We start from the raw sequence: 144,179 nt of genomic DNA, 5'->3' as shown, positions 1-144,179 counted from the left end.
TTAAGTTGCTATTTATTGCTTTTGTGTGATCTACATTGGAATATGTTGCTTTTTTTTGAAGATCTCACCACCAACTACTAACAGAATTGAATAGAATAAATAATTTTTCTTAAGTATGCTCTCTCCCCTTAATTTCCCTGATCCTATGAATCCCGCTTGCTTCTAATAAATCTTATCAACTAGAATGTAAAAGATCGTTTTTGCCAAAGGGCGCTCGAGCGCTCCGGAGCAGCAAAATTTTAAATGCGTTTTTCTCAAAACTATGTTTTTTGAACTGGTGATCACTGTAACTTTAAAACCGCTTGGTAGATTTCAATAAAATTTATATTGCTTTTGAAAAACATAAAAAACTCGTGCCGAATTTTTTTTTTTTTTAATTTCGATTATTTTAAACAGTTAATTGTCGGTTTTTTGCTCGAAAATCTGATATTTTTCAAATTTTGAAAAAAAAACTTCAATCAGGCACAATATTATCTATTAATAAAACTTATTTTTCTTGTTCCATTGATTTTAGATGAATCTCAAAAGACTTCTGATTATCACCGCAAGGCACTTCTGGAGAAATGGGCTCCACACAAACGGCGATAACTTTCACAATTATCAATTTTTTTGTTTTTTGAAATTTTCCTAACGTCAAGTCGAAACATGATGTATTAATTGTATGTTCTATTTGTGTAAAATAAACCCATTGACTAGCAAAAAAAAAAACAAATTGAAAATCATAATTTTTTCGGGATTCTGACTACCGCTAACCCCTTAATATATGAATAGCGAAATTTATTGTTCGCCTTTTTTAGAAAGTAGGAATTTTCGGTACCTACTAGGTCTTTATGTAATAAATTTCTGTTTTAGTTGAATAGATTCAGCTTGTTATGCAACGATGAAAACGTTTCTTTTATAGTAAGTAGTCAGTAGGGACAATTGTTTGCATTTTACTTTTTCAATAAAATTATTATGTTCCATACAAAGATTATTAACACCTAGGTTAATTATTTATTGGAGTCAGAGTTACATGCATACATGAACATTTATTTACCTGCATTCCAATGATAGCATATGCTTTTTTTATTTTGTGTTGATCTACAGATTCTTGGTACACAGATTTGATTTTAATCCTCAAGCGACTTCGAAGTGCCACTTTAGTCGGACTCTCTAAAAAAGGGGCCGAAATAACGCTGTCATGTGAGAACCCATTAGTCAAATGCTCTCCAAAATTATTGCTCGCAAAATTTTATTACGTGCACCTTAACTGCATATTTCTTTGCGATATGTATTGTAACTTTTTTTCATTTATTTTAAAAACACTTGGGCAAAATATTGCAAATTCAAAATAGCCACAGCAAAGAAAAATTACCAAAAAGTGCAAGACGATTTTGTGAGTCTAGGTCTTTCATCCTGCGATGAAACTATAGCGCCCTCAAAAATTTTGTTGGACAGCGTATTTAGTATAATTTCAGATACATATTTGACAGTTACACTCCTGTGAAAAACGAATTCAAACATTTATGAATTTTTGAACTGTATCAACTGCAGCTACTTACCAGAACTAACTCTATTTGATTACCGCTTGTTTCCATCGATGAGATTAATAATAATAATAATTGGCGCGTACACTTCTGTTAGGTAATTGGCCGAGCTTCTCCTCCTAAGATATTACCGATTAGCATTTAATTTCTTAATAAAATATGAGAAAGGCTTCGATGAGGGACTTACCTCAAAAGACGAAAAATTCTTATGGCATGACATGCAAAAAAATGTTGAAGGATGATTTCTTAATAAAAAAGTGCTTTGTCAGCTGCGATTTATTCTCGTAATGCAACAATCACAACTTTCAAGGACGACTTTCAAAAGTCTGTCTGAACTCCTTCCTCACAATTCAACAGCAAATAGTTGTTCATATTTTGTTTTTGAATTTTTCGCATTAATTATTTAGCACGTGAAATGTTAAGTTAATATAGATATTTTTCACGCTTCAGTAAGTAGTGCCATATGCGTATTTGCAGTGGTAAGCACGCGATTATTTACTTTGTTAGTGGCAAACTGTATGAGAAATTAAAACCATGAAAAAGGTATGAAAAAACTAACTTTATTGAATCAAATTCAATGAGTGCATCGAGTTTGTTTACTTCTTTATTGCAACTTATAAATGTTTGCGCTCGTATGAAGTTGGCGGATATCTATTTATGTATGTATGTGTGTATGCATCCACTGTACATATCTGTGGCAAGGATTGGGTGTGCATACATTTTTTCTAAAACGGCGATTTTGACATATATTTCGTGAATTGACTGACTGATTTGACTCACTCGTATTTGCAATTATTTTTAATATTATTTTGCTTAGATTTAACTGTTGTTTTATTCTTTAGCTCTTTGCTTTTATTTTTACCTTTAATTTATCAAGTGACACTTTTAACATATTTATAGAGGTGGTAAGGAATATCTTACTCGTATTTTTTCTTTTATTTAAATAGACGTGTTTGAATCACAATGCTTGGATTTTTGAATACGCGAACTTGAATAATGTCCAATTTCTCTGATAAATTTGTAGCTTAAGATCTTGTCCCCCGAGAAACAACACTCACTACACTGAGCGTAAATTGAGACATTTTTGCTTTGATTGTCAAGCTGAGTGCTGTAGTTGTAGTCGAGTGATGTTAAGTAAAGCCGAGTTGAGTTAGCTTGAATTGAGTGAGTTTGGGCTGTGAACAGGCAGTTGTTACCAGTGCGAAACACACACCAACACAAAATATTACACTGGCCCCAATGCAACCATGCAGCTACTCTCGTTGGTACTATAAATAATATTGCTGTTGTAGTTTTGGCTGACGCTTTGGCTGCGTGGTTAAGCATAATTGTTTGAGTGTGTAACGAGCGAGTTTCGTTACAATTTGAAATTTAGCTGGCGCCCGCAATTTTTTCTGCTGCCACTGTCGCTGCTACTAAATGGTTACTGTTCCTATTTGTAATTTTTTTTATTTATATTCTTTTGTATATTCATATCGAACTTATGGCTGATGTAATTTTTTGGAGGTGCTGCATATGAGGCACGACAAATTTTTTAGTATAAAAGTTGGCATATTTTTGTATTCGAAATCAGAACCAAGTCAACACCCAAGAAGTGTAACAGCAGTACAACAAATCCTTTTCTCTACTTCTTAAATCCTTCTTTAATCAGCAAACATGAAGGTAATTCGAGGATGTGAAGTGTATGAACATTGTGACAATTATGTGAAATTTCTAGTGAAACAATTTTATTGTAAAAAAAGAAATTAAAAAATATAACGAATAAAAATATTTTACTACGAAGCAAAAATATATATGTTTCGTAAAAATATCTGCAAGATAATATCATCAAATTTTAGTGTTATCAACAAACACGATTTGTGGAAAAAAATGAAGCCGAACACAACAAATAGGAAGAGGAGCTCGACCAAACAATCAAAAAGGGTTTTTGATTAATAATTAGGAACAGATAACAAGTATTGAAAAAAATATTTAAAAACTTTTTTTTTTGTTTTTTAAACAAAATTGAAATTCAAAATAAAATTTTATTTAGCAACAAATTTTTCTTTATTCGTAATTAAATTTTGAAGTATGCGGACAGGATAGTTTAGTATCCTCAAAAGTTGCAACAAACCCTTAAAAGTGTATTCAATTTATACAAAATTTCACATATATAATTCCCCGTTTAGTTATTACACAAAAACCAAATAAAATTATTTAAAATGAATTTGCATGAACTTAAATTAAAATTTAGTATTTCTTATTAAAATCGTTTACATTTCTCTTCAATTTGCAATTAGTTTCTTCATACACACATCCACTTAACCTCTTATCTTTTTCTCTCTTCCAGTTCGTTGTTGCCGTAGTCATGTTGGCTCTTGCCGTTGGTGTACACTCATCCCTACTGGGTGCTCAAATCTCTCCCGGTGTTTCATATGTGAGCCCATTACTTAGTCCATTGCTCGCACCGGGCCTCGGACTCGGTCCCTTGGGCTTACCAGCTGCCGTTAATGTCTGGGGTGGTAGTGCTCCCGGTCTATTGGATGGTATTCCCGGCATCTCTCTTAGTCAAGGACCTGGTGCTGCTATTGCTGCTCCTATTGCTGTTTCTCATGCTTTGGGTACAGGTCCAGGTGTTTATGTGGCGAAGACTCGTGGTGCCATTCACACCGCCCCATTGGCCGGACACATTAACTCGGCGACTTCTCTGAATTTGGCACCAGCTCCAGGCACTTTGTAAGCGTTTCGTGCGTCATCGATTCATCTCGTTGGAGAATAAATGCTAACTGCTTATCATCACAACAACCACATGAACAATAATATCAAGTATTTGACGACACTGATGCCAAACGAAGAATGCAACCGCACGACCTATCCTACTTGTTATCGCAACTCCGTTTTAAGTAATCCGTTATCCGTCATCTACCATTTGTTATCACAACCGCAACCGTAACCCTGATCCGCTACCGACCTGATGTGCAACTGATAATGTGCATAGCTTATCTATGTTTTTATTTTAAATAATATACTATGTACCTTGTACACAACTACATATATGTATTTCATCTTATTTACTTAGGTAATCACACACACAAATATGTAATAATGGTGTTTGTGCAAACTGAGTCATAAAAGTTTGCCGAAACGCCCAGAAAGGAGAAAATGGGATTCACAAAAACTAACTGCGAAATGCCATTTTCAAAATATAAAAATACAAAGTCCACAACAATTGCAATAACAACGACGATAAACTTTTGAGAACTTTTACCTGTGAATGTGTCTTAAAGTCATTAAAAATAATCTTTCACTATCACTTTCCACCATACGTCACTCTGCATACATTCATACAAATATAAGTACTCTATATACATATAAAAGAAGCAGCAAAAAAGTCAATAAAACATAAAAAAAAAAATTAAAAAATTTAAATTATTTCCTTTTTTTAAAAATTTCCACTTTTCTATGTCTTTCCCTTCTGGTATATAGTGGGTTTTATGCAAGGATTATTACAAAACGGCTTGTTTATAAGGACATATACATACATATGCATACATATATTATTTAAATGTTTATATTAGTGCAAGATATTCAATGTATCTAGTGAAGAATATTGAATATTTTTTATTTGAATAAATATTTCGCAAGATTCTTGTAAAGTCAAATTCATGAGATTCTTTTGCAATTTCTGGTATAATAATTAGTTGCTGGGCATCGTTTGAAGTTTGTCAAATTACGTATAAGTAGGTATATACCTACATATGTGCATATGTATATATGTATATATGAGTTCAATATATGAAAGGGTGCAAGTATTGACTTGATGTGTGATTTGTTGCGCTTTTGCGGGTTCTGTAGAAATTTCAATTTTTGTTTTGTTTTATTTAAAAAATGTCCTAATTCCCTAACAATGGCCTGCTTAAAGCACAAATAATGAATTTTCAAATAAATCGAAATTGAAAAATCAATAAATATTTCTACTTTAAGTTTTGGTGCTACATAGTTCTTTCACTTCGATTCGTACTGTACAAAAACTTTCTGCAAAGCGTTTCTATCGATACTGAATTTTTCAAGTCGGCCGGACTCATAGATCGAACAAATCTTGACTGATTGACTCAGAGTTTCAGCTGTACATTTTTCACATTGATTATTACTCGTATTTATATATTACATTCCTTCCTTTATGAACAATTTTCTGACGAGTTTTTTTTTAATTTTTTAATTTTTTTTTTTTTTTTTTTGAATGCCCCGGTTTTATATATATGTATAATGTATGTATAAGTATATTCGGAAAATTTGTTTAGATACCATAAATTAGAGGCCAACGGAAAGTCTATATTTTTCTTTGTATAATTTTTGGGGACAAAAGTAAAATTTATGATATATGCAAGAAAATCGCTGAAAAAGTTTCCTGTTAATGCTAATAATTTTTCCAACCTACTTTTTTCCTCCTTCACTTTCATTCCCACCTTGGAGGCTGATATCGTAAGTTCGCCTTTGTTCAGGGATGAACTTCAGAACTTACACAGCTAAAGTTTCAGGGCATATTTTCAATTAGCTTAAGGTTCATCGAACAATAGCTGTAGGATCGATAATATATACTCACTTAATAGATTATCGCCAATTGAGGTAATGACATCTTGGAGTGAAGTATTGTATACGCGCTAATCTGTTTTAATAATATCATTGGTATATTTAAGTTTTATTGCATTCAAAAGTCAGGATTCGAAACTCAGCAAAATACCAACTTGGCCGCAAGTAAGACATCCCAGAGTGAGTTATCGTAAAGAGAAAAGGGAGACTGTGTTTAAGAAAGTAAACGAAGTTTAATTTTTAGAAGTCCGGCAAATCAGAGCAAAATTAGTCCAAAATACTGCTTCAGCGAAACACTAGCAGACATACCGACATCCGTTTGCAAATCGATCACAGCTTCGCTGTGTACATTATATACAGGTATATATATATATAATTGGCACGTACACCCTTTTTGGGTGTTTGGCCGAGCCCCTCTTCCTATTTGTGGTGTGCGTCTTGATGTTGTTCCACAAATGGAGGGACCTACAGTTTCAAGCCGACTCCGAACGGCAGTTATTTTTATGAGGAGCTTTTTCATGGCAGAAATACACTCGGAGGTTTTCCATTGCCAGCCGAGGGGCGACCGCTATTAGAAAAATGTTTTCCTTAATTTTGGTGTTTCACCGAGATTCGAACCGACGTTCTTTCTGTGAATTCTGAATGGTAGTCACGCACCAACCTATTCGGCTACGGCGTCGCATGGTATTTTTCATTGTTTCGCTGTACAAGTTTGAATATAAATCGAAAAGGCATTAGCAGCAAAAATTTATTAATAACAAAAATTACAACAAAAAAATATGGTTTCCCAAAAATTTTGAGCAAAAAAATAAAATAAAATTCCAAACATTTTTTTAAGTCTTTTCACCTTAAAACAATTTATAAAAATTTTAAAAAGAACAGAAAATATTTCACTTAAAAATGGATGTACCAAAATTTTCCACATGAAATAAGTTCAAAATTATAATTTTTTTTCCAGGCAATTTTTATTATTTTATAATCGATTTCATAAAAAAACTCTTTATTATGATGAGTTTTTATTTTTGAATACTCCTCAGAATTCTTAAGCCATAAGACGGCTCTGTTTTAACTTTTCACTCGTGCCGACGAGTTCGGCCATTTTGAATGTTCAGTTAATTGTTGACAGCTGCTTTACTTGCACGTGTTTCGGCTCGTCTTCGATTTTTACCTATTCAAAAAGATGGATCAAAGAACCTGGACCAAAGCAACGTGGTGGTGCAAAATGTGCTCAGAAGGCCGAGAAGATGTGACCGACGAAAAGCGAAAAGAGTGTCGGACGCCCGAGCACTTCAACAACAGACGAAAAAATTGATGAAGTGAAGGAAATGGTATTGGCCATTGCATCACGATAACACATCGTTGCTTGTGCGCGAATTTTTGGCCAAAAACAACACACTTATGATGCCACAGCCACCGTATTCCCCAGATCTGGCCCCCTGTGACTTTTTCTCATTGCCGAAACTGAAGAGGCCCATGCAAGGACAGCGCGTAACGCTACGATTGACGAGATAAGGGAAGGAGAACGAAGGAGACGGCAAGATAAAAAAACGATTTTTAGAAGTGCTTCGAAGATTGGAAAAAACGTTGGCACAAGTGCATAATATCTCAAGGGGATTACTTTGAATTAGATCAGCGTACGTGTATCAACATTCTTGCAAAATGGTCCTCAACACATAAAAAATTCCAAAAGTATGGTTTATTTACGTTTTTCAACATGTTGTCATACGATATCAGGAACGCCAAAATGTGAGATATAAAATGTCGAACTATTACCGGCTTTCGTTTTATTAACAGACCAGAATGGATTTCGATCTTCTCATCTCTCAACACATTTTAGGGGAAATATAGGCTTGTCGAGTACCTTTATGCACATATTTCCAGATGCTCTTAATAGATTTGCCGCTGAAGGTGATTAGAAAATCGGCCCGAGGATGATTAGGAAACAACACGTATTGCTTTAGATGCCACTTAAACAGATACCTTGTCAGGCTATTTCATATTATTTTCTTATAAGGGCAGATTTTCAATAACAAATGGCATAACGAAAAATTCATTTTGGAGTGTAACCCAAAGATTTTGTTAAATGCTTCCCCTGCAAAGTCATCCATTTGATAAATATTTCTTGCCCTGTAACTAATTTACATTCTGAAAATGAACCAAATCGGATTGTAGGCAAGCATACCCCGACTGCAGTACTACTTAGCATTCTATGTGAAGACCAGATGTCTAAGAGGCGTTTCTGTTGGCGCACTGATAGGAGCTAGGAAAATAGCAGAGAAAAAAAGTCACGCAAGATGTCACGCATATCTGCTTATGTTACGCTAAGGATAATAGCAAAGAAAATGGTTGATCACGTTTTCTTCGCTCTAGTCACCCTGGTCAACCTGCACACTAAAGTTCTTATGAGTGAAATTTTAGCACAACTTTAAACTGTGTGCAAAATGAATAAGAAATCAATAAATGTTAATCAATATTGTTGAGCAGAGAATGTATCAGTTTTATTAACTTATTATTCATAACTAAAATGCAATTCTGCAGTAAAAGAGAAGAATAAGAAAAAGGAATATGACTTTACTTCATATTGAACGACACCACGAGAATCACATATTTTAATAACTAGAAATATTACCAGCTGGCATCATCATAAGTTTCAATTAAAAACCCCGATTTAATTAATATTACATTTTTTTTCAGAATTTGCAGAAAAATGTTTTATTATGAATTCAATTTTAGTATAATAAATTGTAAGTTTAAAGTGGTCGAAAATTGGCGTAGATTTGTTTACAATTTTTTGCATTCGTTAAACGAAAAAAATGCAATCAGCTTTCTGAGCAAAAAATAGTATATAAATATTGTGCACATTATAAAAATTACTACCCATTTGACTACCACCTGTCTTCCACGACTTCTTATACTTTGCTTCTTACGATAATGTAAAAAATGGCTCTACAACTGTCTTGATTGAACACTTATTTTGACGTGAACTCAGAGACGATTTATAAATAAGAAAGCGAATTGCTTTGTGAGCTATGATTTATTTTTCGTAATGCATAAATTCACAACTCCCAACGACGACTTTCAAAACTCTGTTCAAATTCCTTACCCACATAGGTTTAGGACTAATAGCAAACAATTTCTGATAATTTGTTTTCGAATTATTTTGTATTAATTATTTAAGGTCCTGGCAGCCAGTGCTCCTATTCTCGTGCTAAAATAATTATATTATTATACCACGTTTGTAAATAAATAATAAATAAATAAATTATTTAATGTGTAGATTGTAGAATTATAGATTTTTAAATAATTTCACGCAAGCAATTAATAGTGGCATACGAGTATGCGCAATTGTAGTGTAGGCACACGACCACTTATTTTGTTAGAGTCAACGCCAAATGAGAAAAAGTATGAAAAAAAAACTATATCGGATCAAACTGAATGAGTGCATTTAGTTGTTTACTTCAAACTCGTATGAATTTTGCATATGTATCATACATGCATATATGTATCTGTGGCATATATTATTTCTAAGGACAAAATTTTGACTTTTTTTACACGTAGGAAGTAGCAAGTTTGTGATTTGACTTTTTCGAATGTTCAACTACTGTTAATACTATTTTACAACTTTTGCTTCATTTTTACTGCTGCTTTTTAGCTCTTTGTTTTTTTTTAACATCTTAGAACTTATTGTTTATATTTCATTAATTTGGCTCAAAAACATTAGTAGAAAGTATGCGGCAAAAGTCATAGAGAGAAGGAAGATGGTACTTGTAGGTGTATTGTTTAGCCAGTGACCATCCATCAGCGCGTAAAGGAATGCTAAATAGCTGATTATTATAGTGAACCGATATGCTGGCGGGTTGCTTATTCAACTAATTGCGGAATCCACAGAAAACTTGCACACTATCCTATCGTTCGTTTGAACCTTGTCACACGAGTCACCGCACTCACAATACTGAGTTTAATTTGAGATATTTTTGCATGAAGCCGAGTGCTGTAGTTGTAATGGAGTGATGTTAAGTCACGCTGAGTTGAGTGAGATTTGGCTGTGAACAAACAGTATCAGGGCGAAAAAACACCAACACAAAATATTACCTAGTCCCATTGTACTCATGCAGATACTCTCATTGGTACTATAAATGATATTTTTGTTGTGGTTTAGGCTGGTGCTTTGGCTGCGTGGTTAAGAGTAACTGTTTGAGTGTGTAACGAGACGAGTTTCGTTACAATTTGAAATTTAGCTGGCGCCCGCAATTTTTTCTGTTGCCACTGTCGCTGCTACTAAATGGTTATTGTTATTGTTACTATTTGTCATTTTTTATGTGTATTCTTTTGCATATTCATATTGAACTTATGGCTGATGTAATTTTTTGGAGGTGCTGCATATAAGGTACGACACATTTTTTAGTATAAAAGTTGGTATATTTTTGTATTCGAAATCAGAATCAAGTCAACACTTCTTGAGTGTATAATAGTAGAACAACAAATCCTTTTCTTTAATTCTTAAATCCTTCTTTCACCAGCAAACATGAAGGTAATTCGAGGATGTCGAGTGTACGAACAGTGTGACAATTTTGTGAAATTCCTAGTTAAAGAATTATATTATAAAAACAAAAATTAAAAACACATAGCTGATGAAATTAAAAATATTTTAATAGAGAAATACCACGAATTAAAAGCAAAAATAAAAATATTTTGTTAAAATATTTGCAAGATAACATCACCAAATTTTAGTGTTACCAACAAACACGATTCATGGAAAAACATCAAGTCGAACGCGAAAATTATGGGAAGAACTCGATCAAACAATCAAAAAGGGTGTTTGTTAATAATTAGGAATAGCGAACAAGTATTGAAAAGAATATTTAAAAACTTTTTTTTTGTTTTTCAAAACAAAAGTGTAATTGAAGTTAAATTTTTATTTACCAAAAACTTTTTCTTTATTCGTAATACACTAATTATTGAAATTTCAAATATATTGGCAGCATGGTGTTGACAACCCGAGAAAGTTGGAACAACGCCTTAAAATTGTATTAAATTCATAAAAAATGCCATAAACATAACAAAAGCGTGTAGTTAATACACAAAAACAAAATAAAATTATTTAAAACGTATTTCCGTGAACTTAAAATAAAATTTAGTATTTCTCATTAAAATCTTTTACATTTCTCTTCAATTTGCAATTTTGCCCTTAATCTCTTATCTTTTTCTCTCTTCCAGTTCGTTGTTGCCGTAGTCATGTTGGCTCTTGCCGTTGGTGTACACTCATCCCTACTGGGTGCTCAAATCTCTCCCGGTGTTTCATATGTGAGCCCATTACTTAGTCCACTGCTCGCACCAGGCCTCGGACTCGGTCCCTTGGGCTTACCAGCTGCCGTTAATGTCTGGGGTGGTAGTGCTCCCGGTCTATTGGGTGGTATTCCCGGCATCTCTCTTAGTCAGGGACCTGGTGCTGCTATTGCTGCTCCTATTGCTGTTTCTCATGCTTTGGGTACAGGCCCTGGTGTTTATGTGGCGAAGACTCGTGGTGCCATTCACACCGCCCCATTGGCCGGACACATTAACTCGGCGACTTCTCTGAATTTGGCACCAGCTCCAGGCACTTTGTAAGCGTTTCGTGCGTCATCGATTCATCTCGTTGGAGAATAAATGCTAACTGCTTATCATCACAACAACCACATAAAAAATAATATCAACAATTTGACGACTCTGATGCGAAACGAAGAATGTAACCGTTATCCGTCATTTGCTATGTACTATCTACAATCCGCAACTCATACCCTGAGCCGCAACTGACCTGATGTGCAACTCGTAATATCATTAGCATATCTATGTTTTTTATATTAAATAATATACTATGTACCTTGTACACAACTATATATATGTATTTCATGTTATTTACTTAGGTATTCATACTCATACATATGTAATATTGGTGTTTGTGCAAACTGAGTCATAAAAGTTTGCCAGAACGCCCAGAAAGGAGAAAAATGGGATTCACAAAAACTCACTGCATTCTGAAAAGCTATGCAAAATGCCATTTTCAAAAAATAAATATTCCAAGTCCACAACAACTGCAATAACAACGACGATAAACTTTTGAGAACTTTTACCTGTGTCTTATACTCATTAAAAATATTCTTTTACCATCACTTTCCATCTTTTCACATTTTTCATATACTCGTACATACAAATATAAGTAACCTACATATAAAAGAAGCAGCAGAAAAGTATCTATTAAAAGTAAAAAAAAAATAAAAATTTAAATTACTTCTTTTCGTTAAAACTTTTTTTCTTCTGTCTTTTTTGCTGGTATATAGAGACTTTTATATAAGCCCTATTATAAATGTCTTGTACATAAGTAGCATACATATATGTACATGTGCGATTTAAATGTATACTTATATAATAGTGTAAGATATTCAATGTATCTACTGAAGAATATGGAATATTTTTGATTTGAATAAATATATTGCAAGATTTTTATAAAATCAAACTCTAGTGATTTTTTAATTTAAATTCTTTAACTTATTCATTTAGCATTGCTAGAATTCTAAAAGCTCTGCCTGTTTTAAGTCAGATATTTTTGTCATATTCTACGCTGATCTAAAGTAGGCATTACGCCTTAAGAAGTGACATTTTTATTTTAGTTGTATGTTTAATAAAGTCAGTTTTCTGTTACAGCGCCTGAAAATATAGGCAAAATAGAGAAGATTGTGTACGAGTACATTCTTCAGCGATGGTCGTTCGTATCTAATATCCTAGACAGACGGCGGCGTTCATCGGGATTACCGGGTATTAGCTGATACTAAGGAATAATTATTCATTAAGTAAAGATAATTCCAATTAATTAAAAATTATGGGAAGCGTTGAGTCAGACAGATTTGTGAGTACAGTACAAGAACCGCATAAATCTGAAATAATATAATAAAATCGCATAAAAATAGGGTACTAGTCCCATATTATAACTATAGATACGTTCCATAGACCGCATGAACCTGAAATAATTAAATAAAATCTCATAAACAAAATATTGTATTTTTGAAAATTATATCTTTATTTAAGAAACGTCAGCATCGAAAAATAAATTTAAGTCAGAAATAGAATCAGACAATACCCACATGTTGCGCGTTCGTTTAGGATTTGGCGTAAAATTACTTCCGTCACTTGAGGAAATGTACACGTCTGATCAGGATGGTGTTGCAGGCGGTTCCATACTTGTAGGGTTAGCATTTTTGATGTAATCTGTGATGAGTTTTTGCTTAGCTGGTTTAGAATATTGTTTATATGTACAATTCCCGAAAGGCCGCACTATTTCAAAACCGCATAAAAACAGAATCTACTGTACTTAGTCTATTGCTTAGGTATGGAAGATTAGTCGGGAATCTGTTTCGAACCATTTTGAAAGGGCTTACCTAACGAAGAAGCTCAGTGTAAACAAAGGTTTGCCTTGGAACCAGTGTAAACAGTCATAACGACGTCAGTTTAGAGATTAAACGAAGGATAACTCTTGCCAACAGTTGTTATTTTGGGCTCAGTAGGCAAGTGAGAAGTAGAGCTCTCTCTTAAAAAATGAAAATAACGCTGTACAGAAGCCTAATCATCCCCGTCCTTGTATATGGCGCAGAGGCTTGGACGATGACGACAACTAATAAGAGAGCACTGGGAGCGTTTGAGAGACAAATTCTCCGATAAATCTTTGGTTCTCTTCGTGTAGGCGAGAATGAGTTCCATATCCGATGGAACAGCGAGCTATACCGAGATGTCGATATTGTGAAGTGTATTACAATACAGCGGCTGCACTGGCTTGGCCATGTCTCGAGGATGAACGAAAGTGCTCCAGCATGGCAGTCTTCGAGAGGGAACCTACTGGTGGACGACGAGGAAGAGAAAAACCTCATCTCCGTTGTGAGGTCAAGTGAGGCATAACCTGGCAACATTCAGTGTCACCAACTGGCGCCAGCAAGAAGCGAACCGAGTTAGATGGCACAATGTTTTAGATTCGGCCAAAACCGACATACGGTTGTAGTGCCATCTACTACTTACTACCTATATCTACTATGGTTTCACGAATTTCAATTAAAACATAACATTAAAAAAAATGATTTCATTAATTTAAATTTTTCCAGCATGTAAGTAACTAAAAGCATTAAATGAGTTGAATAAAACGAGTAATTTGTAATTTTTTTTTTAATTTCTTGGTTCAAACACAGGAGCAAGGAAATTTTTAATACATTCCCTTTGACAAGAACTCGCTGCATCTTTGAACAGCAAAGGCCCATTAGTTAAGATTAGGTGAGGTATATGTGGCTGATATGAATACATCTCACATGAACCACACGGGTCTTATGCCTACAGGAGAGGTACATGGATGCAGATAGTGTCACTAGTGCTGTTGGAGTCGTGTTAAACATAGTTCGTGATACATGTTTTGGCGAATTTTAATAAACAGTTTAAACTTTTTTTCAGCAAGGCAGTTGCAATGAGTTCTGCTTAGAACAAAGCAGTGGCGAAGTAGGTGCCCTTACTTCTTTGCATAAGTTACACGCATCGTTCTGGACCCATTCCATTTTAGCTGTGTTGTATCGAGTGAGACAATGTCTCGTCAGTACTTCAACCAATATTTTACATTCCTTTCTTGGGAGTGTTAAATTAAAATTGGTTGTTTTCGTATTGGCTCGTAACATTATTTTGGCAATCCTGTGGGAGGTCGGAGCATATAGACTGTGCTTCCAGAGTTACTTGCGTCTTCAAAACTGAGAGTGAGGGGTATACTATATGTTCGACCAGTTAAAGATGTATGTAAATGGCTGAAAAGAGTTGCTAAAAGAAGTGATTAAATTTTCAATTTTCTCAGGCTGTTTATATTTAAAGTTGTACAATTTTAAAATGAAGCTTTGTTATTTTAAACTTTAACAGTCAGATTTACAATTGACTGGTGAAACCGGAGCTGAAAGTAATAGCTAAAATTTTTTTCATTTGAATTTTTGATTTATGCCACAAATCTGTTCTTTTTTATATTTTCTTTCCTTCCTACCTCAATTTTTCAAATACCTAACGCCCTCTTAATGCCACTGATTTGAGTCAAGTTGACATGCGCACTACAATCTCTTAATTGCTTTTGATTACCCCTCGCGCTGATCACTTAACTGAGTTCAATAGCTGTACAATTATGAAGTACTTCTCAAACAACTTTTTGTGACATTTTTGTTTAGAATTTAGATTATTTTCTTAACTGCCTTGCCCTTTTTTTGCAGATGACGGTGGTTGCAGAATTGAGACTTCCCCTTCACCAACAATAGAAATGTCGTGTAAGTGAGGTTAGGTTGGGCAATAAAGCAATCTAAAGTGTAAATGTGGCTGACCTCTGCTAAAAATAAATTTCTGATATTTAATGCCACTGCTGTTGCACTTGGACACTAAGGTGATAAATATTCACTTGAGAGTGAATTTACTTGCGGTAATCAGTTTTCGAGATACGGTTACAAAATTCCAAGATAATGAGTTGTTATTTAATTCTTGTTTCTGATATTTCTTGTTCACTGTTATTTATATTTTATATTCTATTTTATTTATTATTCTTCTAGAACACAAAGAATATGGAATATTGCACTGAAATAGTCGTAAGTTCGATCGTTGATTAACTTTCAATTACTTTCCGGATATATGAATCTCTTTGATATATGTTTATTTACTGATTTCATTCAATCCTTTGGCAATTAAATTACTGAGCAAAGAGTAGGAGAAGTCCCATATTTTTACAGATTTAATCTAATGTTTTCATATTTTTATTTTGTGGGTCAAAAATCGGTTTAGCAATAAAAGAAAAAATTAAATTATTGATATTATTTATCTGTTGAACTCTTGGCTACACCTGAGCGTCCGCCCTGACCTCACAAACTGATAATTCGAAAATAAAATATTTGGAGAATATTGAAACAGTTCAAATCTTGTTGTAACATGGACCCTGTATAATGAAAACCCCAAGTTAGAGGTTGCATCTATTGGTAGTGAGGTAGAAAATTATTTCTTTTAGATAGAATATGAAATTCCAGATTTAGGAGCCTTGCCAAATGATGAATGTAGTGATGTAGAACCTGGTGAATCTGATACTGAAATCATGAATGATGATGAACCATCTGAGCAGGAAAATGCGAATACACTGCCTAAAAATCACTCTTCGGTTTTACCTGAAGATCAACAAACTTTGTCGAATGATGACTAGTCACTATCGGAACTGAGAATGCAAGGACTCATTTTGCCTAGAGAACTCAAGCAAGTTGTACATGCACTGTTGTAAAAAACCATGAATTCAAAGTCTCCAATTTTTCCTGATTAAATTTTTCCTTGTAAAACATTTAATAATTAAGCCGTTCAGTACAATAAAAAGTTGAGAAATGCGATGAAATAATGTACATCGATTTTTAAAATTTCATTTATAAAAGAAATTCAAATATATATTGTGAAATGTATAAATACAAACAGAGCTTTCATCGAACGGTATATAAAATTAATAAAATAGAAGAGGTGAAAAAATAATTCTCAATAATGTTACATTTTTTATGTGACTGGTAGAGTTAATCGATTTGGCAGCTGAAAAAAGTAATAAAGTTAAATTCAGTGCTTAAATTTTTAAGTTTTTTACTACAAAAATGTTAGTTATTATATATTTTTATTACAGATTTTCCATAAAAATAAATGTTGATAGTTCTGTTATAATATATCATCTCTGATCTCATTGAGAAAAAGTGGCGGGGTACTAAGACGGGGTATTAGAATTTGTAGAGTCAGCCAAGTTGCACTAAGAACCCTTTCTAGTAGGTGAATGTAAGACAAAACTGGACAGTGCTGCAAAGCACAACAAAGTTTGTCTTACTTGTTACGCTTTGCCACTTAAATTTAATATTTTTCAAAAAGTGGAGTTAATGTTGTTGTTGTTGTTGTAGCAGCATAAACATTCTCCATACATAAATGCTGATGAAGCGATAGTCCTTGGCCGGTAACGTAGAGCCGACTGTCGTGGGAACGAAGTGGAGTTAATCGATTTGTACGCTGAAGGACTCAATTTAAAGGGAGTAAGAAATTCTTGATATTTTACGTTCCTTTTTGTTTTTGCTCTGATCATCAAGTCATATACTTTCAAAGTCAAAATAGAGGTTTTAATATAATGTAGCGCTATTGGTTCGTAAAAAAGGAAATAAGATTTAGAAATATTGTTCACTAGCTTCATATTTACACAGGTTTCAGATTTTGACTATGGGCGTGTTACTTCGGACGTAGATAAGCCACACAAGAATGGTCCGATTTCAACAAACAAGTAGTGCTTTGGAAAGCTCCTTTACAGCGCTACAGAATGGTTTTAAATAAAATTTTGAAAATCTAAAATTTTATAACTAAATAAAAAATAGTATTTAAATTAATTATAATTAATTTTTGACCAAATCTGACACCATCATTCGTTTTCTAATCAGCATTAAAAGAAAAAGTATTTGATCTCCTTTAAAATGTTTCAGTGACAAAAACGGGGTATTCAGGTACAAGTAACTGAAGGTATGTATAAGCATATTTGAAACTTGACTTAACTTAACGAAAAATTTGCATGCGAAATCAACAATAAAGTTATCGAATAAGATTCGCCGCTAGAGAGTTTGACTATAGCTCATTAGACTGGTATAACTCACATCCTAAAAACACATGTAATTTAAGGCAGCTCTATTCCCGCGTTGAAAACTTATGTTCATTTATACCGGTTGCTTCATCTATTCGCCAGTTGCTAACTCTTGGCGAAAAGAAAGGGCCTAATAATTCAAAGTTGCTCTTGTGAAACGATTTCTTAATAATAAAGTGAATTGCTGTGTCAGTTATGGTATGTTATGATTTATTTTTCAAAATTCACAACTCTCAATGACGACTTTCAAAACTCTGTTCAAATTCCTTACCAACATAGTTTTAGGACCAACAGCAAATAATTTTTCATAATTTGTTTTCAAATTATTCTGCATTAATTATTTAATATGTAGAATTATAGATTTTTAAATAGTTTCGCGCTAGCAATTAATAGTGGCATTCGAGTATGCGTAATTCTAGTGTAAGCACGCGACTACTTATTTAGTTAGAGCCAACGCCGAATGAGATTTAAAATTCATGAAAAAAGTATGAAAAAACCAACTATATCGAATCAAACTGAATGAGTGCACTGAGTTTGTTTACTTCAAAATTCAATATGTATGTACGTACATATCAGTGGGAATATATAATTTTTAGTATGCGATTTAGACTTTTTTTGTACATAGCCAGCAACGAGTTTGAGGTTTGACTCACTCGAATGTTGGACAACTCTTAATACTATATTATATATTTCGTTTCGTTTTTACAGCTATTTTTTAGCTCTTTACTTTTGTTTATTATCCTAGAGCTTTTACAAATTCATAAAATATAAGGAAAAACTCTAGGATAATAAAAAAAGTAAAGAACTAAAAAACCGCTGTAAAAACGAAGCAATAGTTATAATTTTGCTTAATAATAAACAAAGAGTGATAGAGAGGAGAAAGATGGTACTTGTAGGTGTATTGGTTAGCCAGCGACCATCCATCAGCTTGCAAAAGAATGCCAAGTAGCTGAATATTATTATAGAGAACCGATATGCTGGCCCCTTGCTCTTTCAACTAAATGCCGCATCCACAGAAAACGTACACACTACTGTTGTTTTGGACATTGGCTCACAGGACACATCACTCACAGCACCGAGTGTAATCTTGGCCAGTGAGATATTTTTGCATTAAATGTGAAGCCGAGTGCCGCAGTTGTAGTGGAGTGATGTTAAGTCAAGCTGAGTTGAGTGAGCTTGAAGTCGGAAATTGATACCGGCAGTGAATGATGGTGAGCAGTGCAATAGCTGATCGGCGTGCAAAAACACCAACACAAATATTATACTAGACCCATTGCAGTTATGCGGCTACTCAAATTAGTGTTACATATAACATTGTTTTTGTAGTTAGTGTGAGTTTTGTTACAATTTGAAGTTTAGCCGGCGCCCGCATTTGTTCCTGCTGCCACTGTCGCTGCTACTAAATGGTTATTGTTATTGTGATTGCTACAATTAGTAATTTTTTTATTTATGTGTTTTTGCGTATTCATATTGAACTTATTGCTGATGTAATTATTTGAAGCTGCATATGAAGTACGACACATATTTTAGTATAAAAGTTGGCATATTTTTGTATTCGAAATCAGAATCAAGTCAACACTCAAGAAGTGTAACAGCAGTACAACAAATCCTTTTCTCTACTTCTTAAATCCTTCTTTAATCAGCAAACATGAAGGTAATTCGAGGATATGGAGTGTATGAACAGTGTGACAATTTTGTGAAATTTCAAGTAAAGGAAGTTTGGGAATTAAAACAAAAAAAGATGCCAGAAAAATTTCAGAAGTGAAATTTCAAGTAAAGCAAATTTGGGAATTAAAAAAAATAAAAAATGGCAGAAAATTTCAGAAGTGAAATATTGTGATTTAATAGAAAACTTAAAAATATTATGTTAAAATATCTGCAGGATGAGATCAATTAATTTTATTGTTAATATTATAATCAGAAATGGATATTTGAACAACATAAGAACTATAGAGAAATATATTTTGTTTTTTTATACAATTTAGAAATATTTTAGACAATAACACATAGCATAAATTTTACTGCTTCCCACCTCCACCGACTTATGTACTCGTTTGCCTTTTTTTCTCTTCCAGTTCGTTGTTGCCGTAGTCATGTTGGCTCTTGCCGTTGGTGTACACTCTTCCCTGGTAGCCCCAGGACTCGGTCCACTGCTCGCAACTGGCGCGTGGGGAGGTCTTGGCGCACCGGTTGCCATTAATGCTTGGGGTGTTAGCGCTCCCGGCCTATGGGGTGGCATTCCCGGCATTTCTCTTAGTCAAGGACCAGGTGTCGCTGTTGCTGCTCCTATTGCTGCTTCTATTGATGTGGGTACAGGCCCTGGTGTTTATGTGGCGAAGACTCGTGGTGCCATTCACACCGCCCCATTGGCCGGACACATTAACTCGGCGACTTCTCTGAATTTGGCACCAGCTCCAGGAACTTTGTAAACGTTTCGTGCGTCATCGATTCATCTCGTTGGAGAATAAATGCTTACTGCTACTACCACAACCACATAAACAATAATATCAACAATTTGACGACTCTGATGCGAAACGAAGAATGCAACCGTTATCCGTCATTTGCTATGTACTATCTACAATCCGCAACTCATACCCTGACCCGCAACCGACCTGATGTGCAACTCGTAATATCATTAGCATATCTATGTTTTTTATATTAAATAATATACTATGTACCTTGTACACACATACATCTATGTATTTCATGTTATTTACTTAGGTAATCATACTCATACATATGTAATATTGGTGTTTGTGCAAACTGAGTCATAAAAGTTGGCGGAAACGCCCAGAAAGGAGAAAATGGGATTCACAAAAACTCACTGCATTCTGAAGAGGAATGCGAAATGCCATTTTCAAAATATAAAAACAGAAAGTCCACAACAACTGCAATAACAACGACGATAAAGTTTTGAGAACTTTTACCTGTGTCTTATACTCATTAAAAATAATCTTTTACCATCACTTTCCACCATTTCACATACTTATGCATAAATATAAGAAGCAGCAGAAAAAAATCAATAAAAAGTATAAGATTTAAATTACTTCTTTTCTTTAAAAATTGTCATTTTTCCTGACTTTATTCTGGTATATAGAGACTTTTATATAAGCCATAATTATAAACCGTAGTTATACAGGGTTGCCAATATTCGACGGACCCATCTGGCAGCCCTCTATCTTTTGACAGAGACGTCAGATCGCTTAATGGCATACACGCCACGCGAGCGCTCCCAAATTGTTCAAATTTACATTCAACAAAAGAAGTCAATTGTGAAAACTCAACGTGCGTATAAAAAATTACATAATGTGAAAAGTGCGCCTTCTAAGAACACCATTAAACGTTTGTACGCCCTATAGGGCGCGTCCCCAGGTGGTGGATGGGGGAATGCCTGTCAGATGTGGAAGGTAGTAAGGTTGGTCTCCTGCGAACCACACAGGTCGAAGACGTAAACTTCGTTAAAAAAAACTCCCTCAACCCAAGGTGTAACGGGACCCATGCCTTTTAGGTGGGTTTGGGGGGGATAAAATTAGGCTGTCTCTTTACGAAGCCCTCCTGATATCAGGCCGCTTCAGGTTGTAACGGTGGCCTTACCATGGTATGGGGCGCTGCCATGGCGGACCGTTTATTTCCTCTATATCCTCATTTGGTCACCGCACATGGCGACATCATCAGCCCTCTGGAAGGGCAGGGGACCATAAGAAACAGATAAATGAACAAACAACCAAAAGCAAAAAAATCGGATAACGCTACCAAACGAACAGACAAGCAGAGGGACAAACGGACTGACACATAGACAAAACGAATGGACAGTCGGACAGACAAAAGGATGAACCCAGTGACAAAACGGACAGACAAACAGACGGACACAATCGAGTTGAGGAAATTCGGAACTCCCTCAGGGGTAGAGCTCCTGGCTTCTAGTAAAGAGACAGTTGATGACACAGCTGTGGGCCACAGCACGCCATCAAGTATAAATCAACCTACTACATCCGCTGATTCCAAGGGGCAAAGCGTCAATACCGCAAAAAAGGCCCGTCTAGGTACAAGCTTTACTAGAGGCCTCTCGCTATTCTCGGCAGAATAAGCAAAAATGGGGGCGAAGGTAAAACTCATCCCAAAGATGTGGCCGATAAGGCAAGGTGCCAAAAGGTGGTCTATGAGTACCTGGCGTTCCAGGCCACCGAGAAGGCAGAAGCCGTAAAACGCAGGACGAGGGCGGTAAAACTGCGAAAAAGCATAAAGACGTCACACACTGCTTTGACGCCCAAACCAGTCAAACGCGCGTTTAACGAGGTGGCACGGGATCACCTGCAAACAGCGTTGGTGGACGAGTTAACGAACCGCGGTAAACCTGCGTTGGAACGGTGGTCCAAAATCGAGACACGGCTGTCTTGCATTGCCGTTGATCTCGTCATGGCGAGCCCGGAGGGTCTAGTTGCAGGGTGCTCAAATGCGACGATCAGTTCTCTGTTGATTTCCTTCAAAACGATATTAGTAAAAGTGTGATTGGGAAGGTTTCTGGATACCGAACATGGACTTCGAAGCTAAGCAGTTAATACCATATTTACAAGCACACAACCGCACTGTTCCAATGGATGACTGGAGCATCATCAAAGTGGAGACTCCGCAAAGGAACAGTGTGCCCTCTCTTCTCCCAATCACGGAGGAGAGTATTGAGCTACTGAAAAAGTGAACAACAAACTTCGGTTTGGCGTGAAGAAAGCGCATCTGAAGTTATTCCGTTCTGCAAATCCGGAGGATGAGCAGGACGAGGTTGACGACGCTAATGAGTTGCTCATGTGCATGCAACTGGAAGAAGCCGGGTCTACCAAAAACGACGGCGCTAATGAGCAGCATACGGGCATGCAGCTTGTCGCCCCTAAAAACGACCAATACGTATGGGTCTCAAGGTTGTCCAGATCAATCTGCAGCACTCCAGGACTGCGTCGGACAACCTAGCCGTTCTTCTATCGGATGAGGATGTAGACATCGCACTGACATGCGGAGCACTAAAGTAAGCGAATTCTCTCTCAAAAACTACAACTTGTACAAAAAAAAAGGGTATGTATTTCTTCGAAAGCGCATATTTCATTTATGTACCTAAATCCTTAGGGATATAAGGAGAAGGATGCCATAAAACTTTAAGCAGATATCGATAGACTTTACTTGTGGTGCCTGAAATTATCTAAGTGCTTTCAAATATCTTACTCGAAAACATCTAACATTTTGTGCACTAAGTACAGTATCTCGACATGTGTCCTGCAGTGCGTTAGCGAGTTTAGGGACCTAAACGCTCTCTTTGATAATCAATTTTCTTTTAATAACCATATCAATTATATTATATTACTTCAAAATCTTTTTCGATGTAGGGCTTCGTCAGACGTTACGCCACTAAGTTCTCTGATCCCTACACCATTAAGTTACTCTATAAATCTTTTGCTAGGTCTCATTTAGAATATGCTTTTTTTATTTGTACATATTTGTATTTTATTTATATTCCCATGCCATTATATTCTGCTCGCCTCATGCTTATAAGCCTCAATTCCTTGGAAATTCGTAGGTCTATACTGTATCTGTCTTTTACTTTTAATATTATTACTGGAGTAATTGATTGCCCCTACTTGTTGGAAAGGATTCGTTTCAATGTTCCCCAGCGATCTCTTAGGAATTTTTACCCTTTTATGGGGGAAACTTTAAAACTAAGTATGCCTATGGAATTAAACACCGTTCATAATGATTTCGTTCTCGATATTTCGCTTTCAAATGTAATATATCAGTAGTTTAATCTAAGTAACTTTTGTATCACAGTCTGTAAGGATTGTAATTCATAGACTTAAATAAATAAATAAATGGCGTTTAAAAAAAGAAAATAAAAATAAATATTACATTTCAGTCAAACTACCTATATACTCGTATATCAGATTGGCTATTTATTTCCATCTTTCTTAACAGTTCAAAAACAGTAAAGTCATCGCCGCCAAATTGCGTTCAAAGCCATTTTGTTTGAAAAAATTATTAGTATTATTATTGACAACAGTTTCCCTGTTTTCATCAGTAACAAAATCCTATCCGAAATCTAGGTTGTCATCAGAATTTTTATTAAATTCCCCAAGGATCTCTGATAACTCAAATAACGAAGCCATTGTTGCTCGAATTCAGTTAATATATTCCTATTTTATTTAAATCCTGCTTTTTGGAAACAGTTTTTTAAGGTTTCCGTGTAAACCTTTGTCCAAACTTATTTTACGAAATGCGTTGCTTCGAAGATATTTTTTTCAGTCGAGCCAGTCTCTAAACCTACCAAGATATGCTTAACATAAATGTTTAAATTTATATCGAAATATTAAAATTTCGAATCACTCCTTAATTAAAAGGCTGGCAAACTGAAGTCGTATTACTAGGTAGAAACATTATTTTGACATTCCCTTCGAGGTGCTGCGTTGTCCAGAGATAATAGTATTAAATTACTGCGGTAAACCAAACTAAATGTGTGCTTAAAAAAACATCACTCCTTTTTTGCAATTATAAAGTATGTATGTAAGTAACTGCTCACTCAAATTTTTTATATTTTGTCCGCCTATGAGCAGTTCGCGTATGTTGATTACTGTTTGTTTGATTTGTTATGAAAAGAAATTTTAATGTCTTTTGATAAGAGGTTTGCGCCCGCCCAATAGAGGTTTTAACAACAACAACAATTTTATGAAAAATAACTGTCAACGTCTGCCCAAGAGAGTGTCCGCTGAAAAGAGAGTAATTTGTTCCGAAATTTATACCTAAAACTTAGTATAGTAAAAAGTGTCCGCTCAAGCGAGATGTCCGTCTAATAGAGGTGTCCGTCAGGACACTATATTTAACCCCCGATTATAGTCTGCATATACTCGTAAATGTATATAATATCATATTTCTTGAAGTTTGTTTATGAAACAGGAATCCAAAGTAGCTCGACGAGAGATCTGGCTTAAAGGAGAATAAAAAATGCCTGTGAAATGATTTCTTAATGATAAAGTGAATTTCTTTGTAAGTTATGCTTTATATTTCATAACATAACAATTCACAACTTTCAAGGATGCCTTTCAAAAATATTTCCGAATTCATTCCACATTCGTTTTTAAATTCTTTTGCATTAATTATTTAATAGGAAAAATGTTAAATTATAAATTTTTTCACGCTTCAATACGTAGTGCCATATGCGTAGTTGCAGTATAAGCACGCGACCACTTATTTTGTTAGTGCCAAAAGTGACGGAGATCCAAAAGCTTTGAAAAAGGTATGAACCATATTGAACCAAACTGAATGAGTGCACTGAGTTTGTTTACTTCATAATTGAAGCAATTATTGACGTATGAGGTTTGCGCATACCTATCCATGTATGTGTGCTTATATGGGTGTACGTATGTATCAGTGGCAATATATATTTTAATATGCGATTTTGACTTCTTTTGACATAGTGAGCAGCAAGTTTGTGATTGGACTCACTCGAATCTTGAGCTACTATGAGCCTGCTGCTAATTACGTGGATCGTACCAGACTCCTCTGAAGTTTTCTATCGTTACATTTTTTAAGCGAGGTAGTGAGTTATCTTGAAATGCTGAAACTTACTCGTAATTATTTGTAGGTATGAGTTATCGAAAAGCACCAAATTATCCATTCTTTGTTTCGATGATTTTAATTGACTTTATGAGAAGCAGGAGGTAGTACTTTTATCAAAACATTAGCAAATTATATATTACTCGCCTAATTCAGAACACTGTGTTATTTGTTTCTCATAGCTATAACTTCCGTTTTGGTTTTTTACAGTTTTTTTTTACATTGGAAACCAATTTCCTAGCTTTCCCGTGGCATACCCTGCAATGTGTAACGAAAATTACGAGAATATGGGAATAATAGTGGAAAACTTAAAATACATAGAATACAACTCGCTAGTAATGGGATATTTGAAGATGATACCCATCTTACTTTTACATACGCAACACTCGTAGCAGGGCAGAATTGAAAGCATTACCAACAGTGATTATGGCCTCATCGAGTAGAGTTTCAGATGTCAAGCGCAAACCAGTAGTGGAGCCTAAGAATATAAATTAGGCCTCGGATATTTTCCCAAATTATTTGCAGTTAAAGTAAAATCGGGTATTTCCATCGGACCACAAAAAAATGAACACGGCCGAAATCATGCACTCACTTAATACTAATTAAAAACAAGTCTGGAGCAATCTTAAAATTAAGTACATATTAAAAAGTAGTAAAAGAAATAGAGCTGCAAACCATCAGGAAATAATTAAAACTATGTTTGAAAGCTTTGAAATAATTTTCTGCAGAATGGCCCATAAACTTAAAGAACCACATGTAGGTGAGCAACTTAAAGATAATATGAGTGCCTATCCAGTAGTATTTTCTCCAAGGCGGATAGTACTTGAGTGGGGTTATTGATCATATAGATACCATCCATAACGCGTTATCGAATGTCAAGCAAATGAATATTATGGTGAACTGTCACTCTGGCGGCTTGCTCTTTCAACTAAATGCCGAATCGATAGAAAACTTGCACATCATTGCTCTCTTGGACCTTGCCTCACCAGACACATCACTCACAACACTGAGCGTAATTTTGGCCATTGAGTTATTTTTGCATTAAATGTGAAGCCGAGTGCCGCAGCTGTAGTGGAATGATGTTAAGTCAAGCTGAGTTGAGTGAACTTGAAGTCGGAAAGTAATGCCGGCAGTGAAAGGTGGTGATCAGGGCTTAGCTGGCAGGCGTGCAAAACCACCAACACAAAATATTACACTAGTCCCATTGCATTTATGCAGCTACTCATATTAGTGCCATAAGTAACATTGTTGTTGTAGTTCCGGCTGACGCTTTGCCAGTGTGGTTTACTTAGAAGAATTGTTTGAGTGTGTAACGAGACAAGTTTCGTTACAATTTGGAAGTTAGGCGACACCCGACGCTTATCCTACTGCCGCTGTCACTGCTGCTAAATGGTTACTGTTGCTGTTGCTGTTGTTTTTGTAGTTTTGTTGTTGCGCACTCGTATTGAACATATGTTATTCTGCTGCAATTATTTCGAGGTGCTGCGTTGAGGTCTAACCAATGTTTTAGTATAAAAGTTGGCAAAATTTCGTATTCGAAATCAGAATCAAGTCAACACTTCTTGAGTGTGTAACAGTAGTCCCTTTCTTTTCTTCTTATATCCTTCTTTAATCAGCAAACATGAAGGTAATTCGAGGATGTGGAGTGCATAAACAGTGTAACAGTTTTGTGAAATTCAAGTCAAAGAATTTGAATATGAAAAAAATTACGTAATTGGTGAAGTAAAAAAAAAAAAAATTATTAAATATTATGAAAGAACCAAATACTAAAAGATATTTTACTACAATATTTATCTCCTTCTTAATTGCTGTGACTATCGCTTAAGCAATTTCGGCCGAGTTTAAGAAAGCGCGGCAGTCGTTTCTTTCTCGTGCTAACCGGGGTTAGTTGGACACACTAAGTGAAGCCCAGTTGTTCTCTACCTGATCTTTCCAACGCAGTTATCACCAGCTGGTGCCACGTCGAATACCTTTAGAGCCGGAGTGCTTGTATCCATTCGGACAACATGGGTTTTTATTCAAGTACTATGTCTATGTGGCTGTAAAGCTCATACAGCTCATTATTCAATCCTCCCGATACTCGCCGCCCGCAACAGGTAAAAGTAAAAAAAGAAAAAACCGCATAATATTTGTCTCAAACCCTCCAAACGACGCTTCATCGGATCTTGTCCTCGTCCAAGTTTCTGCGCCATGAGAGATTTATAAAGAGTTAGTTCTGATCGTTGCCCACTTAGTTCAAAGCTCCACTTGTTGACAAGAGATATATTCCTTTGGATTTCAAGGCTGACGTTATTATCGGTGTTAATGGGAATTCCTAAATAAACGAAGTACTACTTCGAAATCAAGACTGTCAATGGTGACATCGGTGTTGTTACGCGAGTGTGCCGTTTGTTGATTTCGTGACAGGAGGTACTTCGTTTCGCCGCGTTCACCACCAACCCCATTCGCTTTGTTTCTTTATCCAATGAAGTCACCGGCATACACCTGCAATTAAATGCTCTTACAATAAATGGTGCCTGAGGGATTAAGGCGAGCAGCTTGCACAATTTTTCCTGCATCAGATCAAAGAAGTCGCCCAGTGAGAGTCACCTCGTTTGTTATCAAATTACTTTCAATTCTGATGGAACTGCTGCTATTGCAGAACGTATTTTTGCAAAGCCGTATTAGTTTTGCGTGAATGTTAATTCCGTCGTAGGCAACTTCTTTTCGCGTTTTCGGATGCGGCTTTCAAAAGATGGTGTGTGCCAACTCTCCTTTTATGGACATTTTCCAAGACTTGGCGTATTGTGAATATCTGGTCAATTGTTGATTTTCCAGGTTTCAAGTCACACTGAAGGGGTCCAATCAGTTGGTTTGTGGTGCGCTTTAAACAAAAAATAAAATAAAACTAAAAAAAAAAATATTTTTAAATTGCTTTCGTTTAACTTAAAAAAGGCATTGTAAATGCATAGATATTTCTTGAATACATTATTCAATCAGCTGATAGCCTCTGATGCTAGCGCTGCATGTTTTTTAGGTTGTACATATGTAAATTTACATTGGATAAGCTTATATAAATAAAAAAAAATAAAAATAATCATAATCAATTATTCTTGAATAATTTATCCAATCATACCATATCTCCTAATTTAACACTCACATTTATCATACTTACACTTTTATTTCTCTCTTTCTCTCTCTCTCTTCCAGTTCGTTGTTGCCGTAGTCATGTTGGCTCTCGCCGTTGGTGTACACTCATCCTTATTGACTGCTCAGATCGCACCGGGCGTGTCATATGTGACCCCGGGACTTGGTCCATTGCTCGCACCTGGTCTTGGACTTGGACTTGGTTCATGGGGCTTACCAGCCGCCATTAGCGCTCACGGTCTTTGGGGTGGCATTCCCGGCATCTCTCTTAGTCAAGGACCTGGTGCTGCTATTGCTGCTCCTCTTGCTGTTTCCCATGCTTTGGGCACAGGTCCAGGTGTTTATGTGGCGAAGACTCGTGGTGCCATTCACACCGCCCCATTGGCCGGACACATCAACTCGGCGACTTCTCTGAATTTGGCACCAGCTCCAGGCACTTTGTAAGCGTTTCGTGCGTCATCGATTCACCTCGTTGGAGAATAAATGATAACTGCTTATCGTCACAACAACGACATAAAATACAATAACAACCCTTTGATGACACCGATGCCAAACGAGGAATGCAACCGCACGATATATTCTACTTGTATCGAAACTCCGTTTTAAGTAATCCGTTATCCGCTATCTGTCATCTACTATCCGTTATCACAACCGCAACTTACACCCTGACCAGCAACCGACCTGATGTGCAACTCATAATGTCTACAGCATATCTATGTTTTTTATATTAAATAATATACTATGTGCATTGTACACACATACTAGATATATGTATTTCATCTTATTTACTTAGGTAATCAAACTCATACATACATATGTAATATTGGTGTTTGTGCAAACTGAGTCATAAAAGTTTGCCGATACGCCGAGAAAGGAGAAAATGGGATTCACAAAAACTCACTGCATTCTGAAGTGGGATGCAAAATGCCATTTTCGAAATATAAAAATACAAAGTCCACAACAACTGCAATAACAACGAGAACTTTCTACGAACCTACATATCTCTTAAAAAATCCTTCAGTGTCTTCCACTACTTTACTTGTTTCGTACACCCAAGTATACTCCTATATATAATATAAAAGAAGCGAAAAAAAAAATAAAAAAATAAATGTTTAGATTACTTCCTTTCTTTTCTTATTTACTTTCCTTTCCTAGCTTTGTTTCTTCTAGTATATAGAGGCTTTCATGTGAGCCCTATTGTAAGGCACTTGTACATATATTTTGTTAACTTTGAAAAATATAGTTTTGTAAGCCATTTCATGTGTCAACTGAAGATTGTAGAATATCTTTAATATGAATAAATATTTTGCAAGATTTTTATAAAATCAAATTCAAGCGGCTTGTTTCCAATGTCAATTTGAATTTATGGTGGAATAGTAATTTTAAAACATTAGATCACCTGTGCTCCATGCAACATTGTCTATATTTATACCGCAACAGTTTAATGTAATTGAGAATTCAGTCTTCGTAATAGTTTCATTATAACAGACTTTACAAAAGCGGAAATTTGTATGATTTTAAATCACTGTAAATAATATAAACTTCCACTTCCTTACAATTAAAGACAAAAACTCGTTAGAATTAGACATAGATTGACGGCAGTTCGGTTTTTAATCTTAGAAGTTACTTGAACTTTGTTTTTCAGATGAGTCATCTCAACGACAAGGTTGGGTTTATACGCCGAAAATATAACAGTGGCTGCATTGTACAACGTATGAAACAGCCAGGGAGCTGGAAGGATACATGTCGTTAAGGCTACTTTGTGGAAGGACCATTATACAAAATTTATAATTAATAAAAATTTTTGGAGAATAAAATTACACCTTTTTTTTACAGAATGGTTTCGGAAGGACATATTTATATTTTTGCATGGCATGGCTTTGTCGTAAAAGTAATTTGGTCACAGTCTTTCTGGAAAACCGTAGGATTAAAACTTTAAAATCACCTGGTAACTCAAAGGATTTGAATCCTGCACAGAATAAGAAAAAACATGTCAAAAGGCAAAACTGTACTATACAATACGCAAAGTGCCTCACTGATTATTTTCACAATGTAAGTCAATTCACTTCGAACCTTAAAGCAATCACTAACCAAAAGCGGTTTTACTAAGTAAGTTAATGAGTGCGTCACCTAAAGACGGCTGCCATTATTTTTTGTGGAAGTCTATCGTGGTTCGTATGTAGCATTTTTTAGTTCATGTCATTAGAGAACTTTTTGCTTTAGTTTGTTGTTTGACGAAAAAAAATATATATTGCAAAAAATGCTTAAGGGAAAAAAGTATATATAACTTCAGTGCACCACTCGCGAAAAATTTCAAAAAAGGTGAAAAAATCAATACAAGCTCAAGAAGTCAGTGATGCCAAAACGAGGGAATTTTTTCCTCTTGTGGGAGTATATCTCTTGAGTATAAAATCATAGCAGTTCTATTTAATGATGAAAAAAAGCTAATTTGAAAAATCTTCCATTGAAAAACTCTGGTAAGGAATTTTACAATAGAAAAACTTCAATGATGAATAGGAACTTCGAAATGCAACAAAATCCACGACATTTTATTAACAAACGCAGAGATCAGGAGAGTTTTTCTATTATAACAGGCGATGAATTTAAGAGAGATATTTATTGTATTTATTTATTTAGTCTAACATAACAATCACAGGTTGTATTTCAGTGTTAGATCCTAATGTTCTTACAAAATAATGCAAAAAAATTTAAATCAAAAATTTATTCAATTTGAACTTGACATCTAAAACTTATTAAATTATAATTAAATGACATAAGTAAGAGTAAGATTTGAAGAAAAATTAATTCAAGAATTTACCGAAGTAGCGTAGAGACAAATGATTAAATAGTAGAGATTATCCTTTACTGTGAATAATATTTAATTGGTACTATTTTAAAGTGCCATGTATCTTTAGTAGTCCTGAGCTTAAGAGGTAGTTTGTTCCATAGGCGGACGGTATAGACAAAAAAACTGACGTTCAGTGACGTTCAGATAAATTCCAGTAAATTTCCAGTGCGAAAGCTGTTGTAACCACCGCCATGAGTAATTTGAAGACGATTTTGTAGATGCCGATGCTTTTCTGCAACATATAGTCGCGTGATATGGAAGTTAACTTGAGAGCCCATAGAGAGATGTAATTGTACCGATTGCTATATATGTATAATATACATATATACCTGACAGAAATAGAGAGTCACATACACTAAGCAGCATAGTAAAAATAAGAGCTTCTTTTGCTTCGAAAACATAAACTGCATTAATTTTGAGGTATCCAAAAAATCAAATAAAGAAAAATTTATTAAACCCCAGTTGAAGTAACTGAAAAAAGCAAGATCTAAGTATAAATATATATATATGTATACATACATATATAGTTATATATTATATAAATTTGCCTTGTTTTTGTTTTATTGGTGTGCTTGTCTTTTTTGAGTAATTTTTTTTTCGATTTCATGGTATCGTTGCGAGAAATACGAATATTTTTAAGTGAAAATGATTTTTACCACATAACCTATTTAAGAAAATTTGCTTTGTTTTGTTTTAAAGGAAAAAATGCATATGCTCATAAAACTACGGATTTTTTATAAATAGTAATGCCGTATATTATTTTTTTCATTCTTTCATCGATTTAATTGTTAAACTACTTCAAAGCTCCAAAGAACAACATTTGTTAGGAATTAAATGCTAAATTAAAAAATAAAAATTGTTGATATTTTAATGGTGGATTCTGTCATTTCGGTGATCAATAACTGTGATTTTGCTTATTTACACTTCTATTTAAATGAAAACGGACTTTATCACTCCAAAAGACGGTGTTTACCGTAGGAAATCACTCCAACATTGGCTCGCAGAAATTTTTACGCAAATTGTAATCGTTAGACTTAAGCGATTGCCCCTGCACCACTTAAATTTTGAAGGGATGAATCTTTAGATCCTTCTGTAATATATTATGATCAATAGTTCTCAAAAATCCCAGGGCATCCGATCTCTTGCGCACGGATTGACACGAATTATCGTGCAAACTTTTAGCAATGAGTGCATTATTTTCATTCGTACTCTATGTCTCTATGACTCATTCGCACTCTATGGCTGGACCCCGGCAACGGGGTGTTAGCCACTGTACTTGTTGCCCTGTACCTTCGCACCCATGAGTGAAACAAATCTTTACTTGGGGCGCGCAGTTACACACGAATCATTGGCCTTGAAACAGGCTTCAATTGCGAACGCACGTTTTTCACCCGCCCAGTGCGACGTCGTGACTAAATTACTCGCATGAGTAACGAATTCCACTCATACGCTAAGCGGTTAGGGAGAAACTTTAAATTTTGCCACCGGACACCAGAGTCTGTATAGGAGCATCAATAAGATTTTACATGATCACCTTCTGGTAAAAAAGGTGTGTTCACGTTGGTTCCCACTATTGATCATTTAAAAAACGCCCTTGAAAAGCGACTGAGCAAAATGCTTGGTCAATTGGTTTAAGCGAATGCCAAAGTGTACTGATCATCGCGAGGAGCAATAAAAACATACCTATAACCACCAGTGTTCAATTTTTATTTGTTAGACCAGAAATACAAATAGCAACTCCTGTATTATGTCATTTGGACAGTCACATCACAAAAATGTTTCAAGCAGTTCAGTCAGAATGAATTTTTTCTACTAAGAATGGATTTAATTTTAATTATTTTCAATTTTAAGATTAAGCTTTTATATTTATATAATATATTTCTTTCTAATTATCTTCTAGGTATCAGTACTTGGGGTGTAAATTTGTGGATTTCTGAGTACCTTTGAACCATGGATTAATATGTATAAGCGCATTTGTGATAGCAAATTAGCTCTGCAAGCACTTGACCAATTATGGGTACTTAGCTGATGCCAAAGTTAATAAAGATTTAAACGCCATCAGAAATGTATTAAGAAAATAACAACGAATCATTTGCTAAAAGAGTAAGTGGAATGCATCCACTAACTAACTAACTCAGTTGTGCATAATTTTTTCTACGTTTTAATTAATTTTTTTGTGTGAAAAATTCTGTGTTTTTGTTGTAGGTATTTTTTATGTTGTGTACTTTATTGTTTACATTTATTTGCAGTTTGCGCAATAGTATTATTAGGTGGTGCACTGCTAAAGGCAAATGGAGGGGGTGCAAGTGCTTTTGGCGTGGTGGTAAGCCAGCTGTAGCGTTTTCCATTAGCACATTCGAATGCCAAGCAAGTGGATATGTTTGAGGCGAACTTGCTGTTTTGACCGAGCGCCAATCTTGCAGCTCACTGCCGCATTTGTGTATCATTCTTTTGGACTTCACCGCTCAAAACACCACACCCCCGCCACACTCACAACACATGCATTACCGGTGCATGCAATCAACCGCCAAATACTTAGCTGAGCTTACATTTGGTCATTGAGATATTATCATATCGATTGTACTTATTTTAGTGCAGTGCAGTTCAGTGCAGTAGTGCATAGCTCCGCTGAATTGACTTGAGTGACTTTGTGGTTCAGAAATTCGCTATGTATATATATATAGGTATACATACTATGGAATCCCCGTGTTTTTCAGGTCCCAACAACACCGACATTAGGTTGTGTGAGTTTCGGGATCCCGAAAATTTTTAAATATTGAATTTAAATTTCAAATATCGAAAATTTACAAACTTGTATTTCAAAAAAAAAAAAAAAAAACTTTAAAATTTTCAAGAAATTTTTGTATTTATTTACTTTTGAAAATATGGTGTGAATTGATTTGAAATGAAAACTTCATTATTAATATTTGCGAATGAGTCAATTATTTAATTTTTATTTAATATTATTTTTAAGGGTCTTTATTTGTGATTAAGAAATTTACAACTTTAAGATTTGTCCGCGTTATAAAATTAGTGATTTATTTTAAATTTCGAATGACTTTATTTCATGGTATGTTCAGGTGTTTTCAGTTACTTTATCTTTTACTCAAATTAAAAAAGTTATGTTCCAATTTGAGACCCAGAACTATTTACTTTAAAGGCATCCCGAACAAAAAAAGCTGTTTTCCAAGATGAGTCCCGGAACTACTTTAAAGCCATCCCGATTGATTATTAAAAGCCTGTAAATCACGCTGTCCAATTTCTACAAATGTAATAGAAGTACGAATATTTAAGTGTAAAATAGAGTATAAATAATACTCATAAAGGCTAATTAAAAATAATAAAAATAAATAAATATTAATAACAATAATTCCCGGGATCAAAATTTTCCGCTAATATTGGCATCTCTAATATGCATGAAACATTAGTGGTGGCGGCGCTGGTGGCCAGCAGTGAAAGGTTATTTGGATTGTTTTGGTTGTGTGTGTAGGTAGGTGGCGAGTCAGCAGGGCGGTGGCTAAGAGGCGCGCAAAAACACTAACACCAAACATTACTCCAGTTCTTTTGCATTCAAACAGCCATTCATATTATTATTACTACAAATGTTATTGTTGTTGTACTCACGGCTGACGCTTTAGCTGTGCTTTTTACTAGCATTTTTTGAGTGTGTAACAAGACAAGTTTCGTTACAATTTAAAGTTTAGCCGGCGCCCGGCATTTTTCCTGCTGCCGCTGCCGCTGTCGCTGTCCCTGCTGCTAAACAGTTATTGTTATTGCTGTAGTTTCATTATGGTATATTGCGCGTATTCGTATTGAACTTATTGCTGCTGCAATTATTTTGTGGTGCTGCATGTGAAGTTCAACGAATTTTTTAGTATAAAAGTTGGCATAATTTCGTATTCGAAATCAGAATCAAGTCAACACTTCTTGGGTGTATAGCAGCCGTACAGCAAATCTTTTCTTAACTTCTTCACCGCTTAAATCAGCAAACATGAAGGTAATTCGAAAACGTAAATTAAACAAAAGATTTAAAGGTTTGTGAAATTTCAAAACATTTGGTAAAAATATTAAAAAAGAAAAAACTAAATGAGCTTAATTAACAACTTAAAAAGATATAAACATACGGAAGAAATAATTTAAAATACTAAACCAAAAAGTTAGTAGTGAAATATTGCGAATTAAAAAATACTTACCAAATATATGCAACTGCAGAATACACTTTCGTGACTAAAGGCCATCGAGACACCAGAAAAATAAAATATGTTGAAACAATTTTCGCTTTTAAAAATTTTCTTCATTATAACTTACTTGCCAGTTCAAATAGAAAAGTTTATATAATACAATTTTTTAATAAAAAAAAATTTGAGAAAAATCAGTATTCTAATAAGGATATGAATAACTTGTACTTGTTGGTGAAAAAAAATATATATATTTTACAATATTACAAAAATTTGCTAAAAATAAAAATAAAAAAATTTAAAAAAGCTCTGTTAGTAAGAGCCTTTGTAGGCAGTGTTTCTGCCACGACTCAAAAATTTTTGTATACAAAAACCCAGTTCTGTAAAAGTTCTTGTAGTGAGTGTACTGCATACTTAAGCGTATTACGACAAAAAAAAATATTTCAAAATTTTTTAGTAAGCAAAGAATAGTAAAAAAAATATTAAAAAAAAAAATTATAAAAAAGTAGAGAAAATCAGTCTTCTACTAAGAATACCAACAATTTACACTTATTTTTGGAAAAAAATATTTTACAATATTAGAAAAATTTACTAAGCCAAAAAAATACACAGCTTTTTTTTTAAAGCAGTGAGCAAAAGATTTTGCAGGAAAGGGTTCTAACATGATTCGAAAATATTTAGAATATTGAATTTAATTCCACAAAAGTTATTGTAGTACCGTTTATTACGATTTAAGCGTTTTAAGACAAACAAAATGTTTTTTACCAACATTTTTTTTTATTAAAACCAAAAAAAAAAATAATTTGTTTAATATAAAATGAAATCAAATGAAATTTAAAATTGATATATGACATAAAAAAACCAAATGAATTAAAAAATTAACAAATTAAAAATATTAAATAAAATGAATTCAAAAAATGTACGAATAACGAAAAGAAGTCTTCTATGTAGCATTTGAACGATTTGTGCTCATATATGAAGAAAAGTTTCAAATATTCTTTCGAAAAGAATAAGACTTAACTACAGTGCCAAAAAACATTTTAGCACAGCGAATTATTTAGAAAAAATTCCAAACTTAAATATCTTATAAAATTGTATTACAAATTTAGTAAGACTGGTTTCAAAATAATTTTTTGGAAACCCAAGGTATTAAAAGACACGAAAGTAAATATCAGCTGCCAGCAAGTCATTCTATAACTAACAAGTTTTATAAGAAAAAAAATTTGTATTATTAATGAAACCACAAAAATAAACATTTAGGACAGTGAGAATCGAAATAAAAAAAATAGTATAAAATATATTTTTATTCAAATCTTCCAAGGCTAAAAATTAAAGAAGAAAGAAACAATTGTCGATGTGAAAAGGAATAAGAAAATATTATATAATTTTCTCATGAAAATATTTTTATTCTAGTCTTCCAAGACTGAAAATTAAAGAAAAAGCAACGATTGTGGTTGGGAAAAGGAATAAGAAAAGATTTTTATTCAAATCTTCCAAGCCCAAAAACTAAAAAAAAACTGAAGATATTATTAAGAAATTCAAAAAGAAGTGCCTCTGAACGTGAAAATCTATAAAAAAAGAAGTAGAAATTATTTTTATTCTACTCACCAAAAACCAGCCAATCACCTTCACATTCCAATACCAGCGCTTAAAAGAACTTTTTTTTTTTGACTTCTCAACACATTTACTATCTCTCATTCATATTTGTTTTCTTTTTTCCAGTTCGTTATTGCCGTAGTCATGTTGGCTCTTGCCGTGGGCGTGCACTCATCTCTATTGACAGCTCAAATTGCACCGGCCGTGTCGTATGTGACCTCATCGGTGCATCCGAGTCCATTGCTCGCCGCTGGCCCGTGGGGTGGTCTAGGCCCCTGGGGCGCACCAGCTGCTGTTACAGCCTGGGGTGGAAGTGGTCATGGTCTGTGGGGTGGCATTCCCGGCATCTCTCTTAGTCAAGGACCAGGTGCCGCTATTGCTGCTCCTCTTGCTGCTCCACATGCCTTGGGTCATGGTGCAGGTGTTTATGTGGCGAAAACTCGTGGTGCCATACACACTGCCCCATTGGCCGGACACATTAACTCGGCGACCTCTCTGAATGTGGCACCAGCTCCAGGCACTTGGTAAGCGCATCGTGTGTCATCTTTTCATCTCGTCGCCAAGAACCCCACCAAGGTCATAACATTTCCGCGCAAATACAAGTGAACACAAACATTATATATGCAACAAACACAAAACATGTACGACACGTATGCCAAACGGAGGATGCAACCGCATAGCCTAATAATAATTGATATGAAACTCCGTTATCCGTAATCCGTAATCCGTAATCCGTAATCCGTAATCCGTAATCCGTTATCCGCTACCGCAACCGCAACCCGCATATCTATGTTTTTTATATTAAATAATATACTATGTACATTGTACACTCATACATTTATGTACTTAATGTTATTTACTTAGGTAATCATACTCATTCATATGTAATAATGGTGTTTGGGCAAACTGTGTCACAAAAGTTTGCCGATACGCCGACAAAGGAAAAAAAATGGGATTCACAACAACTCACCGCATTCTGAAGTGGGATGCGAAATACCATTTTCAAAATAAAGTCCATAATAATTGAAATAACAAGGACAACAACAACCAACCAACAACAGCATCCTAACAGGTGTTTACTCTAGTTTCATGCAAAAGCTTTGAGAACTTTTCACCAACTTACATAAGCATGTCTGCTTATCTGTCACTATCTGCCGCTTTTTAAACACGAAATCCTACTTTACTAGCTTTACTATCTTTGTTACAGCATTTTTCTTTTTTCACACATACAAACATTTATATGCAAAAAGTAGCTGAAAAAATCAATAAAAAAATATTAAAAGAGAATTTAGATATCTTTCTTTCCTAAATTTTCTAAACTTTTTCTCTTTTACTTTCTCCTCCCTCTCTCTCTCTCTTTCTCTGTTGATATATAGAGGCTTTTAGATATGCCCAATTTTATAAATATGTATATATATTTCTTTTATTTTTAAATGTATTTTTGTAAAATATTCAATGTGTCAACTGAAGGTCATTGAATATTTTCGATTTGAATAAATATTTTGCAAGATTTTTATAAAATCAAATTTATGCGATTTTTTTGCTTATACAGGCTGAGTTAATTGTGTGTATCTTTTTTGTGTGAAATTAGTTTTCATTGATTTCAAAAACAAAATTGTTCAAAAATGATAACAATTTTAACATATATTCACGTTAGCTCGATATGACCACCTTTTGCCTTGACTATAGCCTTCAAAGGGGCAAAAAATTAGTTGCATGCTGCACGAATGTGATCTTGAGGTATTTTGGCGCATTCTCATATAAACACTTTTTCCAGCGTATCCACACTGGCATATTTTTTAATCCTCTCCTTGCGCTCCAAAATGGACCAGATGGAATAGTTCATCGGATTTGCGTATGGCGAATTCGTAAAGTCATTGTGTGGACGAAATGAAGTGCGGAACAAGATTTTTTTACCATTCTTGGTTCACACGAGCTTCATGAGAGGGTGCCGAGTCTTGTTGGAATATCCATGGTCCACGACCGAAATGTTTGCGTATCCACGGCTCTAAATCAGCTTCTAAAACATTTTCCCGATAATAAGTCGCATTCACTTTGACACCAGGCTCGATGAAAACGATTGGAAACCATTACTTGCGATGGGAAATTGCTTCGAGTGGCCATACGTAGGCTCAAATTCTCGTATGAGCGTTCGGTCAAGTAAATACGATCGTTTTGAGTGTTTATGAGCTGCTCAATTGGGAAATTTTTGTCATCAGAAAACACAATGTTAAGAAATTCGCCACGTTCGAGCAAGCGCAACAACTCCTTTGCTCTTTCGCACCGAACTTTTTTTTGCTGGGAATGGAATTAAATCGTGAACATTTTCGTGCGATTATTTTTTACAGCTTTCGACGTGGATTAACTCAGCAACATTGCATGGATGAACTTAATTCATTTTTTGGCGATGACGCTCCATCAAGGACCAGTGTTTATCGATGGTATGGTGAATTCAATCGTGCTCGTAGTTCACTCCAAGACGAATTTCGTGAAGGTCGTCCAAAACCAGTTGTTGTTCCGAAAACCATTGATGCTGTGCTCGAACTGTTATTGCAAGATCGTCATGAGACCTATTTGACTGTTAAAAAAATTTGTACGCGTTGGATCGCACACAATTTGTCAATCGCTCAAAAAAAGACTCGTGTCGATTGGTCGAAGGAAATGCTCAAAAAATACGATCGCGGGGTTTCGAAACACGTCGTGTCAGGTGATGAATCATGGATTTACGCGTATGAGCCCGAAAGTAAACAGCAGTCGACTGTATGGGTGTTTCAAGATGAGCCAAATCCAACAAAAGTTGTTCACGCACGAAGCACTTCCAAGCAAGTGGTCGCCTGTTTTTTCGGAAAAACTGGACATGTCGCAACCGTACCACTAGAACAACGCAGAACAGTAAATTCAGAGTGGTACACAACCATTTGCTTGTCAGTTGTCTTCCAAGAAATTAGGAAAACCAATCGCCAAAGACGGATCACTCTTCACCAGGACAATGCGAGCTCTCACACATCGGCTCAAACAACTGCATTTTTGAGCACCCAAAACATCGAATTAATGGGTCATCCGTCGTATAGTCCTGACTTGGCACCGAATGAGAGGTCAACGTTTTTCGACACCTGAAGAAGCGGTTGCGGCATTCAGAATGCATGTTTTGGAGGTACCTCATTCAGAGTGGCAAAAGTGCTTCGACAATTGGTTCAAACGCATGCAAAAGTGTATAAATCTTCATGGAGAATATTTTGAAAAACAATAAAGTGATTTTCGATGATTAAAATTTGTTTTTGTTCCCTAATCCCGACATATAAAAGGCACCCCTCATACCAGTATCATTGTAACGTTTTATAGTGCGATACACAAACATTTTATTCATTTTGAGGTGACTGAGCTCACGAACAATGGCTGGTTGTGATTTTCCAGCCAAATATAACGCAATCACACTATTACGTTTGAATTCCATCACAGAAAAAAACAATTCAACAAAACTGAGACGCAAATGCTTTTGATGGCTTATAAACAATATATTCAACTGTAATTAGAACACTTCATATCGTTCATCTAGTTCGTAGAAATCTAGTGTACGCTTTTTAGTTAGTTATATTAAGTTTGTCATTTATATCCTAAAATAAGCCGTAAGGTAGGGTCCCTACAATGGGGTGTAGGCACATTAAGTCACGCGCTTTAACTTTTGTTTATAAACACGCGTAATAGTTCCTCCCTATGTTGGCTGTCAATTCTTCTTAAATTTATTATATAACATTTTATATACTGGGCCCGATTATCCATAAGGTAGTGTAGGCAGCTACCCAGGCGCTTCGCGCACCGAAATTTGAGAATGTTTCATCGATTGAAAATTGAACTTCTAGATATATTCCTAACAATGTTGCCAGAGTTTTACGTTTTATTGCCAGTTACACATACAGTTTTTTAAAGAACCTTTGATGCACAATTTGCTATTTGGAGTCGGCTTAAAACCACCATTTGTGGGAAAATATCAAGACGCACACCATAAATTGGATGAGGAGCTCGGCCAAACACCCGATTAAGGGTGTAGGCGCCAATAATTCATACTACAATTTCTCTGAAATTTCAGATTTGAGCGCATAAATTAAAATATTTTCATTAGTTGTCGTTTAAGTAGCGAAGAATTACCTAAATTAGTCAGCAATGGCGTAAATTTTCACATCAAATTTGGTAGTCTAGAATTAACTTATGACTAGAATTATCGGGTTTTGTTCACACATTTTCGAAGTTTTACAAATTAGTTATACACAGGGCTAACGTGATGCAAAACTATAGAAAAACTGGCTAATAAATTTTACAATTTTTATTTAGCTGCTCGAATTATTCAAAAGCTCAAAAATCGAACAAACATTTGAGTAGTTGAGCAGTGAGCGAGTGTAATATTAAATAAAAATTGAAGAATAAAAGCTTAAGAAACGGTAGCCGCGGTAGCCAAATGCGTTGGTGCGTGGCTACGACTCGGAAATGCGTAGGTTCGAATTTCCGTCCATGAAACACCAAATGATTCTTATAGCGATCGCCCCTTGGCAGGTAATGTCCCGCCACCGAGTGTATTTCTGCCATGAAAAAGCTTCTCATAAAAGCCCTCTCGGAGTCGGTTTAAAACTGTAGATCCCTCCATTTGTGGAAAAATATTAACCCTCCGATGTTCATATGGGTCTGGCCAGACCCATTCGATCTTTAAATGTATGTAGATCTTTTATTTTTAATATCTGAGGCTTCTTAGTCCATGACTTCCTAAAATGTAGTGTGCTAAACACAATGAAGTAGCAAAATTAAGATGTTTGCTATATTTGTGGTAAAAATAATAATTTTAAACTAATTTCGTTAATTAAGCTCACATGGGTCTGTGCAGACCCATATAAGTTTCTCATGTAAATTGGTTAACGTTAGGTGTAAACAACTAAACTGTTAGCGGAGGCAGCGGCAGAGATAATTTTTTAGTTGACATTTGAAAATTAAAGTGAACACGTGCTTTTTAATTAGTGGGAAGTGTTTTTTTAAATAAAATGGAACAAGTAAATATGGATGAAGTTGATGTGATGACGCGTTTGCTTCGTAAGCTAAGTGCAGCAAATGTGAGTCCGGAAGAACGTCAGCGACTTCAGGCACAAATTGAAGACGTAGAATATGGCGACGTAGAAGATGATGAATATTTTCCAGATGAAGATAACTTCGGTGAAGCATCAGATATAGAACAGGAAATCGAGTTAGAGGCTGTTCTGGATGAAAACCATGATGATATTGAGGATTTGTATAGAGAAGCTATCGCCCTTCAGGCTTCAACCACAATGGAATCATGCAGCACATCTATTACCCAGGGCCTTATAGACAGGTCGAAAGATGGTAAGATGTGGAATTCAAATCCTCCACCACCTGGAAGGCCTCGTTGTCACAATGTTACAACTTTTATTCGTAAAGGGCAACTACGAGGAGCGTCACCGAGTCATAAAGCTCTTTTCAAGCTATTGCTGTGTCCTGAAATCGTAAGTATCATTGTGCGGGAAACCAACAGAAAAGCCGTTGAAGCGTTTCGTCTATGGAATGAAAAGCATCATAGCAATAAACAGCGTTCTTGGGTAATGACTAACGAAGACGAAATGTATGCTTTTTTTGGGAGGCTACTTATTGCTGGTGTATTCTACTCGAATTCTCAGCCAGCGAAAGAATTGTGGGCCAGTTACAATATGCCAATTTATAAGGCCACTATGTCATTGAATCGGTTCAAGAGCTTAACTACTTTCATCCGTTTCGATAACAATGGCACTCGTGCTGAGAGGTTGAAGCAAAGCAAATCTACTGCCCTGGACGATGTATGGCTCATGCTGATGGCCAATTTAGAGAAAGCATACACTCCGGATTGTCATGTAACCGTCGATGAATAGTTATTTCCATATCGTTGGCGCACTCGATTCACCCAATATATTCCGAGTAAGCCGGCAAAATATGGCATGAAAATGTGGTGGATTTGTGACTCTGTTTCAAACTACCCTTTGAAAGGTATAATTTATACCGGAAAACCACCAGGTGGCCAGCGAGAAACGAATCAAGGAGAACGGGTCGTCATAAAATTGATGGAAAATTATATGGACAGCGGTAGGACTGTTTATGCTGACAATTTTTTTTCAACATACAACTTGGCAGAATGGATCGTAGAGTGGCTTTCGTCGGTACCGTAAGAAAAAATAAGACCTTCTTTCCGCATGAATTGCTTAACCCGAAGCGTGATGTTAAAAGCACTTTATTTTGTTATCACAATAATAATATCGCTCTGTGCTCGTATATGGCAAAGCCGAAAAAGCCAGTAATTATGTTATCCACTGCCCGTTACCGTCAAAGCACCGATCCATTGAAAGGATTCAATCCAGATCAAATTTTGGACTACAATAAATTTAATGCGGGGGTAGATACAATGGATCAAATGTTGACTGGCTATTCGTGCAGACGCTCGACAAACCGTTGGCCACTGGCAATGTTTTATAATATGCTTGATATTGCCGGTTTGGCCTCATTCATCATCTATGACGAGCTGAATCCGGTAAAGCAGAGAGATAAGAGGCGCTCATTTATCATTGAATTGGCATGGCAGCTAGTTATCCCACATATGACGAAACGGGCGACTAACCCATTAGTATGGAGGTTTGCTCATACAAGACAAGCAATGAATCTTTTCAATATCGAGGTGAGTATGAATTATATACACACCTACATATATCTCCGCGTATAAAGATATGTGTATGCATGTATTCATATTTACTAATTTAAAATAAATTATTTCGCTACTTTTAGGTACCGGAATCTTGTCCATCGACATCAGATGCAGCACAGCAGCAATCATATGCTCAAGTTGCTTCAACACGGTCATCGTGATACCATTGTGCTGCTTCTTCTTCGAAAAAGCGACGTAAAACTCGTTATAACTGCAGCAAATGTAATCGTCCCATATGTCTTAATGAACATTCCATGCAACTATATAGTTGTAAACCCAATTGCTCTTCGTAATTAATACTAATCCGTTCAAATAAATAAATAAAATTATTTTTAAAATCGTATTTCTTACATTATTTGTATGGGTCTGGGCAGACCCTTATGATGCACTTACCGCATCATAAGGCACCGAACATCGGAGGGTTAAGGCGCACTACATAAATTGGAGGAGGAACTCGGCCAAATCTGAGCTGTTTATGTTTAAATGAATTGTTTTTTGTTCTTTATGGGCATAAAAAGAACTTGATTTCCAAAAACTTCAATTCCAAGGTTGCAGTTTTTTGGTCAAAAATAGAACCTAGGGTCGAAAATAATTTTTTTTTTTTTGAAATTTACCGGTTTTGAAAAAAAAAACGCGCAATACTGTTCTTTAACGCCAATATTATTTTTCAAATCAAAATTCCACATTTTGAATGCACAAGTACTTGTACTATTTATTAATCTACGCGATGGTCGCATGACTCATAAGGTTGGCAGTGGTACTGGTTCGCGTGAGAAGGAGTATTGGAGGAATCATCATCGAATCGTTGGATACTTTTTCTTAGCGTAGTTGTACTATTAAAAAAGCTTCGAATCACTCTCAAAAATATAGCGTGATTAAATAATTGCATTGTTGTTGAAAAAATGAATTTAAGGAAATTATAAAAAGGACCCCAACATGAGAATTAATTAGTAGAAAATGGTATATGCATTCGAATGTGTTTGTATCAGGTGTTTTTCTATCTGAATGAGAACTATTGATATCGATGAGCCGAATTTATATCCGACCATGACCTTGTCGCTCCAGCACCATTCCCTGTACATGTTTATGCTGCTAGAACAACAACAATAACCCCGAAATCTCATTTCATCGTCTTTTCAACTTTTTGGCCCTTGTCCTTCGACTACGTGGAAAATTTTACGTAAGGATCTTGGCTTACGTGCCTATAAAATACACCCCGTGCAGGGATTGAAGCCAAATCATCGTCGTTTGCGTCACGTTTTTGATGATTGAACTCATTTAGATTAATTATTCAGGCTTATTTGAAAAAGTAGTCAAAAATTGGACGGATCGGATGGATCATGTAATTCGTGGCCGCGGCGGTCATATGCCGGATTTCATATACAAAAAATAAATGCCATGAAAATATCTACCAGATTACAATATAATACAAAAAGTGAATCTCAACAATATTTCTGTTTTATATTATAATTCTATGTTAAGTTTTGAAGCTCTTAAAATCCACCTGATATATTTTTCCAAGAGTTCCTTCTATTCCGGTTGATTTATTACTTTCACTTAAAGTTTTTGTAGTGCATAATTGATTAGGGGCAGCAATATTAGGTAATTAGCTCTCAAAGTGAAAACTTGACAGTTCTTCATAAATACAAAACCTTAACTCAACGTGAATATACTACGAGTATAAGATCGAAACGAGCACATTTGACGAAAAAACCGTCCTCTTTAAATAAGTCAGCACACAAGTCCACATGGAAGAATTGAATGAATGAGGATACGAATTGCTTACTTATCCAGCATATTCCTCAGATCTAGCCACCTGCGACTATTTACCGTTGAAGAAATGGCTCTGCGGTAAGACATTTGCGCTGAATGATTACTCGGAATGACGTTCAATTTTAGAGGTTTGAGAAAAATTGTTCTTTGGAAAGCATCTGAAAACTTGAGAAACGGCGAAGGAAGTGCATTGAGCTACAGAAAACAAATATTGTGATTTTTATTCCACGTCTTGGGTAAATTTTAGCAGCGTTTGAGGGAAGAGGTCCTTGAGCATCTAGTTCGGATTATTTTGAAGGGGATTTAAGTTCGGCCAATTTTTGGCTACTTTACTCGGGCAACATTTTTTAAGTTGGTAAAATATGAGATATTTCTAAAACATGTGCTGGGACTATAGAATTCTGTATCAAATATAAATACTTCTAGAGTTTTTCCAATGCATTTTATTTGGTATTGAAATATATATGGAATGCGATTTTGTAAATTTAAGTACCTTTACACAAGCATTTCATGGCATGCATAAGCGCTTGTGTGATAAATTAACGGTATAAACACACGACTGGCTATGAGCACTTAACTAATGTTAACGCTAATTGAGATTTAAACGCAACTATAAATGTACCTATGAAGAAAAAAAATTAATCCTTTATTCAGGAAAGAGTGACTGGAGTGCATTGAGTCGGTTGGTTACATTTTTACGTTTATTTTTATTTATTTTATGTGAACAATTCTTTATTGTTGTTTTATGTTCATTTTGGGTAGTTTGTTGCTTATTAGGTCTGTTCGCTGATTGCATTAGGGAACCTGCACAGCAAAATTTTCCTTCTGATTTTTTGCACAAAAATGTTTGAAAATTATTATATATTAGAACTTGAGAAACGGAATTTTTAATACAAATCACAAATATTATTTGGGATGATATATAGTATGTAGCGCGGCTAGGAGTTACATGGTCTATTCAATCAGTCCAATTTTTAACAACTTTTTCCAATAAATATGGTCGTATGGCGTCAATGGTGGCTTGAATATTGCAATAAATCGATTGTTAAGCACACTGTATGCTAAGCTGCGCCGTCAAATGCCATCGATGTTTAGGTGATTAATTTTTGAAAACAAAAATTCAGTCAGCATAGCTCGATAGCGCTCGCCATTCACCATAACGGCGACTCCTTCCCCATGTCGAAACAAATAAAGACGCCGTCAGTGCTTTATGAACTTCACGAACACATTTCAACTATTTATGATGACTTGGCAATACTTACTGAACAGAAATGGCAACACAGTTTGCTATTTTCAGCTGATAGTTCTCATGCAGGTAAAAAATACCCTATAGTATCAGCTAGTGATCGAGCAAGCAGAACAGCATTTATATGTACATACATCTGTGCAATATTTTACATTTGGGATTTTTATAAAAGGGTTTATAAAGGATTTTTTCGAAAATAACTAAATGTAAAATAATTCGTCTCTTGCAATTATGTTTTTCACGTGATAACGTTTTATAATTCGATTTAGCCGGCTGCACGCGCGAAAAAAATGTGTCGTTACCTTGCTCAATCGTCGCTACCTTGCTCATTGTCGTTACCTTGCATGAACTGCAAGCGAAAGCGCGGAACGAACGACAAAGAGCACAATCGGCCCCGGCATTCGGTAACTTTCGACATCTGGAGACCTACTTGAGTGAGCATATATATGTATGTATATGCGCAGTTGTATATAAATTCACATACTTGTATTTGCATATGCCTTCTTCCTGTGTGCATGGTAATGAACCATTTCTCTGTTGAGAATAGGACGATGATAAGAAAAGTAGGAAATGAAAGCGAGTGTTTCGAGTGTAATGTGTCTTGAAAAAGGCAAATCGATGATGTTGCCTCTTAGTGTTGTTGACTTTTAACATCTGATGCACAATCGAAATTGAACATACCTTTCATGAATTTGATAAATGTTTCGTCATTTTTCACGTTTGTGTAAATGTAAATTGACCTATTCCATTGCAATTCCATTTACCTCCTCCTCTATATCCATACAAAATATCTATCAAACAAATAAAATTAAAATTTTGTTTTGAAAATTGCAACCATTACATCAGTATTTTCTTATGACGTTGTCACGTTAAACTATCGTCAGTAAACCGACTTTACAGACAACCTCTTTTTTGTAATAATTAATAAAACATAACAAGTGAACAATTGCATTGAAATTAAAAAAAGGCCTTTAAGACCCACTAATAGTTTTTATGAGAAGCTTTTTCATGGCACAATTAGACTGAGAGGCAACTGTTATAGGAAAACGCTTATAACACTATAATTTGATTTTCCATGCCTTCATTGGATTTCGAATCCGAGTTCTACCGAACGGCAGTCACATACTAAGCCATTCGCCTACTGCGCCGGTCTGCATTATTCCATTAAAAATAATAGGGCATCGACGGTAAAAATCATTGAAATTGAATTGAGGATTTCTTAGATAACTATGTGCCGCACGTTTTAGGTCTTCGTGTGCACCACCATTCACCGTCTGGTCGGTCAGAATTGTGAGTAAGTTAGAGAGAAAGTGCCCGTATAATTCTGATTTGATAGAATTGACCTATTTCAGATACTGAATTTGGCGATAAAGGCAAAAACACAGTTAGCTCATTTGATGACTTGGAATAGGATGAACATTTTCAAACCAAAGCAGATATCGGCGAAGTAATAAATAAGTTATTAAAAAACGTTTTTTTTTTAAATAGGAAGATGACTTTTTCTTCCTCTTCCTCTATCAATTTTCAACACATTCACACTTTTTCAGTGGCACACTCATATTTTACTACTCCTTTGATATTTTCTGGAAAACGGCATGTTGATAATGAAATTGCTTCTCCATATTGAATGCAACCTACGGAGGGGCTGTAAATTTGGTCTACAGCATTTTTGAGCCACTTTAAACTTCCACTGTACCATACCAGCCTCCAATAGGCTTTAAAATTGCATGCTTAAAATTTTTCTAAAGATTCACAAAGCTTTATTCTTAAAAGAATACGATTGTTCTAGGATAGTAAAGTCCTAAAATAAAAAATTATTAAAATTAAATGAGGAACAAATTAATTGTCACAACTGGTCATAAATTCCTGGTGCTATAATTATTTGAGAGTATGATTGTAACTTTAAATGTGAGAGTTGGGCAATATCAGAAATATGCTATATCAAACATACAAATATTTAGATTCTAGAGGTCCCGAGCAATCGCTTCATACCAAATAATTTTAGTCAGCTGTTTGGTTATTATTGTGAAATAACTTTTATTTTGGTCTAAGTTTAGCGAACTAAAAAAACACAAATCTAAAGTGCTCAGTTATTATTGAACAATTTACAAAAAATGTGAAAAATAAAAAAAAAGAGAATTTTTGTTGAGGAGATCCTGGGGATCATGGGCACATCGATAACTTTCGTATACGACAAAATGTTTAACCTAACTTTTTCAGCTTTAGAAAAAAACTATTAAATCGGGTCTCTGATATTTAGATTTAGGCAACTATTTATTTTCAGTCTATTTATTTTTATATTTCAAACACTTTGTTCCCAATAATTCAGCTGGTTTGCAATAACTTTCACTGTTTTCGGTTCCATCTCAGGTTAGCCTACTCTGCCAAGTGATAGATATTGCTTTGCATTCTACTGTTCTACACTTTTGATGTGTTCACCGAACACGGCTACTTACTTCCAGGTATACCATACATTACTGAGTGTTGCGGTGGTGGCTAAAGGCAAAGGAGCTGCTGTGATTGAGGCGACGTCGGATGCCTAGCAAATGAATATACGCGTATGTATGTATGCATGCATGTGTATGTGTCGAGCTGCCGTTCTTCTGGCTTGTTGTTTTGACAGAACGCCAAACTTGCAGCTTACTGCCACATTTATGTTTTATACTTTTGGACTTCGCCACTCAAAATGCAACATTCCCGCCACACTCATAACTTATTATCGGTCAAATACTTCACTGAGCTTAAATTTGATCATTGAGCTTTTCACGTACTGGATGTAGAGTAGAGTGCAATTCAGTGCAGTACTACTCGTACACAGACGCATTGAACGGAGTTGAGTAGTTTTCAGGTTCGAAAATTTGTACATATCTATTATGTGGTGGTGGTGTTGGCGGCGCTGGTGGCCAGCAGTGAAAGGTTATTGGATTGTTTTGGTTGTGAGTAGGTAGATGGTGAGTGAGCAGGGCGGTGGCTGACAGGCGTGCAAACATACCAACACCCAATATTGCTCTAGTTCTACTACAAATGTATTGTTTTTGTTAGCGCTATTGTTGTTGTACTCAGGACGGACGCTGTAGCTGTGTTTCTTACTAGCATATTTTGAATGTGTAACCAGACAAGTTTCGTTACAATTTAAAGTTTAGCCGGCGCCCGGCATTTTTCCTGCTGCCGCTGTCGCTGCTGCTAAACGGTTACTGTTACTGCTATTGTTATTGTTATTGTTGTAGTTTAGTTATACTATGGTTTTTGCGTATTCATATTGAACTTATTGCTGCTGCAATTATTTTGTGGTGCGGCATATGAAGTTCAACGAATTTTTTAGTATAAAAGTTGGCATAATTTCGTATTCGAAATCAGAATCAAGTCAACACTTCTTGAGTGTGTAACAACAGTGCAACAAATATTTCCTTAATTTCTTAAATCCTTTCCGCTTAAACCAGCAAGCATGAAGGTAATTCGCGAATATGCAGTGTACGCAATGTATAAAAATTTGTGGAGTGAAAGGCGCGAAGAGCAAATAAGAAATATTAAAAACTAATTGTTTTAGTTTGCTAATGAACAAATCAAAGTACTGAAAATATAATAATGAAACGTTATAAATAACAGCTAAAAAAAAGCACAATAAATATTTTGTTCTCTGAGTGCAAGTAAAACTGCCTTGTACTCCTTTTTTTTATGAAAATGTGTTTAAAATTATTTGATAAGCAAATAACACATTTTATTAAAATTAAAATAAGAAATATATAAAATAACAAATTTGGTCCTTACTGCGCAATATAAAAAAACTACTCTGACCCAATAATAACCAATAAAATCTGGAGCAGAAATATTTTTCTGATATTCTATAAAAACCAGAAAGGAAAGCATTTAAAACATAAAAATAATTCGATGTACATACTTTCAATGTCATCTCTGACTTTCACAACCAAAGAGCAAATCATTTCTTATTTCCATATTCTCTCATATTTAATCTAATATATATTTTCATTTCCAGTTCGTTGTTGCCGTAGTCATGTTGGCTCTTGCCGTTGGTGTGCACTCTTCCCTGTTGGTCCCAGGACTTGGTCCATTGCTCGCAACTGGTCATGGACTTGGACTTGGACATGGACTTGGACTTGGACATGGACTTGGACTTGGACATGGACTTGGCCCATGGGGTGCACCAGCTGGCCTTTGGGGTGGCATTCCCGGCATCTCACTTAGCCAAGGACCAGGTCTTGCCATTGCTGCTCCTCTTGCTGCTCCACATGCCTTGGGTCATGGTGCAGGTGTTTATGTAGCGAAAACTCGTGGTGCCATACACACCGCCCCATTGGCCGGTCACATCAACTCGGCGACTTCTCTGAATTTGGCACCAGCTCCAGGCACTTGGTAAACACACCGCTTGTGCGCCACCGTTTCAGCTCGTTGCCACGAGACCCACCAAGATCACATCAACTCTGCACACATACAAATAAATACACAATCATTCTCTATACAACAACTACCACAACAAAAGGACGACACTGATGCCAAACGAAGGATGTGATCGCATAACCTTAATATAATTGATATGAAACTCCGCTCTCCGTAACCCGTTATCCGCTACCGCAACCGCAACCGCAACCCACATCCTGACCCGCAATCAATCTTATGTGCAACTCATACTGTCATTAGCATATCTATGCCTTTTTATTTTAAATAATATACTATGTACATTGTACAAACAAACATATATGAATTTCATGTTATTTACTTATATTATCACAAATATTTGTATTAACGGCATTTATGCAAACTTAGTTGTAAATGTTTGCCGATACGCCACGGAAGGCAAAACAAAATAATTGCTTGCCAACAATAACTTCATTCTCAAGATCGAATGGTAAAATCATTCCAAATAGCAATAACAATAACGATATGATGGCAATAACGACGGAGTGTTCCCTAATCATCATTTAAGTTGCCTACAATAACTTTGAGAACTTTCCACGATGTGACTAAATACATCTTTTTATCTGCTTTACACTTGTTAAACAAGAAATCCTTCACTCTCTCTCTCACTTTCACCTTCACATACACTGTATGCATTACATTATACTTATTTTTACCCACACAAACATATACATATCTGCATGAAACAGTAGAAAAATGCCAATAAAAGATTTATATTGACTTAATTTTCTCGTTTTCAATTTTCTAATACTTTCCCTGACCTTTGCACTTGCTATCTATTCAAATATAATAGATAGTGGATTGTTGATTAACTCACATTTTTTGGTTCCATACCCTATGGTGACCGGGAAGGTGATGTCGACTCTTTGATTTCCAAGGCATAGTGCACCATGAGTACCTTTCATCGGGCCAGATAGTTAATAAAGAGTATTATAGCTTCTACTCAAATATGAACGAAACGTTATCAATAAAACGGTCCGCGGATGACATATGGCAAAAATAAATTTTTTGTTTTTTGGTAGGACTGTTATAAGCTTACATGGCGTGATATGTCACATAGTTTGTTTTCTGTGCTACTGTAAACAAGTCAAGATCGAATGTGTTCTTCGAATTTAACGCTGGAAATTCAAGTTGAACAAAGAATTTGTTTGAAATTTGGTATTTGACCATAAACCAAGTAAATACCATCGTGCAAGCACCGTATTTACCTGATATTGCTCCGTGTGACTTCTTTTTGTTTCCCAAGTTGAAGTTACCACTTCGTGGAAGGAGATTTCAGTCGATAGAGGAGATCAAAGAGAATGCGACGAAGAAGCTGAAGGCCATTCCTGCGCCGGCCTACCAGTGGTGCATGGAGGACTGAGTTAAACGTTGGTACATGTGTGTTGCTTCAGACCGGTCATATCTTGAACGAGATAAAATAAATTTGCCTGAAATTTAACTCTGTTTTGTTTTATTTAAACATTCCCGGTAATTTCTGTTCATAGGGTATTTTTAAAGGGAATGTTTCACGTAAACTTCATTAGAACTTTTACCTTTTGCCTTTCAGTGATGTCAAATTGTGTAAAAATGTTTATGGAAAATGCAAGTTTTTTTAATTAATAGTAACAAATATTATATATTAATAACATAATAACAAATAATAAAGCAAATTTAAATAATAATTCAAGGGTCTATTAAATCTTAAACTTGTGACTATAGGAGCAAAAAGAAATTAGGTACGAAAAATAAATAGGTGTGGTACAAAAGAGATTTAATTAGAAATGCTGTTTAAATTATCGAAGTTTTATCAATAACCACTTGCCCACCATGATTTTCAATGACTTTTTGTATTCGATTTTTGAATATTTCCTTCCCGATACGCTTCCATAAATCTCCCCAAAAGGTTTTCAATGTAGTTTAGGTTGTATGACTGGCTTGGCCAATCCATAACTTTAACATTATTTTGTGAAAACCATTCACGTACAAACCTTGAGGAGTGGGTCATTATCTTGCACAAAAAAAGTGCGTGTAGCGTAGTACATATAATAGAAGTGAAACATTCAAGGCAGACAAAGAAAGAGTGAGAGACCCGAGAGAGAATGAGAGAGAGAGAGAGAAAGAAGAATATATATCTAAATAAATTCACAACATTTGCAGAGAATACAAATAGACAAAATTTATAAAAAACGAAGAAGGGTCGACCTGTGCAGGTAAACGCCGGACACAAACCGTGGCAACAACGCGCACTACTCTGAGCGTTTATCACCGGCACAAACGCAGCGATTACAGGCACAAATTACCGCAAGGTAATACCAATAAATCCGACGCCGGAACGGATAGCACTTTATAGTACGCACAAGCACTAGCCAGGAAACGGAAATAAGCACCAAAAAGTAGGCACCAAAAACAAAACGCCAAAAAAAACGTTAAAAAAGTTGGGACCCAAAAACGCCTCAAGCAGTAGGCACCAATGAAATATAACGCCAAAAAGTACGCACCAAAAATTTATTTCCTACAAGTTTGCAGCAACAAACAAGCGCTAAAAAGTAGGCAGTGTTATTTCTCACTAGAAAAATAGCCTAAAGTGTATCTAAAATATATATAATATATATATCTCTCTCTCCTTTTCCTTTACGTTCTCACTCGCGGAACGAAAATGCCCAAAATGTTGCATGGCCTTGAAATTTAAGAAGTTTCACTTCAAAAACCACTGAAGTGGCATTATCTCCTAAGCAATGGTAGCATCATTTTTCATTTTATTGGTTATGAGCTTAATAGGTCCTACTCCATACCGTGCTTAATTGTGTTTTTTTGTTTTTTTGTGAACCGCGGTGAAAATGCTTGTCCTTTAGGTCATCTGATATTTTACCCAGCATCATTTCTAAATATATTTATTTTTGTTTCATCGCCATGTATGTTATGGAAGTTTTTGATTCTCCCAGGTCCGCAACTTGACTTGTGCTCTTGAGCGAAACTTTTCCACTTCGTTAAATATGCTTGTTTCAATAGCGAAACTTTACGGGCAATTTTGCCTGGCTAGGTTATTTTTCTACTATCGGCGACGTACAGTTCTCGTTGATACTACTTTGCTAATTTCAGCTGCAATGGTCTTTTATGACTTAAAAGGATCCTTATTGAACAGTCAGAATTTAATTATTAGTTATGTAATTCGTTTTCTTTCTATTTGGTGAAAAAAAGTTTGAAGAAATTCAACCTTGGAGGTTCAAAGTATGTCTTTGGCATCGTAACAGGTGGCGATTCATAGATCTATGCATATGAGTCGGAAATAAAACAAGCTTAATTTAACAAAAGTTGTTCGTGGAAGAAGCACCCAAAGCAAATGGTCGAATCATAGCTTGTTTTTTCAAAAACTCTGATCATGTAGCAACTGCTCCAGATAAACTTAAAACAGTCAACTCTAAGTTATGCACAATCATTTGTTTGCCAGAAGCTTTCGAAGAATTAAGTAAACCCAACTAATGAAAAGGAAACTTAAGTATAGAGCTCTCACATGCCGGCTCACATGAGAGAATTTTAGTGCACTCAAAAGATCGAATTAATAGGTCGTCCGCCTTATGGCTCTGATTTGACACCCATTCACTTCTTTTTGTTCCCTACCATCAAAAATAAAAAGCTAGATAAACGTCTTTCAATGCCTGAAGTAGCGGTTTATGCCTTTAAGGGCGGCGGGCCAATTAGATGTCCTAAATTCAGTAGTTTTCGCGAAGCGTTGTAGGATGAGAAAAAAAACAATTAGCCAAATGAAGTTTTGGGGATAGTTTAATATATATTTGAACTAAAAAAAAAATATTTGTACAATCTCCAACAATATATTGTAAGCCGAGTTATCAATAGATTCCCAGAGCGCTTTGCCACTGAAGTATCCAACTTCTGTACAAGATACAACTTGCAATTTTCATCTGAAAACAAAAAAGAAAAGATTATTAATTTTTAAGTAATTATCTTCTATGTGAACTAAAAAACATCCAAAAACTTTTTTAAGCGACTTTTTTACCCAGTTGAAGAGTTTTTTTTTCCTTGAAAAACCACTTGTTTTTCTACCTTCCCCAAAAATTCGAATTTTACGTGTTTCCTAGTTCACATCGAAGATAATTACATCAAAATTAATAATCTTTTTTTTTTTGTTTTCAGATGAAAATTGCAAGTTGTATCTTGTACAGAAGTTGGATACTTCAGTGGCAAGGCGCTCTGGGAATCTATTGATAACTCGGCTTACAATATATTGTTGGAGATTGTACAAATATTTTTTTTTTAGTTCAAATATATATTAAACTATCCCCAAAACTTCATTTGGCTAATTGTTTTTTTTCTCATCCTACAACGCTTCGCGAAAACTACTGAATTTAGGGCATCTAATTGGCCCGCCGGCCTTAAACAGCCCGTTGTGGACGTACCCACTTCTGAGTGGTAAAAGTGCTTTAAAAATTGATTCAAGCGAATGCAGAATTCTTCAAAGAAGAATATTTTGAAAAGAGATGAAACGATGGGCGATTATTGGGCGCAAAATGTTAGAGACAATTCTCGTATCTCTTAATTTAAAACCGTTGGACTATTTTCTGTGCGATCATTTCAAAGAGCCCTAAATTAAATATGCCTAAATGCCATCAAAAATGTCATCGCATGGGTCGGCATCATTAAGCACGCACGCATGGGACGTGTGATTCTAAAATGAAAACTCGAAATTAAGAAATGCTTTAATTGGATGCTTTGCTGGTGAGATAAGTTTTTGAAAGGTTAAATATGTCACTAACGCATCTTGAAGTCTTTGCAGAGAGGTAGGGAAGCCTTTTTTATTCCAGTAAATTTCCTACTTCTCGATTTTCATAATTTACTATTAATATTTCATTTCCTCAAACCTCCTTAAGTCGCGATAAAAGTTGCCGTTTTTTACCAAGGAAATTTAGTGCAATGAAAATTTAATCGGATTTAGTTCTGACGTGCTGTAAACCGGCATTTAAATTGTATCCGAAGCATAACGAAATAAATAGTAGCGAATGCTAATCAGTTGAACAGTTAAAATGCTACAATTAAACAATCAATGGAATGCGCTTCGTTGTTAATGGCCAAATGCCAGTAAATAAAATCGCTTAATAATATTTATTTATTGCATAACAAATATGCTGCGCCATAACTTTTTAATAGTGTAACTAAGAAATATTTGTAACTGAGTATTTAATGTGCAATTATGTACTGCCAAGTGCCTAATAAATGCACACTTGTCTGCACACAACACTAATCTTACAGGTTCCCCAGAGAGGCCAAAATGGTATAGCTTAATTAGCTTGCAAAGTCAATTCTCGCTATTAAATAAAATTTTATATGCTTGGGCTATTAATAAGATTAAGTGTTAATATTCATTAAATCCGAGTTTCATGGGAAATAATATTTATTCAAATATTGAAAAATCGCGTGTCATATTCACTACGTAGCTAACTACTAATTTAGTGAAAAAATTGCCGGCACTTTTTCATTATTTATTATTTATGAGGGCAGTATTCAACTATTCTCTTTGACTAAGTTGCTAAATTATTCATAACTTGTGGCACTCTCTGGGTCTTATTTCTATTTAAAAAAAAGCAGATTGTTTCAGTATTGCATGGGAACCAACAACAACACTGAAGAGGAAATTTACTTGTTGTATATGGCAAAGGAATCAAACGGCCTTCCAGAAGCGCACCCCGCCGAACGGGAAATGACTTTTATAAGAAACTAGCAAAACCGTGCCTACTTTGTTATGCCTCCAAAGAAAAATTGTTTTATAAACTAAGCAGATATGTAATTTTCAAGTTTAGCCTAGACAGGCGGTGGGGATTACCGACGCAGTTAATTCTAATTAAAATTGTAGTGTGACTGATGGTTGCTACGCGGATTAGTGAACAGATGATTTGCTTATTGGATACTTCATTCAGTAAAAGAGGGACCGCAGGCAACAAGTACGGCTGCCAGCTGCCCTGATATTAAGAAATAATTATTTATTTGAAAAAAATCCGAAATTGCAATTTTTCAAACGGCTCCGAAATATCAAAACAATTAATATAATTTTCAGTCTTTCTTGTTCTTCTCTTTTTCATTCACAATCGATATTAACGCTGCCATCGAAAATTATCCTAATACACTTTAATTATACGTATTAAGTCTAGTTGTCAATCCGGATTAGATTCTTGAGATAATTCCGAATTAAGCTGTTAACCCGTTAATCGGGGCACCATCTGCGTAGGCTATTATATTGTTTTTATCATCCAGTGTAAAAAATAAACTGTTTGACTGCTACATCCGACAGCAGGTATGTATATTTAACTCACCGTGCGAAAGACATGGTCTCAGCATATGACATATTCTTGGAGTCATAGGAATTCTTGGAATCGAAACATCCTCTCCCCTCTTGTATATACAACCGAAATGGACAGCTTGGTATAGTTGATAATCTGGCTTTGTGTAGAGCGTTTACAAGGTATCTAAGTATTATGGACATTTTCGAAAAATTTTGTCAAAATTGGCTTATTTGCAGACTTGCGTATACAAAGCAACTTGAAAAAATTAAAAAAAAATATATAAATTTAGAGTTTTTTAAATTAAAATATTTTCTGTTCTATTTAGTATTAATATTTGTTTTCTTAATTTTTTTACCAAAAATATAATACCTAATCAAAAAAAATTTTTTTGTTCGAAATTTTCTGCGAAAGCGTACCAGTGAAAAATCAGTACAAATATTCCTGGGTCTATACGTCGCTACGTACAATATCTAGTATGCCAGAAATGGAAAAATAATCTAATAAATAATAATTGTTTTTCAAAAATGACAAACAAAAAATTTGTATCCAAAAATTTTGAGCAAAAACATTAACATCTGCCCATGTGCGTAGATAAATCTGCAATAAAATTTCCGCAAACCGCGGATTGGTATTCTAAATCAGGCTATACTCAAGTTTTGTCATCCTTTGAAGTTTAATTTTCAATTTTTCTTAACCGTATTGAGGAAATAACTCTTTAGAGACGTGGAGAAGGATCAGCTAGAGAATTTGTGGCCTCAAAACAAATAGGGCCGAACCTCTTCTGACAGTTGAAGGCCTCAGAAATGAAGAGCAAAGTCTACGGCGCTCAAGCTGGTATTAAACTGTGGAGCTGCGCCAAACAATGTCCTAGCTGCGATTGTGTAATTTCAAAAGTTTAAAATAACTCATACAAATTATATTGGGGCCATAACCATCTAAGCGATTTTGTCCAAGTTTAACAAAGCGAGCCACTTCCTTGTGTTAATGGATGCCAGTTCGACATTGCAACTTCCTCCATTTGATCTTGTGTTTATGTTGCTGGAAAGCTCATATAGTTCATTATTATATCATCTGCAATATTCGCTGTCCACAACGCCAAATGCTCTTTAAATCTCCCTCAAAATCTTTCTCTTAAACTTAACAAAGGCCGCATTAATGTATATTATTATCGTCCCAGCTTCCGCTAAATACACTCAGACGGCCATAATTAGAGACTTAAAGTACGTTCACATATGAAGTGATTAGTGATAAATCGACAAAAATCAATCTCCCCGTTCACACATAGCAGATTAGCTACAAAATTGACAATTAGCAGCCAAGACTTTTTGAAAGGTTTTTTTTTCAAAGAAATTTGGTGAAATACATATTTTAATGATTTTTGTTTGCTGAGTTATTATTAGCGATTTGAAAAAAGACAAAGAGAAGTAATAGTTAATTTAAGTGTAATTTAAGTAATATATAATAATAATTAATTAATGTGTGCGCCATTCGTAATAATAATTATCGATAACACAGAAAATACAAGGTTGTACGGATAAAGTATCTTTATAATATAAGATTATTTTATAAATCGGATTTCGGGAGAGAAATTTTCTACAGGTAATCTTACTTTTTAATTACGGATTGGGAGTTAAGTTCGAAAAAGTAGATAATCTAGTTATAAAGTGTTTTTTTTTTCGTCGAGAGAGAACTTAGCTATTCAATTGCCTTCTTAGTCCAAAAAAGGAACACTTGTTGACAATAGAGATTCTCTGCAGAAGTGCAGGCATGCCATTATTATCGGTGTTTATAATTGGGTCGAAGTATCGAACTATTTCGAATTTACAACTGTCAACAATGGCGTATTTATCGAGACGCGAGTGCGTTGGCTGCTTGTTTGAGATAAGGTTTTTCCCTTATTCATCACTCGCCAGATCCATTTGTTTTACTCCATATTCAGCTTAGAAAAGTTAGAACTGACGCCGCGGTTATTAAAGCCTTGGCTAATCTGTTGTAAATGCAACAATGCTGCATAAATACTCGTAACAGTGTAATTAAATACGTGAAGTGATTAGTTTGACCTTGATTGAGCCACTCTTTGCGAGAACGCCTCCATACTCGTATTATTAACTCATCAATTCAAAAGTATAGAACTCGTTATTTAATAAATAGTTCGATCGCTGGCATAAAAATATTACCTAACTTGTATGCCACTAACTTTGTAAGGTAATTTGCAACACCTGTTGCCATTAAAAGGGGTACCAAGTATCTATATAATATTTATATGCAAGTGATAGAAAAATATGTAATTTTGTTGGATCTAATTATTGGTGCAGAACTAAATAAATAAATAAATAATATCAAATTAATTGAATGCTTCAAATGAATTCACGCTGCACTTAATGCAATTGTTGGTTGTAATTCATTTTCATTAGAATATCGTTAAAACAATTGACTAATAAATGATTGCAATGCAATTGCGTTTGCGTGCGCGTGTATGTGTGTCTGTTAGTGGTTATGATCATCGCCAATTTGCACCGGACACACGCACGAGTACATAAGAGTGCATGTAAGAGGATAAATAAATAAACGCTATGGATGTAATGCAAGTATCCATTACAAAATAAAATATTTTTGCTTTGCATTTAAAGTGCTAATTATTGCATTATCGAACGCTCGATATACAGGGTGTCCGAAAAAGGATATAAAATATTATATTTAAGGGGGGTAATAGAATGGATCAAATGAAGTAATAAAGTCTTATAAAAGGGAGGTGACGGCAATTGAGAGAAGAAAAGGCGTGATTTTAGGAATTTTTTTTTTAGATACGGATGTTGTGAGTTTATTGAATAAACTTCGATATATTTGTGCAATTTTTAAACTCTAAATAATTAAATGAACTAACACCATCTGTAACATAATGTAACATTTAAACATCTGATGGGTCGAAATTAGAAGATGATAGAATAGGGAGTTGAATCAGGGGGCTTAAATTCAAAAAATAGATTCCCAACAATATTCTAACACCGGAAAGAGTAATTTCTGATAAGATATATTGCTCTGCGGAGTAGACTTAATACTTTTAATTAGTTACTTTGTAGGCTGAAATATCAATTAAATAAAATTTGACTATCATCTACCGATTCTGTGAAATAGACACTGAAAATTCAGAGCATATTCTTTGTGAATGTCCTGCACTATTCAGAAAAAGGCTACACCACCTTGATGATGCATTAATATTAATTATGGGACAATAAATGTCAGAATGTGCTAAAATGTTTAAGAAGCCTTAAAATATTGCGTACCTTCGTACGCTTTCAACAGCAGATCTCTGTTGGTTGTAGTGCACAGTAGCTTAATACTAATAATAATCATAATAATATTAACATTTAAACAACAGGTTCTAAGATTTTATTGTAAAACATTGAAAATTGAACTCGCAGTCAACGATGCATTATCCAGCTTACTTCGGCTGAATTCTTCTCGAAGAAATTTAAAGCGCACAACGGTAGCAGACCGTAAGGAGAGTGAATAGCGATTATAAATATTATGAAGTGCTTCTTAAAACAAGTTAAAATATCAAATGAAAATTGCTTATTAGTATCCTTTGCAATTGCACAAGACTTCTAACAAATAAAGAAGAATCCTTAATATAAAAAAATTTAAATCAAAAATCGCAAAAGAATTATCTGAAATCTGAAGAAAAATTCGTTTGTTAACCCCTTGCCTTATAATTCGATTGTACTTCTATGTGCCACTTTCGATGAGAGCTTTCCTCGTGCGTAAAAACAATCTCATATTTGTTACAAGGTTCTTCCTTTGGCCAGAAAAAGTCATCACGTGCCTGACACGAGGTTCTCATTTTGCATTTTAAGTACGATCACGTCTCACACACGTTTATTCAAGGCAAAGGCTTAAAGAAGATATTTTTCAAAAAACCCTGGGAAAATGTTTCTTTGCTTTTTAAATTTTTCGTAGCACTTGGAAGCCAAAGAAAAACGATTTCGCTAAAAAATCGCCATATTTGTTATTTTAAGAGTAATAATTATTAAAAATTAAAACAAAAAAGAGTTATGAGATGAAGTATGGTGCAAAATTTCACAACAACTGGACTTCAAAAATAACAGGAAAATGCTTTGACCTGAAGCAACGGGCACTCAAACATTCATACATTTGATCGTCTGGAATTTTTGATCTTTTGAATGTCTTGCGACATTGCGCTGAAAAAACTTTAAACAACTTAGGGGAAAGACTCACTAATCTTCGAGAGTAATAGCCTAGACAGATGGAATTATCTCAAAATTTAAGTGCAAATCATGCTGATTGGCAACTTGACTTAATTCTTATAATTTAAGCAAATTAGGGGAACTTTCAATGGCAGGATTGCTTAAATATGACAGTTAGTGGGAATGAAAAATAAAGACATTTAAAGCGAAGAATAAGAAAGCGTGCATCCAGCGCTAGTTTCCACTAACGCGTTCGAAAATTACATTAATAGTTTTGATATTTCGGACCCGTTTGAAAAATTGCAATTTCGGATTTTTTTCAAATAAATAATTATTTCTTAATATCAGGGCAGCTGGCACCCGTACCTGTTGCCTGCGGTCCCTCTTTTACTGAAAAAACTATCCAATAAGCAAATCAGCTGTTCATTAATCCGCGGAACAACCGCACACTACTATTCAGAATTAACTGCGCCGGTTATACCGATTAACGCCGCCGTCTGTCTAGGCTATAACCGACGTATGATCCAAGAATAAGCGTTTTAAGTGTTCCTTAAGTTTTTTATTCACCATTCGAAACATAATTTCAATTCAACAATTTGACAAGTTTTCGTTTGCCTTAGTTATTTTTTCTGGCGCAGAACTAACCTACATGTCGGTTTCAGGTTTTCCATTAACATTAGAGATCATTTAAACTGCATATTTAAACTGAGCTAAACTGTATTATTACCTGCAAAATTGCTTGATTTAAACCCTCTAGATATTTTTTTTTTGATATTTGAAAAACTTAGCCTTTGGAGGTCCTGAAAATAGCCTTGAAGAACTGCAGCTACGAATTAATCAAAAATGCCAACAAATGAACATCCTTAAAAATGCAACGAAGGCACTTTAATTTGGGCCATCTGTTTATGGCGTTTGTTTATGTTTATTTTTTTTTGTTTTTTTTTTCTTTATATACTACTTGATGTACATATAAAAGACTATGTTGACTTTGTCATACAATACAAAATATGTAATAATGAATATAATATGAATTGAATATAAAACAGAGAACAGAAGGAAGTTGCGGTATATTCTATCACAATTATTTTTTAACACACATTTTTCAAAATAATTCTCTTATAAAAGGATATTTACATCTGCCAAGCGGAAATGTTTGTCATCTGTATATGTGCATAGACAAACAGGTGGCACTTAAGGCGTTGTCATACGTTAAGGTTAAGTCCTCAATGCATGGAGAAATTGAATTTATTAAAAATATATAATACAATCGCATCCGGCTTATAAGGGTCCTAGGACACAGAAGTTTAACTAGGAGTGAAGTAGCGGATGTATTGGCTAGAGATTTCAGCGTACATTCTTCTCGAATGTAGTGCTATAGAGTAAAGACGGATGAGATATCTCGGTCGGAGGTAAGCCACATACGCACAGCCCAACCCAGCTCTATCTTAGATTACTAAGAGAACTGGTTTTGGATGAGGTACTGTGATGAGGTCGAAGTGCAATCCTCACTTTTCATTCATTTATTTACTAAAGGATATTTGAGGACACATTTTGCAAAAATATTATTGCTCTATATTTGTCCAAGCAATAAGTAAGTATTTTCTTTTAACTGCTGGATATGTCATCTTTCATTTGATGCCCCTATTAATGACATAGAATAAGTACAAGAATTTGAAAACAATTTTTTAAAAGTTAAGTCCTCTAACACTTTAAAATCCTTTAAAAAAATTAATTGATGAGCAAATGAAAAACTGAGTATGCAGCATTGCTATATAAAATCTATAGTTTCGAGTGCATTTGCAATTTTTCGTGGTTAACATAAAAAGTTGATTTTTTGTAGCACGGTGTTATATATTAGGTGCGCAACTAAGTTATCGCTGTTTTTTTGATGAAAATACAACTTTATTCTGAAAAAATGATTACAAGTGAATCATCAAAAGTTTTGCCCATCGCTGGCTACTACTTTTTCTTATCTTTCTGGTAGATCTCCTATACCGTCACTGTAGTTCATCTTTTGAGGCTATCCACGCATCAAGCCATTTTTAATGTCTTCATATGAATGGACCTGCTAGTCAGCTATACCATGTGCCATCGATTGGAACAGGTGCTAATCGGACGCCGCAATATCTGGAGAATATGACGGGTAGGGTAGGATTTTCTATTTCCGAGCGTTGTCATGCTATAGAATCACTTTTCCAATTCCGTGCCTCTCCGCATATTGCGGCCGCTTTTCGCGCAGTGCTCGGCTCAATCGCGTCAATTGAAGTCGATACCGATCCCCAGTGATGGTTTCGCTTTGTTTTAACAGTTCATAATAAATAACACCAACCTGGTCCCACCAAATACACAGCATAACCTTCCCAGCATGAATATTTGGCCGAGGTGACGACGTAGAAGCATGATCGGGCAGTCCCCATGACATTCTTTTCATTGAATTGCTGTAATGAATCCATTTTTCATCACCCGTCACGATGCGATGAAGAAAACCCTTCCTTTTTGCCGCTGAAGCAGTTGTTCACAGGCGAGAAAACGACGTTCAACCTCCCTTGGTTTTAACTCATAAGGAACCAAAGTCCCCTGTTTCTGAATCATTCCCAAAGCATGTCATCGCTTGGAAATGGATTGACGGGTAAATCCTAATACTGAAGCAAGCTCTTCTTACGTTTGACACGGATCCTCATTGAGCAATGCCTCCAATTCCGCGTCTTCGAAGGTTGTTGGCCTTCCTTCACGCGGACGGTCGTCAATATTAAAATCACCGTCTTTGAAGCGACGGAACCAATCTCGAAACGTTGTTTCACTTAAAGCAGCATCTTCATAAACTTTTTGTAGCTCTCGATGCGCTTTAGCCGCCATTTCAGACATTTTCACAAAACCAAAAGTATATGATACCAAAATAAAATCACTAATGTGTCGAAACAGTTTGTTTACCATATGTCTAGGCTTGGTTTATGATGTTTAGGTTATGTTACAATAGAATCGACTAGCACACACTGTTGGTGGCATCTATTGACAAACAGCGGGAACTTAGTTGCACACCTAATACAATCAAGCAAAATGCTTCTCCGCCTCTTGCCACATTCCATAACTCTCTGATATTGCCGATTCCCTCCAGTGCCTAATACATATTTTGCAGCATGATATCTGTTTCATCTTAATCCCTCGTCTTCATTCGATTTTCCCATCCGGGATATATTGCAGCAATTTTTACTTCTCGTTTCATAGAATAAACCCCAGATAAGTCGCCTCCCTTCGTTTTTCGTCATAAGAAGCTGCCTATTTTTTTGTTAATTTGGCAAAGAACTTCACTGTTGGAGGGCAAAGACTGACCATGAAATTTTAAGGATACGTTTGTATAACCACATTTCAAAAGCTTTTATGGGTCCATACCTCCATTGCATACAAGAGTACCGACCATACATAAAATTTAACGAAGCGAATTTCTAATTGCACCACAATTTCATGGCTGCAGATCATTTTTTTATAGTTGCAGAAAAATGATTTTGCCATTTCTATTCTTGTTTTAATTTTCAGTCCCATTACTTGTGGATAACACTTTTAAGGGAATGATTCATTAAGGGAGGCAGCCGATACTCTTTTCATTTTTTAGCTTGAGGTTTCTTTGGCAATATTATAAAAATGGATTTTAGGTAATCTCGTGGAAGCTGCCGAGTATCGTAGATGTAATTATAAACTTGCAAAAGTAAATTAATGCAGTTCTTTTTTACGAATTTTAATACTTCTTTTGGTATTTCGTACACAGTTACCTGTCCTGAGAGGATCGAGTGGAAAACAAACCCAAAATGGATGAATGATGATTCACAAAAATGGTACACTGATGGATCAAAAACACCTTATGGTGTAGGAGCAGGAGTAGTGGGACCCAGAAGCCACAAATCATTCACTCTCACCAGGGACACCACCATCTTCCAAGCGGAATTATACGCAATAATGGAAGCAGCAAACATCATGCAACGTAGAAACCACCAGAGAGTAAAGATTAGAATACTCTCGGACAGCCAATCAGTTCTAAAAGCTTTAGATAGCTATACCTACAACTCAAAAACTCTCTTAGAATGCCACAAGGCACTCAATAACCTGGCATCCAAAAACAATGTCTCATTAATTTGGGTACCAGGACATGAGGGATATGACGGCAACGAAAAAGCAGACTTTCAAGCCAAAAAAGGGGCAGATGTAAATTTCATCGGACCTAGTCCCATGTTCGGATTTAACAAAAACAGCCTAAAACAAAAAGTAAAATACTGGGCAAAAACTCTAATAAACCAGCATTGGAACAACGTAGAGGGTCTTAGACACTCCAAAAAGTTCTTAAGTTTCAATGCTAAGAGAACTAACATGGCCCTCACGTTAAACAAAAAGAGCATTCGCACTCTCACAGGCGCCCTCACGGGTCACTTCACCTGCAACAAACACTTACATAAATTAGGCATAACTAACACCAGCACCTGCAGATTTTGCTGCGAAGATGATGAGTCTATAGAACATCTCATCATCGAATGTCCGGGGTTGACGCATAGAAGGAAAAAGTTTTTAAACAAGTTCATGCTTATAGATGGAGATCTTCAATCACTCCCTCAGAAGGAGCTGGTACAATTCATAAGCATACTTAACAGTCAATAGACATCATAGGGTGCATAATAGATCAATATGGTCGCAGTGCTAAAGGCTCATACCTTAACCCTTTACTATCATGAACCATTAACCATTAACCATTGGCATTTCGTCTGGTCCAGTGGTCTTATTGGCTTTTGAGCGCTTGATACCCACTTTTACTTCGTCTATTGTTATCGCTAAGCCAGAGAAATAATTGCGTGAAGAATGTGTAATGTTCTGTTGTCATGGATTAAATACGCACATATTCTTCCCATATTTGTTTTTTCGCTTGTATCAGTAGCGATTTCATTCCATAATATTACCTCCTCATATATATTATATTATATTTTACACCCTTTTTATAACACCCTATAAATTTAACATTCAACACATACACGCCCATCAGCAATGGTGCACATTTCTCGTTGCATGCCGCAAAATAGATAATGTATCTAAATATATAAGTATTTGCTAGTATTTACAAATGGTTCAATTATGCGCCAAGCCGTTGCCTTGGTTCTGTGTCATTGCAATCCACTCTTTGCCACGCAAGTGTTGCACCACCTACTTACCTGCACAACAGCGGTGCATTTGCAACATGTAAATGCAAACAAACATTAGCACACATGCACACACTCACACGCATACATACACACAAAAATTCCGCAATTGTTATCGCAATCAGCGTATGGCCGCTGCCATCACCTCGTGATTGAAGGTGTTGGATTGAAAAAAAAGCAAATTTAAATTGGTTTTGAAATTGAAATGGAATCGCGCATAAAGCCAAATATTTTCGCAAATGTTGTCAATCTAGTTACAATTTTTTCTAATTTTTTCTTTACAGTCATTTGTTTGTTTTAATTTTTTTTGCATATGTTGATTTTATGTGCGCAAGTCAAACCAGAAGTGATTTTATGTCCATGTCGATGACAAAATTATTACGTATTCAGATATATTTTATGTGCACATATCCATGTGTAAGTGGCTCAATTGTTGGCGCTTATCTTTTCTATACGTTGGCAAATATCATTTTATTTGTTTTTACTTCAGTTCAGTTGCGTTTAGTTACAGCGTTTAAGGTAAAGTAGAGTGAGTGGCAGTGTTCGTTAATTGAGCAACTTTTTCCGCATGTTTTCGCCACAATTAAAATTATTTTATGTATTTACGCCAGTTGCTTGCGCCCTGACCAACTACGCCCACACATTCCATTGATTGCTTGAAGTATTTGGTATGGCCTGCTTTGCAATTGATAATCCAATTTTGAGGTTGCAATGCTTTCAGTTAGTCGGAATGAATTATTTTAATAGCCGACGTAAGAAGTAGTGGGCAATTAATAAAATTTGAACAGCTGCAGTTTCGCGCCTAGTCTAGCTTGAATGCAATAAAATTGGGCATTAAGAAGCAGACAGGCAAGGAGTGGAAGGAGGGTACTTTATCGAACTCATGCCGCTGCCACTTGTGCTTGCATAATTAAGTCACTTTATATTTTTACAATATTCGCAATATTTTTCATGTTAATTTATTTTTCGATAATTTTGTATAAAAAATAATTCATTGTATATCGAAAAAATTAAAAATCGTGGTTTCAAATACCTCAAAAAATTTGCACCAATTTAACTAATTTCGCATCTGTCGAATTTAGAACAATAAGGAATCTTTATAAAACCTTTGAGTATCCAGTTTTAAAACCCATTCAATTTTAGTACAATAAAATGTAACTTTTTATTTGGTAAAAAATTTATTCATATGTTTTACAAAATTGGATGATTAGTTCTGCGTCGGCTTGTGCTTGTGACCACATAATTATGTCTGTTATTATCTGTTTAAAATATTTTTCGTGCTAATTTTTTTCGTCAATTTTGTATATATAAAGAAAAAATAGTTCATTGTACGAGGAATGTTCAAAAACTAAGGCGAATTTTCATTTTCTAAAAAATATTTACTTATTCATCAATTTCTATTTAATCTCCTTCAGACAAAATGCAGTGAAGGAATTTAAATAGCTTGGAGTAATCATTAATCATAACAACAAAATTTCTGCAGAAATCAGCCACAGAATCCTTATAGCCAACCGCTGCTATTTTTGGCTGTGTCAACACTTAAAGAGTCGCCTCCTAGACAGAAAATACGGTAGTGAAACGTGGACACTCAGAGATGCGGATAAACAGAAGCCGCTGATTTTTAAGAGGAGATTTCTGCGAAAAATTTTTGGCGCGATATGTGATAAAGGCCAGTGGCGGAAACGCTACAATCATGAACTCGAAAAACTATAAGCGCACCCTTCTGTGATAACCACAATCATGATCAATAGATTGAGATTAGTCGGTCACATATTGCGGGCTAACACGGATTACCCACGTTAACAAATATATAGTTTTCGGTAAATGCCACAGGCAGAGAAGAAGGGCCGCCCGTCGCTTAGATGGATTGAAGGTGTAGAAGAAGACGCAGGCTTATTGGGATGTCGGACATGGAGGACACAGGCACGAAACCGAGACAATTGGAGGCATGTGTTAGAGCAGGCGAAGACCCGACCAGGGTTGTCCAGCCATTAATGAGGATGATGAATGTTGCTAATAAAGCTTTTCTTCTCCCAAAAAGGCAAATTTATATGATAAAAATTTCTCTAATTGCATCTGATGTAAACAAATTATACTCAACAACCACGCTATGTGAATCAACAAATCCCAGGATTTTCGGGATCCCGTTATTTCGGGACTGCCAACCCTAGTCTAGATATACAAAAATATTTGCAATGTAACAGTTCTTTCGAAACATACTAATTACTAAAGGGTGATTTTGTAGCTATTATCTTTTTAAACAGTTGTTTTAAACAGCTGCCGCACGTTTCGTGTTTTATTTCACTGTCAAACATCTTCAGTTTGGTCTATAATTTAACCATGAATCGTCTTACAAACGAACAACGCTTGAAAATCATTGAATTTTATTATAAAAATGTCTGTTCTGTTAAGAAAGTTTAAGATCCACTTTTTTATCGAAAAATTGTGTTCAGCGACGAAGCTTATTTTTTGATCAATGGGTACGTAAATAAGCAGAATTGTCGATTTTGGAGTGAAGATCAGCCAGAAGAATTGCAAAAGCTACCAATGTATCCAGAAAAGGTCACATTTTGGTGCGGTTTATGGGCTGGAGGTATCATTGGACCGTACTTCTTCAAAGATGCTGCGAATCGTAACGTAACTGTGAATGGTGAGCGCTACCGTGAAATGATATCCAACTTTTTTTTGCCCAAAATGCAAGAGCTTGACTTACATGACATGTGGTTTCAGCAAGACGGTGCCACATGCCACACAGCACGCTTAACAATGGGTTTGTTGAGAGGCGAGTTTGGTGAACATTTTATTTCACGTTCGGGACCTGTCAATTGGCCACCCAGATCGTGCGATATAACGCCTTTAGATTAGTTTTTGTGGGGCTATATTAAAGCTCATGTCTATTCAGACAAGCCTGCTTCAATTAACGCATTGGAAGACAACATTAAAGCATTTATATGTGAGATACCGGCCGAAACATTGGAAAGAGTATGCCAAAATTGGACTAAGCGGATGGACCATTTGAAGCGCAGTCGCGGTCAACATTTGCTTGAAATAATCTTCAAACAGTAAATTATATGGACTGTACTATCGATTAAAATAAAAATTTCATGCATTTTTCTGAATTTTACGTATGTTTTTTGAAAAACTTTCCTATAGCTCTTAAAAAATCATCAATTATATTCTACTAAAAAATTAGCATAAAATATTTACTATTCTGTGCATCCTATTTTTTATATCAAAGCGAAGCGCCAGCCCAGCCTTAAACCGTCCCCTACGACACAGCTGCCTATTACCATTATTATATATTTTAATGAAGAAAAAAACATTTAGTTATAAATTATGAACAACATTAACATTCATGTGCAAAATAATATATTTTATGTAGGAGTGCATGTACTTCTATTTTATGGCATAAAACCCGCATTGCGACAGTTTTCCATCGACAATAATTACGCCAATTTAATTGAATGAACCGATCAATTAGCGCGACATATAATTTAAAGCAACTGAACAAAAAAAAAGAAAAATATACAAAAAATTGTATAAACTTTTGTAAGGCACAAATATACACATTGAACAGTAATTAATATGTTCGCAGAGTTACCGGAACTGTAATTGCAAATGGGCTAGGCATGGTGTTGTGAGCAACGAATACGCAAAAAAGGCCTTTACAACATTCACCGCCGCAAAGTTGTCGCACAAGCGCAGTTAAAGTTAAATCAAGTGCTCGGTCAAGTGGATATACATACATATGTATGTGCGTATGTATAAAATAGCAATGCATGCACTTGAAGGTATAACACAGCTTTACATCCGCACTGACTACATACATACATACCCTACAGTAACCAAGCAGGGAAGTCCACTGGCTCCGTACTGGTATACTACGAATGAAAAAGAAATGTGTTTATCCATGCAGTTTTTCTCATATACCGAATTGTTTTGTTTTGAGCGGAGATGGCTAAAGAGATCTGAACTCTATCTGAACGCTTCTATTTGCTTCCTTAAAACATCCTTACTTTACAAATTGGTCCACAATAATCTAGAAACCTCGCAGACATTTCGTGTACATTTCTTCAACAGTTTGTCGATTTGTGGCAAAGCATGCTTGGAAAACATAAGGCATCAGCAATCATATATTTTGGTTAATAGATCACTTGCTAAGGCTCATGCTCTGAGTTTGGCCAACTTATCCCTTTTGTTTGCTATTGTCGGTATTTTAATAGAGAGCAAATTTGCAGCGCTTTATTGACATTACATATATAAGTATGAATTTATAAGATCTTTTAGCTCCGGCTGGAACGTAGAGCGCATCGTTTCTGAAATCAGTTTCCGTCGAAAAGATCACCAATCTCAGGTTTTCTAGCCCAATGGTGGGGCTGCTACTTTTAATTGCACGTTGCAATTGTCAGACATATGGACACACGCTAATAACACGTTTACACCGCGAGCCCCCTGATGAAAGACGAACGACCACTAATCTGTGGTTAGACGCTAGGTGGATTATTTTTAGCTTCGTTGCTCACCATGAATCTCATCTGCTCTGGAGGTCCTAACGGTAGCTACACTACCGCCAGCATCGCTCTCAGAATCATTGCACTTACTAAGCCTCCTCATCACAGCAAGATAACAATCTCTCGAGATTAGCGACGCGCAATCCTACTCAAACCCTCATTTCGTCATTATGGCTCAGTGCAGCTTGGCTGAACGAAAATATTCATGTTTTTTATACAAACTATGACATCAAGAGCCTCGAAAATAAAAAAGATTTCCGGCTGAATGACGCTATAGTTGGCGGATAATATGTTTACCTAACTTTAATATCTCTCGTATTGACCGGTGTTAGGTCAAGCCTTACTCCGTACTTGTGGTCTGGTCCGGAAAAGGTTATTCAGACACTTTTTACAATACATTCGGATCGCTGTTAGAAAATCTGTTTCATATATGGGGATTAAAGACGAGACATACTCGTGCCGGATCTATTTTGCACCAGTTTGAAATCAGTCATGACTCATTGTCCATTTTAAGGGTCTACAAATATTTATAGTAGGATTTTTATTATATCCCAGCAGCGAATGGAATTTATTACTAATCGTTGACAAGTGATGGCATTTGATTGCGATCTCGATTCATTTTCTATTCAAATGTGCATTGCATTCAACAGCGCGTGACATTGCCGGTTGGGAGTAAAAACTTTTGTTGCCTTGCCATAACCAGTTGCCTTATTAAACTTGTGATGGAGCTGGGTTGGACTGAGCACTACTTGCTTTCCATTGCCTACAATCAAGGCTAAAGAAAATTTTGTATATTTTTCTATTACCAAAGCTTGGCATCCACCGATATAATTAATGACTAAATTTTAAAGTTTGCTTATTGTAAAAATACAAAAGTAAGTAAAAGTCGAAAAAATATAACGGGAAGGAATGAAATTTTACTTTAAATTACGCATAAATGTATTTTTTTTCTCGATGTTTTAAAACTAAATTCATAAACTTACTTTAAGGTTTCCCATGTTTTAGTTTACTTAACTAGACTATCTTCGTTAAAGCCACACATCTCCGCAAGTTATTCTCTGATTTCTTGAAAATTTTATATAGCCTTTGGGAACAGTTTTGATTTAGAGGAAAGTAAAAAACCAAATTTCATGTTTTAAAAATGAACTCATAAAATTCACCTTAAGTTTCCTAAGTTATTTTTACATTTTTATTTAACAGGTTTTTTATTTTGCTTAGTTTTACGTATCATTATTAATATATGCTTATCATTCTAAAAACAACGAAATTCTCAGCATAAGTATTTTGAATTTCTAATTAGTTTTTAATTGCTTACATTTGTCAATATGCGGTGTAGACCTCTTCTACATAATAAACTTTTCAACTCTCAAAACTTTTCAACTATTTTACAAGCTCAGCCGCAGGCTTCAACTGCTTTCGTTTTATTGTTTTAATTATTCGCTCGAGCATCTTAAAAGTAGACAAACAGTAAGAATTCAAAAATTCATGCATCAATTTAGAAGATGCGCCGTTCTTAATTGAAGTTTGGGCGGAAGTTAGTCGCTTCCAACGGTTTCTATAACACGCATAGTTCCTAATTTGATTCCAGGAACCGAATACTTGCCCTCACTCACATCATCGTTAGGCGACTACGACTTCTTTTCACTTGTGGATTCCATTTCAAAGCCATTTTTGCTATGTCGCTGTTGCCAATGACGTGACCTCCAGTTCCAGTTCCATTTTCTCCTTTTGAGGTAGGTAGGTGAAATAGGTGAAGTACCACTTTGCACTTCCAACAGGCAGATATCTACAGCCAGCTAGAGCTGTTGATATAATGGAGAAGATTGATGGGATTTAGGTTGGCGCACTGCCCCAGGCTGTCGAAGAAAGGTGCACTCAATGGCCTAAACATCTAGCTGCTAAACCCGAACATTTACAGAGAATGTGCTCAACAGTATTCTTCTCTGCAATGGGGGTTATATGGTAAACTTAGCTTTTCCGCGTGTGTACTGATCAGCCAATGGCCGGTAAACACAGCTACGAGTTTGGAAGTTTAATGGCGTAGAGTTTCCAGTACTTTCTAAGTCCTCCGTATATTGCATTGGGGCCACAGGATTTTCGAAATAGCACATCAAGAAATGGAGCTCCATCTCTTCTGCGCTTTTTTGAGAAATAATTTGTGCAGTTCCCCTTCTGGTACCACTTCGGTCCCCTTCCTGTCAAGCTCATTTGCAATTTCATTTCCTTCCATGTTCCAATGTTCTAGAACACAGATCAGATAAATGTTACCTGCACACCCAAGACATTTGATCTCTTCCTTACAGGAATTGACTAGTTTGGATTTGCACCATAACATCGTCAGAGCCTTGATCGCAGCTTGTGATGGTAACTCGCCAGAAAATCCGGTAGATTTTTCGGAAGCATTTATGTACGAAAGCTTTGAACGAAAATGCTTCGAAATATTATGCAGGCTCAAAATAACACAGCACGTCGTAAAGAGCAATGAGCAATTAAAGGCTTGATTAATCCTTGGCAAAAGGTAATGCAGCCTGCAAGATGAATCTATGCAAGGCGGTGTTTTTTCATCAAGTGCTTGGTGTCTGATTACTAAAGTGAGAGTATCTGTATTTTCTTTTCCTCTTCCTCCATCCGCGGAAATTTTACAATAAGCCACCAAATTGTTGTACTGCTAGAATCACTATTGCCATGTATATATTCGCCTTAGCAACCTACGTCATGATGATAGACCTAGAAATTTGTACTAAAATAATTTTATCTAAATGTTATTCATAAAAAATTGGGGCTCATCATGAATTTACCGCCTATCAAAACAAAAATTGTTAAGTATTTGATTTCTAATATTGATTGAATTTAGGAAGTAGTTCATCTAAGTGCATGCAATCGCAATTTCACTGCTGGGATACCGTACCTTTGCTACACATACAATCGTATACGAACGCTTTAGATAAGGCCAGCAGCGAGTTTCATTGAGCGATGGCGGAAGACTTTATTTACCTTTCTTATTTATTATTATATTTTTTTATTACTTTTACATAATGGTTAGGAGACTAAGAAAACATTGCTACTTTTATTGTTATTGCTCTTATGGCCACACATAAGGCGACACTTGTTAGCGAATATGCAAAAGAGAGGCGTTGACAAAGCCAACCATGCGAACAATATGTAAGAACCTTTTGTTTAATTTTTTTACATCTAGACTATGTGCGGTGTTCGCTCTAGCTGAGCATTGCTGCCGTGCGGGGGATATTCAGTGGTGCTGTTGCGCAGGCGCACGTCATACACTTCATGAACTACTTTTTCAACCTTTTCTATTTATTGCTCCAATATTCTACTGGTCACTAATCGTACCAATATTGACAGCTGCTTTACATTCTTATGGGTTAGTGTTTTTCAACTAATACTTATTAAAAAGCAATAATAGCCGCCTTTTGTCGTATGCATATTTTGAGTTATTTGCGTGCTCAAGAAATTTATTGTTGTTATTCAAAGGTGTCGACTTTGTGTCCACTCTCACCACATTCATCAGAGTTCTGATTTAGTTTCTAATACATTGTATGGATATTTTTTTGTATAAAAATCGGTGCGGTTGCAGTGTTTAAATCAGAACGGAAAATTAGTCCAAACGGTCAAGTACAAGCAATTTGCTTAACAGCATTAAATTAGTCAAATTTAAAAATTAGCAGCAACAAAATGAAAGTAAGTGTAAAAAGGCTGAAAATGAAATATCCTGCATTAAAGGCATTTTCATATTTATGCTAAGGCAAAGTGAATCAATTAAAAGAAAAATATTCAAATGGTTGACAGACGTGAAAAAAAAAACATTCAGAGAGTGCTTTCATGAAAACCAAAAACATAAAATAAAAAACTTAATTAAACAAAAATTATAGCAAGCAATATAACTTTAATTTGTAATGAAAAGATATAAATCTAGCACATGCAAGCTGAATGAAAAAATTGCAAAAATTAAAAGAAGCTGAAATTAAAAAAAAAAATTACTTTAACTTACACTTAAATCGACAGTATCCTTAACAGACTAAAATTTAATTAAGAAAAAATATTAAATAATGAATCTGCAAATAAATATAAAATAGTGACCAAACAGGTTTTGTAATAACAATAAGAAAAAATAATAAATTATCATATAATAATAATAATAAATTAGTAAAACTAGCATTTACATCGTAAACAAAAATTGAGTGCTAGAGTACTTACCCAGATCTGCATCCCTTCATTTTAAGGGGTCCCGGTGGTCTAGAACTCGAAAATTGAGGGTATTTTCAAAAAAAAGTTTCCAAAAAAAAGTGGAAAAAGGTATTTCAATTTTTTAGGCTTTTTAACTAACTTCTTTTACATTCAAAAAAGAAAAAAAAAAAAAATTTAATTTTAATAATTTAAAAAAAGACACTGCAGTTGACCCTCCCGAAAAATTGGACCTGGACGGTGTTGTCCACTTTGGCTCTTCTATTTATCTGAAACACAATAACCAAACAAATTATTAATAAGTATGACTGTAGCTATATCGCGTACTAGAATAAAAAAAAACTAGACAAAATGGCGCGGTTTTGAATTTGACACTCTAAAAATCGACTTTTTTTAGTTTTTAATAAATAAAAAACGAAATAATTAAAATAGTAATATGATTCAAGTACAGGCGGTAGGCATTGATGTTCTGAACAACATATTAATATTTCAGACAATTCGGTTGAATATTTTTTTTTTTTTTTTGATAACACCAGGTCGAAAAAAGTCGCTTCGAGTTAAATGGGGTTGGGCTGTAGAAGCTATAATATTGGGGATTTCCGCATGAAAATTTCAAAGTATATTTTTAAGGTACTACTTTTGAAATATCGGAAAAACAAAAAATTTCTAGACCAGCACCTTAAGCTATAACTAAACAGACAATAATTTTTTATTGAAAATTTAATTTTCAAACCCAAACTAAAATTTATTCCTACGTTCTAAATGGTAAAGTCACAAATAGTTGAGCTAAAAAAATTATTTTGTTCAAATACGTACGGATAAGAAACGATTTTTTTTTAAATGAATTGCTCTAAGATACTTTTTATGAAAATCAAATTTTGAAATCTCAACTAAAACTTACTTTTTTATAATAAATGGTAAAGTCACAAAAACCTTGGCTTTAAAAATATTTTGTTTAAATGTTTACACATAACATATTAAGACGGCAGGCTAATCACCTACCCTGTCAGAACGCAAAATAGATTAACGAAACCAATGCAAGACTAAGTCTTGTCGAGGCCCTATGCTCCCGACTTGAGTGAACAAGGACAAAAAAGAATATTAAGAAGAAGAATATTAGACTAACCCTTTTTTAATTTGAATAAATATTAACAGATAAAATTAAATTTGAAAAGAAATAAATATTTTGCATCAAGTATTTTTTATAACACTTTTTAGAATTCCAAATAAGTTTTGGTATGTCCTAATAAATATAATTGTAAAATGACAAAAAAAAAAAATAAACTAAAGCAACTATTTACTTTAAATTTGGCATACAAATCGTAATTAAAAAAAAATATATATATATTTCATATATATTTTTATTACACTTTTTTTAATATTTTTCAATTCCAACTAAATCCTACAGTTCCAACTAAAGCCTACTTAATAAAAAAAAAATTATTATTAGAAACCCAACAAACTTCGCTGTTTCGTAATAAATAGAAAAATGACAAAAAAAATAAACTAAGCAAATTATTTACTTTAAATATTTATAGACTAAAACCAATTTTGCAAACATTTTTTTAACCCAATTTATGAAACAAGAAAAAGTTATGAAAATAATATTAGTTCCACTGTAAATATTAAGTAATGCCAAAAAAAATTGCATACAAATAATTAAACTCGCACTTGCCTTAGTATTCTAATAAACAAAATTGTCTGCGTTTTGCTATCAAATTTATTAATTTTTTCTAACCGATCTTATAACTATGTAATAATTAATAATTTATCCTCTTGCTCTCTTTTTCTCTTACTCAACACACAGTTCGTCATCGCCGCAGTCTTCACTTTGGCTCTCGCCATGGGTGTCCAATCGTCGATCCTGCCCTTGTTGCCTGGCATTACACAAATCGCCGGACACGGGCTCTCCTACACAGCCGTCTCTGGACCATTGGCCCTTCCCATTGCTTTGTCCGCCCACGCCCCCGCAGCCGTGATCGCTGCCGCCTCACCACCAATCATTGCTGCCCATGCTCCTCACGCACCCGCAGTAGTGGTCGCGCATGGCGCTGCTGTACCCGGTGGCGCTTATGTGGCTCAAACTCGTGGCGCCGTGCACTCTGCCCCGTTGCCCGGACACATTTCCTCAGTGGCCAATTTGAATGTTGCTCCAGCACCTGGCACTTTGTAAATTCATTCCGCTGCTAGTTCGACTGCCTACCCTCCATTTCCCTACTACCACCTTACAACTACAACTAAGTTACATAGTGGTGACACGGCTTATGCTTTACTGACTTGAATGAGAAATAGCTGAGCACAGAAGTGAAGTTTAAACACACAACTGCCGACAATGTCAACGAAAATGCACACAAATAAAAAAAAAGTAACACGAGCAACAAAATCATGTAGGTCAAATTCCATACATTCATCACAACAGCAAACGCAAACGCAACAATACAACAACGCAACATTCGTGACTCATATTATCATCAAAGCACCATACTCTATTTTGTATAGTCCCTTCCTCATTCATTACTTTCCCTATATCCTTTTTCCATCGAAGCTTACTTTTGTAAAATGAATATTTCTTCTGCATATGCTTGTGAAAAAGTAAAGTTGTAAATGAATAAATCGATTGCGACTTAAAAACTAACCAAAGGACATTTGTATTTAAAAAAATATATATATTTTATTTTCAGCGATAAATTGTTGGTAAAATTGTTAGAAGACTACGATTTTCACAGTGTTGGCCGTATGCTCCAATGGGAGATAAAGATCGTTTCCTATGATTATGATAAAATAAGTACATCTGTGTGACCGAAATTGTTCATACATTTATGGATATTCCTCACATAAACCAAAAAAAAATTAGTAGCTCATTTCTGTAAGAAATCGACAAAATGGTCAATTATAATGACGTCGATTGGTCGAGAAAAAATTGTTCCTGTACACTTTAATTGACAAAATGTGGAACAGTGAGAGAGATGTTGGGATAGTTAAATGTTTTAAATTAGCTGCATTAAGCAACAAATTAAGCCCCGGTGGATCAAAGCACGCCTATGCCATCGTAACAGATGACTAAACTAGCAATCGACAGTATGGGTATTCCATAGCGAGCTTAATCCAACCAAAATTATTCGCGGTAAAAACATCGCAAAGGAAATAGTTAAATCGTAGAATGCTTTTCTTTAAAAAATCTGCTCATATCGCAATTATAACATTAGATATACTTAAAATAGCCAATACTGAGTGGTACACAACCATTTGTTTGTCAGAAATTTTCAGAGAATTCAAAAAGTAACGCCGGAGTTGCGAATCATCCTTTTCACGTATCGGCTCATACGAAAGAGTTTTTGAGTACTCAAAAAATCGAATGAATGATTCAACTGCTTTACAGCCCTGATTTGTCACCTAATGATTTCGTTTTGTTTCCGAACATCAAACATAAAAAGCGAGCGCAACGTTCTTCAATGGCTAAAGAAACACTTCTGAGTGGCAAAAGTGCTTTGAAAATTGATTCAAACGAAGGGAGAAGTGCACTGATTTCGAAAGAGGATAAAAAAATAAAACGAATTTCTTTATTATTTTAGTGTTTTTAAAGTTATCGGGTGCAACGTATAAAAAGTAACCGTTGTAGAGGGTGATCATTTTTGATGTATTGGATTTTAAATTGAAATAAAACAACGAAAATTAAAATTGATTGGGAATCTTCATTATTTTTGTGCAGAAACATTCATGACATTTACTTTTTCAACATAATCTTTTTCAAATGTTGGCCGCAACTGAGGCATAGTTCGGTCATCTGTAAACACCAATTTTGAATGACTGGCGCTGACGAGGGAAGATTTCGGTCGGTATTTAGTGAATAACTGTAGTAATGTTGTCTTCCAATGCTGGTTTACCCACAAATCATTTAGACTTTACATAGATAAAGTACTCACCGAAACGGCGACGCAGTAAATCCTTTGTTTCACGGGCTGTATGGCAAGTAGCGCCGTCTGCCACTTTAATGGAATCAAATGTTGTGAAGATCACATGTTTCAATTTCCAGTACCAAAAAGTCGTTTATCGCGGCACGATAGTGTTCGCCATTCACTGTTACATTGGCGCCAGCCTCGTCTTTGAAGAAATATAGGCCGATGATTCCTCTAGGCCAATGGCTGTTTTTGAATGGCTTCGGGTTGATCTTCAGCCCAAATATGGAAAAAATTTTCCATTTCGATTTAGAAACCCTTTAAATCGAGTATACGCACTGAAATATTGGGCTGAGGGGAAAGTAATGTCGTATTTTGTCAATTGAGCGCGACATTAAACATATCTTGCGTTGTACTTATTGCATCGGATTACGCTAAACAGCGATTTGAGGACGACAATCTGTACTACAAGTGTCTCTTTGACAGTGTTGTGATCATACGCTTCAGTCTTAAGTTATAGCGCGTCAAAGATGGAGTCCACCAACCAAGAAATTCGTCATGTTTTACGTTTTTACTACCTTAGAGGTAAAAATGCAACGAAGGCGGCGGCAAAACTTTGTAAAGTTTATGGGCCTGATACTGCAACGATTCCCACAGCACAGCGTTCGATCGATTTCGTTCTGGTGTAGTAGATGTCGAAGATGCACCCCGTACTGGTAGGCCAATCGTCGTAGAGACTGATAAAATCGTTGAAATTATCCTAAGAGACCGGCATGTGAGCATTCACTCGATTAGTCAGGAACTAGGTGTAGACCACAAAACCATTTGGAACCATTTGCAGAAGATTGGATTCCAAAAAAGCTGGATGTTTGGGTGCCACACGTATTGACGCAAAAAAATCTCTTGGACCGAATCAACGCCTGTGATTCTTTGCTAAAACGGAACGAACTTGACCCATTTTTGAAGCGGATGGTGACTGGCGATGAAAAGTGGATCACGTACGACAACACCAAGCGAAAAAGATCTTGGTCGAGAAGCGGCGAGCCGGATTGACCGCCAGGAAGGTTTCGCTGTGTGTTTGGTGGAATTGGAAGGGAATTATCCACTATGAGCTGCTCAACTATGGCCAGACCCTTAACTCGGTCCTCTACTGTGAGCAACTTGACCGTTTGAAGCAGGCGATTGACCAGAAGCGGCCATAATTGGTCAATAGGAATGGTGTTGTGTTCCACCAGAACAACGCTCGTCTTCACACATCATTGATGAAGCTACGGGAGCTCGGGTGGGATGTCCTATCGCACCCACCATATAGTCCGGACCTGGCACCAAGTGACTATCATCTCTTCCGGTCCATGCAAAACGCCCTTGGTGATACCAAGTTGGCCTCAAAAGAGGCTTGCGAAAACTGGTTGTCTGAGTTTCTTGCAAATAAGGAGGGGGGCTTTATAAAGGGGGGATAATGAAGTTGCATTCTAAATGACAACAAGTTTGCGAACAAAACGAGGCATATTTGACTTGAATCGGATAATTCTAAGTACGTTAAATAAAGCGTCAAATTTCGATCACAAATACGAAATTTCTTTTTCCCCAACCCAATATTATGGAATAAGTCAATTGCCTTCCACCATTGTCCCATCCACAACAATATTTCGACTAATTTTTTTACAGAATCACTAAAACTGAGAGTGACGTCATAGCGACTTCAAATCGACTATTTCAATCGGGATCGAGAATAATTACAGAAAGAGGCTACAGAATATGGATTTTTGATACATTTTTCGAAAAAGGGACCACACTCGTTAAATAAATGCAATGACTTTCCGGCTCAGTTTTAAAAACGCAAAGTGAGTTATATTACGAAGTCGGCCGTCACTGGATGAGGCTCAATGCATATTCGACACTATTTTATATGAAAGCAAGCACAAAGAACCAACAGGAAAAAACATTTTAAAGTTAACGAAATTTTTGAGCCACTTTGGGACACAAAATCCAATAGACTATAAAACTGTGTACTCAAAATGTTTCCAATAATTCTGATTTGACTTTTAAATTTTGATTAAAATTTTTTATTGTAAATATTTTTTTTTTAATTTTCTATAATTTCTACAGAGTTTGATGTTTGATACTTAAATGTATATAGTTTTTTTTAGCAGAACGAACAACGCTTTCATAAAAGAATTACTAAAATTAAATTAGAAAGAAAGTGCAGTAATTATTTAACGCAGCATATGAAAAGAAATGTTTCTAGATTACCCATTACTAACAAACGGAGTTTAGTTTTAATTTTTATGGCGTTACTTTTTTTAAAAATCCATGAAATCTTAAAGCATATGCCATCATTTGCCAGAAAAATGCTAAGAAATCCATATATTTGAAGTGCATACCGTCATATCATGGCACAATTATATTAAGAAAATGTAAGTTTTTCAAGTTAATTAAATTAAAAAAAATTGTAGGTATTTCAGTGCTGTAGTATTATTTAAGTTTGAAAAATTCTAATATATAAAAAATATCTATTCGCATGAGAATTTTTTCATTGTACAATTAAGCCGGCTGCCATGACAAAGTCCGAATCTAAACTTGGCACAACGAGGGCCATACAAGTTCAACATTAATTGGATAATTAAAATCAAAGCAAATACTTGCATTGTAAATAGAATAATACCGTGTACATACACACGAGAATGCATGTAAAGGGTGTTCTGTTTGGAATGACACAACTACTTATGGTGATAAATTGACCAAGCAGCTTTGAGCTGCCAAATGCCGATGGAGTCATAAGTTACTCACAACAAGAAAAATAGTCCGGCCAATAGCAATATATGGCTCCCAAGTATGGTGTATGACGAATTTAGTAGAAGAGTTAATAAAAGTATTCTAAGGAAAATACTGCGCAAAAGCCTAGGCCCGAAGCGATATGATAAAGGCGAGTACATGCTGCGAAGCAACTCAGAACTGGTCAGTTTAATGCACGGGGAAGATAAAGGCAAGTTCATTAAATCGCAGAGAATAAGATGGCATGGGCACGTCATAAGAATGGAAAGCACTCGCGCACAAAAAAATCATTAAGGACTATACGCCCACAACAGGGAGAAGAAGGGGAAGACCGCGCAAAAGATGCATATACTGCGTTGAATGCTTTGAAGTCAATTGACATCAGAAACTGATGGTCGCTAGCAAATGATAGAGAAACCTGGAAGAGAAGAGTGATTGATGATGATGAAGTCACACAAGTTAAGGAGTTAGGGGTAGTCAGAGGCCCCAAAAATAGTTTCAATAATTTGTTTTGATAGTCAATTGATTTAGTTTACAAAAATAAAATCATAGCACTACCAGAATTTCAAAAAACAAAAAAAAAAAATTAATAATTGTAAAAGTTATCGGTATTTGTGTGGAGCCTGTTTCTCCAGGGGTCCCTTGCGGTGATCATCAGAAGTCCTTGGAGATTAATCTAAAATCAATGGAACAAGAAAAATTGGTTTTATTAATAGATAATATTGATCCTGATTAATGTTTTTTTCAAAATTGGAAAAATATCAGGTTTTCGAGAAAAAAACCGACCATTAATTGTTTAAAAAAATCGAAATTTTGAGTTTTCAAAACGAGTTTTTTTTTATGTTTTACAGAAGTAGTATAAGGTTTATTGAAATCTAGCGAGCGGCTTTCAAGTTACAGTGATTACCAGTTCAAAAAACATAGTTTTGAGAAAAACGCATTTAAGGTTTTAGCTATTCATTCCGGGGCGCCCGAGCGCCCTTGTTAATTGTTGAACGAAAAGTATTTATCGGATTCACTTCAAATTTTCACACAATATTTTTAAGATATTATACTTTAAGAAAATGCTAAAAAAGTTTACATTTTTAGAAAATTCTGAATACCCCCAACAACTTAAACGATATGACTCGTGGCTCAACAATGCATTGAGACTATAAAAATGCACTTTGAAAATGGGATTTCCTTTCATTTAATATATAATATGAAAAATGAGCTTGAGCTTAGAAAAACAAGTTCGTTATAAAAGGTGCATTCTTAATGAATTCCAGTTAGCTTCCTTTCAAACATTCACCTAAGAAATTTCAAACTTTGCACACGCAACTTTTACCCAAAAAATGGAGTCTGAGCTAAGGCCCACTACTTTTGATAAGGATATGCATTAACGGGCCAAATCAAAAGTGAAATTGATGAGAGAAAGTGATATCAGACAATCGAGCGAAAAGCAAATATATTTACTGAGCATTTGGATAAAACCTTTAGCCCTACTGAAGGCACTGATGGAGTAGAACTTGTTAAAACTACTCTACGTACGATGAACCCATTATTCCAGTTACACCAGAAGAAGTTGGTAAGGAAATAAACAAAAGTACAAAGTCACTTGGATTTGATTTAACACGGCTGAAGTCTTTCGTAAGCTGTCAAGAAATTGCAATGCCTGTTTGATTAGTTTATTTAACAAGTAGCTTTAGGTACGTACCTATCTTATATATAAAATAAAGTCAACTTTTTGTGTGTGTTCGCTAACCGGCCGTGTCTTTGCACCGAATTAAACCAAACTTACACACATTGTTAAGTAGGTATTGAAGATGGTTTACGTATAGTTTGGATGTCTATTGGTGGATAGGGCTCGAGATATAGGTCAAAACGTAGAACCGGGTAACCTTCGGATGTGTATGTACAATATGGGTATCAAATGGAAGCTGTTGGTGAATGCTTTAGTTCAGAGTATTTTTCATGCCGCTCTGTGACTAGGGTCTCGAGATAGAGACCAAAACGTGGACCCTAGAATGTGTTTGTACAATATGGATATCAAATTGAAGCTGTTGGTGAATGCTTTAGTACAGAGTATTTTTCACGCCGCTCCGTGACTAGGGTCTCGAGATATAGGTCAAAACGTGGGCCCGGGTAACCTTCGGATGTGTATGTACAATATAGGTATCAAATGGAAGCTGTTGGTTAATGCTTTAGTTCAGAGTATTTTTCATGCCGCTCCGTGACTAGGGTCTCGAGATAGAGAGCAACACGTGGACCCCAGAATGTGTTTGTACAATATGGATATCAAATGGAAGCTGCTGGTGAATGCTTTAGTTCAGAGTATTTTTCGTGCCGCTCCGTGACTAGGGTCTCCAGATAGAGACCAAAACGTGAACCCCAGAATGTGTTTGTACAATATGGATATCAAATTGAAGCTGTTGGTGAATGCTTTAGTTCAGAGTATTTTTCATGCCGCTCCGTGACTAGGGTGTCGAGATAGAGACCACAACGTGGACCCTAGAATGTGTTTGTACAATATGGATATCAAATGGAAGCTGATGGTGAGTGCTTTAGTTCAGAGTATTTTTCGTGCCGCTCCGTGACTAGGGTCTCGAGATAGAGACCAAAATGTGGACCCGGGTAACCTTTGGTTGTGTATGTACAATATGGGTATCAAATGAAAGCTGTTGATAAGTGCTTTAATACGGGGTAATTTTCATACCTATTGATGATTAGGGTCTCGAAATATATGCCAAACTTTTTGTGTGTGTTCGCTAACCGGCCGTGTCTTTGCACCGAATTAAACCAAACTCACACACATTGTTAAGAAGGTATTGAAGATGGTTTCCGTATAGGGTTTGGTTTAATTCGGTTTTTAATGAACAAATGCTTTAGTTCAGAGTATTTTTCATGCCGCTCCGTGACTAGGGTCTCGAGATAGAGACCAAACGTGGTATGAATAAAGAAATAAATAATGTGAGAATAAAGACATACATAATATGAGAACCAAATCTTTTCTGTTCTAAACCATATCTATTCTATTTTAGTGTGCCCAGCGAAGCGGGCCGGGTTTGCTAGTACTTATATATTGGAAATTCGCCGAAGTTACCTTGATATCTAAGCCTCGTAAATCATTCAACGTTCGATCAAATACGCAAAGTCGATAACACCATAGAAAACGCTATGAAAAAGAAAGTGATTTCAAACTTTTATTTACAATTTTTATCAATGAGCCAGTCAAATATCTAGGCATAACACTAGATGCCGAACTGCGGTGAAAACTCACGCCAAGAATAAACAAAAATAGCGTCATTTTAAATTGAATAAGCTATATTATCTTATTGGTGGGTGCCCAAGCTTAACAATCCGCAATAAATTATTTATTTACAAACAATCACTAAGACCAGTTTGGACCTACGGTGTACAATTATGGTGATGCGCTATCCAGAAGTATATCACCTCTATCCCCCGTCTGTAAAACAAAATCCTGCGGAGCATAGTAATCGCGTCATATTGTATAAAGAATCATTGTGATCTTGGCATACCAACTGTGACTGAGGTAATGAAAGAATTTGCCATAGCTAACAGACTTTTTTTCCTTTTTCCTTGTTCACTCCACTCGGGAGCATAGGGCCTCGACAAGACTCAGTCTTGCGTTGGTTTTGGTTTTTGCTCACTGATAGCGACTAAAAAATCATGTCATCGAAGCAGCATCCAGCTTACTTCAGCTGAGTTCTTCTCAAACGCACAACGGTAGCAGACCTTATTGGGAGTGAGTAGCGATTATGAAAATGTATTATATTATTTCATTTATAATATGAAAAATGAAATTGAGCTTAGAAAAAAATGTTGGTATTAAAAGGTAAGGAAATAAATAAAAAAGGAAAAACAAACAAAACATCCAAATAAGCGGAATTTTTCCGGGAATAATTTAACATAACTAGATTTAACATAATTAAATTTATTTTCCAGCAGCAAATGATTGCCTTACAGTACTTTGAACAGAATTAGAACAGATTTGCCTGAAATGCCGTATAGCCTCGAACCCACATTACCAAATTTACATAGATAGGCTAGAATTCATTCAAAAACTGTTTTTAATTTTGTCTTGAGCGGTTTTCAATGGAATGCGCTATAAAAACATGATCTTTCCGTACTTAAGCCCTCTAAAGCTCATCAGTTCTCCCACTCTTGTCAGCTGTAAAAAAAACTCTAGTAATATTTACGTTTAACCTGCTCGTTATTTCAATCCATACGCCAATATTTAACTATCATTCCAGCACTGTTAATAAATGGCATTTGCTTCTTACCGTCAAGAAAACGGGTATAACATATCCTCTCCCAAAAACGACTGACGATGGTATGTATATATCCAACTTTTTATTTAACTGATAAAATTTTACTGAGGCTGAACAGTTTTATGTCTCGCCACTTAACAAACTCCTGCATTTTCAAGCACGGCGCTAAACCAAAAATGATCTGCGCGTTATGCGGTCTGCGCTACTTGCTTCCTTCACAGCTTCTTGCCGTCGATCTGAATTTACACCACTTTCCTCCAACATTGCACGCGCATTTCTAAGATCAGCTTGCACATTTTCTAGCCACTTTTTCCTCGGGCGTCCCCTTTCTTTCCTTTCTCGTTGATCGCTCCTTTGGCATTCTAGCAACATGCCCCAGCCATCTAAGTCGTTGAGACTTAATAAGTCTTATTATAGTTTCTTTCTTAACTAAGTCTTCTTGTTCGGCATTGTGCCTAATGCGATAAGTACCATCTGTCAGTCTAAGCGGACCATAGATCTTTCGGAGCACTCTGCTTTCAAAGCACATTAGCTGTTTTGTCTCGTTAGCTTTCAGCGTCCAGTTCACAGCTAAATATATGCAAGCACAGATCGTATCAGTGCTTTATAGATTTTTAATTTTTGCTCACGCGATAATATTTCAGACCTGAACAATTTTAGATTAGTATTATATGCTTTGTTGGCTGCCCGTATTCTGCCATTGGTTGCTACCGACATGTCTTGGTTAGCTGATTATGTAATGCCCAAGTAAGTGAACTCATTTATACATACATTGAAATGTGTATGCCCCACACTACAGGTCATTGGATACAATGTTTGATCTTGATCGGACCATATATTTTGTTTTTTCTGCATTGATTATCAGTCCAGCTAGATGTATTCTTTCCTCCAGCTTTTTGAACGCAGCCTGCACTCCATTTCTAGGTTTTGCCATTATTAGTATATCATCTGCATGGGCCCACATTTGGAATGGCTTGTTGTAGATGCTTCCATTCGGGTTTATTTCGTTTAGTATTCGATGTAGCACCAGGTTAAATATCAGCGTTGAGAGGTCATCTCCTCGTTTAACTCCTGAGGCAATAGAAAACAGTTCCGTACACTCTCTTTGCACTATAACTCTTGCTGTCCTATTTGTAAGGGCCATAAAAACAAGTTCAATAAGCTTTGTTGGTATGCTTATAGACTGTAACAAGTATTTTATTTTACTACGGTCGATGCTATCAAATGCCTGCTGAAAATCGGCAAATTGACAGTGAATTTCAATGCCTATTCATACATTTTTTCAAAGGTTTGCAAGACTAAATACAATAATTCCATTTTTAAATTAAACTGACATTTTTCCGTCTTTTACATCTCAAAACAAACACCCTTTTGACAAATGACTATTTCATATAAGAATAAAAAATTTAATTGCAACTACACAGCGAGTGCTCAAATGAACCTCTAATCTGTACGAATGGCTGCGGACCATTCAAACGAGTTTGTTACATTTAACTACTATTTGCTAATTATTAATACAAAATCCGTGTAATACATATTCGTTTTTAACCGCTTTAGTTTCTGTAGTAATGCTCAGTGTGCAATTGAAAACAAATCCCCTGTGCATACTTGCATCGAAGTAGCAACAACGACGACTCTTTAATACTCTGGTGAATGAGAATTTCAAGTTGGAAAGTTCAAAAATTAATAGCATAAATCTGACCGATAAATAATTGCAATGTTATATAAAATATTATTTTATTTTTATTTTTTCATTTGGAGATTTTAAGCTAATCAAGATATAATGGGGCAATTCCTTAGAAAAAGGGAAATGGTGGAGCACAGATTTTTCTTAAACTTTGTAGTAACTTTTGTTTTGTAGTACTTGGGGTGCTAAGTAACTGTGCTAGAAGATTTTGAAATTTGGTTTATTTTTTTAAATATTACAATACCATTTAGAAATTTTAAATAAAAAAAAATGTCTTTTTATCTCTAAAAACCGGACTAATGGAAAGAAAAGTAATTTAAATAAAAGTCGGAAATTTATATTATTCAAACATGAATTCGAAAACAAAAACTTTTTAATAATTTGTTTAACCCTTTGCCTTAAAAAAAAAGGGTGGGAGACGTGATCCTACTTCTGTATTTAAAATGAGAGCTTCGTATCGGACACGTGCTGACTTTTTCTGCCCAAAAGAGAAAAGCTCGTATATACTGCGATATTGTTTTTACGCACGAGGAAAGCTTTCAACGAAAGTGGCACACACAATGGTGGCCCGATTCATTATACAAGAGGTTATGCTCTAATTTTTTATTGCTCAAAAATCATGGAATCCGATAAAATTTTCAAACGAAATTTCCTAAAATTTAAAATAATGAATTCTTCCCTGTTTTTTAAGTTTGTGTTTCGAGTTTGAAAAGAAAAAGTTCTTCATATTTTATTCAATCAAGCGCTCAAAATCAAAACTGTTAACAGTTTAAAATTTTTTATATATAAGTAGTGCAACATTTTTCTGTAGGGGGTGATATAAAACACCTCCTTTAAAATTTCTATATATTTTTAGGAAGGTTCGAATTATAAAAAATTTTGTTTTCTCCGGAATAATTTGATTTTCCCATAAAGATAAGTATTTAAACAAATTAAAAAAAATATATTTCTTACTTTTCTTACTTTTTCGAATTTTAAGAAAATATTTTTTGCAAAATAAGTTGATTCTCCCAGCATTATTTCTGAATAATTAATGAACTTATTTCATTTTTTAATTTTTTTCGAATTTCAAGAAAATATTTCTTTCCAGAATAATTGTTTTAAATGTATTATTTCCTTTTATTCCTCAATAATTAATGAAATTATAAAAAAAAAATATTTAATTTAATTTAAGAAAATGTTTTTTCTGAAATAATTTGACTTTCCCATAAAGTATTTAAGCAAGTTACAAAAAAAAATTATTTTTTACGTGTTCCGCATTTTAAGAAATAATGTTTTTCAAAAATATTTTGATATTCTCAGCACTATTTCTGAATAATTAATGAAATTATAGAAAAAAAAAATTTTATTTCTGAGTAATTAATGAAATTATAAAAAATATTGTTTTAAATTTGTTGGAATTGTAAGAAAATATTTTTTCCCAAAATATTTTTTTCGAATTAAAAAAAATTATTTTTTTCTAAGAAATAATTTGATTTTCCCAGAATTATTTCTGCATAATATAAGATTAGTACTTAAATTACAAAAACTTTTATTTATCTGTTTAGTTCTTAATAATAAAAAAATCCCACAATTTCTCTATATTTTTTATAAATTACTTTTTCTTTCAGGGCCAATAATAATTGGGAAAAAGGCTAAAGAAAATACATTTTTTTATTTCCTATTTTAATAGTAAAATAGTAAAATAGAAATAATTGTGCCCAATTCTTAAGCACAGTTATTTAGCCAACCCAAGTACAACAAAACTACAAAGTTTAAGAAAAATCTGTGCTCCACCATTTCCCCCTTCCCTCTGGAATTGTCCAATTATAGAAATATGAAAAATTAACTTGCATAGACGTAAACATATATTACTTCATTATATTGCGAGGTGGCACAAAATGAATCACTCTGTCAGAAGATCTACAATGTTTTGCAAATGTCAATCATATTTGAAACTTGTCAAGGAACAGCTGCTGTCTACAATCAAAATCAAAATTTCCATGACTCAATATAATTTTTTTTAATTTAATAAGAGAGTTATTCAAAAACTTAATTGGATGATTAATTTTGCGCCACCTTGTATTATGCTTCTTTTTATTATTTATACTTAAATTCATTTTGAGTCTACAAGCAAAAAACTTCTGTGACCAGATTGTAAAGAAAAATTGGAAATATTTACAAATTTGTATTGTATTTAATTAGCATACCGGATTCGTTTAATTTAATATAATTACAGTTAAGATATGCGCTTACATACATACATACATACATACAAATTCACTTGCTTGCTTCGGCAATTAGCTTCTCTTTCATTTACATATTTCTTTATTGTTTACGTGCACAAATATATTGTATGGAAATATTTAATCACCTTTCATTTTTACATATACAAATATTTATATTTGTTTTGAAGTTCGACCCAACGGGAACAGTTGGAATAGTAGCTTACGTAATATCATAATAATAAATAATAAAATGCAATGTGACTCAAAATTTGCACTGATCGTAAGTCATTAAATCACCCGTCAACCGTTGCAACGCCCGCTGCTTAAATTTCTGTTGTAGCTCACTTTTACCTAAAGGTGATTTACTCAAAGAGTTTGAAAGTTCAGAATATGGAAATAAAGATAAAATAAAAATAAAGAAAGTTCGATCTCAAAGTTACTTAAAGGAAAAGAAGTTCTTTACTTTCTTTAAAAGTTACTTTAAGAAAACACCTACATCGTTCAATATAAGTTTTTCTTTTTGCGAGAGCTATGAGGGTAGATAAAAAACTTAGCGGCATTAAGAAGAAGAATCCAAAATTATATAAAGTTATTTTGCTTCTCCAATATAAATACAAAAAATTTCGCTTAAACTAGATTTTTAATAAACTGAATTTGTACCACGAAAAAAAATGTCAGAAATGGCAAACTTGATTTTATCATCAACATTAAACTTTTTCCCCCGAAGCTCTTCTTTACTTTTATGAATTAATTCTTGTCGCAAGAAGCTAAATTTGAATTAACTAGCTAGTTATTGGCGCAAAATTAATCATCCAATTTTGTTTTGAATAGCTTTTTTACTAAATAAACAAACAGAAAATGATTTTGACTGATAGCAATATTTATTTTTACCTTTTCACGCTCTATTGCTTGTCTTTAGTATACTTCCACTGTTTAGTTTACAAGTGTCAAATATGACTGACGTACGAGTTGCATTTGCAAAAAATTATAAATCTTTTGATAGTGTAATTAATTTTGCGCCACTTTTTATAAGGACTTGACTTATAAGATAACTTTTGATTCCAATTATTTCAAACTTCTTCTAAATGGTATTGGTATAAAAATCGACGCAGTTACTTCTTTGCCGTTTGAACAACTGATTGGACGAGTGTGTGAATATGTGTGAAATAAGCGGGCAGAATTTTGTTGCCGAGTCCCCGATGAGTTGCAGGTGAATTTACGCTCACAATTTTGGTGCAGATAGCAAAACCTGGGAATATATCCCACTTGACTATGACGGGCTTTCACAAGTTTAGTTTTCTTGGCCGATCATATATTCCACCCATAATCTGAAAGCCATCAATATAAGTGAATGAGGGTATTGAACTTTCTCTTTAACTTACTGAGTTGTGGCAGCAGATATGATTAAGTAATATTAGATGAACATAGAGAACATGAAGTATACTTTAACCAATAGAATATGTTGAGCCATGCTTAACATGTCTAACATTAGTATAAAATTACAGCAGCATCGAAAATTGAATATGAAATTATATGAAATTATTTTCAAAAATCATCTTCCTATATGGATTTCAACCTATTCTATCTCGAAAAAAAAGTACCAAAGATAAAAACATTTTAAGTTCTTAATTGTTAATTAGACTTGACTCGTACTGGAAATGAGAATTTAAATAAACACTGAAATTTTAATATATTTTTTTTATTTTTAATGGGGTTCTAACTGTACCATTTTCATGACGATATTGAGCTTCTCTAGCTAAACGGGTAGTTAATAAATATTTATTGTAATGGTTCACAGTGTTAGAGATCGGCCAGATAATAACCATTAGGAGATTTGAAAAATAAAATAAAAATGTTGGAAAAGAGTTAAAAAATGCAAAGAAATAAGCTATAACATTAAGTCATTCACATTTCAAAAGTTGACTTTCTGAGACCGATTTCCTCCTCGCACTCTCCAAAAAGGTTAAATAAGATCTCAAGCTTATGAAATCCAGTTGTTTCATTTTATAGGAAATTTTGTAGGACGTCGTGGGAGATTTTTTTTTAAACATTTTTTTAATCTTTCATATTTGTAGTGCAAATTGCATACAAACACACTCGTCTCAAAATAAAATACGATTATATTTCAAAAACTATGATATAAATAATTTGAAAAAAAAACTTGATATAAATAATTTGAAAATAATTAATGAAATTGAGAATTCGCAAAAATTTCCTACCGATCCCATTATTCACTTACTATTTGAAGATGTTTTCCGTACATTGCCTTTTGGACTCGCGACTCGTCGTTATTTGAAGCCACAGTAACAACTGCAAATAACTAACTACACCAACAATACTAAATATAAGCGAACACAAAAATCTCTCAGAGAGAAAAAGTAGAGAAATTTGATTTGCGAATAAATCCAACTAATTCCATATTTGTGTGGAGAATGTCGTTGCTCCAACAAATACATATGTATAGCATTGCGCTTTTGTTGACAAACTGAGCGAGTAGTAGGCCTCGGCTCTCCAATATCAGCAGCCAACCAACAATGATAGCCACTGATAATAGAAGGTAATGCCAACAACAAAAGACCCACCCAAAATACCCATGCAGCAAATAAACAAGCAAACATTTGGCGAAAAGTGCAATGAAAATGAAATTGAATCGTCTCGGCATCGTATTGTGGCACACGGTGTGGCGCATCGTATTGCTTCGCGTTTTGTGTTGTTTGTCTGTTTTGGATAGTCGTTCGCGTCGTTGGCATCGGAGCGGTGCATTGATTGAAATCGATTTGTGAGAAGAAGCGTCACAGTCAGTGACAGAGTTTGCGACTGCAGGCGCTGTCTAGCCAAATCGGGCCAAAATAAGCCAAGTCGGGCCTGGCCAGACAGATGAGTGTTGTGTGTTGAACGGTTTTGCTGATTTCTCGCCTTTTTCGGGTGGAATACAAAAGTCGTGAGTTATTTTTCTACTGTTTACCCGCTTTTCTTTGGCTAACTTTGGCGGACTACACAAACAGTGATTATTGTGCTTGATTTCTAGGTAGTTGCGTAAAGTATTTTGCAATTTTATTTTTTACTGTTTTAATCAAATGCAAGCCAAAATTTATAGCTGATATGGCTAACACCAGAGCCAATGACAAAAGCACCAACACACAACAGCAATAATAATTTCTGCGGCATAAACAACTAAAGCGAAGTGTTGGAAGCGTTGAACAATAAAAACTTCTAGTCGTGTAGCAGCAGCGAATGCGAAACGCAGGCCGTGGCATGCAGCGGCAGTTGTGAAACGGTGGGCGAGCGTGCAGCAGATAAATTGTGCTAACAGTTGAGTGCAAAGTGTGAAAAAAATAAATAGTCTAAACTAAGAAGTAAAAAGTGCTAATAAAACACAAGCATTTTTTTTATATGCATGAAAACTTTAACAGTTTTATGTTAAAAGTGAAGTAGATAAATTAAAAGTTATGATAAAATGTATGAAAAAGGTGTGAAAAAATTCAATAAGAGTTCGCTCTTGCGGCAAAGTGGTTGCGAGTTTTCAGTGCCGTAATCGAGTTGCACTAAAAATAGCTGCGTCAGCCAAGGCAGCAACAAGAATAGCGTAACATTGGACAACAATAAATAAGGCAGACAATGCAGTCGATATGTTTGCAAACATTCACACACACAATCTTATGTACATACACACACATAATATGCATGTAGGTAAATGAGTGGCGCCGGCATTGGCTGACTGTGTGTCTGGCTCATTGTGGCTGTTGGACGCGCCAGCTTTGTTTGTGCGCATACCTATCTAAGTAGCAAATGTGCATACATAAATTTGTATTTCTATAGTTGGATGCGTGCACATATATGTATTACAAATTCCAGTGTGTGTAATTTACTTACGCGTTACATATTTACAAAGAAATTTATGTAGTTATGCTGGCGAGTGCAGTGCTCCACCCACGTTTTTTCTCGGCTAACCCAGTGTACCAAATTATAAGGCAAGGATCAGCAAAGTGTTTAATGGGAAAATAATTTCTCTAACGAAGAGGACAAAACTCTCGTCGTAATTTGTCTCTGAATAAATTATGAAACAAATGGCAGTATAACGGAAAGTCAGTTCAAGGCTAAAAACCAAAACTTTAGATATGCGATAGAAATATTTTTACTATTATGATGCAACTACTGGACTTGCAGAAGTTTTCATAATAAAAGCGACATTTTGCCAAAATTTGACAACTTAATTTTTTTAATGCTTTTTAATTTTTTTAAATATTTGTTTTTATAATAATTAAGATTATACTACAATAAAAATCATATAACCACACTTTGCACAAAATTAAAACAGAATTCCGCAAACCTTCACTAAACTTTCCTTCCACTTAAAACAAATTTCGAGTATTCGAGTATGGCAGAAAATCAACAAAAAAGCCGTATCAAAATTGCGCAATATTAGATCAACAAATTCGAATTAAAAAGTCTAAAATTTTGGTGAAAATGTGTTTAATTTTTTAAAAATTGTGTGCAATGTGTGAAACTTGAGTTTTATGGATTTTGTTGTAGTATCACTTGTATTTTAAAAAAAGAGGCATAAAATAAATAATTAGCCAGAACTTGACAAATACTGCTGTGCTATTATTGTGACCATGTATGTATTTATATAGATAAATATTAGGGGTACCGGAAAATAATGCCCTTTTTTACTTTTCTTCTTTCCTTAACCATACAAGTAAATTGAATGCAGAAGAAAAAAATAACATTACAATTTAGTGTCTTTGCTTTTACGGCTGGGCTACCAATCCTGCGCAAACCACTCTGTGTACGTCACATTTTTTAAAGCGAGTCTGTTGCTCTAAGGACACACATCGTCTTTCGACCGCATCCCATATGATGAATCAAATGTCAAGGAAAGTTAGTTTCTAAACGAAGTTTACATCGCCGATCTGTGTATTACGCGGGAGATATTTTCTTTCTATTCTATCACGCAAATTGGGGAGGCATTCCTCTATCCTTGGGATACGCCCTCTAGTTTTTCTTTTTAGTCAGTGATGCCATCAACCTCGTTGGCAAGAACTTTTTGCCATTTACTGTGCAAACTTTCAATGGCGGATCGCTAAAAATCAATTGGGTTTTCAGCAAAATATCTGGAGATGGCATTTTTGGTATCAACCAAATTTTAAAATTTTTATGTTACTCAAAAAGGCGCATTGTCGGATACTTCGCTGGATACTTTTCAAATAATGATTGATTTACTCGTTCTAATTGTTCACAATAAAGGTCTGCACTCACATTTTCACTAGAACTAAGAGCTTCAAAATGGATATTTCCACGAATACCACCACAAACACATAAAAGCGCCTTTTTGGATATAAACTTGGGTTAGCAGTCCTTTGTGGCGTTTCATTCAGAGAGAGCAACTGCCTTTTCCGTTTTGGATTATTATACCGAACCCATTTGTTACCTGCAGTGCTTAAACAATCAAAAAACGGGGCTGTATAGCACCGTTCAAGCAAGAAGTTGTATGTCGTGGAACGGTTAGCTCTATTTTTTTCAGACAGATTATGCGGAACCCAAACACCTGCTCGTTTGTTTTACAATTTGTTGCAAATGTTTTTGGATGGTCGACTGAAGAGTTTTTGGCAGTTCCTCGATTATCTGATGGGGATTTGCTTAAACTTCCGCACCTAATGCGACATTGTCTAAAGTTGAGGGACTTTTCTATAGCTGCACACCATAACTCCATACGGGACTTAATATCTGCTTGTAGATTAATAGTTTGTTTTCTATCTTTAGAGCTGATCTGCTACCCATGAGCCATTACATGTTTTTGAGCCTGTTGTTAAAAAAGGTGACTCAAAATTAATCACCCTAACGGAATATTTATAACTTTTGCAAATGACATCACACAACAATCATATCTGACACTTGTGAACTAGACAGCTGCAGCTGCGAACTGATAAGCAATGGAGGTGGTCTAAGGTCAAAGAAAAAATGTCCATCACTTAAAATAATATTTTTTATTTAATAGAAATAGTTATTCAAAAACAAAATTGCATGATAAATTTTCCGCCACTTTGTATAATACAATTAAAAATAGATTTTGGTAGGCATAAGTAGAAAATATCACCAACTATCAGAAATCTTCAGAATTTTTTGTAACTTGATATATTTAAAGGATTCGGTGATAGACTTTTAGAAACCAAAAGAATTTCGAAAATTTTGAAAAAGTTTTATTCTTCACCCTGAGCGTTTTGCTAACCATCTTTTTAAGTATTCATGTTTTTGACATAATTAACACGATTTCAGTGAATCTTTAATATGTTATAGTGTAAATTAAGTTGAATCAGACCTTTTTTAATTTTAAAATTTTTATTGAAAAAATTTAAAAGAAGTATTTGACTTAATTTTTAGTTACTTTGCATCAATCCTCGAGTTCTCTCAATACCAGATTTTGTAATCGGACTTAAATAAAAAAATTAATTAAATTAACATTTGACTTGATTTCTGGTAAGCTGGCGTCGATTTTTGAGTTTTCTAAATATCGCTACAATCTACATTAATATTTTAAAAAGAAATTATATACACCGTAGTGGTACTTCGGTACTTTAGATATTTAAATTTTCTTTAAGGCGTGTGGAAATTCAAATCTGACGTTGTTATACGAAAAAATGTATTTGAAAGCATTTTTCCACAAAACAAAAAATAAAATAAAAATAAATAAAAAAATATGTATATATATGCTTAATCAATATTAGGCATATATAGTCAAGACACATATTTATGAAAATGCTAAAATTATGAAAGAGATAAAAATATTTTGTTAAACTCTGAATTAGGAACACTTTATTTCTATGTAGTAATCACTCCTTCGAAAGTTAGTCCATATTTATTGGTCCACGTATTTGTCTATTAAATCTTATTTGAATCTCGTGAGAGAAAAAGTGCATCTGAATTAATTTTGTATTCAAATGAGCAAATTTGCCATCATTTGGTTCACTGGTCCCAAATTTGTATCTATTTTAGTTGCTGTCTCTTATCATTGCTACATATTTGTTGTTGCTCTTGTTGCTTCAAATCGAGTATCTGCGCACTTCTGCTGATGCGCGTAAACAAGCGTTATACATGTGTAAGTGATGGGGGGAAACATATGTACATACATACATGAATACAAATATACAAATGTACATTACCTAGTATGTTGCCCTCACTTAGTTGGTTGGAGAAAGTAAACAAAAGCCTATGAAAGTATTCATAAAAGTTAGTAGAGTAGCTAAACTAATTTGATTGATGTATGTACGTACGTAAATAGATATATTCTCTGGAATGAGACTAAGTCATATGTCTAGATAAGCAAAAGAAATTTCAGTAAGATTAGGAAATATTTAGGATGAAATTAAATACGCACGTAAAATCTAATAAAATAAGACAAGAAAGAGCAAATAAAGCTTCGTGTCTCACAACTTTGTTTGCACAAATAATTAAACGAGGAAGTGATAAATTAAGAAACCGCTCATTTTGCCTCATATGTTTGTGTATTATTAGAAGGAAAGTTAATATTAAAAATAAAAATTAAAAAAAATAAAATTATTTACACAAAAAATGATTGGTGAAAGTGAACAGCAAAAAAAAGCTCCGTGTTACATAGTTAAAGTTAATTGTGAAAATAAGTTCATGTCTATGCAGAAATTCTATGCATAATTGAATTAGCTTCTTTTGTTTTTAGTAATGCAAATAAAGTACGCGCTGTGCAAATCTTATCGCAAACAAATACGAACAACAAAAATATGCAATAAATGTTTAATTGAATATATAAAGCAATAAAGCAGTAATCTGCTGGAGAAAAATAAATAAAAATTAAGAATAATGATACTTTGTGCCCAACAACAAAGCCAACATGCTTTCTTTCACTTTATTTGACTTGCTCACGAATAGCATTACTATAATTGCAGCTGTAATCAACGAAATGACTCAGATCCATTAATAACCGACAAATAGCAAATAGAGACTGCAGAAATCGACAAATGTCTTTTGCACTGCTAAGCTCATTTGATGAGAGTAAATAAAAAAGATCAAAAACAAAAAAGCAAAATATAAAAGAAAACTAAATGTGCAAGTTCATTTATGTACATGAAAAGAAAGAAAAAATACAAAGTGATGTCAATCATTCAAGTATGTTAATTTGTAAGGCAAGCAAAAACGATAAAATAATTCACTAAGAGCCACTGCCGCCGCCACTACTACGCTGCCTTTGCCACTGGTCACATTGGCATCAAAACAAAAATCAGCTGTTTTTCATCATGTTTGCTTATTGTTTACACACTGTGTTTAACGCACGTACGCTACCGCTAAGCAATTAACACTCTCTTAGTGCCTCTCTTACTCGTCGCTCTTGCGCGCTCACTTCATAAGCGTATTCTAATATATTTGCTTCGCTCTTCTTTTGCATTGTAATTTTTTTGTTTACTCACAGAAAAATTCTAATACAACATTTTTAAACTGCTTCTGCTTATTCTGGCTAACGCGCTGTCTTCACGCGACATTCCTCATTAGCAAGCAATTATTTATTTTCTTTCTGCATGAATATGAATACGAAATTTTCACAGGCTCGTGTTAACTTCATACTTTATTTAAGGAAATAATTTCAAACGAAATAGCTTGCATAGAAAATGAAGTATTTAAATATACAGAATCTATTCCAAATAACAGCATCTGTTAAGCTGCCATGTTAAGGGTTACAATGTAGCAGATATGTAGCTCCCATATACGAGTAGTAGAAAGAGCTGTAAAACTTTTACAGAGGTGCTTTAACATTAGAAATTTCCCACGGCAATTCAATGTAATGTAAGAAGGTTTCTGCTATATTTACATTTATTCTAAGCAAATATTGCGAGAGAGTTATGTTTCAAATTTACATTTGTTAAGAAATATACGAACCAGATAAAAACGGTTAAATTGAATAAAATTATATATATTCAAATATTTAGATTCATACGAGAATATCTATATAATTGTCGCTTACACCTCTTTTGGGTGCTTGGCCGAGCTCCTCCTCCTATTTGTGGTGTGCGTTATGATGTTGTTCCTCAAATAGAGGGACTTACACTTTTAAACCGACTCCGAACGGCACATATTTTTTATGAGGAGCTTGTTCATGGCAGAAATACAAACGGAGGTTTACCATTGCCTGCCGATGGGCGACTGCTATTACATAGAAAAAAAAATTTCTTCATTTTGGAGTTTCGCGGAGATTCCAACTTATGTAGCCCGAATTCCGAATGGCAATTTGACAAAAAATAGCAGTACTACTGTCTGGCATTGCTAACATCTCCACTACCATCTATGATACTAGCGTGTCATATTCTCCAACAACAAAATTTCCTTAACTCGTTTCGTGCACTAACTGAGCGCTCGGCTAATACTAATAAGCACAAACAAAGTGGAAGCTTCGTTAAAGTAGTGCTTGCGTTAGTAATAATGCTATTTCGCTATTTTCTGGCGAAATTTTCACTCAAATATAGATTTTGCAAAGTATTTAAGTATTTTGTGATATCACAGGTAAATGGTTTCGACTTCTTTTTGTGCTATAATTTGTAGATTATATTAGATTAGATTAGATTAGATTTGATTAGATTAGTTTAGATTAGATAAGATTAGATTAGATTAGATTCTATAAGAGGTTTGCTCTTCGAACCCACCCATGCTCTCATCAGAATACCTCATCCAGTCCCAGTTCCTTTTTATTATTACCATACTTGCTTTCGCGCTATATTGGATTTAGTATGTATTTACTTGAATTTATTGTCGCGCGAACATAAAACATGCCCACAAAACGCGAGGTGCTCATTACCAGAAATAAATTTTCTAAACCTATGAAATCTAAACGAATTCAAACAACTTATTTTTTAAAACCATCCAAAACAACGCTCCCTTCTGCTCTTTATCGAGTGATTTATAAGGTTTAAAATAAAATTCGTTTTGAGCTTAGATAAAATAAAAAATAAGTTGAGTGGTGAAAAAGATGTTAAGGCGAAAAATGGCAAGTATATATATAAAGCAAAGCGCTGGTTGACAAATGGCATTGAAATATATAGAGCATTAGAGGATTTCACATCTTTAATGGAACTCTAATTTTGAGAATGTTGGAAGATTGAAACAAATTATAATACGTTTCAGCCGCAGTAGCCAAATGGGTTTGTGCGTGACTACCATTCGGAGAACGTATGTTCGAATCTCTCTGAAACACCAAACTGAAGAAAAAGTGTTTTCTAATAGCCGTCGCCCCTTGGCAGGGAATGGCAAACCTTTGGGTGTATTTCTGTCAATAAAAAGTTCCTCATTAAAAATATCTGCCGTTCTGAGTCGGCTTAAAGAACAACAACAGACGCACACCACAAATTAGAGGAGGAGCTCGGCCAAACACCTACCAGAAGTGTACGCGCCAATTATATATTAGTTTTTTTAATTATAATTCTATGTATATATTGTATAATTATGTAAAGCCAAACACACATTTTTACTAACTACATACTATAAATGGAATTTTCACAACCAGGTACTAGAAAATGCCTATTGATTATATGAAAATTTTGCTAAAGTTAATAGTTTTAGTTAATAGTTAGTTTTGAAAATCTAATTACAGCAAATAGATTTTGACTTTTAATCCGCCCTACTTGTGGTTAATTAATCTATGTAAGAGTCATACGATTTCACCACGGAGGCTTAAACTTTTATCAACAAAATTAAAATTGCATATCAACAATAACTAGCAGAATACATTTTGCAGTTCACGTTTCGCAAAGAACCCTTAAATGCTTTAGCTTGATTTCTTTTTATGACATTGGGGCAGGTTCTGTAAAACACTTACGAGTAAATTTCAATGCAGTTGGCGGAACATTTCAATAAAATTCACTATTTTGCTGTATATTTGCAAGAGCAAAACATACTTCTGTAGGTACTGCTCCTAATAATCATACTTTTTTTATTACCGCCCGTCCGTTACTTTGGCGCTATAGCGGAAGCGCATATTCTGTGGGAATGTAAAGATACTCATACGCCCTGTAGGCGATGGTCAAATTACATAAAATCCATTTATTATTACTCGTATGCCCTGTTGAGATAAAAGCAATCCTTTGACAAATTCAAGCTCATATAATAGCCTAGTCAGACGGCGGCGTTAATAGGGATTACTGGCGCATTTAATTTTGATTAAAATTGTCGTGTGACAGATGGTACTTGCGCAGTTTACTGAACAGCTGGTTTGCTTATTGGCTGATTTTTCATTCACAATAGATACGAACTGTTATTTTTCGGCAATCTCGCCATCGAAATCCATCCCCTAATCCACTTAAATTATGATAATTAAGTCTAGTTGTCAATCTGGATTAGCTGCACTTAAATCCAGAGATAATTCCGATTCAAGTCGTTAATCCCGATTAGCGCCAGTGAAGAGGCTATAAGGGTCTTAAAGTAGGTATTAATTCATTAGTATTTTATTAAAAATAGTTTTGAACACCATTCTCATATATGAGGAGTAGATAAATCTAAAAACCAATTAGGCAAGTTTTCTTTTTCTGAAAAAATACTGAAATATTTTTTATCGTGCACTAATTTTCCTTTATTGCAGATGAAAATATACATATAAATTAACATTTGGAGCACTTTAGCGAATTTTGATAAATACCTGATTCTTCGGCCCACAATATTTCTAAATGAGGAGGAAAACGCCGAACCAAGACAGTGAAGTCGTGTTGTGAGAAATGCGAGATGCTGGGAAGGAACACATAAACTGCTCTAGAATGACTATAGTATTACCTCCTTTATAAGCTATGCGTGTTCCACTTTGCACCAGTTCTAGTTTTAAGACTTGAGATGGTACGACAGTGTTCGATTAGTCCCTCAATTAATAGTGGACAAATTACCCTTACGAGCATTTAAAGTTCAAAGGCTCGGACTTCTTACCAGCACTCAAAGTACCTGTATCGGTAACGAGCCAGAAATTTTGCTTATTATTTCCTTACAAAAGCTTTTAGCTACACTGCTTGCATTACTCAGTATTTGGTGCTGCAATTTAATTTTAGAAATATCAAGTAAACTTTTCCCCCAAATAAGTATGGCAGCAATCCATATTATTTGCCAATTTTATTTAAAATTATCATAAAACAAAAACAACTGCCATAGCCGAAAAGGTTGGGGCGTGACTACCATTCGGGAGTGCGTAGGTTCGAATATCCATCCCTGAAACAGTAAAATGATAGAGAAAATTCTTTCTAATTGCAGTTGCCCCTCGGCAGGTAATGGCAAACCTTTGAAGATATTTCTGCCAAGAAAAGGTTGCTCATAAAAAATCGTCTGCTGTTTGGAGTCGGCTTAAAACTGTAGGCCTTTCCATTTGCGAGAAAATATCAAACGCCCGCCACAAATAGGAGGAGAAGCTCGACCAAACACTTAACAGAAGTGCATGCGCCAATTATTTATTTATTTCTAATGCTAACATGAAAAAAACACACAAATTATTAAAAAACAAATCAAAACACAAAATCAATAAAATTTTATTTGTTTACCTTTCAAAACAAGAAAATCAGTAATTGAAACAGCCAACAAAATTTCCATTTTCAAATGGGTTCACTGATAATAAAAATTTCTTTGTATTTATAGCGGGCATTTCTGTTTGTAGCTTTGCTTAAACCTCATTACTTAAACAATATTTTGCGGTTTTGAAATGTAAGTTTTGAAATGAATTTACTATTAAGCAAATAAAATATTTTCAGAAAGCCAATATAACTTTCCTGTTTTATGTAGGGGTACTAACAAAGTTTCTAAATATATTTTTTGGTTATTTTTAATCTTAATTTTTTTTATCTTCTCCACATAGCCACCTTAATATCAATACATTTTTTGATCTGTTAATCCACTGTTGAAAAAAGGTCTCAAAGCTGCGCTTTTACAGCTCCTTTAGTTCAGTATTAACTGCATCTATTATCTCTTCGTTGTTACCAGACACTTTTCCCCTAATTTTTTTTAATATTTGGAAATAACCAGAAATCACAATAAATGGCGCATTATCGTGCTGTAAAAGGTAGCGATGCAGTACCTCGTTTTTCCGATTTTCAACTAAATGTTTGCACACTTTTGGTAAGCAGTTTTCAGTATACCATTTGTCAGTAAATGTCTAAGAGGAATCTAACGGAATAGCAGCAACCATTTTTGCTCTTGTGAAGTAAACCGAGATCATTACTTTTGTAGCTGACTTTTACTGCATGGTTTTCCCAGGTGGATTTGCTCCTTTCGGACTCCATATCAAGGAATTCTGTTTGATTTCCAGTCATACTTAAAGAAACCAAGCTTCATCATCTGTTACTATCATATTAAAGCTGCTAGACCCTCCGTTTTCGATTTTTTTTAAATATTGAGTCAAATTTAGTCTACCTTCTTTTTGACACTCATTCAAAATTTGTGGAGCCCATCGAGCAGATCTCTTTACGTATTCCAAATAACTATCCACTATTAGTAATATTGCCTTAGCATTCAAACCCAACTCACTACACATCATTTTTTCTGTCATTAGTGGGTTCCCGTCAGTTTTTCGCTTCACCAAGGCCATATTTATCTCGTCAATCATCCTTTATTTTAGTCCTTCAATCGCCACATTTTTTCGTACTTCTCGAGACTCGTCCTCCAAATTTTCGGCCTGGAATCTCTGATATCATTTACAAATAGTCTTAATAGATGGAGTGCCCATTTTATATGCAGTTTGGAACTCACTGTAAATATCCACAGTTTTTTATTGACGTCGAAAACAGTGAAGTATTCAGTAACGAATTTTCTACTGCCTCGCTGGCGGAATTTCTACTGATATCAATTATTTTGCGTTTTCTCGTCTCCAATTTAAAGAATTTTTCTACAATTTTAAATAAAACATTAATGACTATGACAACACTAATGGCATTTTTAAACAAAAATAAAAATAAAAAAATTTCCATCGATTTGCCGCATTTTTTTTAGTTCCCCCGTACATACAAACATCAAGTATTTTCTAAAGGAACGCCTTATTTCAAAAACGAAGAAAACAAAAAAGAAAAAAATACAAGGCAAAATACCAGCAGAACCGGCTTGTAGTCTCCAATTCACGTTTCCTGTCTAAGTAAAAATAAAGACACTCCTTTTTTCAAGAAGGAAGAGTTGGTATATTTTTTGCTTATTCAACTAAAAAAAGCAATATGGCATACAGAGTTTTACATTTTCGGCAACAAATCTACTTAAGCTGATGTATAGTGAATATATGAGTATGTTATTTTTATATTTATGTACCTGGTATTGCATTTCTAATAATTTATTGAATTAAAACTATATTTATTTACCTTTAAGCATTTTTCTAAAAATCATAATTATACAACACATACAACTTGTTTTTAATTGACACTCGAAGATGTGTTGCTATTTACCATTCACTTAAATCACCGCTAATACCCGTAGTAATTTAATTAACAGTTCTATGTTAATTCATAATTTTTTACTCTTTCACTAACATGAAAGGAATCTTAATTCAGCGTCTGTTAAAGAGCTGTTAGAGATGTGCTTTTCGAGCAGGAGCATTAATATGTAAACATACATATATATACATATAAAACAACATTGGTTGCTCTTTTCTTCTTCTACGAATAAATTTTGATGCAGCATTTTAATGGAACAAAAATTTTCATATACATACATATATGAAGTTTTCTTGTTGGTCTTAACTGGTTCGTCTACGATGCTAATGCTCCGATAAATAAGAAGTGGCGCTAAATTAATCACCCAATTACGTTTTTGAATAACTAAATGAATTACTAAATGAACAAACAAAAAAATATTTTGAGTAATCGAAATCTTTACTTTTACCTACATGCGCTCCATTGTTTGTCTGTTTGTATGCTGCACCTCTCTAAATCATAAATTCAAATATGATTCCGTTAGGGTGATTAATTTTGCGCCATCTGCATGTAACTTTTTCTCAATTTTTTTTGGTTTCAGATCTATCTTACACTAAATCTGCGCTACAATTAAAATTAGAAAATTATTTTTTGTGTAAGTGCTTAAGTTTCAAGGGTCTGTTGAGTAAGAAATACGTAAATAAATAAATACATAACTAAAAAATAAATGTCTATCTATGTGTATGTGTATCATTCATCATATTTTGAGTGGCGCTGACTCGCCAGGTAGTTAGCTAATATAGAATAAGCAACAATCCATAAAGTGTTAAAAAAAAAATCTGTTTGAATTTTGTTCATTAATTGACTGTTAATGTGGACTCCTATAAGGCGTTAATTACTATGTTTATGCCCAATTTCTAATCTCTTATATTCAGCAAAGGTAAATTCAACACACACGCATAAGCATTTATGAGATCGATTAAACAAGCCCACTGGAGTTGGGTGTACAGGGTGGTTCATATAGTGGTTCCTTTTTAAAAATGCTCTCCTAAAATACTCACCTAAAGGGTCTGATATTATTTGGGTTGTTCGTAACCTATTTTGAAATATTAAAAAAACCAAATAAAAATGGGAGAGAATATTCGTAGAGGATTACCGATTATTTTGAGTTATTTCAAAAGTAAAAACAAAAAAAATTTTTTTGAGAATATTCGTAAAAGATTGCCAATTACTTTTGAAGAATTTAAAAATTAAAAGAAAAAAATTATGGGAATATTCCTAAAGGTTTGCCAACTAAGTCAAATTATTTGGCAATTCAAAAAAATTGTTTTTTTAAGATATAAAAAATTTATTATATTACTTAGAATATATTAGCGCAGAGAATATTCGCGAAAGATAGCCAACTATTTTTGAGGAATTCAAAGATAAAAAAGTGTTTCTGAGAATATTCGTGAACGTTTGCCAACATTTTTAGTTCAGCCATAAATTTAAGAAAATAAGGTTATTTAAAAATTTCAAAGTAGTACTCTAAGAATAGTCGTAAAAGTTTGCCAACTATTTTTAAAGAATTTAAAAGTTGAAAAAAAAATTCTGTAAATATTCTGAAATGATTACCAATTACTTTTAAAGAATTTAAAAATAAAAATTCTGGATATATCCGAAACGATTGCCAACTATGTCAGTTTATTTGGAAATTAAACAAAAATTGGTTTTTTAAATATAATAAGGCATGCTAATGACCTACCCTGTCAAAAATCAAATAGATTAACAAAACCAATGCAAGACAAGTCTTGTCGAGGCCCTATGCTTCCGAGAGGAGTGAAGAAGGAAGAAAAAAATTTTAAATATTAAAAAATTTACTCTGAGAATATTTGTAAAGATTACCAACTATTTTATGTTACTTTAAGCTCCAAAAAATATATTAGCGCAGAAAATATTCGCGAAAGATTACCAACCATTTTTTTTAAATATCGTACTAAAAATATAAAAAATTATAAAAATGTATAATTTATAATTCCAAATATTTAAATATAAAATAATCTTAAAAACTAAATAACAACCCATCTTAGAGTGTCAATTAAAAACAAGTTGTATGTGTCGTATAATTATGATTTTTAGAAAAATGCTTAAAGTTAAATAAATATAGTTTTTATTCACTAAATTATTAGAAATGCAATACCAGGTACATAAATGTAAAAAGAAACATACTCATATATTCACTATACATCAGCTTAAGTAGATTTGTTGCCGAAAATGTAAAACTCTGTATGTCAAATTGCTTTTTTTAGTTGAATAATCAAAAAATGTACCAACTCTTCCTTCTTGAAAAAAAGAGTGTATTTATTTTTACTTAGAGAGGAAACATATTTTTTTTTTTAGAATTTAATTTCGTAGAAAATAGTTGATGTTTGTATGTATGGGGCAAATCGATGGAAATTTTTTATTTTTATTTTAAAATGCCATTAGTTTTGTTATAGTCATTAATGTTTTATTGAAAACTACAATAGCTGTACCCGCCGCGCGTTGCTACTCTGCAGAGCCACCTGGTGGCGAGTGACATCAATGAGCATATTCTACAAACCTTCTCCGTGTATATATATACCAATTTTTACAATAATTGGCCCAGTAGTTTTTGAGTTCATCGAGGACATACAGCCAAGCATGCATTTTTATATATAAAGATTGCAGAAAAATCCTTTAAATTGGAGACGAGAAAACGCAAAATAATTGATACGATATCAGTAGAAATTCCACCAGCGAGGCAGTAGAAAATTCATTTCTCAATACTTCACTGTTTTCGACGTCAATAAAAATAGTGTTTAAGATTATTTTATATTTTAGTAATTACTTCAAAAATGTATCTTAAATACTACGACATAGATTTCGTAAAAGGCTCTAAAAGTTTTAATGATGCTTTGAATTTTTTTTCGAAACTTAAATACAATTACGAAAGAATAAATCAAATTTTCCTAAAAAGTTAGACACTTCCAAGGCAAGCACGAAAACGCGGGAGCGCACATAGGTCATCCCGTTGCTATATTTAACGAAAGTAAATTTTTTAAAGAAAGCTTTTAAACGAAATTCAATTACCAATTGGCAGTAATAGTTTCTAGTATAAATATTCTCTCCTGAAATTACTTAGAATGTCCCTTAAAGAGCAAAGCAAGCGAATTCGTATTTTATATTGATTAAACTTGCAAAATAATTCCAATACCAAAAACAACAAGAATGCAATGTATGTACATAAGTAAAAGTAAATTGTGTGTAATCACAACAAAGCAAACAAAAAAAGTATTCGTATCGGGGAATAACAATAGGCAGATCGAAAGAAAGAGTTAATACTGACGGTCAGTGAACAAAGAGACTTTTGAAGAATGACGCCAACAGCGGCAGTGATATATATGTACACATGTGTGTGTATGTATATGTAGTATTATGTAGTATGTACTTATGTACATATGAATGCGGATAATCGCTGGCAGACGCTGCCAAACAGCCAGGCAATATGGACAGCTGTTACCGCTTCCTCTCCCCGCCATCAGCGCCATAGCCAGACCAACACAAATGCTGGCGCATTGGAATTTTTAACAATGTCTATCTATCACCCGGCCAGGGCATCACGTTTAGAATAAAATATATTACAAATTATTTGCTTATTTTGTTGAAAAAAGAAACTTCAATGTTTCAGTTTGCGCGAAGGCAGCGTTGAGCGTAGAAGCAAATGTAGTTGTACGCACAGGACGGCATAGGTGGCGAAATATTCGGTTGATTGAAATTATAATACGTGATTACGCGATTTCAATTAAATTTCACACGAGTTTACATGGAATAGCGCACTATCGACAAAAGAGTTCTAAACGTGCATAAATACATACGTACATGTATTGTGGTTTGTGTAAGCTTTTTCGTAATTTGATTTGTGTGAATTGTTTGTTTTTTTTTTGGTTCGTTTTTGTTTTTGGAAATATATTTAGTGTTGGAGCATTTGGGTTAAAAGCGTATTTGAATGCGCTGAAATTAGCAGATTCCATGTGGCTTTGTTTACAAGTCTGTGGCCAAGTGCAAATTGTGATGAATTTGTAAATTTTGTGAATTGAAGTGCACGCGCGGTTATGGCAAATATATTTGGCATGCAGTTTCGAATTTGAAGGCAAGTAGATTTATTGTGCGGAAGCGAGTGCTGTCACTTTGACCCACATTGGGAAGCAATACTTTTTATTTTGCCAATAATGCGTACATATGCAGATTTGTGGTTTACAAGGTCAACAAGCAGTGAAAAGTAAATGGGAGTCGTTGTGAAATATTTCGAAGCTCCGAAAAAGTAACTGTAGCTTAAAAATGAAAGTGAAATGAGTGTGAAAGAAAACTGTGAAAGTGGAAATAACGCTAAGACGCGTTTTTCGAACACATTCAAGAATATCCGCAAATGTTTGCACGCATTAGAATACCGCCGAGTTGTTTGAGATTTGCAAAAGTGTTTATTTTTTTCGCTCCCCACGCGACTTTGGATAGCTTTAGGATGAAAACAAAATAAGATGCCAAAAAAAAAAAAACAACTAGGCATGTGTAGGGAGAAAAACTCAGTTAATTTGGACTTAAAACCCAAAAATAAAAAAAAAATGTGTATAGCTATAGCTCTATCAACTAATATCTTCTAAAACAGTTGTTTGTCGTAAAATAGCGCGACGAATATTTTTTTATTTATTTATTTAATTTTTTAGTCAAAAAACTCAAAGGTTCTTACTAACTATTGACTTAGTGCTAATATAGACCATTAATAAAACAACAAATAAAACGAGCTAAAACTAAAATACAACTTAATTAGAAAGAATACAATAATATTAGCGAATTAATATAAATGATGCCACAAAGAAGATAACTGAATTTTAGTTATTTAAATCTAACGATAACGAATTCGATATCTCACTAAATTCGCGAAGAGCCCGACCAATAGGTGCATTGGACTTGAAATTCGTTGAGATGTCTTGAGATAAAAAGCGTAAGAGCTTCGTAAAGTGCTCACCGCAATAAGAAAGTTAATGCATTGCAAAAGAAACGCACAATCAATGTCACTTTGAATTAAATTAAACACAAACGAAAGCGATACAATCGACCTTCTACACTCAAGCAAACTTTAAATAAAGAACAAATAGTTGACGCGTACACTTCTGTCAGGTGTTTGGCCGAGCTCTTCTTCCTATTTATGGTGTGCGTCTTGATGTTGTGCAATAAATGATTGCACGTAGACTCCGAACTGCACAGGGTTTTTATGAGGAGCTTTTTCATGGCAGAAATACACTCGGAGGTTTGCCATTGCCTGCCGAGGGGCAACTGCTAGAGGAAATATGTTTATTATTATTATTATTTCATGTTCATGCAAGGCGATTCGAACTTACGCACTCCCGAATGGTAATCACGCACCAAACCACTCGGCTACGGCGGCTGTCTGTAGTTCAATTAATAACAATCTGGAGCTTCCCTCTTATAGCTGGACAGGAAAATTTAAAGATTGTAGGGCAAATTTAAGAAATATATTTTGTACCCTTTCTATTGCCAGCAAATTGCTGATGAGGTCTCCAAATAAGTGAAGCGTATTCCATCCTGGATCGAACAAACGCGGTAAACAGCAATTTCAGGGTGTAAAGGTTTGATCCTCCACTGATTGGAGGGCATCATTAGAGATATAATAGGATGATTGTATTGTAAAATATGACAAGGTTTAGAGTAAGTGACTTAAAAACATCTTTTAAAATTTAAAGGTCTACATGAATGTGCGCACCAAGAAACGAGTTTATTAAGGTCAGCCTGGAGCCTAAGACATCTTCTGGGTTTCTTATTGAGACAACATTTTGAAATCAGGGGGCAGAAGATTTACCCTCAATTGTAACAAGACAACTTCTTTCATTTAAGTAGGATTTTAACCCTAGAGGGAAAATCGATGCAATCAACTTGAACACTGTCCGTTAGGTGTCCATGCAATGAGGCTGTCGGGAGGACGTGGTGGAATCATCTCAGCACTTTCTTCTCAGCTGCTCTGCTCTCCTTCGGCTAAGGTTTAAACATCTGGGCTCTCACTTTTTCGCTACGCCAACGGATATTGCGGGTTTAAATATCACACATCTGGTGAAATTCATCAGCAGCTTGAAGCGGTTAACACAAACGTAAATCGCCACGCGTTGGTCGTCATCCTCAAATTCTCTAATCCAAGCCCTGGGTTCTGCATGGTCTCTCCCCCTCTCCTGTTACCCTCCCCTCCCCCTGTATGGTATCACAACGGACAAATTTTAAAATTTTGTCCAAATGGGCCACTCGCAGGGGCAGCTATTCAACCTACAATATTCGCTGAAAATGACCGAGTAAGAAACAGTGGACTAATTTGTTTCAAAACCAAACATGCTGGTTTGAAGAAATTAGACATTTCGTAGAAAAAAATAATTTTTCTTTAATAGGGGTTTCGAATAATTTGGAATTAGTTGAAAAATGTGAAATTGGTCTATAATTACACACATCATTCTTATTGCCGCTTTTAAAGATTGGAGTAACTGATGTCACATTCCAATCATCAATGAAGAATCCGACTGCAATTGATTTAATTTTTAGTGGAGTTACTTCTCTTACAGAGAAGTACCGAAAGGTCGTTCACATTAGCCTGGGATGAGGGCTTCAAAATTAAAGTTCTTTACAAGACTTTATATAGAATGAAACCAGGAATGTTTCCTTTATACTGACTTTTGACTTACGAGTGTTCATTGCTGGTTCCAAAGAGATTAGAGCGGTTAAGTTAAATTTTTAACAAACTAATTTTTTTAGGCAAAAAAAAAAACTTAAAAAGTACTTAAAAAATACTGAGTTATGCAAGGGTTCCCTTTAATATTTAGTGCACTTCCACTAAAAGTATATGTTTTTTAACTTCCATTTAAATTATTTATTGCCTTTCGGCTCATCGCATTAAAAACCCAACTCAACTCCGTTTCACTTTGTCCCTGATCTAGGTGTTGCTTCGCGGAGGGGGAGTGGTCTATTACCTTTCTATGAAAATTTGCGGAGACTCTTCGTGCAACGCAACATTGCGATGACTTTATTTGTCATATGCAAACAGCAGACCAGTTTTCTATTGACTCAAGCATAATATTCACCAGGTTAGTAACCTTAAAAGGAAGACCTTTTTGTGCTCAAATTATCTCTTTTCATTTTAAACTGCGTACAGACAAAACAACCATTGTTCTGCATCTTCAATAACGTCAATTGCACATAAGCTACAGAAAGGGTAATCTTCATGTCCGAATTTATGTAAGTAAAATTTGAAACATCCGTATTCTGCCAATAATTGGGTAATGTAGAAATTCACTTCCCCATGTCGTCTGTCTAGCCAACTTCGTACAGTACGAATTAGACGATAGGTCCGACGTCGGTTCCCTGAATTGCTTATCCGATTCTGCCACTTCTGTCAACAATTCTGTTTCACTGTATGACGACTTATCTTATTTTTTGTGCATTCAGCCATCTCCCTCGTTAAAATATCTATTGGAAAAAGCCCAGATATTAAAAGCGTTGCTATCTCTAATCTAGTTGGGAACGAGTATGAGGGTTTATCCAGTGCAGCACTTCTTACCACGATGGCGTACAGCAGCACACGTTATTGTCTGGGCTTTTCCGAGTTCACCATGAGCCGAGTAAGCGCCACTGCTACTTTTTTTAGCTTTCTCTACTGCATACGACGCCAACGTGAAGTCGGTGGTAATATTTGAGTGTGAAACGTGGAAACTGACGAATTATGCCCTAAGCCCACCTAGGAACCACACGAACGTATATACTCACTATAAATATATCTTTATATATTGCTTTTCAGGGCAACTTGAAATTAGATTGAGTTTTTGCTCAGCCAATGGTTTTTAGCTTTAAAACCTATTTTCATTATTTGCACGTGGTAGAAAAGGCTTTAGAAATCGTGCAATGAAAGTTTCAATGCAATCGGAGCAAAATTCAGGGATTAATAGCACTTTGACTGAAAGGGACTTTTCAGGGCAACTTAAAATTAGATAGAGTTTTTGGTCAATTGATAAGGTTACAACCCACTTTCGTATCTCTTTTCAGCTATCCAAAAAGGTACAATGTTTTAAGAATAATGCAATTGAATAAACTTAGTTGGTTATACCAGCAATAATAATAAAAAAACACTGATTCCAAACAGTCCCTGTTTAGAGATTTTAGCAATCGAAAAAAATGTATTTAAATATTATTTATTAAAACCAAAAATTTCAAAAATGATTAAGTTTTGGACATCATGTCATATAAGCAAATTAAATAACAGAAATTAACCACACTGAAACGAATGAAATGAAAGAAACTTACACCTTCTTTGTAAAAGTATTTTGTGTTAAGTGCAAACCCATTGATCTGCCTGACGGTATCAATCAAGAATGATGAGCCAATTTATCTAAACCTAGTGGCATATCACGCAGAACAGTGACAAAGAATATGTCTGACATTCTTCTTCTCCTCCGCATTCTTGCTTTCAATCTTTGAGCATGTGGACCTAGGGTGGCAGTGGCCTATGATCAAAGGAACTAACGTAGAGAAGTTTCTCCTTGGCCGTTTGAGTAGCGCCTTTGCACCCCGGACGTCCCATTCTGGCCAAATTAATTTTTTAGTGTTACATGTCAGACTATCAACCCATCCCGTGTTGGCTGAAGTGACAATGCTACTTGTATTATGTCACGGAGTTTGTTGGTTAAGAGGGATAGGCCTATAATCTTCGCATCAAGAGGCAGGCGAGAGGTAGTGCCCTCCCTCGCTAATGTATCTGCCTTAAAATTTCCTTGTATGTCGCTTTACCTCGGCACCCATATGAAACAGATGAGGAAATATTCCGGGAACTTGTTAAGAGATGCCCGACATTTGCGAGCAATGATTGAATTAGTGACAACCCCCACGAAGAGATTAAATCGCCACTTAGCTATTAGAATATATGTAAATGCACTTCTCTAAAAGTAGCCACATTTTTGTCTAACAGACAGCTACCCCATTAAAGGCTAGCATTTAAACCTGAAATATGCTAAAGTCATTAGGAAGGCAATTTCATCGTTAAGCTTTAGCCATCAATAGGTATATAAAAATATACTAATCTTTTGAGGTATTTTATAACTATATTTTATTGTCGCACTTGACATTTTTCACCTAAACAATACTCTACAAGAGGCCAAATGAGTTTTTTATTACTACTAATGCGCTAAAGAGGTTAGCAGATAAACAATATAAACAATATATTTCTTAAAAAAAAAAAACGCGTATTTAAGGGTTAATGTGGGGTACGTTAATATTTCTACCCGCAAAACAACCCCGCTCTCTCTACTAGGTTGTTAAATAAGTTTTGCGATTCGAAAAGAGATGACGTTGCTTCTAGCTACAGTTTTTTGTTATGTTGGTATACCCTTCATGTGAACGAATGTGAAGTTTCATTTTAATCTGTCAATTCAATTGTTTTACAAGCCATTTAGTATAGACGTGAACGAATTTTGATAGTGTATATAGACTTTTCGCCCTCAATTAGTATAGTAGAAAGATGGGTCGCTGAATTTAAACGTGGTCGTACAAGCCGTGAAGAGGATCCATGTCAAGGACGTCCAAAAACAGCAACAACAACAGAAACTATAGAAAAATACAAGCTACTGTATGGAAACTCATTGAGTGATTGAACGAGATTTAGTAAAAGCTCAAGACATTTCATTGGGCAGTATGAGCAATACTTTTACTGAAGTTTTGGGTTTCAGAAAACTGTGTGCTCAATGAGTGCCGCATTCGCTAACAATGAAGCAAAAAACATTCGAACGTGACATTCTCAGCAACATTTAGAGCGCTTTCGAAAGGATAAAGGGGATTTTGTGCGTCGATTCATCACTATGGATGAGACTTGGGTCTATCAGCATGATAGGATCAAAACAGGGGGCTAAAGAGTGGTGTAAACCTAGTTCTTCGGCTCCGAAACGAGTTCGTGTCCAGAAACTGGCCAAGAAGGTGTTAGTATCAGTTTTTTGGGAAGCGAAAAGAATTTTGTTTGTGGATTACTTGCAAATTGGTAAAACCATAAATTCTGAATATTATTGTAACCTTTTAGATCAGCTGAAAAAAGAAGTCGAGAAAAAGACCCAGTTTGCGAGAGGATAAAAAATAAATAATGAAAAAAAATTTTTTCCATCAGGACAATGCACTGCGTCACAAGATCATTTGACAATAACTTGAAATCCATGAATTGTTGGTGCATCCACCGTTCGCACCGAATTTGGCACCTAATGACTTCCATCTGTTTTCAGACCTTAAAAAATACATGCGTGAAAAGCGTTGGGGATGGAATTCATAAATTGGAATCTCGTAGGAGCAAGTGAATTGATGTTCAGGGGGGCTGTACTGCATAATAAAGCGCATTTCAATTCATAAAGTTGTATTTTTCTTATCGAATCGCAAAACTTATTGAACTACTTAGTATGTTACCGCATATTGGGGGATTTTTTTTTAAATTTTTAGTAAATCTATATTGGCCCTTATTTACCTAATAACTCACTGGTCGGTAAATGCTGTGCCCCTGAGAAATCAACAAAAATTTTCCAAATATTAAAACATTTACAAGCATATGCAGAGTTTTTATTTTTATCACTCAAAGAAAGCCCTTTCTATTTTTACTTTTCTATTCTATATCAAATATCGCGGTAAATTTAACATGTAAAAATAAGCGTTACTGTGAATCCATCAAGTGCGCAGAATGCAAAGTGAATTCTCATTTCAAATATAAATATTCCTACATGTATATATAAGTATGTATGTATTCATATATGTATATTTATTGATTTCTAACGAGCTTTTTTCAATTTTTCAGCTGAACTGAGAATGAAAGTATGTGATTCCGAGAAATCGTATCAATTATTTCATTGATATATTTTCCAAATATGCAAATATGAGCAAATTAAATCAGTTGATAAACGCGAAAGCGCATTAAATGTTTTATTCAGCACGTAACTACTGTCCACAAGCCTTCCGAGCGAAATATTTACATGTGTAGTTGTGCACTACCACATGCATAAACGGAAATCTACAAATGAATTTAGCAGCCAGCAGCCCAACTCAAATGCCCAGATGTGGCGAAATAATTGACAAATTACATCAAAGCACACACAAAAAACCAAAAACTCATCAACAAGTAAACGTCATTTGTTGCCTCTTATCCCAGACACAACAGAGTCACACTAATAAAATCAACAACAATGAAATCGATTTACAGTGGCGCAAAACAACAACTTAGTAGCTGTATGCAGCACGACAGTGACGATATACCACCCGTCATTTTGGTGGCGAACAACGATTACAACCACCACCAAAACAGCTACCAACCACCGCCGACGCTTAACCACCATTCTCGACATTACGACCACCAGCGCACACAGCTAACAAATCATAGTAGTAGTAATCACCAGAGTAATAACAATAACAATGTAAATAACAGCTTTATCACAGCCGTTACGACGCCCATAACGGGCACGAGCACTTATGAGACGCTAGAGCGTCCCTTCAAACACGATCGTCGGCGAGGTCAGTGGTCAGCGACGGCAGATTTCTATTTTGCCTGCACGAGCCATGCTTTCGGCTCGATTATCTTCTCGGAGGTGCCAGTCTATGCGATGATTTTTGGCGGAGGTAAGTGTTTATGTTTATATACTATATATTCTGATTAGCATTCCAGAAATATGTTAGACGTTACTTAATTTAATTAGAGCAGATGTGCTTAAATAGTCATTTCGTTTTCATCACTCCCTAATCTCCTTATTGGGTGGCCAACGTACTTCCTCCAAACAATTTTTAATTGGCAAAACCAGAAATATGCTGTATATGTTAAGCTCTGCGCACACTTATCACCACACAAGGTGAATTCCACAATAAACAACACTGAGCTAAAAGAAACGACATGAGCTTTGTTCTGATAACTTAGTTTATTTACTCAAAATAGTCTCCTCTGGCCTCGATACATTGTTTTGCGCGATCTAAAAGTTTTTCGAAAGAGTGTTTCAGGTCATTGACCGGAATGTCCTTTAGGTTGTCGGTACAAGCTTTTTGCATGGCCTTTACGGACGCAAACCGTTTTTCTTGCATGGCTAGATGCAATTTTCCGAATAGGTAGAAAGAAGTCACAGGGAGCCATATCAGGCGAGTGACTGATGGTTAAAATGCGATTTCTAGTCAAAATATCAGTCACAGGAGTGGATCGATGAGATGGTGCATTATCATGCAATAACCGTCAGCCTCTTCCTTCGAGGTATTAAGAACGAATTCGATTAATGCGATCCAACAAACGCTACAAAATGTGAAGATAGAAAATTGCATTGACGGTTTGGCCCGTTGGTACGAACTCCTTATGGACAATTCCCTTGGAACCGTAAAAACTAATGAGCATCGACTTGATTTTCGACTTCTCCAAACGGGCTTTATTAAGTGGTGGCTCGTCTGGGGCATTCCATTCGGCACTTTGACGCTTAGTTTCAGGTTCATATTGGAAACACCATGTTCCATCACCAGTTATAATGTTGTAAAAGAAGTGCTCGTCATTTCTCGCCACTTTAATGAGGTCTTTAGAATGTTAAATTCCGAGCAAATTTGGGTCCTCAGTTAACTTGTGCAAAATGAAACGTGGACAGACTTTTCCTAAACCCAAACTATCAATTCAAATGCGATAAATCGATGTTTTGGAGATATTCAACTAAGATTCCATGAATTTCGACGATGATTTCGGTTCATTTTTCATAAATTTACGAACAATTTCGATGGAGTTTTCAGTGATTACTCATTCTGCGCGGCCAGTAAACTCATTGCCATTTACGTCCTCACAACCATCTCTGAAACGTGTAAACCACGCATGAAATCACGCACGAGATAGACAATCTTCGCCATTTTCATCAATTTAAAAGTTTCCTTAAACGTTTTACCGATTTTAAAACAAAATTTGAAATTAGCTCTTTGCTCGAAATTCATTTTTGTACTGATGACATAAACATACTGATACTCTAGACGCAATAACTTCGCTTCCACTGAACCGAATGTCACCAGGCTTTCACTGGAAGTCAGCTAGGGATGAAGCTTCTAACGCACTGACTCAATAGAAAGATACCGCCATCAAAATCATTTTTATGACGCCAGTCTTGTTTATTTTGGACTTCACCTTGTATGCATGGGATCAAGGAATGTGTCTTGCTGTGTCTATTGTTAATCTATCTGCGACACAGATCTTGCATAAATTTATTGTTAGCATCCATTTAGAATATTTGTGGGTTTTGTTTTTTTTTTTTGTGTTGGCTTTTCAAGGCCTTTTGTTTACTTCGAAATTCGTTATCAGTTCCGTCATTAGCTGCCACCTCCCGGAAGCCGTATAATTAGCGCTCTATTTCGAATGAATTTCCGCTGCACTCTGCTCGGCTCATTTGCAATTACTGCGTAGTTGAGTAGCCGATAGATACATCGACTTATTGCTATAAGTGGACAATTGAAAACCTTGCAAACCTGTAAACCTGACACAGAATTCCCCAGGGGATGCCCGCTTTTTAAAGAGACAGATCCTTTGCAGATATCCTTCAGTTTTTCAGTCCAAAGATCTTGGCGTCGTCATTAATTATGTCAATCCAGGTTTTGCTTTGGGCGACCCCTTTTATAAAGCACTTACAGCTGACTATTGTAGCTCTTTTTTGCAATCTCGTTGCAGTCCATCCTCAGAACAGTTCGAGCATACTTAAAATACCGAAACTTGATGTAGCCGGTGATGTGGAAGTCGTTCAGCTCAGCTAGGCATTCATCGATGTAACGAAGGCGTTAGTTGATGTGATTTATCCGCACCGGTCCAAAATCCGGCGTGAGATTTTACTCGGAAATATGTGAAGCATTTCTTCATCTGCCATACGCATCTCTCAGGCTTCAAAAGTACAAGTAACGCAAGGCTCAATTATTGTTTTATAGAGTTTCGCCTGGAGTCTTGCACTAACTTTTTGTTTGGATGTTGCGTGCGCAGAGGTGATAGATCCAAGATATTTGAACGTTGCCACCCGCTCAAAAGTGTAACTGGCGATCAATATGGCAGATTTACATTAATTTAAAACTTTTACAGTGCACAAAAATTGTTGTATTTGATTCGCTAATGCAGAGGCCCAAGCATCTGGCTGTGTTCTCAAGTTTTAGAAAATCCTTTTTCAAAGTTGCTGTGTTATTGCATATTAGATCAATGTCATCCGCGATAGTTAGAATTTGCAATGGTTTTACCATTGCAGCGCCGTTCAAGCATAGACATCCGCGTAATCTTCTCCAGAGCTAACCCGAATAAAGTTGAGGCAAGTGGATCACCTTGTTTCACCCTCGTTCTAGTGACAAAGAAGGCACATAGTTGTCCAAAGAGTTTTATGCGGTTTTCGCTATTTGACAGTGTCATTACAACCAGTCTTACAAGCTTAGGAGGAATATTAAAATTGCTTTCTTTAAGTCTATAAATAGATGGGTACGTTGCATTGGTTGAATTTTTTCGTAATGTGCCGCATATTAAATATCTGGTGAAGCATTGATCTTTCTTTCAAGATACGTGCTTCAAAGAGGTGTACCTTTCTTATGTAGTGGAATAATTACCCTACGTGCTAGTCCGCTGGCATTTCTTCACCAAATGGTTTTTATTAGAGTATGAAAATTTTTATTTTTCCTCGTTCTTTGAGTAATTCTGCGCTGATGCCATCTATTTCAAATGTTTTGCAAATCTTTTGCTTCGTAATTGCATGGTAAGTTTCTTCCAAAGTAGGTTTAAGTGTCCAGTCGGCAATTGTATTGCCATAGTAGACAAGGGGTATATATTTAAAAGATCGTGAAAATAGTTAGCCCAGAATTCCAAGAAAATCATCCAAGAAAATCATCACCAAACTTTCAAGTTTTCCCTATCGAGCTTTACCGACTTTGTAGTGTACCGGGAATCGAACTCTTGGTTTTTTCACGATGAACCAAAGTCTTTCCATCAGGACCAATAATATTAATTTTAGTTTCACCCATAAAACGTATTATTTTCCCGAATTTTACGGCATTTGCGAAAGACAATCGGGCTTCGATGTTTTTTTCGACAGTAGAGGGTTTTTTTATGACACGGCTTAGTTTTCTTAACGGTGGCCTTGCCCTGAATTGTAATCTTTCCCGCAGGCGACTTTCGCACTTTACTTCTTTGAACTTGATGACATTGAATACCATTTTATGTGAATAACTCATTATATCTGGCATTTTTATATGTTTGTACCTTTTTCGTAAAGGTCCCAAATAATTTTTTTCTTTTCAACTGAGCAGTGAGGTCGCATTTTCGTGCCCAATAACGATTTTAAAAGAAACAATTATGTTTGCAATTATAACAAGGAAGAATTTGCCAAATAAATACACTTTAATTATCCTAATTAATAATTGAAATATTACAAAGCTGCGCTATTTCATTGTACCAACGTAATAGTATGCATTTCGAGTAAAACGTGGCAAAAAAAAACATTAAAAAACTTAACCTAACTTATTGTAGAGAGAAGTAATTCACAGCACAACATTGGCAAAAGAATATGTACGAATATTAACTAATATTCTAAGAAATAACAATTCGTATAGAGTACACTACAAGTGCCCTATTTCTCTGTCCATAGCTGTATATGTAAGAGTAAGCGTAATTCGCTGTGAAGAATAAAAATTGCCTTTATGAAATCCTGAAAACCATGATAACAGACTGCCTAAAGTGCTAAATGGCCTATTGATAACCTCTCGTGAAACACAAGTCAGCGAACTTTCGTTTGAAAGCAATTAAAAGGGCACTGAGAGGTGAAAATGAAATACTTAGTAGTGTCCAAGACATATCTGTCTATTATTTTTTTCAATAGCTGAGCTTAGTACCCCAGCTGCAAGCAAATGTTTAACCATTTTTTAATTCTTTTAAAATGTAACTAATTATGTATTTTATTAAAACAACTTCAGTTACTCTAAATCGCATTTTTATTTACAATTTTTTACAGTTTTCTTCCTACCAATGTACTTGACCGCCATCTTCTTGTACGCTATTCCCATTTTTATTATACAAACATTTTTGGGACAATTTTCTACTTCCGGGTTAATATCGGCATTCCGTGTGGCGCCACTTTTCAAAGGTGAGTTCCGGCGACTTACAATTCCTGTTTGTTATAAAGCATACAAAACTCTTCGGTAACTTGGTTTTTAATAATTTTTTGAGACACCAGTTTTGAATGTTTTTTTAATTTAAATATTTTTTTATATTTAAATTTACTAAAAAAAAAGTATAAAAATTCAAAATTTACCATTTTTGTCGCCTTCCACTTTCAGGCATTGGTTATTCTATATTACTGCTAAATCTTATTTCACTCGCCTATTATGGCATTGTGGCAGCTGTGCCGCTTATCTACGCTGCCAATTCCGTTCACGCTGTGATACCATGGATGAGTTGCGATAACGCGTGGAATACGCCCAATTGTTCGACACATTCAACATATGACGCTGATGAAATATCGCTCGATCCGCATGCGACGGTGGAGTTTTTTCGGTGAGTGTGTTTGCGAAGTGAATTAATGAAAAAAAAAATCGCACTAGAGCAAAAATGTCTTCTAAAATATTAGTGACTATGCTTAAAGTAAAAAATAAAAAATAAGTGACCTACTTTTAGGCGCGCATTTAGCAAATTAACCCTATTCATAGCGAAGTACGAGTGATTATGCTATTGATTAGTATTAATTTGTTGCCATTTACATTTTTATATGCAGAGCTTGTTTTTACTGCACAAAGAGTTTCAAAATTTATTTTATTTGAAAAATGAAAATATGTCACATTTTCTTTAAATATTTGTCTTTTAAGGAAATACATACATATGAGCAAGAACTTATTTTAATTTTCAATTTTAACTTTGATCAAAGTCGATTTAAACGACCCTTGACTGCCATCATCACTTCACAAAAATATGTTGGATTTTGTTTGCTTCAAATTGGAATGTCTGTATATTTAAGTATATGCGTCTGAGGCATATTTTGGGTTGTTGTGTTGTAAATTTGTTTCCGATTTATTTATCAAATCATTAAATATTTAATTTAATTATTATTTTAGCAAATCATGAATGTGTTTAAAAACGGTTCATTCAAGGGAGGATAACCATATTTTATTTAAATTCCTCCAATGCATTCTTGTCAAGGTACCCTGAAGCGGGCTGCCGAAGCGATTATTTCCTTTTTATTTGGCCTCTAAATTGCATTTTTTTAATCACTCTAAACTGTCAAACTTTGTTTATAGATTTTGAGGCCAAAAGCAAGAAAAAACTATATCGCTCTTGTTGTTTATGCTCTACTGCTCTTACCTGTTCATCATGGCTTGGACCTATTCACACGACCCAGTAGTTCAAGCAAATACCAGCAAATTTAAAGTTTAAGCTGGCTTTGAGGATAGAGAAAATTCTAATTGAAGCTAGCGTCTTTTCCAGACTTGCAGAAACCAGTTTTTAAAAAAAGTGTGAATACTTAAAATTATTAGTTTATATATTACTTTCACTTTTGCCAGCATGCGATTGAATGCTGGAAATTTTCACTTTGCTTCCCGCAAAATGGTTGACGGAAAACTTTTGCGACGAAAATGTCGGCAATAGTTAAGCATCACTGTCTCCAAGATCGAAATCCTGCGCTTTCATAAAAATTCTTGTTTTCAAAATTATGCGCCTGTTCTAAGTTGCGCGCACATCACTTTTTTCTACATTCTTCCATGAGGTTGTAACATTTTTTGCACTTCTGGCGATGTCCTTCTGACCATGGCTAGATCGAAACTTCTCGAGGGAACTTTCAAAGCAATAAAGCCTTAGCCTTGTCCTTACTGTATATTGCCCGTTAGAAAATCGTGCAGTGAGGCTTCACGTTGCTTTGAGTTCTCTGTACAGCAGCTCTCTGGAAAATGAGATGTACTCATCTCAGTGGCTTCTCGTAAGCGCCTCGTCGAGCTGCTATTCAGATATCTTGGCGCTCACTTTTTTACGCGTTGAATTTCATCATCGCGGTTAACGCGAAAGTAATTGAGCCATCACTCGGTCGTAAGCCTCTGCTCTACCTCTCTATTTCTTGTTTCCCTTTGTTCTGTTCTTTCTTTCTGGACCGATTTGATTCTTCGTCGAAGTGGGCGCTTCCATAGGCAACTATTCAACGTAACTCAATCTACCCTCTAAAAAAAGTGAGGTTAAGCGTTGTTCAGATTGTTTATCTGTGTACACAAATTCGTCAATTTGTATATTGCAATGCAGAAACTGGGGTACATTTGACACTTTCCTAAGCTATATTTCTCGAGACGTAGTTCGTCAATCTTAAAAAGCAATATTGCCTTAACAAAGGCATTTTTACAGAAGCTATTGAATGATTTCAATTTACGTTTTATGAGTGAAGTCAGCTTTTTAAATAATCTCCTGACAAGGGAAAAAGAAAAAAGAAGAAGGTGATTTATTTATTTATTTAATTTAGTCAATAAACATAAAAGTTCTTATCGACTATTGACTTAGTGCTAATATGAATCATTTTTTAATTAAATAACAAATAAAACCATAACTAATACATTAGTAATTTAAATAATGAAAAAAGTAGGGAATTGATTTTTAGTAATTGTAAAATAAAACGACTTGGAATCTGAAATCTCAATAAATTCGCGAAGAGTCCGAGCAATAGGTGTATTGGACTTGAAATTCGATTCGAATATCTTGAGATAAAAAGGGTAAGCGCTTCGTAAAGTTATCGCCGGAATAAGAAAGTTAAAGCGTACCAAATGAACGCACAATCAATAGCACATTGAATGATGTTAAATAGAAAAGGAAGCGATTTAATTGGCACTCAAGCGATTTTAATTCAATTAATAACAAGCGAGAGCTAAAAATGGGAAATGGGACAAAAAATTTAAAGATCTTAGGGCAAATTTAAGGAAACATCTTTTTTCCCCGTTCTTTTGTCAGCAAATTGGTGATAAGGTCGCGAAATAAGTCAAACATATTCCAACCAGTATCGAACAAAAGCGGTAAACATCGTTTAAAGATCTGAGAAGTTTGAACTTTTACGTCCAACAAAGCCCAAGATCAAGTATGATTTTGTGATAATAAAATTGATATGACTGGAGATTGAAAAATTAGAGTCTAAAAGTATTCCGGGAACTTTGATCTCATCCACATATTGCAGGGCATTATTAGAGATATAATATGACGACTGTAGAATATCACGAGATTTAGAGTAAGTGACTTGAACTTTTTTTCGAATTTAAAGAGATACATATACATATATGTACACCAGGAAGCAAGTTCATTAAGGTCAACTTGTGTTTCTTATTGAGGAAACATTTTTTTTAAACAAAATAATATTAGTTAAATGAATTAATCACTTTGAAATATTTTTTGAATCCACTTTCACAAATTCCTTTCTTATTACTGTCTACAAATAACAGAAACTCCTCTAAAAGGAGAAAAGTAAATGCAACATAGCTAAAATTTTCGCCTAAGCTCTCAAGCTTCATAGCTCTGATTGAAATCAAATATTTCATTGTTCCCATATTTCATTGGTCACAAATTGCGTTACCGAATTGCCGATTGGACTTCACAAGAGTCACAGTCAAATATGCGCCTAAATCGAATGTCTCCCCTAGTTCATTTGTTATGAACTACTTTCTAACGAATATTTAGGAATGTTTTTACTTTTTACCGGTCAAAGTATCCAAATCATCCAAACTTTAGGTGCTTCGGTTCAAAAACCAAATAAGACAATCCACGTCATTCATAGAAGGTGCAGGTTTTGAGTCACACCCTTATATATATACATATATATAATTAGCGCATACACCCTTTTTGAGTGTTTGGCGGCACCCTTAAAAAAAATTAAATAAATCACAAAAGTGTACCTTGGTTCTGCAAAAGTTATGATCATGTGCCTACCGCAAATTCCTATTGCAAATTTCTCTCTATGATGATTTCACAGGCATTGCATCGTTTAATCCCGAACATTTTTCAATAATTTTTTTGCATATATTTATGTAGACTATTTCATTAATTGTCCATTATATCTATAACTCTCTCTCTTTCTCTTTTTCTTTCTCTCCCTCAGCTACATCATTCGTCCCGACGATGATACGACTCAAGAATATGCGATATCTTGGCCGGTGCTATGCGGTGTGGTGGGCGTTTGGCTGCTTACCTTGGGAATACTCCTGAAACGTGTCTCATTTGTGTGTAAACTTCTCAAAATAATTCTTTTACAATTTGCATTAAATTTTTTACTGTGTGTTCCCTTGCAGATCGGCAAATTTTTTCGCTGCATTTGTGTTATAATGTTTGCCATTTTTTTGGCGATTTTCGTGCATCTCATCTGTTACATCAAACTCGACTGGGACACCTTTACGAGCTACTTTAAACCAACATTGCAGAGCAGCTTTAGCGGCATTATGGGTGGTTTGCGTACAGCGATTTTCATGTCCACCTGGCTGCTGGGCCCCGGCTGGGGTAACGTACTAACACTAGCCAGTCATAATCGCTTCCACCGCGACAGCGAGAAGCTCACTTATTGGGTGAGCGGGACGCATGTGCTGCTCGCGTTCATGGCGATGATTTGTGGGCGTATCGCTTTCGATCACTTTGAAGGTGCTGCATATTATTGAAATAATTTGAAAAGAAGATCTGTAAATGCTAATAATTAAATTCTTCTTTTTTCGTTTTCTATGTAGATCACGTGGGCTTTCTGCACTTCCACTTTGACGAGGAGCACTACATGCAATTTCTTTACCTCTGTTTTGCATATCTTTTTGGTAGTTTTACAAGCTTGCCAAATTTTTGGTGTTTTCTATTCTTCGGCATGATTTTTCTGGCGGAGCTAAGTGCAATTGTGAGTCATCTGTTGTGTGTGCGTGTGTACAAGTCGCTTACAATGTCATTCATAGATTCGATTTATCAATTTAATTGAGCTCTCTAATTGTGATTTCCTTTGTTTTCGCAGATAATCCAAATGATGTCTATTCTAACAGCTTTGTTCGATGAGTACGAACATTTGCGAACAAAGAAATCACGCATTACAATCGCTCTGGCTTTGCTGATGTTGACTGTGTCAATTTATTTTTGTACCAAGGTATGTTAGTACGCATGTGTGTGCAACATTTATAAGTGGGTATGCGCGTATGTGTAACTGATTAATTTATAATATTCCATTGAAAATAATTATTTATAATGGACAATTAAAACTGTCAGTGGCGAAGATTCAGATAATATTGGAAGGCAACAATAAATCAGTAGAGTTATGCTTTTGCAAATATTTAAATGTAAATACAGTACATGTGCGCACTAAGTGACAGAGAGAGAGAGAGCAAAATATGTAGATTTGAAATTTTTTCTCCTTCAAATCATTATTTATGAAAGGGATCAACTCAGTTAATTTAAAACAGAAAATTATTAAAAAAATATATTTTATATTAATTTAATGCTAAATTTCGAAATGCTAATCCCGATATATAGAGGATTTAGCATTTGACTTAGAGACCAAAACCAATATATCTCTAAATTAGCTAGGGAAGTGAGATGAATGCATAAATTATATACACCGTACTTTTGGTGAAAACTAGTATCGAAGAAGGGGGCAAGGCACTTCCCATACAAACTGAAATTTTCAAATCGCTTTCCTTAGGAAACTTTATATAGCTTTTCTCCCGAACCGCTTATGCTAAGGTACTGAAATCTCTTACAGTTACATAAACTACAAATGGAAGTTTCGAAATCTTAAAAAAATTTTTATCGCTACCAGGTATTGAAATGTATTTTGTCACAAGAAAAATTAAAAACAAAAATGTTTTTTAAGCTCAGAAATCTCAAACAAGCTCTTCTATACAAGCAAGATAACTATTCGAACGCCAGTGTTACGCATTTAAAACTTAGAGAAAATTTGAAAAATGCTACATATATTCTCAAAAAACTTGGAAGAGCTGGGGCATAATAATGCATGATGGATCCATTTCGCGATGACTATGAATTTGTGTAATTACATGGTTTTCAATAATATCTCAAATAGGTTAGTATTAAATTATTTGAAACCTAAAGAGGGGCACCTCAAATATGAAAGACGGTCAGGGGGGAAAAATTATTAAAACTCAATGAAAATCTGGGGTGCCACTTCAAACTTACCCCTTGTTATATTAGAATTTAATGAGCTATAGAAATGTATACCCTAATTTTTTTTGTTTTTTATAAACTATAGTTTTCTAAAAATCATCCAATTTTGGTTTTGAATAAATATTTTACTAAATAAAAAAAATTGATTTTGACTGCTCTTGGGTAACTTTTTTACTAAATAAACAAGAAAAAATTATTTGGAGTGATGAAAATCTTTATTGTGACCTTTACGCGCTCCATTGTTTGTACGCTTGTGTATTGTAGCTGTCTAGTCCACAAGTGACAAATATGACGTATGAAAAATTTGAAAAATTATAAGACTTCTGATAGGGTGATTAATTTTGCGCCACTTTGAATGTATTCGTGTATATTTTAGTAAAATTAAATTTGTTCAGAGTGTTAAATTTTACAATTAAATCAATCAGTTTTTATGCCATCTCCGTAATATTTACATATAATATATAATATTTACATCTATGTGAAGCGAGAAGCAACACGTGTACGCAGCTTGGGCGAGTTTTATTTGCCATATTTTGAATGCTAAATTTTTGTAAACAAATAAAAAACAAAAACAAAAGTTAGTAATATAATTATATAACAATTATATCAACATTGTAGGAAATTCAAAAAAAAAATCCAAAAAATTGTCATTAAAATTTTCAACTTTTGGTTCAGAATCTTTAGAAGTTTTCGGAGTATGAAACTTTACAGCCCATTTAATTTGAGTACAATAAAGTGTAAGTTTCAGGTCACTCGTAAATCGAGTTACCTTTTGAATATATTTTTTCATCGTACAAATACTTTAAATGAAAAAAAAAATCTAAATATCAAGCACAACAAAAAATTGTCAAAAATCAGTACGACTCATTAAACTCACACTTCATTATACTAAAACAGTAAGATACTTTTACTTCTGGGTCTTTGCCTGTATTCATACCTTCGTTTTTCGACAATCTTAAGAATAAAAAGTTTTCGACTTTTCTGGACATTGCTGATAAATCAGAATCTAACGATTTAGCACTTAGAGGTATTAAATATTTTAAAGACGATTTTTTTATCTACGCCATTAGCTTAATTTTTGTTCAATAGGAAGTCCTCTTAACCTAAATGCGAGGCCTTTTAAGTATGTACTTTTTAACTTACATTTTCTGCCTTACGAATATACTTTCTACAAACTGTACCTAATTTGGGTGTCGCTGAAAACATCCAGCACTTCATAGGCATCTGCCCAATTTATAAGAATTTTCGTTTACAAATTTTATTACAAATATTTTAAGAGGTTAGGGGTACTCAAAGACCCGAAAAAATAACGATTTCCCTTTTTGGGTGTTTGGCCGAGCTCCTCCTCCTATTTGAGGCGTGCGTCTTGATGTTGTGCCGCAAATGGAGGGACCTACTGTTTCGAACCGACTCTGAACGGCAGATATTTTTATGAGGAGTTTTTTCATGGTAGAAATACACTGGAAAGTTTGCCATTGTCTGCCGAGGGGCGACCTCTATTCGAAAAAGAACTTTTTACTTAATTTTTGTGTTTCAGCGAGATTCGAACCTACATTCTCTCTGAATTCCGAATGGTAGTCACGCACCAACCCATTCGGCTACGGCGGCTCATGTCTACTGTCGATTATATTTTAAAAGCATGCCACTTACTTCACAATGATTTTATATACTGATAACCTGAAGAAACATTAGCTCAAAATAAAATAAAATTATGCTAGCTTCTGTAAACAATTTCCACATTAAATGTTATTTTTTTTCGCACTACCAAATTATTTTAGCACCGCCTCTTTTAAAATATTTATACATGAAATGCATGAAATTACAGTACATACTTACATACGAGTATTTATTTACATATAATTTTACATTTTTATTTAAATTGCAGAAGGGCTTAGAGCACCTGGATCTACTCCCCAACATTGTTATCCTCTCACATTTGATTATCTCGTTCGTTTTATTACTCATGACCACTTGGATTTACGGGCGTGAACGTTTCCAATGTGATCTGCAATTTATGTTGGGCAAAACTATTTCGAGTTTTAAAATATTTTTAATACGATTTTTAACGCCAGCATTTTTTGTGCTAAGCATTGTGAGTTGGAATAAATACAATAATAAAATAAAAATTAATAAAAACAAATATAATTTCTTTTCAAACAAATTTTTGTTTTCCTTTTCATCCACAGATTCAAACGCTTTATTTTTTGGAGCGCGACAACTCACCAACTGTTCTTGTTATCGTCAGTCAGTGTGTGATATACGCCATAGCACCTGCCTATATGATTTATAAAGTTTGCCAAACTAATGGCACATTGCGTAATAGACTGAAACAATGCTTTGCACCGCACGACTGGCATCCCGTCGATGCTGATAATCGACGCTTCTACGAAGAGATTATGGGCGTTTCGGAATTGCTGGTGTTGGAAGGTGGCGAAGAGCACTGCGCTGTGAATGCTTAAAACATTACATGCAAGCATACAAATATTTAATATGAATAGATTTTTTACCCTGCAGTACTAGCTGGCTACGTTACAACGACTGTTTAGTTCGCTCTCTATCCCTCTCTCTCTCTGCTCATTTCGTTAGTGGTTTGAAACAGACACAAAATCGCTTACAGAGGGGAGTAGTTGTGGTGTAGTTCTGCGTGACTATGTACCATACGCTCGATTTAGGTTTCGTTACCCGTCGGGGACATGAAATGTTTAAAAATAATAAACATAATTTCCTTAAAGCGATCAACCCTCAACTGGTAATGCCTGATCGTCGAGTGCATTTCTGCCATGAAAAGTTTCTCATAAAAATTATCGGCCTTGTGGAGGCGACATAGGGCTGTGCCTACAATGTAGATCAGTGAGACCAGTCCACCATGAATTGGAAGAGAAATTGATGCGCAAAGGGGCCGGTCTCCCTCAAGTTCTAACATTATGAGCAATTATGAGTGATTTTATTGTAATAACTCATTAATGCTCAGTACTTTTTTTTGAATTTCAATATTAAAATTCTAGAAAATGGTATTTGAGAATATAAAAGGATACTTTTTCCAAGAAATTTGGAAAAAAGTTGATAATGGGCAAAATATATTTATTTTTTATCATTTATCGTTATCTGCTCTTTCATATTTTTCATCAATCTAACTCTCAAAGCACAAAAAGAGCGACACACTGGTGGCCAAATTAAGTTACCAATGAGTATAAATAAGTTAAGTGATATTAAGAGTATCAGACTAATCACTTTCAAATATAGTTCAAATATAATCGGAGACCTAAACCTTAGAATGAAAAACCCAAAGTTACTGCTAAGTTTATCAAAACGGCGCTTTATTACTACTTGAGGATTGCCAGACTGGCACTTCAACCATTTCACCTACCTACATACCTACTGCTCTATTCATTGAGCGGTACAGGTGTCAACAAGTTTTTCAATACAAGCTCTTACTAATAATTCCATGTATCAGTCAGCTCTTAGTACTTAACAGACCTGTTGAAAGCTACAAGTAACTTCATCTTATGGCCCATGGAGTTACGAAATGTTTCCTTAGCCAGCTTGCTGTGGCAACTGTACCCATCTTAAAGGTACTCTCAGTGATACTAAGCAGCTTAGTTAAGTACTAAACAAGGTGCTTCACCTATTGATGAATACCCCTGATGCGTTTCGTGTAAAGGACGATGAGAGTCTATAATAGTTACTAACAACTCAAAGGGGGTCTTGCACTAGTGTTGAGTTGAGTAGAGGCACAGCTATTGGGCATTTTCAGCCTAAAGATTTTGTTGGTGATTTGTTTTGTTCTAAATATGTCAGTCCTTTGCGTGGCTTCAGCGAATATCTTGTACTGCAGGAAGTTGAATTTACATACGTAAATTAATCAAACCAGTCAATGAGTATGCCATATATGAATATAGAAATGCTTGTATGTAAATGCTTAAAAGTGGAATACTATACGAATATTCAAATACATAAATAAATAGTTTTTCAAATACGAGTTTAGAAATAATTATTAAAATGTGCGTAGATTTTTTTAAGCAGCATTTTTTTTATAAGATACCATAAGTCAATTTATATACAAGATACGATTATATTGTGATGAAGTGATATACCAGTTAAGAATACTCGATATTAATAGTAATGCATGTATGTGTCTAGATAATAAATAAATAATTATGTAGATATTGCGTAAAAAATTTATGTAAGAATTTAAGTATGGAATGTATTTTTCAATGTCAAATCAGCTGAAATAGACTTAAAATGCAGGAAAAACGTTGCAGTACCGTCTTTTACTTGAAGGTAATGTCAGACTGGACATGGATGACTGTACCTTTACTTTACATATAATATTAACATCGGGGAAAAGCAGTAAGAAATATTTAGAGCTTTGGCCGCTGTAACCTACAGTGGCTCAATAAAGAACTCGGACATACATAACACACAGCTTCAAATGCAAAATTTGTGTAAGAATATTTTGCTATTATTTTTTTCTATTGGGTATTGAAATAGGATTTTAAGAATAGTAATAATAATTTACGAATCCATTATCTCCTTGTAAAAAAATTGATCATGCAGCATTCGCCAAATTGGTATCAAAAACGAAGTCGCACATCTGACATTATTGCGGTTATTTGGCGTTTTAAAACGGGGAATCCCACAATTAATTTGCTCTCGGTAGAACAGTGCAAAGAAAAAATGAATCGAAAAAAACATAAAATAAAATTGCAGCCGTGTTTTGTTGACTAAAAGTCTAAATTATAAACATGAGTAGACAGTGTGGACAAAACGCAAATTAAGTCAGAAATTTTATTATTAATCATCATGAAAACGGTAAAACTGTTCGGAAAATCGCAAAAGTAGTGGAGAAATCCCGTTCCGCTGTATACTACGTGATAAAACGTTTCAAAGGAACGAAATTCGTGGAAAATAAGAAGAAATCGGGCGACCAAAACTGTTTTCGGATGCAGATGAACTGTGAATAGGGCAACAAAGTGAGAAAAATCCAAATTTAAGCGCTCCTAAGCTTGTAACAGAAGTCGCCCAACACCTTAATATTAACTACGATACCGAAAGTATACTTATAGTGTTGCGAAAGAATAATGAAAGAATCTAAGAGTTGCACGAGTTGGGGATAAGATTTCGAATTCTGGAGGCACGTTTGATTTGCAGATGAACACAAGTTTAACATATTTAGGTCAAGTGGACAATCATAGATGTGGAGAAGATCTAATGAAAAGTTGCTGGAACAGTCAAACTTGGGGGTGGGTCGGTAATGCGGTTGTATGTCCGCTGCTGGTACTGGAAAATTGTGCCTCATGAAGGGCAATGTGGACCACAAATAATACCTAACAATTTTGAAAGAAAATTTGGTCCAAAGTGCTGAAAAGTTAGGAATTAACTATAATTTCCAGTACTATCAAGCATGGGACACTTGATGCCCGTCTACGGCTTATTTACAAATGCCCCAAAGTACTTCAAACACCCCCACAATCTCCATACGTCGATGTAATTGAACATCTATGGGCTCATTTGGAAAGCCAACTGAAAAAGCATGTCATTAGAACTGAAAGATGCTATTAAGAAGAGTGTGGGAAAATAGATCCTTTTTCTGTAGTTTTTAAAAATACGAGTTGCATTTTACTATATATTCTTTTATTTAAAGCCATATCACTTGGGTGTCCGAGTTCTTTATTGAGCCACTGTAATTTTACAAATATTTCAAGTTTGTCAAACTAGGCAAAATATCATATTCAGTTTTTCCGTCCTCCAATGGCGTTTCGTTTGAATTAAAATCACTCTTTACAGTTATCAGAGATTTCCTCGTAATCCAGAGGTGATTTCTGTTAATCAGTAACACAAATAAGTAAAATACATATAAGAAACTTTTTACAAATAAATACATACTTATCGCTTCAGTCAACTATTCGGTGAACTTTGCACGCCAAAATACATCACAACAAATAAGTTTTACAAGTAGAGCTGCTCGTGTACTTGTGCCTGAGGCGTAGACCAAATGCCCTATGCAAAGCTTTGATCTTTGTTTATATTCTACCATAAACTGAAGCTCGCATTTGTGAGATAAAATTTGCGGGCATGTGCCACGAATATGCTAATCGCACCGAGTGGCTTGAGTTGCGATGAAATACACGCGAATTCAATGCAACATAAATTTCTATTTAATTTTGCATTGAAGATTTGCAGAAAAATGGGCGTTTTTATTCTTTCTGCTTATGTAATTCATGGGAACAATTTGAAAAGTAATGAGAAAGTTGAGCGAGTACTCTGACCACTCCAATTCTTTGAATCTTCCAGAGGCTTGCACAACCAGGTGGCGCAAAATTAATCATCCAATTTTGTTTTTGAATAACTTTTGTACTCAATAAAAAAAAAAAGTATATTTTTTTCCTTTATTTTGACCTTTACGCGCTCCATTACTTGTATGTTTGTATACTGCATTTGTCTACTTCAAAGTGTCAACTATGACTGACGTACGGCGCTTTTAGCAAAAATTATACATCTTCCGATTATTATTATAACTATAAGTTGCTAGCGCCCCGGCTTTGGGCGTAGAGTGCCGGTAAAGGTAATTAAGGTTATTAATTTTGCGCCACCTTGTTCAAAGCGGTCTCCACAACATTATCGTACGAAGTCCTTTTGCAGTTTTACTTAAAAAGGATTCGCAGAGTTTACTAACGATATTTTACCCCTAATAAAGTCGCCGCCCATTTTGAGCTGAAACTTGCAGCGACGTTGAGATTTCTTACGGAACGAGGACTCCCACGATCAATCGGAAAATATCGCACTTGATAGAACGATGCTTTAAATTTTTAATGAAATATTAAATATTTTCGATCGGACACAGTGTCCAAAGTGAATCAAATTTGGAAGAACGCAATATGGAGATCGCCAGTTGAATTTACTTTTTCACAACAAATGTCGGTCGGATATCTGGAGGAATTGGCTGCACCAACGCGACGGGAATTACCAACAATTTAACAAGGAAAGATTGTTTTAGCGATGATAGTAAGTTAATTAATGAATTTTACACGACTTATGTACAAAATTAACAATGCCACATTTACAGACATGCGACTATAAAAGGGTTATAAAAATCTAGATCTAGTCATGATTCTTCTTTAAAGCCAAGCGGTCTCTACTAGGTTCTCCAATAGGTTCGATAGGAAAAATACAACTTTATCGAATACCGTTAGAGTGTGCCATAGTAACAGGATTTCAGAGACCAGGATTTCCAGGACTGGTATCAAAGGCGTTATTTAGCACATAATCAATGAAATTATTTTTACTGGCTACAATATGCAGCCTTGCTTAACACCTGCTGGCTCGGATAGTGCAGCATCATGCAGAACTCTGCATCGGATTTCTGATTACTGAGCTTGTATTATATTATGTGCTTGTATATTGTTCGGAACTCCTTTACGCTGGAGCTTCAAAAAAATTATTCTTCTTAATTGGCGCGTTGGCCACTCACGCGAATTTGGTCGAGTTTAACAAAGCGCGCCAGTCGTTTCTTTCTCGTGCTAACCGGCGCCAATTGAACACACCAAGTGAAGCCAAGTCCTTTTTCCACCTGATCTTTCCAACGCAGAGTAGGTCTTCCTCTTCCTCTGCTACCACCAGCTGGTACCGCATCGAATACTTTCAGAGCCGGAGCGTTTGTATCCATTCGGACGACATGACCCAGCCAACATAGCCGCTGTATCTTTATTCGCTGCGCTATGTCTATGTCATCGTAAAGCTCATACAGCTCATCGTTTCATCGCCTGCGATGTTCGCCGTTGCCAACGTCCAGAATCTTTCTCTCAAACACTCCAAGCGTCGTTTCATCAGATGTTGTCATCGTCCAAGCTTCTGCGCCATACGTTAGGACGGGCATGATGAGAGCATTGTAGAGTGTTAGGTTTGTTCGTCGAGAGAGGACTTTACTGCTCAGTTGCCTTTTTAAGTAGCACTTCTTGGCAAGAGGGATTCTGCTTCGGATTTCCAGCCTGACATTGTTATTGGTGTTAATGCTGGTTAAGTATGCTCTGGATGTAAGTCACCAGATCGCCGTCTTTGTTCTTACAGGAAAACGCCCCGGTCTTGAAACCTTCTGTAAGCCGCCGAACTTTCTGGTATAATTTTCGGGCGTTGTTCCTATTGGCCAGCATCTGAAGCTCCTTGCACTCATGTATTTCGGCCTCTCGTTTCTTCTGTCGGATGATACGTCTCTCTTCCTTTCTTAGCTCTCGGTAGCGATCCCACATGGTTCGCGTTGCGCCCGTTCGCAGCGTGGCTCTATAGGCAGCAATATTGTTTTTAATTCCAATGAATTGTTATTACTTCCAATGAATTGTTGTTATCATTTAAAATTGGAAAGTGATGAAATTGATAAGTGCATCTGCATTTAATTTTCGTAGAAATACCAGGTTGTTCAATAAGTTTTGCGGTTCGATAAGAGAGGGTGTTGCTACTAGCTTACACTTTTTTTGATACACTCTTCATATAAACGTATGTGAAGCTTCATTTCAAACTTTCATTTCATGCTTTGTTTACAAGCCGTTTAGTGTCGACAGTATTTTCTACATTGGAAAAATTCAAGTACCGTGCAGTGATGGAATATCTATTTTTATTTTTGGAAGGTTTAAAAGCAAAGGAAATTTATGAACGAATGTTCAATGTGTATAAGACCTTTTCGCCATCAATTAGAACAGTCGAAAGATGTATTGTTCAATTTAAAAGTAGTCGTAGCCTTGAATATGATCCACGACAAGGACGTCCACAAGCAGCAACAACACAAGAAATCGTAGAATAAATACAAGATATCGTATTGGAAAATCGTCGAGTGTCTGAAAGGGACTTACCAGAAGCCATAGGCATCTCATTGGACAGTGTAAGCAATATTTTGTTTGAAGTATTGCGTTTCAGAAAACTGTGAGCACAATGGGTGCCGCATTCGCTAGCAGTGTAGCAAAAACATTTGAATTCGAATTTCTTAGCAATATTTAGAGCGCTTGCGAAAGGATAAAGTAGATGTTGTGCGTCGATTCAGCACCACTGATGAGACTTGGGTCTATCATTATGATTCTAAATCAAAAAAGAGGCTGAAGAGTGGTGTGAATCTGGTACTTCGGCTCCGAAACGAGTTCGTGTCCAGAAACAGGCCAAGAAGGAGTTAGCATCAGTTTTTTGCGATGCGAAAGAAATTTTGTGTGTGAATTACTTGCAAGCTGGTAAAACAATAAATTCTGAATATTATTGTAAACTATTAGACGAGTTGAAGGAAAAAATACGTGAAAAAATATCCAGTTTGCAAAAGAACGAAATACTTTTTCATCAGAACAAGGCACTGTGTGACAACACCATTTTTACAATAGCTAAAATCAATGAATGAAATTTCGAATTGTTGGAGCATCCACCGTATTACTCAGATTTGGCCCCTAGTGAATTCCCTTTGTTTCCAGACCTAAACAATGCATGCGTGGAAAGCATTTTTCATCAAATGATGAGGTCATAACAGCTGTGGAAGCGTATTTTGCAGCCCTTCCGGACTCCCACTTCAGGGATGTAAATCATAAATTGGAATTTCATTGGAACAAGTGAATTGATTTTCAGCGAGACTATTTCAAGCCCAAAAATTGCGTGTTTCTTATCGAACCGCCAAACTTATTGAACAACCTAGTGATTTTGATTACAAGTGTAGAAATAAGTAAAAACACGCCTGTAACTGTATATTTTATGAATTGCAGTGAAGTTTAGAAGAAAATATATAATATTGTAATGTGCCAAACTATAATGAAGCACTTTGAGGGCAAATAATTGCAAAACTATTATTTCCGGAATATTGATCAGGAACCACCAAGTTTCATTATATAAATCAAGATACTTTGCCTTAAATTGCTCATGCGGCATTACACCAAACCCGACCGCATTATCATTAGTTGTTTTATTTTAAGGAAACTAAATGTAAACAGAGATAATTTGCGATTTTTATAGTGAATATAATTTAAGAAATCGCAACTAAACCGCTCCGAGTTTTGCAGTTACTCTCTGTTCAGCTAAAATCATTTCCGATGCAGTGAAACTACATATTGTAAATATGTATGTACATACACACATATACCTATATACGAGTATAGGTATGTGTGTCAAATTTTATTTTGTATTTCTCATTATTCTCTTCATTGAGCATTTTTCCGTATTTCAGAAATGCAGATTATTTCTATGCATACCAACTTATAAATAATTTACAAAACCCAAACAAAAGCCATCTGATCAGTTGCTTGTCGTTACCCTGAGCGAGTGGTGCGCTTTTTTAATTATAGCTTCAAGTTCGACGTTTTCAGTTGTGCGTGAAGGTGTTTGCTTGCTGCTAGCGACTTGTTGTGATGAAATTTGTGATTGTGAAAGCTTCGAACAATTCGAGATTTTAGAAAATCGAATAACATGAAAATATAATAAATATATTTTTAAGACTGCTAAAATATTTCATAAAAATATTAGATAGTAAATGTGTGTGTGTGGGTGTAAATGAATTGTGATTATTTATAGCTTTTAAAATGATTTACGAAACTTCATATGACAGCGGCCGCCTGCCGTACAAGCCTGATTTAACGCGCGGTTATTGGGCGAAGCCGAGCGACTTCATTCTCACCGGCATGAGTTTGGCTTTCCGCCTGGACATCTTCTCTATAACCTGGGTTATATTTGCATACGAAGGTTGTAAGTGAAATTTGTTTGATACCGTAGGGAGAAGCGTAATAGAGACGAAATTTTTGTAAAGATAATAGAAAAACATATTTTAAATTAAAGTTTGCTGTGAACAACTAGAAACATTGTTTTTTAAGCTTTTCTGAATAGTCGATGGCTATGTGCGTGATCATGGCCATATACAGGGTGGGCCATATAGCGTTTGCTTTTTGAACCACCTATTTTTTTGAGAATGGTAACACAAATGACATGTCAAATGTGTTCATAATTTACTTAAAGGTTTGACATTTACGAAATGGGACGCTATATGCTTGAACAAAATTGGGAAATATTGAAAACCTATTTCCAAAGTGGTGAGTCTTCTTCTTCTTTTCTGATTTTCACATCGGTGGCTACGTCAATAAGCAAAATTGTCGTTTTTGGGGCTCAGAAAATCCTTACGTTACTGTAGAGAAGCAAATGCATCCTCAACGAGTCACTGTTTGGTGCTGTTTTTGGTCTGGCGGCATCATCGGGCCATTTTTTGCGAAAATGAGCGAGGAGCCGCGGTTACAGTAAATGGCGAGCGTTACCGTGACATGCTCAACGAGTTGTTTACAAAAATTGAGGATGACATGGACGACATTTGGTTTCAACAGGACGGTGCAACTTGTCACACTGCCAAAGTTACACTCGAACTTTTGGCTACGGTTTTTTTTTTTTTAAAGCCGATTCAAAAAGCAAATTTTGCATGGCCCACCCTATACGTGTGTGTATATGTATGCATATTAGGGTGCGCCACCTTCTACACGAAAAACTAAAAACATAAAAAAAAACGGTACTAATTTAACAAACGAGTCACAAAATTTATTACATAAAAACTTCCGTCAAATTACAATATTTAAAAAAAAAATATTAAGCTTTACGTAAACTGTACCAACTTGAAAGTACCTCCAAAAATCAAGCTCTAACTAGACTTCCAGACCATTGTAGTGCTTTCCTAACAGACGTAGCCGCAATTAAGGAAGAAGTGGATTGGTTGCTTACTTCTATAATTACTCTAAAGGATGTTAATACCGTCTGCGACAGCCAAGCGGCAAGTAGGTCCCTGGATTCGTTATTTGTGCTTTCGAAATTAGTCGGGGAATGCCTGACTTCTTTCTCGACTGCATCCAAATACTTCGATATTAGGCTCATTTAGGTTCCCGGTCACAGCAGCATAGAGGGAAGCTGCTAGGCTGACTAGACAGAGGACTAGGCTGACAAAACGAGAGGATTGTGGTTTCCTTGACAACCTACGGTGTACTACTGGAAAGATGGACCTCGCGCCTACTCAGTGTGCACTGGGCTAGTGCGCAAACGTGCAATGTCGCAAGACCCTTCTGGTCAAGAGTAGATCGGGGGTGCGCGAGCGAACTTCTAAGGCTAACAAACCCACAGCTCTCGACTTTGGTAAGTATTCTTACAGAACGCGGCTGTTTTAGGTGTACATGCGGTGAAACGTGGGACTGCTTCAATTCCTTTCTGCAGAAGGTGTGGATGAGGTGAAATCATCTCAGCACCTTCTTCTCAGCTGCCCTGCTCTCGTCGGACAAATATTTACACATCTGGGCGCTCACTTCTTTGCTATACCAGCGGATATTGCAGGTTTAAGTACCACACAGCTGGTGAATTACATCAGTTGTTTGGAACTTTTAATACGAACTTAATTAGCCACTGTTGGCTAATCAAAAGGTTTCTTCTTTTCCCACCTATTTGGTCCTTTTGCTTCTTTACCGCTTGCCCCTGTATTACAACGGACGAACTTTTGTTCACAATATATTATTTTGTTCACGTGGGCCCCCTCGAACGGACAAACAATTATCCTATCCTCAAAAAATCTCTTTATTTTAGAATTCAGCTGAGGTGATTTTTTGGAAAAAAAAATAAGTTGTCTGTAAAGTCGATTTACTGACGATAGTTTAACGTGACAACGTCATAGGAAAATACTCATGAAATGGTTGCATTTTTCAAAACAAAATTTTAATTTTATTTGTTTGATAGATATTTTGTAGGCATAAATACACATATTTGCTCACTCAAGTAGGAGAGAGCCAGATGTCGAACGTTGCCGAACGCGGGGGCCGATTGTGCCTCTTTGTCGTTCGTTCTGCACTCTCGCTTGCAGTTCAAGCAAGGTAACGACGCATGAGCAAGAACGCGACGCATTTTTTGGTGCACGCGACTACATCGAATTATAAGACGTTATCAAAATATTTCGAAAAACTATTTCATTTACAAAAAATCGATTTTTGGAGATATTTTCAAATCGGTTCAAGTGACATAAATCTTAATATTTTTCCAAAATATCTTGGTGGGTATTTTAAAATATAATATATTTTATAGTTCCGGTAGAAAAACCGCAACTTTCTTAGTGAGCCTCTCTAATAGATATGCATGTACACGCACCTGTGGTCGCAAGCAGTAATCGCCTTAGTCAAAAGCCGTGTTCTCGAGCATAAAATACTGTATATTATAAAGTAAGTAAATGTAGCTTTACCTACTTCTGTTTAGAGAATAAAAATTTCGTTGGTAGATTAAGTTAGCATAAAAACAAAATTTTTCTCAAGTCGACTTAAACGGTTATTGCTTGTAATCGCACATATAATGCGGGGTGAAAAAAGTAAATTTGTGGTAGTAAAAAGTAGTCATTTTTATACAAGAAATACTTCTTAAAGTTCTAAAATATTATAACTTTACCGAAAATTGATTCCTTCAAAAATTATATTATACCATTAAAGGAGTGTCGTAAAGTCAAAAAAAAATCTAGCAAACCAATATTAAAGGCAGTTTTGAAAATAAGGAAGGAAAAATTAAGCGGTAAAAGAGTGTCATAAATGCAAAAAAAAAACTGATTTCAGTTCTATGAGTAATCTTGGTTGGGTAAATGGGCCTTGCAAAAGTGCGTTTACTCTATCCGGATTGTACTGTTTAAATAAAAAAATAGCTGAGTTTGCTCATCGACCTTTTCAGCCTTGAAATTACATAGTTAAATAAAATAATATATTTCTATGCCAGCCTTGCCTCCAGTTTTTTTATAAAGCCAATATGCAGGAATTAAAGAATAGACAGGTATAGAGTCAACAAAGTACAATTTCCTGTCCGTTCTGCTAAGTTTTGTCAAAAGAACGGACAGTAAACTGAGCCCTTCTTGTCTTAATGCAAATGTTCTTTGCCGCAATCTCCACGCGTGCTTCTAATAAAAGTCAGCTAGAAAAACTCACCACACCAAAAAACCAGTTCAGCCTCAATTACAATAAATTTTTCACCAATTAATTTTTTTGTGATGGAATTTGCTAAACAAGTTTTACTAGTGAAATGAGCCAGGATTGCAGCTTTTTATCTTTTTGCAATTTTTCTCGTTGCAGAACTAGCCAAATTGGCTTTATCAGAGAGTTTAGAAAACGCAAATATTTAAAGTGCACTTTAAATTTAGGTGCGGTTAGTAAAGCACACTTCGTAAAGCTATCGTTAGATGAGAAAACGCCCCTAAATATACAAATATACTTTAGATTGAGTTTTAAAATCCAAACCAGTAACGAATATTCTTTTCAGGCGCGTCTGTTGTGCCATATATAATATGTTTGTTCCTCTTTGTGGTACCGCTATTCATCATACAGTCATTTATTGGCCAATTCTCGAGTAGTGGCTTTATCTCGGTGTTTCGCATGACACCGATTTTCAAAGGTAAGGAAAATGATTATATATATATTTTTAAGGTATAATGAGAAGCGCTTGCAAGTGCGACACAACTTAGCAATTTTTAGATGTAATGTTAGAAATGTAAAAAGTAGGAGTATACAGCCTCGATCTATAATTATCAGAAATTATTCTATGTTATAATATTCATTTCTCAGATTATGGTGTGATTGCAGCTTTCAGGATGTGCTGAGCTTATTATGCAAAGTTGACTTAAATACATTGAATTTTTCCAAATTAAACAAGAAAATAATGGATAATTGATAAGCAAAAACGAAACGCAGTCGTAGGAATAATTTGCAATTAAATGAACAACGCTGCTGCATTTCGCCTCCTACGTCAATTCGTTTAGTGAACCGGCAATGACAGCGAAAATAATATCAGCGTTTTAATTCGAATTATGACTGTTCTTATCAACGCATGCTACGTTGAACTGAGTATACAATACACGAATATTGGTTTTAGCTATTTTTGTCATCTATGGAAATCGAAGGAAAAAATCATTTCAAAACAGAACCGATGAATAGCCTAATAACTGCTTAGAATTTACACGGGGCGAGAGAAATTCACATTCCTGCAAAATCTCGTTTTGAATTGTAAAAAAATATTTATTTGTTTGACGTAGCAAAATATTAGAGACTAAATGTAAAATTTTCAAAGTGCAAATGCGTTAACAGCGACCAAAGTAGATCCTGGTTTTAATCCCCAATCTGGTTATGAAACTTCAAATATTTCTTTCTGGCTTCTCTAAAGCGATATAAAATTTCAGTTGGAACAGCAAAACAAATAATAGCTAAAAAATAGCAGCGGGACATAGTGTAAAGTTTGAATACTTTTGTTTTTTATTATTATTTTTATTTTTTAATAAAAATATTATGAACATATTTCATGCTACAACAAAACCATAATCATCATCATTATCTTTGGCACTACAGCTCTTTGTAAGTTTTGGCTAGCAGCACGTGGGACCTCCATAAATCTCGATCGCTTTCGACTTTTTTCCAATTCTTTATACCAAGTTTATCGATGTCTTCCTCTAGTTTGATAGTCCATTTTGTTCACGATCTTCCTCTGGTTTCTACAATTATCTTCTACGCTCTCGTACCGTCCATTTGTTATATGACCCAGCCGTCTTAGCCGGTGCGCTTTGATGAAACGTATAAAATTTTCGCCACATTATCGTCGTTTCATCTTATGCGCCACTGGCCGTGACCTTTGTTTGCTCCAAACATTTTTTGAGTATTTTTCATTTGAAGGCTTGTAGTTTTGCTTTATCTGCTTCAATTAAAGTCCATGATTCAGCTCCAGAGCATAAGACTGGTCTAATGACATTTCAACAAAAACCAAACCTTGTAAGTATTTAAAAAAAGTTCAAATACTAAGATTTTTAGTCAGAATTTCTAAAAAAAATTCTGATCAAGCACGTTTTTACAAAATAAAAACGAACTTCTTTTTCCAAGACTGAAACAGCGCTAACCTTTATTTCTAAAACAATTTATTTATTTATTATTATTTTATTATTGTTTGCTTAAGCGCCGATTATGAGGCGCATTGTCTCAAAATCAATGATTTCCACTTTCTTCTATCGTTGGCTGTTTGTTTAGCTTGCGTCCAGGGGAAATAATTGCTGAATAATTTCATGTGAAGGCTGCGTCGCCAGTATCCTTTTGAGCCTTCCTCTGCGCCTGTAACCTTGAGGGTCCCTTCTAAATCTATCGCTGGTATTTCTTGCGCTGGTTTTCTAAGGGTATGTCCGACTCAGGCTTACTTCCTATTACGAAGTTCAATATTGATTGCTCAGCTCGTTTGTGTAAACCAATGCTGGATATTCAGTTTTCTGGCCACCAAGTGCGTACGGACAATGAATGCTATTTCTAGAGTTGTTGGCCAGCACTTGCAGCCATACAACAAAACAGATTTAACATTTGAGTTCAGGTGTTTGAAGTTTTGTATGTTTTTAGTCTAGCTTTTTATCTGATCATTGTTTAATCTAGCTGATGTATCGGATAGAGCATCACCATCTGAAGTAATTTGCAATAAGCTCCTGAACCTCGTTGATCTGTTGGCCAGCAATGGTGACAATAATGGGCTGGAGAGCATTGGCATTCATAGATTTAGTTTTCGTAGTCTTGATCTTCAATCGCATTCAGCTATAATTGCAAATTACTTGAAAAAAGTACGATGTCCTCAGCATAATTCATATCCGCATCATTTAAATGCTCCATGGTAAGGAGGTTCGACACGAAACCTTTTTCGGGATTTTCATCAATATGTGTTTTGTAAAATCTCGTCAATCACAAACAGGATCTTAATCTGAAAATCAGTCTTATTTATAGCTTACAATTTGCTTATTCTAGTTCCCACTGGATATTTCTAGATTACAACTTTGTTTATCTTAATTTTGTTTAAAAATTCAAATTGGATATTGGGCTTTTGTCATGGCATATTGAATTTCATTTTTAATTGCAATTTATATTAAACTCGTGTTTATCCAATAGCGCAAATCGGTGTTTACTTTATTGATCTGATTGAATTTCTTCACATAAGTCCTACCAACCATGTCAATACAAAATAGAAAATTTATTTACGATTGGCATATTTATAAGGGGCAAGGGCTATTGTTAATTTGCATGTTTAGACTAGCTCAAAATTCGCGTTGGTTTCAAATATTTTTTCATTGAGAGTGTTATGCATTTTTTCCATCTAACGAGTGATCGAAAT

At 35.1% G+C, this 144,179-nt stretch overlaps 9 protein-coding genes across 16 annotated transcripts in view; all 9 read left to right on the top strand.

Moving 5' to 3' along the window:
• The first annotated feature begins 3,077 nt into the window (after positions 1-3,077).
• Positions 3,078-4,557, top strand: LOC128863299 (adult cuticle protein 1-like). Its single transcript, XM_054102406.1, has 2 exons — positions 3,078-3,188; positions 3,856-4,557. The coding sequence occupies exons 1-2, from the start codon at positions 3,183-3,185 to the stop codon at positions 4,243-4,245; spliced, it is 396 nt and encodes a 131-aa protein (XP_053958381.1). The 5' UTR covers positions 3,078-3,182; the 3' UTR covers positions 4,246-4,557.
• Positions 4,558-10,516: 5,959 nt separating this feature from the next.
• Positions 10,517-12,588, top strand: LOC128863302 (adult cuticle protein 1-like). Its single transcript, XM_054102413.1, has 2 exons — positions 10,517-10,626; positions 11,313-12,588. Exons 1-2 carry the CDS (start codon positions 10,621-10,623, stop codon positions 11,700-11,702), a joined length of 396 nt encoding a protein of 131 aa, XP_053958388.1. The 5' UTR covers positions 10,517-10,620; the 3' UTR covers positions 11,703-12,588.
• A 6,717-nt stretch (positions 12,589-19,305) lies between these two features.
• LOC128863144 (adult cuticle protein 1-like) lies at positions 19,306-20,452 on the top strand. The gene is made up of 2 exons (XM_054102116.1): positions 19,306-19,414; positions 19,836-20,452. Exons 1-2 carry the CDS (start codon positions 19,409-19,411, stop codon positions 20,187-20,189), a joined length of 360 nt encoding a protein of 119 aa, XP_053958091.1. The 5' UTR covers positions 19,306-19,408; the 3' UTR covers positions 20,190-20,452.
• Positions 20,453-26,871: 6,419 nt separating this feature from the next.
• On the top strand, positions 26,872-29,242 carry LOC128864412 (adult cuticle protein 1-like). The gene is made up of 2 exons (XM_054104048.1): positions 26,872-26,977; positions 28,540-29,242. Exons 1-2 carry the CDS (start codon positions 26,972-26,974, stop codon positions 28,918-28,920), a joined length of 387 nt encoding a protein of 128 aa, XP_053960023.1. The 5' UTR covers positions 26,872-26,971; the 3' UTR covers positions 28,921-29,242.
• Positions 29,243-35,211: 5,969 nt separating this feature from the next.
• LOC128863915 (adult cuticle protein 1-like) lies at positions 35,212-38,385 on the top strand. The gene is made up of 2 exons (XM_054103335.1): positions 35,212-35,321; positions 37,225-38,385. The coding sequence occupies exons 1-2, from the start codon at positions 35,316-35,318 to the stop codon at positions 37,624-37,626; spliced, it is 408 nt and encodes a 135-aa protein (XP_053959310.1). The 5' UTR covers positions 35,212-35,315; the 3' UTR covers positions 37,627-38,385.
• An 11,800-nt stretch (positions 38,386-50,185) lies between these two features.
• Positions 50,186-51,558, top strand: LOC128863916 (adult cuticle protein 1-like). Its single transcript, XM_054103337.1, has 2 exons — positions 50,186-50,295; positions 50,839-51,558. The coding sequence occupies exons 1-2, from the start codon at positions 50,290-50,292 to the stop codon at positions 51,217-51,219; spliced, it is 387 nt and encodes a 128-aa protein (XP_053959312.1). The 5' UTR covers positions 50,186-50,289; the 3' UTR covers positions 51,220-51,558.
• A 23,473-nt stretch (positions 51,559-75,031) lies between these two features.
• On the top strand, positions 75,032-78,286 carry LOC128864249 (adult cuticle protein 1). Its single transcript, XM_054103818.1, has 2 exons — positions 75,032-75,142; positions 77,454-78,286. The coding sequence occupies exons 1-2, from the start codon at positions 75,137-75,139 to the stop codon at positions 77,817-77,819; spliced, it is 372 nt and encodes a 123-aa protein (XP_053959793.1). The 5' UTR covers positions 75,032-75,136; the 3' UTR covers positions 77,820-78,286.
• Positions 78,287-93,187: 14,901 nt separating this feature from the next.
• LOC128863132 (sodium- and chloride-dependent glycine transporter 1) lies at positions 93,188-131,321 on the top strand. 7 transcript variants are annotated; one of them, XM_054102090.1, is made up of 12 exons: positions 93,188-93,423; positions 111,853-111,999; positions 112,068-112,150; positions 115,731-116,545; positions 120,904-121,035; positions 121,229-121,445; positions 125,005-125,125; positions 125,195-125,537; positions 125,621-125,778; positions 125,890-126,018; positions 128,938-129,144; positions 129,239-131,321. In XM_054102090.1, the coding sequence occupies exons 4-12, from the start codon at positions 116,116-116,118 to the stop codon at positions 129,509-129,511; spliced, it is 2,010 nt and encodes a 669-aa protein (XP_053958065.1). In that variant the 5' UTR covers positions 93,188-93,423; positions 111,853-111,999; positions 112,068-112,150; positions 115,731-116,115; the 3' UTR covers positions 129,512-131,321. The 7 variants fall into 7 exon arrangements, with proteins under 7 accessions (XP_053958065.1, XP_053958066.1, XP_053958070.1 ...); XM_054102091.1 differs by lacking the exons at positions 111,853-111,999; positions 112,068-112,150; XM_054102095.1 differs by lacking the exons at positions 93,188-93,423; positions 111,853-111,999; positions 112,068-112,150 and adding an exon at positions 93,447-93,759.
• Positions 131,322-137,305: 5,984 nt separating this feature from the next.
• Positions 137,306-144,179, top strand: part of LOC128863854 (sodium-dependent neutral amino acid transporter SLC6A17-like) — a 12,219-nt gene continuing 5,345 nt past the window's right edge. The window contains exons 1-2 of one of the 2 annotated variants that reach the window (XM_054103227.1): positions 137,306-137,750; positions 141,315-141,446. In XM_054103227.1, coding sequence (XP_053959202.1) covers positions 137,591-137,750; positions 141,315-141,446 — 292 coding nt within the window. In that variant the 5' untranslated portion in view covers positions 137,306-137,590. Of the gene's footprint in view, positions 137,754-141,314; positions 141,447-144,179 lie in introns of both variants that reach the window. The other variant, XM_054103226.1, reaches the window with a different exon arrangement.

This window comes from Anastrepha ludens, chromosome 5, assembly GCF_028408465.1.
Source record: "Anastrepha ludens isolate Willacy chromosome 5, idAnaLude1.1, whole genome shotgun sequence".
Taxonomy (NCBI): Eukaryota; Metazoa; Arthropoda; class Insecta; order Diptera; family Tephritidae; genus Anastrepha; species Anastrepha ludens.
Note: the sequence above shows the minus strand (reverse complement) of the source record. Positions and strands in the feature narration are given on the sequence as shown.

What these genes read in the sequence shown, in the direction of transcription:
- LOC128863132 (XM_054102091.1), top strand. Translation starts at nt 116,116, where the DNA reads ATGAAATCGATTTACAGTGGCGCAAAACAACAACTTAGTAGCTGTATG. An exon ending in TGCGATGATTTTTGGCGGAG is followed by an intron (nt 116,546 to 120,903) that starts GTAAGTGTTTAT and finishes AATTTTTTACAG; the next exon opens with TTTTCTTCCTACCAATGTAC. An exon ending in TCCTGAAACGTGTCTCATTT is followed by an intron (nt 125,126 to 125,194) that starts GTGTGTAAACTT and finishes GTTCCCTTGCAG; the next exon opens with ATCGGCAAATTTTTTCGCTG.